Source organism: Ixodes scapularis, unplaced genomic scaffold (genome assembly GCF_016920785.2).
Source record: "Ixodes scapularis isolate PalLabHiFi unplaced genomic scaffold, ASM1692078v2 PGA_scaffold5__190_contigs__length_132052651, whole genome shotgun sequence".
Lineage (NCBI taxonomy): Eukaryota > Metazoa > Arthropoda > Arachnida > Ixodida > Ixodidae > Ixodes > Ixodes scapularis.
In genome coordinates, this window is record NW_024609880.1 from 118,147,547 (window position 1) to 118,291,725 (window position 144,179).

Below are 144,179 nucleotides of genomic sequence, written 5' to 3' on the forward strand. Positions count from 1 at the left end.
AATCAATCAACTGCTGGATAGCCGTAATTTCCTAACACAGTTTCAACATGGCTTTTGCAAATGCTTATCAACTACGACCCAACTCGTTACTATTATCCATAAGTTTGCGCAAATCCTCGATAGGGGAAGTCAAATTGATGTGCTCTTTTTGGGCTTCAGCAAAGCTTTCGATAAGGTGCCTCATGAAGAATTGCTTTTTAAACTTAAACAACTTGGTCTTCCACATGGTTTTGTTAACTGGATTGCTGCATACTTGTCCCATCGCACACAGTTTGTTTCCGTCGGAAGCTGTCTCTCTCCAGTTCTGCCTGTAACGTCAGGGGTCACCCAAGGGAGCCTTTTTGGTTCTCTTTTTTTCTTGCAGGTGTACATAAACGATATTGCGTCAATGATTGACACATCTGTTCATATACGTCTTTTTGCCGACGATTGCATTATTTTCAAAGAAATAAAGTCGAGCTCGGATCAGTTGCTTATAGACCATAGTTTGCAGTCCGTTCTATCATGGTAATACCTAGAAAATGAAGCTTAATTCTGCTAAATCAACACTTTTACGTATCACCAAAATTAAAAAGCAACCCTTCAAATTCATTTATAAGATCGCGGATACCCCGGTTACTGTGGAGCGCAGGAATGTAAATATCTTGGTTTAAACATATCTGACACACTTTCCTGGTCTCCTCACATAAACCATATTTGTGCCTCGGCATCCAGGAAGTTGGGCTTCATTAGAAGAAAGCTGATAGACGCCCCGACTCAGGCTAAGGTACATGCTTCCTATTCATTAGTAAGATCCAAGTTGGAGCATGCAAATGTCGTTTCGGATTCATTAACTTAGAAAGACATCCGGAAGTTGGAAATGGTGCAACTTCGAGTGGTTCGATTCATTTACGGAAACATAGAAGGCTGGATTCCCCGTCTCAACTCATACAGGCTAACGGAATACACACCCTTCAGACGAGAAGAAAGTTTGCACGATTAAAATTTTTGTTTCATTTTAAACAAGGAAAGACTCGCATAGACCCATTGCAATATATAATTATCCACCCTTAGAGTGAAGATCTACGCGGCACAGACATCAGTTTTCACTAACACTCATTTTTGCGCGTACTAATATGTTTAAGTTTATAGCTTTTTCCCCTGCACTATTAGTGACTGGAACGGCTTGCCTCTCAAACTATTTAATGACAAATTTTTTTGTACAAGGCCTTGAACGTCTTGGTGATTAGCACGTTGCTTTGTATATTGCTGCACGTTCATCCATTTCGCATGACCTTTAAGTCTGTATAAACCTTCATAATACATCTGGATAGATCGTTTTGTATTACAGCATGATTGCACTCCATGCGGCTTGATGGTTGATTTTCTCTCCCCCCCCCCCCCCCCGGCCCCTTTTCTATATATATATATATATATATATATATATATATATATATGTCTGGTTGATTGTTGGAAACCTTTTTAATGCCACGTCATTTGTTGTATGTGCGAATGCATATGTTGTACCCCACTCCTACTTGGGCCTCAGTGGCCTGTAGTATCCTCTAAATAAAAAAAATAAAAAAGCAAGAGAGTGAAAATATCCACATCAAACTACGTATCGAATTGCAAGAAGCAATAGTGTTCAGGCGAGTTAGTTAGGAAATATCGCAACGTCATGGTTCCATTTGTTACAGTTCTTTATATTCGTATATCTTTCAGACACTTCCCAATCCCTTGAAATCCGAGATTCGAATAGGCGATAATTAAAACGCCTATATTCGGTGACAAGTGAAAAGCGAAATAGAAGCCGACTCTGATCTCTCTCCACTTTAGAAAAGCGAACGCTGGAGAGGAAGTAGCCTCATCTCAAGTGTTCGCTCCGCCGATGTGGAAATCAAAGGGAGGAGCTCCCACTTCACTCGTAACCTCTCACCGACTACAAATTTCTACCATATAGTTAAATAAATTTTAGAATAGATATTAAAAGCATTGCCGTTCCTTCTTCCATTTTTTTCAGAAACGTTGTGAGTTCCCGTTGCAGTTCCATTGATGCAAGATGGGACGGCGGAGTTCTTTCGTTCCGACAAAATACACGCATTCCAAGAAGGTTGTTCTTTGAAACGCCGTTTCGTCAGCACTGGTGCAAAACAGAAGGTCTTGTAAGAGAAGACAGAACAAAAACGCATTCTTTTTTGGAATGAATAAACTCGCATGGAAAGTTTTTAGCGATTCATGCTCAACAAATGTGCAAATCTCATTTAATTCGCCATTTAGTGAAACAGCAATACTTTATTGTGTGCCGCGATTGCATTGAAAGCCAGCCATAACAATGGGCAGACAAAGAAGATGACAGGCACGGAGCAGACGTAGTCGAAGCCTCACGTAGCCGATCAACCCTACCGAACGGCGAACAGATGGATGTTCAGAGCAGCGTCGGTGCGCATGGCAGTCTGAGATTGAGTTATTTTTCAGGCGTCGCTGCTGTGCATAATGTCATGCCGGGCCTTAGGGTATTAAACATCCTTCCAAGCGGGGGCTTCATTGCCTGACAAAATAAAGGAGACACACCTACGTAATCCCCCCCCCCCCCAAAAAAAAAAGGTGGGAGAGCGAGATTTTTGTAATTGCTTCTTTTCACAACAAAAAATAAAAATAACTTTCGATTCTTCCAAAAATTACGTAATCGGTGAAACGATATAAAGTGAAGACGTCTGCCCATATCGCAACTACGTTTAAGAGGTCGCCAACAATGTTAGCCCTGAAACATTTGGTGTTCTGTCTAAGGGTTTTTGCGGTATACGCCGACGTAGAGTTTCAAAGTTGGAAGAAACCACCAGACAACAATCCCGACCTGAACAGGAAAGACCTTGGCGCGATGCAGGATGCGTGGAAGGTAGGATTCATTTTCACCGGGGATATTAATTTTTGTAACGATATTAGCCATCTGCCTTGTCACGAATCGATTGTTGTTTCAGTCGAGATCCTGTTTATATTAGTGAGGAGATGCCAGCCGAATGACCTTGTGAATACATGTTCCCGAATAATGACCCTGCTGAAAACAAAACCCATTGCATAGTAAAAAAATTGCTGTCAATTGCATTAAGCGTTTATATCCGGAAACCGAAAGTTACAATTTGCTTTTAATTTTATTTTTCACTAACGCTTTGCGCTACGTTTGGGCGAAGTCTGAGCCTTCGAAAATGTCTAATGTTTAACCGTGGGAAAAAAATGCACTTTTATTTTGTTGGCATCGGCTTGATATATTGGTTTCCCAGGTGGCACGAATTTCAAAGGATGACACAATAAAATGTGATGCCTATATTCTTAATTAAAGGCGAGCTGAATGAAAAATACTGAATGAAGGTAAAACAACGCTGCCATAGTTGTTACTTAATATCAATATTGTCTCCTCGTTTGCTTCATCGGGCATTTTTGTGTATTAATGTTATTTCTACAAGCACGAATATTGTATTTAAAGCCTTTTTACTATTTTTTACATCGATAATATATTTGTCACCTTTATTCTTCTAGAGAATAACAACGTGTTTTCACTCGTAGACTGCCTGGACGAAAGCGGACTGTGCGTTTTGGCGATGTCTATCCCAATTTATTATGAACGGAAACAAAATTGTGCGGTGGTCTTCTTATGTTTAGCTTAGCTTTGATAGAAATGTCGTCATATTGCGGCTTTTTCAATGCATACCCAGCTATACCAGAGGACAGGATTTAATTTACATAAAAATAATTACCAAAAATATTGCTATTTTCAGACAATCAAGTGTATGACGAACCAGAGCTATTATCTAGTGTATAGTAACGGGTGGGGCACCCAAGAACATTACGAAGATGTGTCATGCCTCCAAGTGCAAACAAGTGACCTCAATTACACATTGAAGAGCGCCCAATACACATCAAAATGGTACAACACAAAATCTAAAACAATGTGAGTATTTTCATTACTTCACAAGGTCTCTGGCATAACGTTTTAATAAAATATCCAACCATTTATTTCTTGGTGTCCATTGAAGCGATTTTAAGCTTTTTAAAGACCGATACGGATCCACGAGCTTTACTGAAGTACAATCGCGTGCTTGAATTACTTTATTGCTTAGCCAATAATTAGGTATATATACTATATTGAAATGTATACTGAGGCTTAAAAATAGGATGCATGCAGAAGTACGGAAAGTCCTCTCATAAGAAAAATAGGGATCAATATTACAGCAGAATAGTTTCGTCGGCTGAGTACCGCATATGCACTTGGGCGCAGCCCATATGGGTCTGCCATTGTGAATATACATGGCGAAAATACAATTCAATAATAATGCATAGGCTGCGAGAACAAGCAAATCTTTATTTTACGTAGACAGATTAAAGAAACATGTAGCAAACATCGCTTATAAAAAAAATGAAAAAAAAAATTGGTCTTTCTCGCAACTACAAACCAGTATGGAAGCTTCGTAAACTGAGCCAACTAAGGCTGACAAGATATGATTTAACAAAAACTGCATCACATGCGATCTTCGGGACATTTTCGTAATCTTACGTGGTCTCTAACGAAGAAATAAGAGAAAATATGCCAGCTGAAGGAATAGTACTTAATATATTCTTAATAAGTTTCTTTCATCGTCGTGTTTTCGATTATTTCCTCTTTAGAGACCATGTAAGGAGATAAAAATGGCCCATGATATCTTCAAGCGTGGCTTTTGAGCCCCGCAAGTGTTGATATTGTGTTTATAAAGCTCCTAAACAAGAAATTATGCATGTATACGTGGCCGGACAAACAGTAAGAGAACCTCTGGAGCAGAGCCCTGTATAGAGATAGTTTGGTCGATGGGAGGCGCTGGAAGAGCTAGGGCGTGCACCATACGCAGATAGAGGGCTTCACATGCTCTCTTGGCCAACCAGAAGCCGAAAAGTATCCCCTAGCGGTGATAGCGAGAAACAGTCTTAATCATAGATATATGTTGGTATTTAGTTCTAATGAGCGCGTAAGTGTGAAGCCTAGTAACCCTTATGCTTGAAAATAGTCTGCACGTGCTGTTTCGATTATGATCTTAGCGAAAGATGTAAGAAACAAATGTGCCGCTCAACTCTGTTTTGCTCAGACAGAGTGTGACCGTTCGGACGGCAGATTCTTGGCCCCCTGCGCTTGGCGTACGAATTATGTCGCACGTTCCACTATAGTTGCACTCTTCACCATGACTTTGGATGACAGGGATTGAAACATCACGTGCACCATATTTTTAGTCACCAAGAGTTACTCCGACGCACTTATTACGTTTGTTTCTCGCGACCACCGCGAGGGTATTATTTCCGGCTTCTGGTTGGCCACAGTCGAATTTGTGAAGACGCCCTGGAGCACGCCCAGCCCAATTTCGGCCATTGGCGCCTCCTCATTTGTGACCTATACTTCCCAACAAATGGCCAAACTCTCTAGATATACGGCTACAGTGTACTAGAATACTTGGGTAGTGTTGGGACCGGAGGGGCTCGCCTGAAGCGCGTGGCATTGATCGCGACAGGTGTCGACACCGGCGCATTATTCAAAAGGTGTGCGCGTGCGCGGCTGCACGCGCGAAAATATGAATCTTTGGTGCCGCTTTGGTGGAGTGCACATATAATTTCTGATACAGCTACGACCTGCCAGCGGTCACACCGCGGCATCAATTACGCTATGGCACGATCGTTAGCAACATGATGCTTCAATGTATTGGACGGTTCAAGCTACATTACCCTTCCTTTACATAAAAACAATAGTGACTTTAAAGAAGCGGATTGCAAGTTGTTTCAGCGTAGAAAATTATCTGCGACTTTCGGTTTGTCGGATGGTAAGCAATTTAAATGAAATGCCCATTTCCTTGGTCGTAAAGGCCGAACATTAAATATTTGAAAGGGATATCTAAAACTCGGAAGCAGTTTTTTTTTCTATCTTATTTTATAATGGAACGAAACGGCACATACGAAAGTCCAACATTGTTTTAGTATGTTTTTAATATCCCAGGTTAACTTCTCTGTCTTCTTTTCTGCACATCTTCTTTTTCTTGACCTTAATCAGCCGGCTTCACTTGTCAGTCATTCTTGTGTTCATTTATGCGACGAACCACCCAAGCGACGGTCGCAGAGGGGTGAGAATCTTTTATTTCTTCATGGCTGCCAGGACCATCCGAGGACTATCCGACTTTCACTTGTAAGAAATGGCTTATAAGCCGTGACAATTTTTATCACGCGTTTTAGCATTGAACTTAATTCCAAAAACTGAGACAACGCGGGCTGAACAAGTTATGCTTTATAAGGTTCAAAAACAAAATAAAAACAAGCAGCTATTTCACATCATTTTGATCAGAATGCATGAGCACAAGTGAAAGATCAGGCAAGGAAAAAGTTGTAATAGTTTAAAACACGGGATTGAAATAATGGTTACAATGTGCAGCGCATCCAGGGTTACAATATGCAGCGCATTATCCTCTTGAGGGTAAACCATCCGAAACCTATACACGCTCCAATTGAAAACGAGCGTGTTGGTTAATAGATACAAAACTTGAAACTATAAAACAGAGAGGACGAGGACGGGAACAGGACATCTTTGAAAGATGTCCGGTTCCCATCCTCGTCCTCTCTGTTTTATACTTTCAAGTTTTTTATCTACACGCTCATAACAATATATTTAACGGACAGCTGCGTTCTGACAACCAGGTAAGTCTCGCCTGAGCTGGGTATTCGAAGAGAAAGACCCACGGTTCCACAGGTGGCGTATCTGGTTCACGCAGACATACAGGGTGTTTTTGTTTTATTCTTTACAGAACTTTACATATTTTACAAATGAATGCCGTCTTTCGTTATATCTGTAGGGCTCGGTGGACAATAAATGGGTGAATAACCGTTGCAGTGTTTAATAATTAACCAAAATCTGTTAGTTAACTTGTTTATTCACGGCCATGGTGCAATTGCAGTTTTAAAAGGAGTTATTATTAAAGGCAAACACAATTTCGACAATTCGCGACAAGGCAACGAGGTTCGCGAAATTTATCGTAAAAGTTTGCCTTTCTTTGCTTGATTCAGAAACCGCGTTATGAAAATAATACCTAGAATAGTGACTTAGTCGTCTTGATGTGTGGCGCCGGCGAGTCCACCGAAGACACACTGTCGAGTTAGTGATGAGGGGACAGAAACAACTGTGTCATTCTTCTACGCATCAATATCAGCACAACCTCATTCGCGCTTTCAGCGCGCAGTTTTTTTTAATTAAGTCAAGAAAGGCAAACTTTTAGCGATGAATATCTCGTGACAGAACGAGCGGGTTGGCAGAGATAATTAAGCTTCAGGAAGAAAACGAGAAGGGACGGACAAACACAACGAAAACGAGCGCCTTGTTGCTTTCGCTCAAAGCTCGTTGTTTGTACGCGAACTTTCTATATTGGGTTGGCCTTTAATAATGGCTCCCTTCAAATCTGCAATTCCGTTGCAGATTTGTACTCTGTTGCAATCTGCAACAGAGTACATGGCCCATTAAACCGCTCATTACCCTTTGCCTACCGCAAAAAAAAAAAAAGATTTGAAAATACTGATTTTTTTTTAGTTTGTTTTATGTGCCCTGTACTCTGTTTCACCTTGTGTTGAACCGCAGGAAACGCTACAAGCGCGAGCTCTTTGCTCTAGGGCACATCTCGGCGGCACAAGCTCCCGTGCACCAAGGGTAGCTGCCAACGCTATGAGCTCGCGCTTCTAGCCTTCGCTGCGGTACAACATAAGGTGAAACGGACTGCATAAAATCGTGGTACCGGCACGTGCACCGCTCAAAGTGAAAAAAGAAAAAAAGGCGGGCTGCGCGATTTCTTCCGGATAACTCGACTACAGCGCCGCCACGAACTGTCAATAAGCGCCCTCACGAGCTCCCGTTGCCGAGCCGCTCCGGTCCCAACACTACCCAAGTATTCTAGTACACTGTAATACGGCTCTGCCCCTGGAGCACCAGAAGCGCGTGCCACATGCCAGACATTTTCGTACCGCATTCCACGCGGCACCATGTGCTTCCAGAACACCTCTGTTTTTCTGCAATTCCGTTCGGTGCGCTCATAAGACAAATAGAAACGCCAGAAATCAAGGCGGTGTGGTGCAGTGGTTAGCATACCTGACCGGTAAGGATGCGAGTACGTGATCGAATCACGGCGCCGTTAGGGAATTTGTCTTTTGGCGGCTACGTAACAATTATGTCATTCGATCAGTACGGTTCATTTTATCTACATATTTCGACGTATGATCTTGGTATGTTCTTCAATAACATAATACGCATACGACACTGGTCTCTTTATTATAACACCGCAGCAGATATGTATCTGGATTGGGTATCGGCGTATACATTCTCAGAAAGAAAGTATATTCTTACACCTCCTGTCCCTTCTACGACACCCCAAAACTTCAGCTCTTCGTGCAGCGCGCTGACGTCGAACAAACGGGCTCAATTTTAACGAGGTGCTTAAAAACGGTGAGATACACCTCAGCAAAAAAGCTAAAGTACATATCAAAGACTACAGAAAAAAAGAACACTGAGGTTTTCTAGTAATGCCAAGAAAACCCAGTTTACTTTTTAGTAGTCAATATTACGCACATTAGCTATTTTAATAAGTTGTACCACTTGGCTATCAATCTGCCTGTGAAAGTTGCGAACGTCGATTCGACATCAGAGCGCTGTACTCAAACTAGAGTTTTGGGGTGTCGTATATGAGACCAGGGGTGTAACAATATACCTTTTTTTCTAACACTGTATGACGTGGAAGTTCGTCTGTTTCTTGCATACTTAGTACGTTTGTTTACTCCCGAAACGCGCACAAGTGCTTTTGTCTCTCGCCGATCTCAGGCAATGTTGCCCTTTGACTGGCATGCTCCTCCATTGTTCTGATGTGCCAGCAACGGATATTGAAACACAATTGCTCGCCATATTACGTCGCTATGCCTGACTTGGCACGAACGAAAAAAAAAAAAACGCGTCCCCTTCCCCTGAAATATTGCGATTCCGCTGTGTAAACGCAAAAATAAAAACAACGCATTATTTGTCGATATGTAGCCGGGTGTAGCAGTTATAAGAGTGACGGTGTGTCGTCATTGGGAGCACACCAGCAAAACCATTCCTTCTCCGCTGCTAAAATCGGCGTCAGCACCTTGGTGAACAGTCTCTTGTGTCCACCGTACGCCGCAAACTTTGGCGACGCTGTTCGTTAAAAATTTTGGAATCGCAGAGGGTGCGCTAGGTTCCCAACCCGACGGGAGACAAGGTAGAAGTACAAGTGACGTCACTCAAAAGACGGGGTGAGAGTTGAGGGGTACGGTGACCTTCGATTTCTTTTTTTTTTTATTAAATCAAGACAACGCGCGCAAGATAAATTGGTTTCGTGTTCTTCGTTCTATAGGAGACACGGACTAATCATTGCAGTTAACTGGAAAAAGCCCCAAAATCGTTGCACCCCCTCTTTAAGGTGTATAATCTGCACTTACTGAAACCATGAATGTGTCCATAATGATCAGGCCGCGAAACTAAAAGCAAAATTAGTAGCATTAAAGTAATATAAACATACGGGAAAACGATACCCACCATTCAGTGTAAGCAAATCAAAAAGGCCGTTTACTGAAAACGTACATAAGTTGCCGGCCCCCCCCTGGGCGCTGGCTCGAAATAAAAAAAAAAAAAAGGTTTCACAGAATAATAATCCAAAAGTGAACATTCTTATTTATACTTTCTCAAATATAGCGTTTTCGCATACTTGTCACATTCATAGTGTCAAGCATGTGCAAAGTTTTTAGGGCTAAGAATATTGTGTCTAACTAAGTTCAGAAAAATAGTTTAGTTTATTTTTAATAGTATTGTTTCGTTAAAAGACAGTGTTATTTTCTTTTTTACTAATAACGATTTTTTTAGCTCAAGTTTAACTTCATTGCCCTAAGGAAAAATTAAAAAAAAAATAAAGTTTTTGAATAATTTTATTACCTTGGCGGGATTTGACCCACAGAAGGATAGAAGTTTAAGTCTTTTGGTAGGAATTCATATAATTTTAAAACGCGCAATCTTCCAATTTTTTTTTAAATTTCATGTTAGTTGTTTTGTAGCGAGAACGAGTGAAGTCTATCGGATATTGCTGAAATAATTGTAGCTAATCTGAAGGTACGCCAAACTGCTAAATGGTAACTTGACGTTTACTTTTGGTTACTCTTTACATTTCTGATTTATGAATTTGAGATAGACTAAGTACGCAATGGCTAAAACTTATAATACTAAGGCTTAAAAAAAAAAACATCAAAGATATTGCATAGTCAATATTTAACAAACCTTATTTTTTTCCCGTAAATTTGTACCGAGCGTCTTCACCTAAACAAGATTTCTACAAATTGGTGTTTTTCATCTGTTGTACGACAGGGTATCAAGCACACAATATGTTCAAGCTGTAAAACAAAAAGATTATAGTATTGAAAATATTATGTATCTGGGTACGTATCTAATTTTTGCTAGTAATAATTAACGCTAACACCATCACCGCACGATTTTTGGCTAGCGTTGTGCGCGGACCAGTTGTCGCATAGGTGGGCACCATAAGTGCAGCAGCTATTTATGAATTTATCGATCACAGTTTTATTGCAAGATTGCCAACAGTCCCTCCACCGACTAACAATGCCAGTCATGCCTTTTTACGGGCTTTCCGCCGACATAGTTAAGTACTCACATAAGTTTGATGCTGCAGCAGCGTGGAAATATTAATTTTTTTAATATTTGCGCACCAAGTGCTACTATGGTTTTGGTGTGGTTTACTACAGTGTCATGTTTGTTTGCATAACTTATGCGGATGCAGAGGGGTCAATATTAGTCTAGATAGACGCCACTGAGCTGTTTTGTATCTAACTCTTGGCAGCAAACTTAAACCGGTATGACTTTTCCAGGAACTCGAGGTCGCTAAAAATATGCCGGTCCCTCACGCAACTAAAATGTTGCCATTCAAACTTTCATTCAAGTTTGACGTGTAACATTTTGTTCCTCGTGTGTTTGAATAAATTGAAACAATTCAACACGTTTTTACTGTCTTTTTTATGTAGGCATTATCAGTTATAAACAACACTTGAAATAGTTCCGATTGGGTTCTTTTCATGAAATCGTGGTTCCATATGATATAACATTACCAATCTCGGTTCATTTCTGCATAATGCATACAAAGGCAGTGTCTAATGCACCTTTGACACGTTTCTCACATTAACTCGATGCCACTGAATGTTCTCAGATTACCTAAACCTACTAGCTTGTTTTTATGATAACATCGCAGCGCCGAAATTTAGAGTAATAAAATGGTAGCCGTCTGCTATGGAAGCAATCCGTGTTACCGTCCAACATTTTTTGTTTGCGCGCGCTTGATGTGCGCACTGCGGGGCCGGTCTTTTTTTTTAGTTACAGCTTCTTCCAATCTTTCCGAGCTTGAGCAGGACTTGCGTTTTGTCCTCAGTCTCTACCTTCTGCTTTAAGACTCCCCTAATTCAAAGTCAAGGCCTGGCGCATGAGGAGTAGGTTTTGAAAAGCGAGGGCAAGCTGGCGCTCCTGCCTTTGACACGTACCGTTTTTTTTCTCGTGTTTTTTTGCGGCAGCGTTTGCTCTGCGAGAGCGTGTTTAAAAATCGCAATCTCGTGTTACCCTGTAAGTTTAATTCTAAGAAGAATATAGATTACCGTTTACTTCTTAAATAATTGTTGCATTTACTTCATTTCTTATGTAGTTCGTGTATTCGCCTCGAGTTCCGATCGGCGCGGCTTATATGGTGAAAAGGCAGAACTACGCTTTGTTTTACACTTGAGCAAAAGGAATGCGACACACGTGGGGCCGAAGCTATGGGAAGCGCTAATGCAGCGCTCGCGCACAGGAATCAAGTGCTAAGAGCTCGTGCTTTGTACCCTTGCACGTGATCTGTGCCGTTAGTGCGGATGCTTTGTCTACACCCGCATTGTGGGCAGATGGCATCATCGCATGCCTCATACAGAACCACGGATAAAGAAGAGCACGCTTCCCTAATTCCAGTTTAGGTCTAAAGGTCAATGGGGTATGGGGTACAAAAAAAGTATAAAATATTATAAGCAGGAGTTAACTATAAGAAATATGGGGAGGCAGAATAAATCGAGTTAGAGTTGCCTACAATGCTAGCAACTCGTGATGCCGCGGTGTGAGCAAAACGCCCATAAAAGAAGTTACGCCAGTCAAGACGATAACAGGCTGACAGCTACGTAGAAGTGGTGTATGGAAGACCTTTTTCTTTAGTTATTATTTAAGGAGTGAATATGGAAGACTTCCGCCACCGACATCCACAAACCAGAAAGCTCAATGGCGTCTTAACCTCTGGTTGAGCAGACGCTATGAGAGGCAGTACTCTGTGGGAATTAGACGGCCTTAGTCGAAATCATGAGTTCCATAGACCCTCCTCAAAAGTTTATCGAGCAACATTGGCCGTCGCCATTTATTGGGCACGAAGCGTGTGATTTAATCCGAGTCTTTGCCAAACGCTGCCGCGGCACTCGTGTCCATTACTTGCTCAGAATACGTGCTCAAACAACGGCGCATTCGGATCATTGACCCTGCAGACACTAGGTGTGCTCATTTAAGAAAAAATGTACCTTTAGCTATTGCCACATACCCATGTTCTGTCTTCTTTACTTGTTTTGTCTAGTTGCTGACGCCGTTTATGGTTGACTGCAATTGCAACTGTTTGTGACATTTTTTCTTTATTTTGCTCTGTCACCTTGGGCATTGATGCCGCACGCCAAGTCTTGCCTCAAACCCGATTCGTGTTTATGGTGTTGTGTTCACAATGTACCACTTGATCCAACAAAAGAGTAACTTTTCTTCAATTTTTTCCTCCCAAGGGCAACCTCAGCGTAAAGCCACATCACCAAATGGAACCTGCTACAATCTCGATTTCAACTTCCTCTGTGAAGCAAACGGCTGTATCATATATCATCAGGAATGTTGGCGAAGACCCTTCATTAGATATTCAGAAAAATACGTTATATTTAGCAATTCTTTTTGTCACATACTGAGAGCACTGCAAAATGAAGAGGACTATGAATGTGGGTATTATGAATTGATTTTACCTACTGCGGTAACTTATAAATAACATTTTCTATGCGTAAACATAAAGGGATTGAATCTAAGTATATGCAAGATATTCGACATCTTGGTTTAAAGCAGTGCAACCAAAAACAAGCACGAAATCTGGACGAGACAGACAACAGTTTTGTCGTCTGTCTTGTCTTCATTTTGTTGTTGTTTTGTCGCGCTGTTTTAAATCGGGATGCTCGTCAATCGAGCAGTCCAAACAAAAAAATGTAGCAAGATATTCAATGTCGTTTCGCCCTTAATACCAACTCAAACATTTTTCGAGTCACCTGGAGTCCGGGAACCGACAACTATGCGTTCAATAATTGTACAAATGTCGCAAAGGCCGGGAGAATTCATCCAAGCAAAGGGCGATAAGTGTAAAAAGTACTTCGAGTTCAAGCAACAGAGCTATAACAAAGAGATAGATGTTTTGCTACCTATGCAAGTGGCATCTTCAGAATGAACTGATACAAATGAAGCAAGACCCCTCTTCCATACAAACTAAAAGCAATGGACCTTTCCATCGCTGTCACCCAGACTAAAATTCCGAATCGCTGGGATGTTGACTCATGCGCGTCGCCTGATATTCCACGGAAGAAAGCAACTGTACATGCTCAGAACGCAGTTGACAACCCAGTTGACAAGTATGGCAGCGCGCAGAGGGTGACTATTGAGATGATCTATAGTCGCTTGCAAGTACGGCCTCTGAGCGCCGCCATCTTGCTGCATGTGTGGGGATATCCTATGATAGTTAAGCATTGCTGAGGCGTGCCCACGAATTCCAGAGTGGCTCCAAAACAAAGCGTTTTCTATCCACGTTGTTCTGGCAAACTCCTAAAGCGCGGCTCCCTGCTGACATCTATAGGATCCGTCGTTGTCGGCGTGGCAGGCAGGATTCCACATGACCGTGATGCTGAAAGTTATGACTTTTTGTCATAACTTTCTCTTTCTGTCATAACGCTCTTCCTCTCTTCTCTGGTGGTCATCGGAGCGCTCTTTGAATGACGTCACGAGCAGCCCATGTATACAGAATCTTCAGAATAAACAGACGCGAATCAGGCGAGAACCTACTTCCATACAAGCTCAAGGCAATAATCCTTTCCAGCACTTATCACCCAGATTAAAAAGGCCGAGTCAGTGGGATATGGACGCGTGCGCACAGCCTGAAGTTCCGCATGAGAAAGCAACTGCGCAGGCTCAGAACGTGCTCCCCAGAGCAGAAGCCAAGAATGGCAGCGCGCAGACGGTGACTGTTTGAAGGATCTATAGACGTTTGCAAGCACGGTCTCTGAGCGCCGCCATCTTGCTGCATGTGTGGGTATACTCTATGAGAGTCAAGCGTTTCTGAGGCGTACGCACGGATTCCAGACTGGCGCGAAAAACAAAGTGTGTTTCATCCATGGTGGCCAGACCAGCCCTTGAAGCGCGGCTCCTTACAAAGGTCTATAGGATGCGTCGTTGTCGGCGTAGCAGGCAGAATTGCACACTACCGTGGTGCTGACCCCATGCGGAAACTTATATGACTAATTCTATACTCATGCCAAAGTCTGGAACGTTCCTTTTGAGATCGACGGTTGATGAATATACTCAAGCATTCCACCAGGTCAGGTGAAGCGTAAAGAAGTGTTGGGAGCTAAAATTAAATAGATCCAAAGACACTGCCCACGCAGCCACGAACCTGGCAAATAATTGCAGTCCCAACGCTTGTGTAGCAACACGGTTCGTCCGATGCTAATATTAAAAGATACTCCTCTTATTGTTTGCTTTTTCCGCTCAAGTAGAAAAAGGAAAGACATAAATGAAGCACGCAGTTTAGGTAGCAATAGGCCGGAGGACAATATAGTTTATTATATCTGCACAAACATCTCCTCTTCCAAATTTCATGCGTCATAAGGCTTGGAGACCTGAGTTTTGTGCCGCCCCGATTGCAGCTAATATTCGAAGCGTCAGTGAAAATACAGGATATAAAAAAAACAGCCGATTAAAATGTAGTGAAACGCCCCTAATACAAGGGTAGAAACAGTTTCACTAGCGGAGACCATCGGTCGAGTCGCGTGTGCTATCGTTTATTCTGATTTTCGTATTTTATTTCTACCTAGACAAAAGGCTACGGATGAAAAATTAGGCTGGTTTTCCTTACATTATATTTGACTCACTATCTTGACTCTACTTGTAGAAAACCTATTTAAGTGACGAGGATAAAGCTCCTTATTGCATGTTGATTGGGAAAAAGACGTTAGCCACCTTGCTCAATCTTTGTCTTAATTTTCATAGACATGTTAATATTGAAAGTGCTCCTTCATTAACTCGTTCGGATTCTAAAAATCAGGACACTGGTGATGTAGTGCAGCATTACAGATCGCAAAAGCTCGCAGCGATAGCTACACTGGTGAGCATAGCGTTTAAAATCTCAGAAAAGTCAATTGAAGTGCTCGGTGCCACACCTTTGAAAGCACATTTAAACGATTAAACTCTGTAAAACTTGATTGGCATTTTTCTGTGCACAATTAAATAAGAGTCTCTTCGTATTCTTCTTTATTGAACTTTTTCAAGTAAGTCAAACTTATGCTTATATTTTCGCCGTTAAACCGCTTGTTTTTTGTTTTTTTGTTGTTTTACCCTAGGCGAACTGTTATATACTAAAATGCGCGTCTTACCCATTGTCTCAAAGTATCGCTCTTTTCTTGTCCTTTCTTTGCAGCTTGTGAATTCTGGTTGAGGGAAGATTGGTTAAAGAACGTGACCATTCCCCAAGTCGTTACAAGAGCAGGAAGCGAAGAAAATGAGAAAGAGAAGAAGGAGCTTGGCAGTTCGAGTAAAACTACGTATTTGTATGATTCCTTATTTAAGGAACTTCCGTCCAGCTGTCGATACGCATTTCTTCTCAACTGTGGATATCCGACATACCGGATTTATGACAGGGAAGATTGCGACAACGTAAATAAAAGAGAAAATGGCGCATCAGATGACGCAAACAAATGTAGATAACACAACTATTTCGCAAATACGCCTCCCGTCTCTGGGTCACGCATCTCGCTCCAACCATCAACAGCGTGTTCTTCGAAATTTTCTTTGGTTGCTCTGTGAATGTGAACGAGTACAGTATCTAATGCAGCCATCTGCGGAACCACACTGCGGGTGATTTTGGACAAGTGTAGAAAGAAGCTGGACTTTGTGCTGTGTGATAGCTCGAGAAGAAATCTTGCACACTGCAGTGCGGAAAATTAAAAATACTAGTGATGAAAAAGCAAACTATAGCGAGGAGTACCTAAGATAGACTTGGTGTCTGCTTTATACAATAAAAATAGCAATACAATCAGTATGTTTTTGTTTCAATTACTATAGGTGACTGAAAAAATTGTTGCTGTGAATAAAACAAAGGGTCTGCGTTGCTGCGGTGCTCGGCGACAGACTAAGTAAAATCAAATCAAATCAAAAGCTTTATTTTCCAGAAACACTGGAAGGAGTCCCAGACAAAAAGCTGTTGAGACAGCTTGACTGGGTCTGGGACCCTTATTACATGGCAGCAGCTTGGTAGTGCACAACACTCTCCTAGCGTAACATTTAAAAAAAAAAAAAAAGATTGGAACTTTGTAAACATTATAACACTAAATTAGGGAACAACGAAGATATAAGAGCGCAAGTCTCGTTTGCTAATCGTGTATATGTTTATGTTGTTTGTGAGGCATTTATTTAAAACAAGTGGTAGGTTGTAATGTAAAGTTTGAAAGTTGTAGTTCGTGCGGGAACAAGGGAGGACCCATGCTTCTCTGCGGCGTATGTTGACATCACTGCTATGCCTTACAAGCTCAGAAATAGTGAATAAGAAATCGATGAAGTGTGTGGAGGAGAAACGAATGGAACAGAGCAAACGATACTCATACATGCGTTCAACCGGAATTATTTGATATTTTAAAAATAAAGGTTCTGTGTGGTCTGTGTAGGAAACATCAGCAATATATCGTATTATTTTCTTTTGCAGTAATAGTATGTTTTAAAGGTTTGTTTTTGTTGTAGTAGCCCATACAAGGTGACAATAACTCAAGTGGGATTGAAATAATGCATAATAAATTTTAAGTTTAATGTTGAGTGGTAAAACGTTGCGACAACGAGAAACAATACCAACGATCCGAGAAAGTTTAGCTGTTAAATAATTTACATGACAATCCCACGTCATATTCTCTGAAAAAAATACACCTAAAGTTTTATGCTGGCTGACTATTTCGATTGACGACGTACCTAGTGAGGGAGTGGAATTTATTGAAATGGGCTTATTTTTTTATCTGAATAAGATTGCTTTAGATTTCATTGTATTTACCTTAAGGCCGTTAGTATCAGACCACAATGCAAATTTGGTAAGAGTAGAATTGGCTTGGCATAACAGTGTATCAGCATCAGCCGCAGAGAAAAACATACTCGTATCGTCCGCATATATAACAAACTGAACTTTGTTATCGATGTTTACTAGGTCATTGATGTAGACGATAAATAGAAAAGGTCCAAGTATACTTCCCTGCGGTACACCACAAAGAACACTTTGGAAAGAAGAGAAAAAACCGTTAATAGCTACACACTGTTTCCTATTTGTTAGATACGAGTGAAGCAAGGCAAGTGGTACACCGCGGACGCCATATCGACTAAGTTTCATAAGTAGCACTGTATGATTTAGGACATCAAACGCTTTACTAAAATCAATGAACACACCTAAAGTAATCAGCCTTTTTTCTATATTTCGTAATATAATTTCTTTTTGATATAACAAGGCGGCTTCCGTAGATTTGCCTTTGCGAAAGCCGAATTGATAGTCTGTTAATATAGAATGTTTACAAAAAAAGTGATCGAGGCGCGTAAGAATAATCTTTTCGAGTACCTTAGAGAAGACAGGTAACACAGATATTGGCCTATAGTTATTCATTACATGCCTCCTTTATGCACAACAGTGACTTTAGCCAACTTCATTTTTGCGGGAAGCTGACCAGATGATAATGATAAGTTGTATATGTATGCTAAGTGTGGGGCAATTATATTCATTACAAATTTAACTGGCTTTATTTGTAATTTATCAATGTCAATACTTTTGCTGTTTTTTAGTCCTAGAAAGATGTTATAGACCTCTACTTCGTCAGTTGGATTGAGAAAAAACGTATCATCAGTATGTTTCACAGAAGAAAGGACATTTTCATTATTTCCGTTTGCCTGTGCGGTAGGTAGTGCATTTGAATAGTTAGCATTAAACTGTTCCGCCAAACGTGCACCTGACATGTTATGACCGTCTATAGTTAATTCGCCAATAGAGTGGGAAACCTTTCTACGATTTAAAACTTCATTAATAATTTTCCACACTACGTCAGGTCGTTGTTTAGTAGCCTCATGAAACTTTTGCTTGTAATATGATGATTTTGCTTTCCTAAGCTCAGATGTCAATTCGTTCCTAAGTTTTTAAAACATGACAGTTTATTTTGATCCCTCGTCTTTAAAAACGCTTCATATAAGCGAGTTTTCTTCCTCATCATTTTTATGTGGGCTGGGGTTACCCAAGGTTTTCTTATTTTTTTGCTCGTGGTTACAGTTTTAAACGGAAAATGTAGGGCATAAAGTGATTTAAAAATATTTAAGAATTCATTATATGCATCATTCACATCTAGTTTAGAGAAAACCGATGTCCAATCACTGTTGAATACTGCATTCCTAAATGCAAGTAGGCAATCACTAGTCATTTCTTGGTAGGTTACAGAAGATTTAGCAGCACCTTTGTATGGGTCATGATTATGTAAAGTCAAAAAGATTGGAATATGATCGCTTATGTCGCAGCTTATGGTTCCGGTTACTTTGATGTTGGTTGTAATATTGGTAATAAAAAGGTCAATTACACGTGATGTGGATGTAGTGATTCTAGTGGGAGACGTGATAACATTACGAAACCCGTTAGAATACAACGTATTATTGAGTGCCTTAGTTTGGAAAGAGTCCTCTAGTAAATTAACGTTGAGGTCACCCCCTAGGACGAAGGAGTAGTTATTAGCCGATACGTAGTCTAGAAAGCGCTCAAGAAAAGAAATAAACATTTCAAAATCCGCCGAAGGTGGGCGGTACATGACAGCTCTTATATTAGCCCCATATTTTAAGCTTAGGATCTCATAAGCACTTGTAATTTCAGTAAAAATATCTAACAGCTCACATTTAATTGAAGATTTCACTTGAATTGAGACACCACCGCCACGTTTATGCTGACGGTTTAAAAAGAAATGTGTGTAATCCGGCAGAACGAGCATATCAGCATCCTGCTGATACCAGGTTTCCGTGAACATTATCATATCGAATGATACACGGCACTGATCCAGAAATGATATAATAGAGTCATGTTTATATGTTGCAGAACGCATGTTCAAGTGAAAGATATGGGTAGAATTTTGGGAGGATAAGAACTGACCCAGTTCTTCCGGCAACACAAGTTCGATGTAGGCCATAAAAAAAAAAGGAACAAATGGAAGAGACTGTACAAGACAGCGTAGCTAAACTAACAGATTTTCCCTACGTCAGCCTCATTGCTAATCTGAACAAGTGGGGTCCTCTCTGCTTGACGAGCAAAAATCTTGCCATTTCGAACCCAGACATACTTCCAAGTACATTGATGCTTTCTGGCAATCGCTTTTCCGAGAACCCGCTTCAGAGATGGGCATAGGTGTTCGTTGACGAAGACAGGGGCATCCGTGTCAAGGCCAAGATCCGAGTTCTTAATGCGCTTCTTTTTTGCCTTATCGAGGACGGCATCACGTTTGCTGCGGCTTACAAATTGGAGAGTAATGTTAGATTTGGTGGCGTCCTGGGTGGCACGCGATGACAGATCGCAATGTCACTTCTAGCGATTGACTCGCCGATTGATTCCCCTAGCCTATTGATCAGGTCGGGAAGTACTTCGTGATCGTGCTTTACAACGCCCTTGATTGCTAGGTTGGAGTTTCTTGAATATTGCTCAGCTTCTGTGAGCCGATCCTGGTAGTCGATTAGACGCTTTTCCATTTGGCTGATTTTTTCTGAAAGGTTTCCATTTTCTTTCTTAAGCTCGGCATTTTCCTTTAAAACTGTGCCAAACTTGGCCTTAACGTCTTCGAACTCGAGGTTCATGAAGTTCACACTGTCTTTAAAGCTATTTATGACAGCCTTCATTTCACGGATGTCACTTCGAATGTCTCGCTCTAGTGATACTTTGAAAGACTTCCACTCTTGTCGGAATTCTTCTTTAAAGTCACTAAATAATTTGGCAATGTCCTTCGCCATGGAATGTCACTTGATAACAACAAAACAAAACGAAAGCGCGAAAGTGAACAAGCAATATAGTTGCAGGTCAACTGATAGCAGCTGTGGCAGCAGCGACGGTTATCGTTACCTAAAATTGATTCGAGAAAGGAAAATGCCAGCAAACCTGTAACGATGATGAGTCGTGAGCGTGGCTGCTCAGTACCGTCGCTGCTGCCAAGTGTCAGGAGGAGCAGACGCGTCGCTCTTTTGTAGCGCAGGGGCGCTGGAGTCCCGTAGTTCCGACGAATGGCAGGACGGCAGGAAGAAGAGCACAGTCACGATGATAGTGACGACGACGACGGGCTTGATGTCCAACGGAGATCGATGCAGCACCACGTTGAAGTTTCCGTCGGCCAGCAACGCAACGGGCAATCTGTAACGATGATGAGTCGTGAGCGTGGCTGCTCAGTACCGTCGCTGCTGCCAAGTGTCAGGAGGAGCAGACGCGTCGCTCTTTTGTAGCGCAGGGGCGCTGGAGTCCCGTAGTTCCGACAAATGGCAGGACGGCAGGAAGAAGAGCACAGTCACGATGATAGTGACGACGACGACGGGCTTGATGTGCAACGGAGATCGATGCAGCACCACGATGAAGTTTCCGTCGGCCAGCAACGCAACGGGCAATCTGTAACGATGATGAGTCGTGAGCGTGGCTGCTCAGTACCGTCGCTGCTGCCAAGTGTCAGGAGGAGCAGACGCGTCGCTCTTTTGTAGCGCAGGGGCGCTGGAGTCCCGTAGTTCCGACGAATGGCAGGACGGCAGGAAGAAGAGCACAGTCACGATGATAGTGACGACGACGACGGGCTTGATGTGCAACGGAGATCGATGCAGCACCACGTTGAAGTTTCCGTCGGCCAGCAATGCAACGGGCAATCTGTAACGATGATGAGTCGTGAGCGTGGCTGCTCAGTACCGTCGCTGCTGCCAAGTGTCAGGAGGAGCAGACGCGTCGCTCTTTTGTAGCGCAGGGGCGCTGGAGTCCCGTAGTTCCGACAAATGGCAGGACGGCAGGAAGAAGAGCACAGTCACGATGATAGTGACGACGACGACGGGCTTGATGTGCAACGGAGATCGATGCAGCACCACGTTGACGTTTCCGTCGGCCAGCAACGCAACGGGCAATCTGTAACGATGATGAGTCGTGAGCGTGGCTGCTCAGTACCGTCGCTGCTGCCAAGTGTCAGGAGGAGCAGACGCGTCGCTCTTTTGTAGCGCAGGGGCGCTGGAGTCCCGTAGTTCCGACGAGTGGCAGGACGGCAGGAAGAAGAGCACAGTCACGATGATAGTGACGACGACGACGGGCTTGATGTGCAACGGAGATCGATGCAGCACCACGTTGAAGTTTCCGTCGGCCAGCAACGCAACGGGCAATCTGTAACGATGATGAGTCGTGAGCGTGGCTGCTCAGTACCGTCGCTGCTGCCAAGTGTCAGGAGGAGCAGACGCGTCGCTCTTTTGTAGCGCAGGGGCGCTGGAGTCCCGTAGTTCCGACGAGTGGCAGGACGGCAGGAAGAAGAGCACAGTCACGATGATAGTGACGACGACGACGGGCTTGATGTGCAACGGAGATTGATGCAGCACCACGTTGAAGTTTCCGTCGGCCAGCAACGCAACGGGCAATCTGTAACGATGATGAGTCGTGAGCGTGGCTGCTCAGTACCGTCGCTGCTGCCAAGTGTCAGGAGGAGCAGACGCGTCGCTCTTTTGTAGCGCAGGGGCGCTGGAGTCCCGTAGTTCCGACGAATGGCAGGACGGCAGGAAGAAGAGCACAGTCACGATGATAGTGACGACGACGACGGGCTTGATGTGCAACGGAGATCGATGCAGCACCACGTTGAAGTTTCCGTCGGCCAGCAACGCAACGGGCAATCTGTAACGATGATGAGTCGTGAGCGTGGCTGCTCAGTACCGTCGCTGCTGCCAAGTGTCAGGAGGAGCAGACGCGTCGCTCTTTTGTAGCGCCGGGGCGCTGGAGTCCCGTAGTTCCGACGAATGGCAGGACGGCAGGAAGAAGGGCACAGTCACGATGATAGTGACGACGACGACGGGCTTGATGTGCAACGGAGATTGATGCAGCACCACGTTGAAGTTTCCGTCGGCCAGCAACGCAACGGGCAATCTGTAACGATGATGAGTCGTGAGCGTGGCTGCTCAGTACCGTCGCTGCTGCCAAGTGTCAGGAGGAGCAGACGCGTCGCTCTTTTGTAGCGCAGGGGCGCTGGAGTCCCGTAGTTCCGACGAATGGCAGGACGGCAGGAAGAAGAGCACAGTCACGATGATAGTGACGACGACGACGGGCTTGATGTGCAACGGAGATTGATGCAGCACCACGTTGAAGTTTCCGTCGGCCAGCAACGCAACGGGCAATCTGTAACGATGATGAGTCGTGAGCGTGGCTGCTCAGTACCGTCGCTGCTGCCAAGTGTCAGGAGGAGCAGACGCGTCGCTCTTTTGTAGCGCAGGGGCGCTGGAGTCCCGTAGTTCCGACGAGTGGCAGGACGGCAGGAAGAAGAGCACAGTCACGATGATAGTGACGACGACGACGGGCTTGATGTGCAACGGAGATCGATGCAGCACCACGTTGAAGTTTCCGTCGGCCAGCAACGCAACGGGCAATCTGTAACGATGATGAGTCGTGAGCGTGGCTGCTCAGTACCGTCGCTGCTGCCAAGTGTCAGGAGGAGCAGACGCGTCGCTCTTTTGTAGCGCAGGGGCGCTGGAGTCCCGTAGTTCCGACGAATGGCAGGACGGCAGGAAGAAGAGCACAGTCACGATGATAGTGACGACGACGACGGGCTTGATGTGCAACGGAGATTGATGCAGCACCACGTTGAAGTTTCCGTCGGCCAGCAACGCAACGGGCAATCTGTAACGATGATGAGTCGTGAGCGTGGCTGCTCAGTACCGTCGCTGCTGCCAAGTGTCAGGAGGAGCAGACGCGTCGCTCTTTTGTAGCGCAGGGGCGCTGGAGTCCCGTAGTTCCGACGAATGGCAGGACGGCAGGAAGAAGAGCACAGTCACGATGATAGTGACGACGACGACGGGCTTGATGTGCAACGGAGATCGATGCAGCACCACGTTGAAGTTTCCGTCGGCCAGCAACGCAACGGGCAATCTGTAACGATGATGAGTCGTGAGCGTGGCTGCTCAGTACCGTCGCTGCTGCCAAGTGTCAGGAGGAGCAGACGCGTCGCTCTTTTGTAGCGCAGGGGCGCCGGAGTCCCGTAGTTCCGACGAATGGCAGGACGGCAGGAAGAAGAGCACAGTCACGATGATAGTGACGACGACGACGGGCTTGATGTGCAACGGAGATTGATGCAGCACCACGTTGAAGTTTCCGTCGGCCAGCAACGCAACGGGCAATCTGTAACGATGATGAGTCGTGAGCGTGGCTGCTCAGTACCGTCGCTGCTGCCAAGTGTCAGGAGGAGCAGACGCGTCGCTCTTTTGTAGCGCAGGGGCGCTGGAGTCCCGTAGTTCCGACGAATGGCAGGACGGCAGGAAGAAGAGCACAGTCACGATGATAGTGACGACGACGACGGGCTTGATGTGCAACGGAGATCGATGCAGCACCACGTTGAAGTTTCCGTCGGCCAGCAACGCAACGGGCAATCTGTAACGATGATGAGTCGTGAGCGTGGCTGCTCAGTACCGTCGCTGCTGCCAAGTGTCAGGAGGAGCAGACGCGTCGCTCTTTTGTAGCGCAGGGGCGCTGGAGTCCCGTAGTTCCGACGAATGGCAGGACGGCAGGAAGAAGAGCACAGTCACGATGATAGTGACGACGACGACGGGCTTGATGTGCAACGGAGATTGATGCAGCACCACGTTGAAGTTTCCGTCGGCCAGCAACGCAACGGGCAATCCGTAACGATGATGAGTCGTGAGCGTGGCTGCTCAGTACCGTCGCTGCTGCCAAGTGTCAGGAGGAGCAGACGCGTCGCTCTTTTGTAGCGCAGGGGCGCTGGAGTCCCGTAGTTCCGACGAATGGCAGGACGGCAGGAAGAAGAGCACAGTCACGATGATAGTGACGACGACGACGGGCTTGATGTGCAACGGAGATCGATGCAGCACCACGTTGAAGTTTCCGTCGGCCAGCAACGCAACGGGCAATCTGTAACGATGATGAGTCGTGAGCGTGGCTGCTCAGTACCGTCGCTGCTGCCAAGTGTCAGGAGGAGCAGACGCGTCGCTCTTTTGTAGCGCAGGGGCGCTGGAGTCCCGTAGTTCCGACGAATGGCAGGACGGCAGGAAGAAGAGCACAGTCACGATGATAGTGACGACGACGACGGGCTTGATGTGCAACGGAGATCGATGCAGCACCACGTTGAAGTTTCCGTCGGCCAGCAACGCAACGGGCAATCTGTAACGATGATGAGTCGTGAGCGTGGCTGCTCAGTACCGTCGCTGCTGCCAAGTCGAATTTCGATAGCATTGCGTGTCTTCTATGAAGGCAGCATGCAGCTGGTTAAGTTGAGACTAAACCTATAGAAGCAACCGAGCATGAAATGGTCGGCCATTTTCATTCAACATAAATGGTCATCCTCAGCAGATTGACACTTCTTTTTAGCTACATCCTTCTCAGACCACTTGTTCCTCTTGCATTGCGCTGTGAAGACTGCGGTACATCCCAGGACCTGTCCATGCACGCGATAGGGAGATAAAAGGGAACTTAATAAATATCGCTTTAAAAGTTTGTCCGTTGGCTCGTGCATTTAATAAAAAAATGTCTTCCTCGTGGCCCGGTGTTTGAACGTAGAGCTAACGATTCATGGTGTCCTGGGTTTGATTCCACTTGAAAGGCATAGATATTTTTTTTTTTAATTTATTTTCTAATTTTTTCCGCGTGGATTTGCGTTTCGTGTTGCATATCAAAGTGCTTACGATGAAGCAACCCTAAAGTGGCTATCGCATTAACAACTAAGAAGACCAGCACCTTTTCATAAAAGCAAAAAAAAACAACTTGTCTTTATATTTTCAACTAACCCCAGGCAGGACAAAACTGAGTGAGTGCTTTTCTGTCTGCAACAAACACTAGTGCTTAGCTGCTATCTGGGTAGTCGTAAAATTTCGATCGTACTTGTTTTGACGCCCGTTTTATTTTTTTTTAATGATTACTGACCATCACGCCCTTTCAGGGTTTCCTTTTTGAAGGAACCTCCGGCTTGTTTTAGAAGTAAGCCATTAAAATGTAAGAGTGTGATTTCAACACAACCTGTAATTGTGTGAGGCTCCCTCAAGACGTCGACTGCCTGCTTTGCCGCACCATGAGCCCAGGGCCACTTAACACCATGAATGTTGTAGCTGTGCATCATTCTGACAACTACGTGAATAATTCTGGCGAGAGTTTTCTTTTTCCTATTGTTTTTCTTTGTGAATACGCCGTTCCCAAAAGATTTACATTTTTAAGCCGACCCTGGGTATCATTTGCATTCGTTTGCGAGAATTAAACATATCGAGGCTCGTGCTGTCAATAAATAGAAGAACTGAAATACTTCAGGAGTAGCCAACAGTCTCATATGTCTGGGAAATATCCGATGAGCTTCGGGGTGGAGTAGCTAAATCATAGGAACAATCCTCATAAAGCACAGCAGAATGAACATAATGCGTTTTGCTGCAGCAGCTGCAGCAAAAACAAAATTGAGAAAACTTCTACATTGTAAAAGTGAATGTATTGCTCGCATCAATCAACGCCGTACCAAGGAGCCAATCCTGAAGAATATTATAGTACAAACTCGTCGTGCAATTCAACGATGATTTATTTTTATTGTTAAATGGCAGACGAGAGTCTTATGTATCGTGGAGCAATGCTCTCGCTTGCTGAGTTATTCTTATATGGCTTTCCGCATGAAAAAAGAGCTGAATATTAAAAAAAAAACAGGTGGTGCAACGATTTTGTACTTTCAGCAAATATCACTTGATACAATCGCTTAAGTTCTTAACCCATGCATCGCGCTTTAGTTGAGACTTAGTTACCGAGGGTCACAGGTACCAAGTCTCAGAGTTTTCGATTTTATAGCGTTTTTTTTTCCGGAAGTTGCTATAGGACCCGAAACTTCGAGACATGAGTACTGGAAGTTACAAGTGCTGTCAGACGACCAGATACCCCTAATGCAATATATAACTATTTGCGAAACGTGTTGATAACTTCGGCATGGTATGGCAACACACCTGGTATCAACAGTAACAGATTACACGGAAGTGTATTACATACACCAAATTGTGATTAAATCTTTCTGTGATAATAAGATATAGTCTAACCAAAAGAGAGTTTGTGTGCTAGTGAGCTGGCGATAGTTATTCATTTTGTGGAACAGCCAACACATCTGGTGACCAATAAAGACTTTCAAATTGAAGAAAACGACACAGATAACATCTCCCCCGAGGAAAAAGAAACAGGAGGGTTATTGGTGACAGTGGCATTCAAACGCGTCGCTGTGATCGGCATTTGCGATTGGGCAAACATTCACTATGGTATTTTATTAACTTTGACGATAATGACTTAAAGGTGCTATGCAACAATTTTTGTGCTTTGCGCAAATACCGCTTAAAACGGATCCCTAACGTTACTGACCTATGAAACATGCGTTCGTTTTTCACCCCACGCAATAGAAGTCCCAGAAAAAAATTTAAGAAAAACGAGCAGCGTTCACCCCCTCAACTCGCAGCCAGTACAAGCGGCCACGTGATCTGGAGCCGATTATATGCCGCCAGTGTTGATCATAGCCACGCGCTGGGGTTGGCAAAGCGCAGGACACGCGCTGAGTTCCAGACATTGTTATGGCTCGGCTGTTGTCGTCGTTGCAGCGATTGGACACGGGTCACAACCCGAATGCTTCTCGAGCTAGCAATTGTCACGAGCCCAAGTCGAGTGCCCACGCAATGCTCGGGTCCAATCTATGAACCGCATTCAAATATCGTCACTTGGGTGTACTGCGATCCCCGAGTTACGTCATCAAATTTTGCAAAGGAGAGATTGAATGAAAATGATCGCTTTTGTCCTTGAATTTACACCGCAACAAAGGAGTTTCTTGGCCAATGGCGTTGCGTGTGAGTATCCTTGAGTCCCAGGTGTGCCAGTAAGCTCGTGTAGAGGGAAAAACATTCCAATTGAATATCGTTGCACCCCTCCTTTAAGAACGCGATGATTCCAAGCTTGTATCGTACTTTTTACACAGACGATCGAGCTCAGTTTGCAACTGATAATAAGTAAGCAAGAACGAGAGTCGTGACCTCCCGACGAGGAAAATTCTGCTCGTCACGTCACGAGCGGAAACCATTAGAGGGCGCCACCGAAACATCTTGGCACTCTGATTTTATCGAAGAAAAAAAAAAGAGCTTTCGTTTGAGTGTGGTTTTATTAATTTATAGAGTTTATGAAGTAATAAAATCAATTAATTGCATTATGTTGTCATTCGTGCCTCCTCTAAATTTGTTTGTCCGTGTTTTCTCGTTTTCTTTCTCAAGTTTAATTAAATTTAGCGGTTCTTTTATTTTAACTTGGCGAAACTGACAATAAAAATCTGTTTTGATTGTGAAACCAAAACTTGGCTGTGAAGTTTGCGTGTGAAATAGTACAGTGTGTTGGCTGAATACAAGTCCCTCCTTTCGCACACCTTTTTTATGCAGTGCAACATATGCACTAGAAAATATTTACTTAATCGAGTAACCTCGGGTTCTGCACAAAAATCTGGGCACCCTTGACCAGAAGTATTGCTGACAAACATTCACCCTTACAAAACTTCTTTTTTTTTTCAAGGTAAATTGATAAAGGGCCGCTTAAACCTATTTGCGACTCCAGCGACCTATAGGAGGCGCCACCACCATACAAACATGGCGGCTGGGAACAGGTCGCGCCGGCTCGGCCGGGCCGCCTGAACGGGTGGCACATTCAATTTAACAGATTTTCTCTTGTTTAATACCCTATTTTATATGTATTTCAAATGCGATGGTTAAGTGTAGCCTGTGCACATAAACTTGCAGAGCATAATTTTGTTTTCCCCGTGCTTTTTTTTTTTTTTTTTTTTTCATGTCAAACTTTTGTTTCGGAGATTTCGTTAAAATTCGGAACTATGGGCTCCGGAGAAATGGTACTAGACTCTAATCAGTTTTGATCAGCTAAGGAAAGCGGCGATGACTACAGAGTTGCGCCACCGAGAGTAATTTTCAGCATATCGCATGCCTCGATCATGCGACTTATCTGTCCGCAAAATCGAGCTTTTGTTCGTATCCGCGTTTAAAGGAGCTGTGCAACAATTGACCTTTCCGTAAATAATTTGGAAGTTGGCTCCTCGACCTAATGAAGTAAAGAACAAAAATCCGCTTTTGCCTGCATGTCCTAGCTTTTATTTTAAAAATTGACAAAGATTGACGTTATCGGCACCTCTCAACTCCTTCACCATCTTTCGAGTCACGTGCGCTGTGACGTCAACGGGGGACGCGCGGGGTTCCCGTGGAGCTCTCTCTCTAGAGCCATCAGTGAGCAGCGAGGGCTCACCCGCTCGCGACCACGTGACCACGTGCTTGCGCTGCGGGATCAACATGGTGAAAAGTGTCCGAGTCCGGCCATCCCCGTCCGGCTCTGCCCCTTTACCCTCTGGCTTCTGGCGACTGTTCGCGGTAGCAGATAGAACTGACGGTTTTGTTGACCTCGAATAGATTGTGCCACAAAAACTCCGTACAATAAAAGTTTTGTTGATGATACCAGGTTTTTAACGCATTTATATTTATGTTGGAACAACAAGATTTAGAGAAAAATTACCATTTATCGAGCAGGAGATTTGCACAACTTCCTATATTTTTACAAGTCCCCCATTTACGTCATGCCGCGTGGTTCGCATGGCCGCCGCTCGCCGCTGAAGGTCGGGAAATATTGTATTTTTTGCCTCGCGATCACGTGTCCTGTGCCTTGCCAACCCCAGCGCACGGCTATGATCAACATTGGCGTCATATAATCGGCTCCAGATCACGTGGCCGCTTCTTCTGGCTGCGAATGGAGGGAATGAACTCTGCTCGCTTTCTTTTTTTTTTTTTTTGCAACTTCGATTTTGTGTGGTAAAAAAAGAACGTGTATTTCACAGGTCATTAACGTCATGGATCCGCTCTAAGCGGTATTTGCGCAAAATACAAAAACGTTGCATTGCCCCTTTATATCTGAAACTTTGAAACGGTCGGCAAGCCTCGGTATCAGAATGCGGCGCGTTAACGTAACCGACTTAGGTAGATGAACAGCACAACGCGCCGGCGCTTGTGGCTTCTACGAAATACCGCTCAGCCCATCGAACGTGGGCGTGCATGGGATCGGCGGACGTTACGTCACAGTCAGTGTTACTGTCTTTGCTTTCCTCATTGAGGGGCTCCAATTGGTACGTAGGGCATAGTTTCACGCTCAATTACCCGAGGGAGCGGTCTAGGCTCGGTTTGTTTTTCACTTATCTTCGAAGACGAGTTTGTCTGAGAACACTTAAGGGGTCATAGATCTCGACTGCCGACTTGTCGGTGAAAGTAAAACGGTGCTCTCTGCCGTAGGCTTCGAGACCTCTATTCCTGCTGGGCTTGAAGCGAAGCTCACCGACGGTTTTGTTGGGCCGGAACAAAATTCCGAATACCGGATTTTCGGTACTGCGTTGTTAAATATGATGCACCGGTTGACCTAAGTGTTTCCGAAAAGGCAACTAAAAAAATTACCGCATCTCCTCGTGGTGAATGATGTTGATTGGGGCAAAGCTCTGGTGGTGCTGATGATATTGATTTTATCGTTCATAGGTAGTGCTGATGGTGCTGATTTTTTTTTTTTATTGCTCATAGGTAGTGCTGTGTTCCGGGTTGCGTTTCGACTTCATTATTACTGCTTCATGGTCGGTGAAATGCAGAGCCAGTGGTTGTTCTCGCGGACTCATCTATTTGACCGCAGAGCCCTCTCGTCTATAAACGTTGAGCCAATGCATGCACAGTTTGACGCGATTATATACGCATTTGACCTCAGCGCCCTCTCCTGTATAGGCGTTGAGCGGCTACATGCAACGTTTCATCCATGACATCCCCAGCTCTGGAGTTGCTACCAGATCTCAGAGAACTCTACTCGTCCCGCAGTCGTGGCCGAGTGGCAAAGGCCATGGACTAGAAATTTATTGGGGTCTCCCTGCCCAGGTTCGAATCCTGTCGACTGCGGAAAAATTTTGTCTTTCTTTAAGACGACAGATGAAACGGACGGACGGACGGACGGACAGACGGACACTAAGGAACTTCGCCCCTAAAATTTGTTCAAGACAAATGACTATTTAATGCAACTTATTACTAGGATAATAAATGGTGATACTACCAATCGAAAGCTTTCTTGTTTTTCAATCTTTTTTTTTTACATTATTATGTAGCTGCGGTAACTGAGAAGCTTACAGTTTATCGTCAACTGGAAGTCTTGTTTGTTGGGAAGAGCGCAAAAGAGATGTAGGACGAGGTCGAAGAAAGACAGACACGGCGCTGACTTATAACTGAAAGTTTAATGCTCTCCAAAAAGAGAAATAAACACAGAAAAGAAGAAAGGGGAGAGAGCAAACAAATCAAACCAATAACAGTATGTACCACATACTAGCCCAACTACATGCCTTGCTGGAAGTCTTGGTTGGCTACGCTCTCTAACTCTAAAGGATGCGAGAAAGTTTCTGCACCATAAATAATACAACACGCATGAGCACAAACTATAGCCACGCGCGTCTGCCAGCAAGCGCGCCCGTGGCCGAGAGGTTGTTGTCCATGGTTCTTTCGCAAAGGGCTCGAGGCTCGACGCCCGGGAGCGGACGCGCCTGTAAATGTCGCGTTCTGGTGAATTTGAGAACATTGTTATTTCTTTTGGGTCTGAATGTTCCACGCGTCGAACCTTCTACGACGATTATTCCAGAAGCCCACGCGTGTACATAGGGGACTTCGGCTGGCGAGCCAAAGTCAGTCTCGCCCCAATGTTCGATCCTGCTGTTTCGCCGCCGTCGACGCCTGCGACGCTAGCCTTTTTCTATTTTGTTTTTCCCACAAGTCCGCCCCATTAAACGTTTAGTTTGCTTCAGTTTTCACCGCTTCATCAATTGTCATTCGTGACATTTTGGTGGAGCTGCGGGGTTGACCGTTACATGCTAGTGAAACGTAGCCCTCAGACGACTGACGCCTCGTTGGCGTTTACGAACGAGGCATCAGTGGTCTGAGACGCCGACGCAAGGCCTTAACGCTCTCCTAAAAACATGTCTTATTCAATTGAAGTGGACGTTATCCTCACTTCCATGCACCCTCTTTCCGTTACATAATCATACTGGCGCTTTAATCTGAAGGGCCGTTCACACAGTTGCAACCGAATAGGACCGGGTGAGACAATACCAGATTTTAAGCCTCTTGCGACGGCGTAGGACCGGATGTGCTGCTGAAGAGCGGGTCCTAAGCCGTCGCAAGAAGCTTAAGAACCGATCTTGTTTCATCCTACCTACTCGGACGCAAGTGTGTGAAAGGTACATTACGCTACTTCTACGCAGGTAATTGCCGACGAACGTAAGCCTGCATCGTATGCTACCCGAGTATGGAAATGCACACAGCGCATCGGCCTTGTCTGTCGTATGTCCAAATAGAAAAGCTATTCAGACTGGATAGCTATTGACCGATGCAAAACGATAACAGCGACCGGCAGCATAAAGGCCTGTTCACACATACAACGGAGCGCTAAGTTAGCACTACGTGAGCACTCCAAGGAGCACTCATGTGGCGATTCCTAGCGTGCGACTCAGTTCTAACATAGCGCGCGATTAGCGCTTCTGTAGCGCCTTGCTAGCGCTTCAGTAGCACGTGTTAGCGCTTCAGTAGCGCTTCTTGTACCGAGGTGCTGCGGATTAGCCCGTGCACTGCGGTACCGGTTCCTGTGGTTGGGTGTGCATCAGCAGCACCATGGCGGACATGTGGGATGCTGAAATAGAAATGCTACAAATGCTCTTAGATACGCGATTAGTGCACATGTGTGTGGTCGGCTTAACGCCCAGAATTAAGAGCCTTCTGGGTGCGCGAAATCTTTCGCCACCGAAATACCGACGGGTACACGGCGAACCTTGTTTCCAGGCTGACGGACCGAGGCACAGAGCTCTTTCGAAGGCGATTATTTTTAACTGCGTGTCTTTGAAACCAGGGTCACGCATATCGAATAGAAAGCGATGAGATCGTACCCAATCAATTAGTCGCTCAGAGTCCATGACTCCGGATCGCCTGCCCCAACCCTTTGCTTGAAGAGCGGCTGTTTTATTTCCTATCCTTTCAATGCCAAAGTAAAAACAACAACAAAGGAATCGCCGTGCACGCGCGGTACCGCAGCAGCAAGCACGGCACAAGGAGCGTGAGAGTGCTAACAAAGCGCTTCTGTAGCGCTAAAAGAGCACTTCTGTAGCGCTAACAAAGCACTTCTGAAGCGCTAACAGAGCGCTTCTTAAACCCTAACAGAGCGCTACCTCACGCGCTAGGAAGCGCCACATGAGCGCTAACTTAGCGCTTCGCTGTATGTGTGAACCGGCCTTTAGACAGTTGCCGTCGCGTTCGTTTAAGTTTATAGGCACATACTCAGTCCCCTTTAAACTTTAAGTTCTCTCAGTTATTTATCGTCTGCCATTTTTCATCCATGACAATATACATTCGGTGCTGTCTACTGCGTTAGAACTTAAACTGTAAAATTACACCTAATCATATTTTCATGCGTATGAAAATAGTGGTGTAAAATATGTATTTTCGATAGGTGAATATGCCAGTTCTAAGCTAAATAAAAATTCATTTCCATTCAAAATAAAAATACATAAAGGTGACAATGCGTAATTATTGTTCGAATAAAAATAAAATAAACATCATTTGCTTCACCTGAACATACACAACCACATGAAAGTAAAAAAGTAAATGGTGCATTATTCTATCCGATTATAAGATTGTTTCAAACCTCAGGATTGCTTTAAAATTGACAGGAAATATGGCCGCCTACCCGCAGCAATCTTAAAATCTCATCAAAGCTGTATAGTCGTGCCACGTGACCTTGTGAAATTTTAAGGCATAGCTAGCTCCCTTTGCGCAAGAGAATTGATAGCGATATTTATCTTCAAAGTCCTATAATGCATGGAAGGCGGTATTCGAGAAGAGATCGTTTAAATTTCTTTAGAACATATTAAACACTCATTTCTGGGAATGAAGAAGAATGGTATATTTCTGAGAATGAAGAAGGACGGTATACGGTATATAATGTGTGAAAGGTGCATTACGCTACTTCTACGCAGGTAATTGCCGACGAACGTAAGCCTGCATCGTCTGCTTCCCAAGTATGGAAATGCACACAGCGCATCGGCCTTGTCTGTCGTATGTCCAAATAGAAAAGCTATTGAGACTGGATAGCTATTGACCGATGAAAAACGATAACAGTGACTGGCAGAATAAAGGCCTGTTCACACATACAGTGGAGCGCTAAGTTAGCGCTACGCGAGCACTCCAAGGAGCACTCATGTGGCGATTCCTAGCGTTTTTTTAATTTTTCTTCGTCTCAGGGTTATTATGGATACGGTATATTTTTATCAATTTCCCCGCCAAATTTGGCCAGTCAGCTAAATTGGTGTACAGGTGACGTAACGTCAATTTTCCCGTTAAATTTAGCGGGTAAACCGAATTGGACCGTAGGTCTCCTGATGTCAGGTCACGTGCCATCAAATGTCACGCTAAATTTAGCGGGGAAACTGAATTAGTGTTTAGGTCAGGTCACTGAAATTTCCCCGCTAAATTGAGCGCAAAATTCTGGGACGAACGGACGGACGGCCAAACATTTTGGGAATGGGGGTTTCCGTTAGAAACCATTTCGTGCTATAAAATGATACCGCCATCCCTTTAATGTTTAAAGGCGGACGACGACTCAAGCGATCGAGGGGGTGGGAGTTGTGCCTATCACAATATTCCTCTACGGACGCGTCAATCAGTCGACGCCATTGTCAGCATTGCGCTGCTGCACCCAAGTGACGTCAATTCCTACAATGTTGGAATACCTCAGGAGTTCAGTTCCTTGGGGGATCCGTTGACGTGTGTTTTTATCCACGGAAGCTTGTAGGGAGCAGTGCGTTAGCCTGTGCCAGCCGCCGTGCCTTCAATCTCTTGCTGCCATGCGCAAGCGAAGATTGAGCACGGCTGTGCTGGGTTCAATCCCCACACGTGCCGGCCTGTCGGCGTACCGTCCTGTACCTCTACTGCGCGATGTACGGTAATAAACTCTTTTAGCGGGGGTACCGCACTGACTAGGTTTTTCATCTGCAACAGAGACACCTGGTGGACCGTTTTGCTATTCGCGTCTCCAGCTCGTTGCTCGCCCTCCAGCGGCAGAAAGGGGAAGGGCTCTAGTGAGGGTCCCCCGGTTCTCCTGCTCAGCCGGCACGGTGGAACTGCTCGCGATCATGGCCCTCGAAATGTAATTTTTGAACGCAAACAACTCTATTCACGGTCCCAATGAAGTGCTGCAGCCGGTATTCGATAGACCCTTTCCGAAATTCAGTCCGGTCACTTTGATCACCATCATCATCGGAAAAATGGCATATGTGCCACACTAATGGAGCCTTCTGTTTACTGATGAACGAAGAAGTTGAAGATGCTCCTTAGCAGATAATTCGAGGCTATACATTCGTGACGTTAGCACGATGCGAAGCAGGAATTGACAGCAAGATTTGCGTACGCGTTCATTTCTAGCTCGGGCCCAGCCAATCTGTTGGTAGCATCAAGGTGCTCCGAAGCCCCTTGATTTGTAGAACTTTATAAAGCCGTGTACGTGGGTTGACGCTTCGTTCTGACTGGTTGCATATTTGTTTCTGTTGTCACTGAAAGAGATTGAGAAGAAAATGTACTGTGAAGAGTACACTGTCGCTTGCCGTTGACTTGCCAAAGTGGCGGTGCCCGATAAAATACGGCAGACTCCATTTTCACTGCCGTCATTAGTACGGCAAAAGTTAGACTGCCATTATAACCACGAGATGTCACTGAATTTCAGGAAGGGTCTATTGTACCTTATTAGAGAGTTTTAGTATTGCGTATAGAAGCAAGCGCAAGCACTGTGTGTTTGCGTTAGAGTTGCGTGCTCCGCAGTGTGCATCTGCGTCGTCGCCATGCTCCAATCCAAGACCGGAATTTCGGGCTCCGCAAAAGCGCAGTGTGGAACACGCAACGCGAACGCAAACACACACTGCTTGCGTTCGCTCGCATACGCAATACTAAAGCTCACTACCGTTTCACCGGTTTGCAGCGCCAACGAAATGTGTTGCAGTAAGCAGACGTGCAAGCGGGCAGGCGTCCTTCGAACTGGAAAGCCATGAGATTGGCAAGACGACGGCGCGTAAGAATGAAACTAAATGCTCTGAAAAGATTATTTTTTCCGAAGTGAGAAAGGGGGTGCGGGCATTTGGTTCCAAAAGATTGGCGGCGACTTTGGAAGTTTTCCCGATAGTCAAAAGTAGCTTTGACAGCACCATATGCTTTGCCCACGAATAATGTAGTTTCACGTGGATTTCTCAGATTACCTAGAATGTTTTATTTTATTGTAGGCTACTGTAAAACCCTTTATTTCCGCGGCCCCTATATTTCGAGACTCGTTCACAGAGGATATAATCCCCTCCACTAAATGTCGCGAATTCCAGACGCCTGCATTCAAACTCTAAAAACCAAAATTTTTGCGTGCCCCTAAGTTTTGCGAATTTATTTGCGAAATTTGCGAAAATTAAGGGATCTCGAACATTGAGGGTTTTAGAGTATTTATATCTTATAAATCGTTAATTAAAATTTCAAGACCAGTGATGATAATTCGCACACTTTTAATTGCCATACTTGTTCGCGCGTTTGAAATAATATTATACGAAAAAAATTATATGAATTAAAGCTTGAAAAAATACGTATTCAAATATCTTCATTGTATTGTAGTTATTAATACAAACTGCGGCAATGTGAGCCCTAAATAAATGCCACGATCACAAAAATACGCCATTTAACCATTAAAGACTGAGAAAGGTCTCATTTTGTTTTGTTTTAAGCATATAAAAAATTCTGACGTTGTTATCAAGATATATATAGACAAACAGCCAACAGCCAAACAGTGGATGCAATATAAAGTCATATGCGTCACGCGTTACTTAAAAAAAAAAAAGAAATCACACACAGTTTTGCTGTTTGACTCGGATTTCGCCTTAGGTGTTCTGTAGTGAGAACAGGTTTTTCTCATTTATACGTTTTGTGAGTATATTCTAATCTTGTCACCCGTGTCGATATTTCGTAATATCTGGATTGATTTTGTTATTCTCGTGCTGTGAATTAAATCAAGTAATCATCTGAACACCCTAAACCTGCTGGGGAGAGGGGGGGGGGGGGTTACTTCCAAGTTCCAAGCCCCTCCGTCTCATTGGTCATGCCGCAGACTCAAAACACAGGTTTAAAATATTTCCTTCGGCAGGCCAGGTGCAAAGGAAATATTTAGCTAATTGGCTTTCGAAGCGAAATGACGGGAATGTATCTGGAGAAACTTGATGCGTGCACGAATTGAAATCTGCACAATAATTTATTTTTGATCAATAAAAAGGACACCAGCTGTCTGGGCTCGATAATTAAGTCACGAATGTCACGTCTTACGTTCAAAATATCAACGTAAAGCCGGGGCCACACTGTTTATGCATCATACAAAAGAAAGTCTGCACAGATTCGAACGCGAATCACCGCGAGATCCGTGCTTTGAATGCCAAATGGCAATGAGTTTTAAAGAGGAAACTCGGGCACGCGGCATTCAGACCCCGGATATTGCGGTGATTCGTGTTTGCCGACTGTCTATTGCATGGTGTATGAGCAGTGTGACCCCGACTTTGCGGATTTCCTTGTAGCCTCGTCTAAACTCCGGCGTCTAGCCAGTGCGGTACCCCCGCGCTGGCTAGACGCCGGTGCGGGGGTACCGCACTGGCTGGCGTACCCCCGCACTGACCGGGGTACTGCACTCGCGTCTAGCCAGTGCGGTACCCCCGCTAGACGAGTTTATTAACATGCGTCGCGCATTAGAGGTACACGACGGCACGACGGCAGGCCATCACGTGTGGGGAATGAACCCAAGACAGCCGTGCTCAATCTTCACTTGCGCACGGCAGTAGGGTTTGACTTTCTAGTGTTCCAAATTACGTTTTATTATTCTAGCGTTGACCAAACAATTGCTTTATCAAACGGGTAACGAGGCACGGGCCAGGGAGACGCTACTCTCCCCATGGGAGTTCGCGCGCTCGACAGGAGCGCACCGCCTAATGTAAACGTTTTCCTACCTATGTTCCCCTTCCCCCAATGAGGCCATGGCGCCACCCTGTTAAAAATAAAGTTAATCATCACCACAAGCTACGTATAGCCACTGGCGTCTTAAGAAACACCGGCCGTAACTCATTACATTCACTCTTCTCGCTCCGTGATGCATTCTTGGGCGTTGTTATAAAAAAAAAATGCCGAAATCTAATTGGTTTTGGAGCGATAAAAAGACTGTAGGGTCCTGCCACGTCTCGCGTTGCCGTTGCTTAGGACGTCAGTGTCCATAGTTGGCCACGTCGTACCTCGTTTCCTTGTTTCTGACAATAATCGCCCCACGCCAGTGCAAGCCGGAGTGCGATAAAAAGTAGGTGATGGTCTTGATCTGGAATATGCCCATACGCGGCATAGTTAGTGTTTTTTTGTGCTAATCTCGTCTGGTTATGAGTTTATTCTCCCAGCGTGTACGACGAAGTGTGACTTTGTCGTTTCTGTCGCTTCAAGGCTGTTTCAGGCGTCTGTGTCAACTGCAACCACAAAAACCATGGGGACGAGGACATGGGCACAACCAAAAGACACAATTGCCTTCCCGAGCTGCTTCTGGCATTTTTTTTTTTTTTTACTTTGTTGTGTATTACGAGCACTCGTCTGACACGTAAACGCAACCTCTCTGAAGAATGCTTTTGCCTCACGAGAGTCTCGTCGCAAACGTCAGCTGTGATCCGGTACAGCTGTATTTTGAAATAACAACAAAGAAATAGAAATTTATTCTATCGCCTAGGCAGTGTTCAGTCGATCTCGAAAGACGAGTGTACGTTGTAATGAGGCTCCAGTACGCATTATTGTTCGCATGCGTCGCCGCGGCTGAAGTCTGGGCGCAGTACGAGGAATGGACGCCGAGCTTTCACTGGACGGAGAAAATGACCATCAAGAACCCGGAAAACAACCCTACCTTCAACGACCCAGAACTTGGGTCTCTGCAAGATGCGTGGCAGGTATGTGATTCAGATAAGAGGGGATGAAGAATTGAATTCAGTGTGTTTCTTTAAGGCTTTACAGATTTGTTTTAAAAATACACGAAAGCTATGCTTATGCGGACTGTGCAGGTGAGTTTCACGGTCAGAGAGAAATGATATAAGTCAAGAATCATCACGATAAATCATTACCTAACTAAACTTTGTGAATTAACTTTATAATGACTGAAGGTAAAGATATGATTCCAATCAGAAACTTGCTGAGTATCATCGAAAACCACTAAATCAGTAAATACCAGAAAGGGTAGGAAGCTCGATAGCGCACCAGAGTTAAACAATCGTTGAGGTGTTCTGCGGGCGACATGAGGCCATAAGAGATGAAGTCGTCGAAGGCGTCCGGTTTAGAAAGTAACGACCCCAAACGATGACCAAAACGAAGAGATCGCTATTGGACGGAAAGGACACCTGATTTGGCGCCAGCAGAGGCTTCGGTGTGGTTTTGGTCACCCTTGGGGGCATTCCACCGACCGCGTCCTCCACTTTCGGCTTCACTTGGGATCTTCTCGCTTGTCTGGCTTGAGTCGCAATGTCGTCTCTTCTTCTTCCTACCTCCATGGTTACACTAGAACTACAGTGTACTGGATAGAATACCGGGTGGTGTTGGGACCGGAGCCGCTCACGTGAGGCGCGTGGTGTAGATCGCGACAAGTGTCGACACCGGTGCATTGGCGGTAAGGTCGACAGGGTGGTGGCTGGGCACTTGCTCCTTGCTCCATGCTCACGCGCGTGCGGGGGCACTTGCTCCATGCTCACGCGCGTGCGGCACGTGCGGCGGCACGTGCGGGCTTCAGCGGCTTTCTGCTTCCCTGTCGACTCCAGCGCCGCAATTGTTGACTACACGCGCAGCCACACAGACTGCCATCGCCTAGCCGCGCCGGCCCAAACACTGCCCCGTATTCTACAGGTTTTCCCGCTCATTTTAATCCAAGCGACGACCAATTTAAGCCCGGGGTCACTCAATTTAATCCAAGCGCCATACAATTTAATCCAAGCGCCACACAATTTAATCCCGGGGTCAGTCAATTTAATCCACAATATATATATGCACTTATTGTGTTCAGTGGTCCTGTTTTGCTTACACATTTGGTAACTTAGAATAATTGATTATACAATTTGAATTTTTGGGGGGCAATTGAGAATTTGATCACTAATGTGATTACTTTGAGTTACTAGTCCCACTATTGACGAGGCTTAATTGATATGTTGGTTACTCTTTTTAGAGCGCAGCTCTTAGGCACCCGTTTCCGGCTTAAGCGGCGTCGGCGTCGCCGACGCCGTCTCCGTAACCACGCGGTGCATGATGGGCAAATTCCCCCGCTACATTTAGCGGAAAATTTTTCCTGCTAAATTTAGCGGGAAATTTTCCTCGCTGTTTAGCGGAAAAATTTCCCCGCTAAAATTTGCGGAAAATTTTCCCCGCTACATCTAGCGGAAAAGTTTCCCCGCTAACTTTAGCAGAAAATGTTCCCCGCTGAATCTAGCGGAAAAATTTTCCCCGCTGAATTAAGCGAAAAATATTCCCCGCTAAATCTAGTGGGGACATTTTCCTCTAGATTTAGCGGAGAAATCTTTACGCTAGATTTAGCGGGAAAAAATTTTCCGCCAAATTTAGTGGGAAAAATTTTACACTAGATTTAGCGGGAAAACGTTTACACTAGATTTAGCGGGGAAAATTTTCCGCTAAATCTAGCTGGTAAATTGCTCCGCTAGATTTAGCGGGGAAAAATTTCCGCTAGATTTAGCGGGAAAACTTTTCCACTAGATTAAGCGGGGAGACTTTTCCGCTAGACTTGGCGGGGCAAATTTTCCGCTAAATGTTGCTGGGAAATTTTTCCGCTAGATTTAGGGGGAAAAGTTTCCGCCAGATTTAGCGGGAAAAATTTTCCATTAGATTTAGCGGGGAGGCTTTTCCGCTGGACTTTGAAGCGGCAAATTTTTCGCTAAATCTAGCTGGGAAAATTTCCTCCTAGATTTAGCGGGGAAAACTTTCCGCTAGATTTAGCGGGAAAATTTTCCCGCTAATTGTAGTGGAAACATTTTACACTAGATTTAGCGGGGCAAATTTTCAGCTAGGCTTAGCGGGGAAAATTGTCCGCTAAATCTAGCTGGAAAATTGTTCCGCTAGATTTAGCGGGGAAAATTTTCCGCTAGGTTTAGCGGGAAAATGTTTCTACTAGATTTAGCGAGAAAACTTTTCCGCTAGACTTTGCTGGGCAAATTTTTTGCTAAATCTAGCTGGGAAAATTTTTTGCTAGATTTAGCGGGAAAAAATTTTCCGCTAGATTTAGCGGGAAAAAATTTTCCGCTAAATTTAGTGGGAAAAGTTTTACACTAGATTTAGCTGGGAAAATTTTCCGCAAGACTTAGCGAAGAAACTTTTCCGCTAAATCTAGCTGGTAAATTGTTCCACTAGATGTAGCGGGGAAAATTTTCCGCTAGATTTAGCGGGAAAAATTTTCCACTAGATTCAGCGGGGAAACTTTTCCGCTAGCCTTTGCGGGGCAAGTTTTTCGCTACATCTAGCTGGGAAAATTTTCCGCTAGATTTAGCGGGGAAAACATTCCGCTAGGTTTAGCGGGAAAAAAGTTACCGCTAAATTTGGCGGGAAAAAGTTTACACTAGATTTAGCGGGGAAACGTTTCTGCTAGACTTAGCGGGGAAAATATTCCACTAGAATCTGCGGGGCAAATTTTTCGTTAAATCTAGCTGGGAAAATTTTTCGATAGATTTAGCAGGAAAAGTTTTCCGGTAGATTTAGCGGGGAAATTTTTCCGCTAAATTTAGCGGGGGAATTTACCCATCATTCACCGCGTGGTTACGCCGACGGCGGCGGCGACGCCGACGCCGCTTAAGCCGGAAACGGGTGCCTAAGAGCTGCGCCCTAAAAAGAGTAACGAACATATCAGTTAAGCCTCGTCAATAGTGGGACTAGTAACTCAAAGTAATCACATTAGTGATCAAATTCTCAATTGCACCCCAAAAATTCTAATTGTATAAACAATTGTTGTAAGTTACCAAATGTGTAAGCGAAACACGACCACTGAACACCCCCAATGAGTGCATATATATACGAGGGGGGACCCAAAAGAAACCGAACTAAATTTTTTGCACTTATTTATTCCCATTTCAAGTACAAACGTTCAATCTCATGCAAAGTACTGTCCACTTGCACTAATACACTTGTCTAATCTTTTAATCCATGTGTCGAAACATTGTTTAAATTCATCTTTTGTGATGCTTGACAGCGCCTCCGTCGTTTTTTTCTTCACCTCAGCAACGTCAGCAAAACGCTTTCCTTTCATTTCTCTTTTCATTCTAGGAAACAAAAAAGAGTCGCACGGGGCAAGGTCGGGTGAGTATGGGGGGTGAGGAACAGGGGTCATACCATTTTTGGTCAAGAATTGTCGTACAGTCAAGGCAGTGTGAGCCGGGGCATTGTCATGATGGAAAAACCAGTCACCCGACTTCCACAAATCGGGCCGCTTCCGCCGCACACTGTTGCGCAATCTTTTCAAAACCTCCAAGTAGAAAGCCTGGTTAACTGTCTGACCCTGCGGAACAAACTCTGAATGGACGACTCCTTTCACATTGAAAAAAACTAATCAGCATTGTTTTGATGTTTGATTTCACCTGACGAGCTCTCTCGGGGCGAGGCGAACCTGAAGTCTTCCACTGGCTTGATTGTTGCTTTGATTCAGTATCGTAACCACAGCACCAAGTTTCGTCACCTGTAATAACTTTTAAAAAAACGTTTGGGTCACTTCGGGACTCTTCTTTCAAAGCACAGCATGCTTCTACGAGACCTTGCTTTTGTTCAGCAGTCAGCAGTCGTGGCACGAATTTGGCAGCCACCCTTTTCATTCCCAAATCTTCTGTCAGAATTCGCTGCAATGAACTCCAACTCACTCCCGACAGCTCCATAATTTCGTCAATGGTCCGTCGTCGATCTTCGTTGATGATTGCACGAATTTTTCCAACGTTTTCATGTGTTCGTGCCGTGGAAGGGCGACCGGAACGAGGTTTGTCATCAATTGACATGTCACCATTCTTGAAACGGGAAAACCACTCAAACACTTGAGTTCTCCCCATGGAATCGTCCTTGTACGCCGTTTATAACAGTTCAATAGTTTCTGTTCCACTTTTTCCGAGCAAAAAACAGAATTTAACCGCCGCACGCTGTTCACAGAAATCAGACATTGCAAAAACGACGCCCGCACGAAACACTTGTCACTATAAACCCAGCCGCAACTAGTCCTCACCTTCTTCGAGGACGGAATTAGGCCTAATGACTAAGCATCGTTCGCTTTATCAACTCCTAGCGGCAAAACGCGGTACTGCAAAAGCTCTGCTTAAAAAAGAATTAGTTCGGTTTCTTTTGGGTCCCCCTCGTACATATATATATATATTGTGGATTAAATTGACTGACCCCGGGATTAAATTGTGTGGCGCTTGGATTAAATTGTATGGCGCTTGGATTAAATTGAGTGACCCCGGGATTAAATTGGTCGTCGCTTGGATTAAAATTAGCGGGAAAACCTGTAGTACACTGTAATAGGAAGTATTCACTGGCGGCCATAGTTGTGTGCGCGACTGCTGAGCGCGTGCTGATGGCGGGCTTCCACGGTTCTTTAGCGACGTGCATTCCACACTATCAGGATTGCCGGTCTTAGCAGCCTATTAATATGGGCTCGTTCTGAGCTTGCTCTCTAGACAGCACCCGCAAATATGGCGCCCAGTGAAGACTCCTTACAGAACGATTTCACTAAGCGTTCCACGCATGCGTGACGCCTCCATACTTGTAGTTCATAGGAGGCAGGCGCCACTTCACAAGAAAGCTCGTGCCGCCTCGTGCTCTGCTCGCGCAGACCCCCCGCGTGGTTGTCGCGCGTGCAGAGAAACACTAGGTGCGTTCGATTTACCTTCACCTCTCGCACCGGTGAAGAGAAATGTAAGGCAGTGTACGACATGAAGCACACCGCCCTACACTTTTCTGCACAAGTGCTGGAGGCAGAGTGTCGAACCGGAACCGAATCAAACCGAAAACCGGAACCAAACCGTTATTTTTAGCCGAACCCAAAGTTACTGAAACACTTAGTTGGGAAACTCACCCTTGAAACCTGGACCGCTGGCGTCCACCGAGACCTAGCTGAATACGATAACAGCGCCGCCTTTGAGAAACAAGTTGAAACATGAAAGCGTCTTTATATCGCTACGGCGAGAGCCACTGAATGTTCCCAGGGTACCAAACTCCCGGGCTCAAGATGCGAAAATACCGGCTGTATTAATTTTTTTATTTTTCTGTGGTCACCATGACCTTTTAGAAAACATGTTTTTGTGTAAAAACGAATGAGAAGTGCTCTTTGTTTATGAACTTTTATTGGAGATTAGTACAGAATGAGAGGCACGTGATGTTTTCTAAATTATCTAGTTTACAAGGCTTTGTGACATAATATTGTTTTTATACGACTATATCTCACCGGTTATTTTAGGTAGCGCGACCCAGCTTCGGTAGTACTCGCGGCGCGTCCGCTTCGGAGACAGGGCTGGCATCCCTGAAACCCTTTCCACGGTCCACCGTATATGTCTCGAGGCCAAAATGCCCGATTAAAGCCAAAATAGAAGAGGAACAGTGGATGCTATCGAATTAGATACTCCTAAACCAATAAAAGCAGCCGTGCAGTTCCCAGAGTGGCCGCTGCCGGAGAAATAGCGGCGTTGCGGTCGCTATTAGCACGGTTCTTGGGTACGGACCGGTGCCACTTTTTCATAGCAGGCTCCATGGTAGTTTCTCAGTTGAGTTGTTCTAGTAACGTTGGCCGAACCGGAACTTAACCGAACAGAAATTTTCACCGCCATCTTGGAACTGAACCGGAAAGATACACCGGTAGCCGGTTCGAAACGGTTCCCGTTTTTCTTCTTTTTTTGTATTACAGAATGAATGTCTGAGAAAAAAAGAATGGCAGCTAGTGTTTTTATGCAGTGCTCAAATTGTCTTATACCAAATCGCAATATATGAGAAATTATGGGTTTTCGTGGCGCTTTTGTATTGTCACTGTGATTAATCATATGTCACGTGGTCACGTGACGTCATGGTTTTAAGACATGCTGTGAAGTAATGTCACGTCACGTGACTTCGTGACGTAGTCACGAGACTAACTACGTCAATTAGGCTTAAATTGAGAATGTCCTTAGATAATGTGCGTTGTCGACACTCTGACGTCACATGGCAACACGAGTTTTCACCGCGAGTCACGTAACACCTTGACGCATTCGATTTTCATGAGCCCGAGTCGGGTGCTGGGGTTCATGACAATGAGCATCGCCAAACATACGGGTAACGGTTCGTGTTCAATCAGATGTGAGGATAGCCGAACTCTGACAACGTGTTCAGCTCAACCCATGCTTGATTCTTTGTGAATGCCAGCGCATGTCTTTAATGAACACGCGTTCGCTTGTTCTAAACTCAGCGCATGTCTATAATGTTCACGTGTCCGCTTGTTCTAATAGCGAGTTGAGGAGGGGAAAGCTGTTTCTGTTCTTTATTTTTTCTGCGTCTGCCATTGAGCGGAGACGAGAACTAAGGGGTGTTTCTGCAAGTTATGAACGTCAGGGATTACCTCTTACTGGTAATTACTGAAAGTACAAAAATCGTTGCAGTACCCATTTCACATGTACACACCTTTGAGGCACCCAAACATGTTTTCGCTGTTGCTGAACTGTTTCAGAAAGTTGTCCCCGAGAATAGAAGCATTGAAAGGACTAAATTTAACCTTTTAATCCGACGATAAATAGAACTAAAAGTGTGGACGGTAGGGTTACCTGAACAGAAAGATCCCAGTGGCTTCAGAGGGACAGCCGAACTTGGCAGCCGCTCAAAGTCTCACAGGAGTGTCGTTCTCAAGTTCTTCCCGAAGCATTGACCAACCGTCTTGGAGAGTGAAATAAAAGAAATGTAGGATCACTGTTAACAAATGACACGACTATAACTGTCGAAATAACACCCCAAGCAGAAGGAGTTCCTCAGGAGTAAAAAGTATTCTCAGGAGGACCATCGATAAAAGAAGAAAAAGTTAAACCTGTTTACAAATCTCTTTGATGTGAAATTAGAACGCAGCTCTCCAGGAGGAGGAGAGGAGGGTACGGAGGGGAGAGAACGCCCCTCCTCTTCCTGCATACCCTCTTTTCCTCCCCTCCTCCTTTCATCCTCCTCCTCATCCATCCCCTCCTCTCCTCCTCCAATTCAGTTTTTCCCACTAAATTTAGAGCGACAAATGACATCACATGACCTGGTGTCACATCACCTATGAACAAATCCAAGTTTCTCCGCTAGATTTAGCGGGAAAATCTACGTCGCGTGACCTGAAAAATTCAATTCTCCGCTAACTCTAGCGGGGAATTGAATTGGTGTTGAGGTCTTGTGACGTCAATTTTTTTGCTATAACTAGTAGAGAATGAATTTCTCCGGTAAATTTAGCGGGGAATTGAATTGGTGCTTCGGATAACAAGTCTGGGGATAAAAACCACCTGGGAAATCATAGACCTGTTTCCGCGCTCCCAGTGTTTTCAAAGGGGCTAGAGAAAAAAATACATGCCAGATTATACACCTTCTGCGAAAAACACTCTATCCTAACATCTTACCAGTTTGGTTTTAGGAGGGGGCATTCGATGGAACTCGCGCTATTAAAACAGAAGGAACTAATTTTAAACACCATCGAAAGAAAATTGACTACCTTGCGGGTCTTCATTGATTTTTCAAAGGCTTTCGAGCGTCTAGATAATAAAACTCTGCTTCAAAAATTAAACGCATACGGTGTGCGAGGAGTAGCCTCAACGATGATGGAGAGTTTTTTTTTTTTTTTTAAATATCGGCATCAGTGTGTCGTGATTAATAGTCAGTGCTCTAACTTAAAGAAACTGACCTCAGGGGTGTCACAGAAAAGCATCCTTGGTCCCTTTCTGTTTAACTTATACATCAATGATATAGTAAATGTGGGCGACTGCGCAGATTTTATAATTTACGTAGACGATACCAGTTTATTCTTTTAAACTTGTCCACCAGGTTTTATGTGCGGCAAATAGCGTTTTGCGGAAGATAAGTGACGGGACAATCTCAAAATCTTTAGTCATTAATACAAATAAGACGAAAGCAATACTTTTTTGATCCAAAACTACAGTGTTTTTGTCTACTCAAGGGCTCTCTCTCTATGGACGAAGTATTGACTTTGTACAAAGTGTGAAGGTTCTTGGTGCGATATTTAATGAGTACATGAGCTGGGACGCCGAAGCACGATGAGCTGGGAGACTTTCAAAAGTTGTGGGCATTACTTATAAATCCCGTCATATATTACCCCTTTCGGTCTAAATTCTTGTTTATAACTCCCTCTTTTACCCTTGCTGTAATTACTGCTTCCTTGTTTGGGGTAGCACAACGGCTACAAATATGCATCACTTGCATGTTCTCCAGAAGAGAATAATTCGAATTGTGTGCAATGCGGAGTTCAACCCGCACACATTACCACTTTTCAAAAACCTTAATATAGTTCAAGTTACAGAGCATTATAATTACAAACTTTTTCTAACATATCAAGCGTCTGTAAGGTAAAATCAACTTGTTTTTCTATCAATCGCCAATATGAAGCGAAGAGTGCCTGCATATGCAGGCCGTTGAGTTGACGCATGGTCAACGCCTCGCTCGAGAACAGGCTACGCCCTCCAGATGTTGCAGTACTCGTTGCCTAATGTTATAAACAAAACACATAGATTGGGCACGGACTTGATGAGTTTGAGCAGAAAGGATATTCGTTCATTGTTTCTCTAGTGTTATTTGTGCCTATTATTGATGGGACCTCCGAGCTGCAAAAAAATGTTCGTAATGCACGTCAGATTTTTGTTTTATTTTGTTCAATGTTGTGTTTTGATCCTAAGCAAACCTTGTTCTAGGGGTCACTAGTATGTAAAATAGTTTCTTTCGTTGCTGGTGGGGTGGAGAAACTGCGTCAAGCGACAAAAGTCTGCTTTTTTTCTTTTTCCTCCCCCTGGATAGAAATAACAAAGTTGAAGTTTAAGTTTAAGAAGGTAAAGTGACCTCAAGTTTCCCGCTAAATATAGCGTGCTTACACCGACGCTGCTCAACCCGAAAACAAGCGCCTAAGAGCTGCGCTCTTATAAAAAAAAGGGGGGGGGGGAGAGAAAGAGAGTTTTAAAAACATACCGTGTTCTAAAGTTTTCTCTGCTTTGCATCTTCGGCACAGAGCAGCCAGTGTGATCCCGGAAACTATTTTGCTTGCGAAAACACCCCTCAAGAGATGCCAGAAAGCGCGTTTTCGTGTTGCCAGACGCTCTCGCCGATCCTCATGACGCAGCACCAAGCAAGAACTAATTGTGTGTCTCGAATGCATGATCTTTCACTGAGCGCGAACCTTCTGCAGCGTGCATTTTGCACCACCATATTTTATTGTCTCAGCGAGAGGAAATCGCAATGACAAGCAGTATATAGCGCTATGACGTCATTAAAATTAAAATTAACTGGTGGGTAGTATGTTATTCATTACAAATTTATAGCGCAAAAGACTAGGATGGGACTACCCTGTCCCCCTGTGCCGTCCTCTCGTAGTTTTTTGCGCTATAATTTTATGGCGATGACGTCACATCACATGTTAAACAGTTCTGTTTTTTGCTGAAATGCAATGTTCTCAACAACAGCAAAAGTGAATTTCCAAATTTTAAAGTTGTACAGTATATATAGCGGTCTCGCAATGATATGCGGCGTCGGCAGCCTAATAAAAAGTCAGAACGCGCCTGACTGATAAAATACAATGTTGTTAAGTGAGGGCCCAGAGCAAGTGCACGTAAGACCGAATAAAACATTAGCCTCCCGAGACAGTATTTTGCGAAGTTACGAGCTCGTGCGAACCGATGTCCAATTATCATTTATATTACATATATATATTGTGTGTCTTTCGCGCTATTTATGTCTAATTAGGAATATTATTGTATGCATCTCTACGCATTTCTTTTTGCAATAAGGCGTTGTGTATAAAATGTTTTAGAATACCATTTATTATGCCTTTCTTTCTACAGATTTAGCCTATTCGCCTTCAGATCTATCATGTGAGCACATAGTCCTTTTTGGCACACCCAGTGAACCGGTGTTTCTCTCTGCCAAACAGCGAACAAAAAAAGCCCGTTTCCGCAGACTCAACACATGGCGTATTTTTGACTATCGTCCTCCAATGTCGGTCTCAAGTGGTTATGTGAACTTCATGCAGTCAAAGTTATTGATCATACTACAAATATATTTACTGACTGAAAATTTGCCAACATAAGTAAATGACAACCGTCTTCAAGATATACATGACAAGCAAACGCACCACCAAATTGTCTTAAGTACGCCCTGCTAGTATTTTCTGGTGTTTTTATCCTCGCTAGAAGTGATTTGGGAGAGCTTTAAACAAATTTCTGAGTTTGAAGATGATTTAAATAACCGCGTGTCCTTGGCACATAAATGTGTTCCTGACACAAACTCTGATGATTGCGCACACAGACCATCAGAAATGAGTAAGTAAGTAGTTGCAATGTCGAGTAGAGTATGAAGTACTACTTTGTTCTTCAGAAAGAAATCTCGAAATAGCAAAAGTGATGTTTATTTGCAAATTGCATTGACCGGCATCTTGTCAAAAACAAACCTCAAACGCCAAGATATGCCGAGAGGGTTCACTTGGGTAGGCACTATTTTAGGACAGATTGAACAGAGTACGAAGGTACGTATAGATTAGAGTGTATATATTTTTAACTACCCTTTTCTGCATGATTATTCACCTACATCACGGTGCTGGGCGTAAACAATGTTGGTCAGGAAAACAAAAGTTGTGATGGCCGCTCAGTTTCTCTATCAACGGTAGAATGAAAGGGCTTGTCCTAAAACTTTCGTGGCATTTTGAAGATAGTGATGCTTTTAGCTCAGTTGCGCCGTTATCGTATAAATTGTGAAACATGTTTCGTAAACTAGATTTCACGATATATGAGCCGAGGTGCTGCCAATTTCATGATTTTATGCATTGCAATTAATTCCTAAGCTCGAGAGAACAACTACATTCAACTTTTATTACTGCGACGGAACTTTGTACTAATCACAGGGATTTTAGGCGACCTACAAGACTGATGACCTTTCAATTCAGGTAAAATATATGCGACTGAGGTGAACTAATACACGTAGTGTCATAAAAACATGACGTTTTTTAATGTTAATTTAGCTTTTATTTTACTGTTTCGTCAAAATTAAATATCGCATTTTCTTATTTTTGATATTTGAAAATAAAAGTGGATAGTACGAATAATGATAATAATAAAACTATACAGTTACTCGTTTTTTTTGGAAAATATATTCTCAATTTAGCGGTTGAAACCAGTTCGAACCGTTATTTATGCTCCTCGAAACTGAACCGGAATTGAACCGAAAGGAATATGCACTAAGTGCGGACTATGGACTGAAAAGTGCAGTACATTGCTGCCCGATCATTCTTAGAAACCCAACTACTTTATTACAAAAACTAAGAAAGCAGAAATAACTAAACTTTGACCAAACATAATCCAAGGAGCGCTCTGAACTCATTAAATATTGTTTCCTAAAAGTATGAAATGACCCTACGCAAATTAATTTTTTCAGTATACATTTTAGTATTAAAGAACTATCATACCTACACATGCGCGCGCTAGATATGATTGAAATTTGCTGTGCCGTTTGCAGGTGTTCTCTGTAATCATATACTTGTGCTATACGGTTACACAAATACGCGCTTGCAAGTAATATAGTGGCACCTGCATATTTATTTTGTATTCGTGTTGAAACCAATGTTAGTGATACAGGCGTTCGATTTGTTCTTTGTGTAAGAGCGTTCATTGAAGGGTATGCATTATAGACGAACACAATTACTTTTCTGTGATTTAAAATGAGGCAACGCCTGATTTTTGCTGTCGACCGAATACGGATGCTTAAATTTGAGTAAGTACCTTATTTAGTTGGCCCTGCCATGCGTCTTCTCGTAATATTAAGGAAATAAATAAAAAATGTGTTGTTTTCATGATTGCAGGTCCTAGAAGAAACGTCAAACAATACGTATTTTCTGTTGTTTCGCACCCACGCTCCCGTTTATAAGATATGTATCTCCGCAACAGCAAAAATCACAGACAAAACGAACAAAACTGCCAACTACACCGTAATGATTTACGATTCGGAAAAAAAGAAATAGTAAGTACTTCACTCACCAGCTAAATAATAATAATAATAATATTAATAATAATTATAGTAATAATACGATTTTATTTGTGAAGGATCAGCATATTCAAGGCCGAGTGCAGGTTTGCATAATAATAATAATCATAATAATAATAATAAGCTATTCACAAATGGCGCTCTCTCCAAGTGTGTTATCGGGTCTGATCAAAGTCGGCAGGGGCTTGTAGGACAACACCCGCATTAAAAATAAAACAAGTCGAATCGCGCACAGTCTCTCGCGCACAAAAAACAAACAAAAAACCTTTACGTAAATCAAAATTTGCACACAAAAAATTAACAAAAAAAAAATCGATAAGGCCAGGCTTTGCGGCCAAGTAAACGAAAAAAAAAAAAAGACAGCAGAAAACAAATGAAAAATGCCTTAAATATCTTAATTTAATCTACGAAGTTCGCTTTTTATTTTCAAAACTATCAAGGCATCTGGTATCAATGGCATCAGCGCGGATGATCTGCGCCGAAATTATGAGTCCATAAAACTTGTGCTCCTTCACATGTTCAATGGTTTTATCTGCTCCGGGATGATCGCGGTTGATTTGAAGAGTGCGCTAGTGAAGCCCCTACTTAAGGGAAGAGCATACGAAACTTGACAATTATCGACAAAATTCCATTTTGCCTTGTATTGACCAAATCTTAGGAAAACATAGTTTCCAAACTATGACAGCCTTTCTTTCTTGATCGCTTTAGCATTGTGTCGCCCAATTAATATGGATTTATCAACGGGCGTGGAACCCAGCCACGTCTGGAAGATTTTGCAGAGGAATTGCATGTTGCCTTCGAGAGGCATCAGGCTGCTTGCGCGCTTTGTGTTCATGTGGCAGAGGCATTCTATACATTGAGTCAAAGGATTTTACTGACAAAATTGCAAAAATTGGATCCCGCGGCCCATTCCTTTCTCTTCTCCGAAACTTTTAACTGGGACGACACAACTAGTTTCAATAGCTCATAGTCGAGGCTCCTGAGTTACCTTAAAAGCTGGGGTTCTCTCATGTCCTTTTTAAAACGGAGCTGTTAAGGGCTAGTTTCCCCAGGATCGTGTCCCCCGCCAAGAAATGTCGACACAAAACTCTGGACAACTACCACCATCTATGAACGACGCCGTCAACGAAGCAACAGGTTTACCTGCCTCGCTCATAGATGGCGGCAACCTTTTTAGCCTTTCCGCTCTGGTTTTTACCAGAGTGAAAAGACTGAGTCTCTCTAGGCGTCGCCCTAGATGTCGTCCTAGAAGTCGTCCTTGAGGTAGTCCTTGAGGTCCCCCTTGATGTTGTCCGAGAGGTTATCCGAGAGGTCGTCCTAAAAGTCATCCTTGAGGTTGTCCTAGAGGTCGTCCAAGAAGTCGTCCTTGAGGTAGTCCCACCATAGTACAGCTTCGCTGGTCTTCCTTCTGCACCAGAGTGGAAAGGCTGAAAGCTTCTTATCACATCTTATTTTTAACATTTTTGTTAACGATTGTCATACTCAGTTTCAGCATGTAAATTGTTCCAGTACGCGGATGACATATTGTTACTTTCGAAACATCTTTAATGTTTTGTAGCAATCGCTCTTACTCCAAAAGGTCACTTGCCAACTTCATGACTGATTAAGACAAATCGTCTTGCGTTAAATACGTCTAAAGCTCAGCTTGCCTGTTTTCGTAATCCTCTTAAAATGTTAACGTCCGATTATTCCCTCTATTTGTATACCTCTCTTTGTATATCTTGTAACTGTTGTCCTATTTCTTATGTGAATCATGTGAAATAATTAGGAATTCAATTTGACAATGGTTTGTCGTAGAATTCCCATTTGTCAAAACTTCGTAAACGACTGAGAAACATATCTTGTTTACTGCACAATTCCAGGTCTCTAACTCCTGCTTCAACGAAAAAGAAAATAGCTCACGCTTTAGTATCCAGAGTTTTGCGTTACGGAATAACCATTTTGAGGCACAGCCCCGTAAGATGGGGTAAAAAAAGACAAAATTTTGAAAGGAATATTTAGAAGCATTGTCAACGGCTCAATGTCGCAAACCGAAGAGATTATAACAGCCTTGGGTTTGCCATTGTTCAGCTCTTTATTGGTTCAGACCATTGTACTGGAACACTTCTAGCGTCATAATTTCAAAGTACCCCCCATGTCGTGTCTAGATCGCATTGGTACACCGAGTGCTATGAAATGCCTCTTGTTATGACGAAGTACTGAAAAGGTATTCGAAATTTTTATGCACCCTCTATATTTAATAGCTCACCGGACGATGTTTACACCGTGGACTCGCTAAAAAGACTTAAGCAAGTACTCCAATGTATTAGTGCAACTTTGTGACTGTGCTGTATATGTGCATGTTTTTGTGACCATCATCGTTTGTATCACAGTGTATGTGATGAACGTTTGAGCTTGAGCCTTTACGCATGTGGGGACGCTTTTTGATCACGAACTGCAGGGTGCTGTCCAACAAGACTTTTGCCTGGCTCTATCAAGTCTGATTCGGAAACATAATCAACATCAATAAAAACACTGAATTAAAGGCTGGTTAAAAAACGAAAATCGAACGAAAACAATACGATATTATGTCCGACACAGATGAGCAGAGGAATTTTCTTTCTTGTACTGGAAGCCAAAAGGAAGGAAGACTGACTCTGTGAGCTAATTGAACATATCAGAAACAAAGTGCGCTGTGCCTTCGCCTTGAAAGAGTCGTGGACTTGACGAATTGTTGAGTAAACATCGCAGTAACGATACCATTGGAGAAAAGAGCTCCAATCGTATGACAAAGCCAATCTGTCCAAAATCTTTCGAAGGATTTGTTGATCCCTTTTCACAGCCGCTGACGGGGTAGACTGCCATACTATTTGACACGAAAACAAAAAAAACGGTGAGCCTTTTTTTTTGCGAAATTACTGCCGATTTCAATGTTGCTTCTAACGTCCTGACACAAATATGGTCAATACACGAAGACACCAATCTACCGCCAACCACCTCTTCTATGGTTAATGCACTGATAACACTTTCAACATAAACATGAGCAAGTACTAAAGTAGTCGCGAATCTCGGACTTATAATCTTTCAGAAAATCTTAGTTCAAATCTTCTACGATGAAAAATAATTCCTGACTGCAACTCGCGCAAACGCTCGCGGTGAGCTCATGAAGACATTGCCTGTATCTTTTAGAAGGAGGTCTATAGCGAACTAATAGACTGAAAGAGTGGGAAGATTCTCAATTTCTAGAAAAATACATTCTGCGTAATAAACATTTACGTCCTGACTTGAGACACAGTTATTCACTTTTCGCTTGTACTACGATCCCCCTTCCGACTGAATACTCACGAGAAAACCAAAAGAAATTGTAGCCCAATAACTGGTAAAGATCCCACAAACCTTCGGGTTCGTTAGATTCCGTTAAAACAAGAGCGTTAATGCGAGGCCAAACTTCAATCAGTACTTTCTCGAACTTCGAATGTTAACGTGCAGAACAGCAATTGGGTGGTAGGCTGTAACGAACAACCGCTTCAACTCATCGAAGTCCTTACACTTATTGAAAGTCACTGCCGTTCTCCAACACATTGTTTTTCTTCAAGATCCTGGACATTGTTGATACGAACGATGTCCACATTTTCGGATTTCTGCGTGCAAATTCCTCCCGACTTTACCTAAACAAACTTCTTCCGCATTCTCTTCCCCTTTACTCTAGCAATCCAGAAAAGTTCCCTGCATGAAAGATGCAGGTGTTCTTTAAAAAATACTGAAGAAAGAGCGCCCGAAGAAGGCAGCTTACGCAGTCTACGTTAGGCGAAGTCAGCTTGCTTTAGGTCTACCCACTACTCCTTCCAATCAGAGCTCGACATTTTGACGTCCCCGCACGCTCTCGTCTCCTTCTCTCACTTAGTTTCTCCGCGCATATGTTTTAAAATTAATTTGCTCGTAAATTATTTTAATTTCAGCAAGAATACCACAATACAAGTGAGAGCTTTGAATCAAACTGACTACCCGGTTGAAAACGTCATAAGGGCAAACCTCAAAGGTATGTATACGTATGCAAATTTCAAATGATTGCATGTATTCACTTCAACCATGCTTTAAGGGGGGTATAGTCTGAGAGGGTAAATTTTTTATCCCTTCATTCAAATTTATTTATATTTTCAGGACAAATTAAGCTCTATTGGGAATTTTAAATTCCGAAGTTTCAACCTTATAGGCCAATTATACAACATCCTACTCTTCTCAAGCTCCAGAAAAGAAGTGACTTCATTATGAAATGTTTAAAAAAAATTATATTTAAAATCCGAAAGTAGTGTTTTTTAATGTGAAGTAGAGTGGCTTAGTACATGTTAAGGTACAAATTGCAGAAAAATCAATTCTAGAAGAACAACAAAGCACTATAACACCCAAAAATCAAAAATAAAAATTCACAAAATTTTTATCATGAAGGACCGAGTGTTTTTTGTTTTTTTTTAGACTGAGTTTTATTTATTTTTCTCCTCATGAAATTTTAGTTCAGGACATTTCTGAATTAACTTTTTACGCTATCAGAACGTGAAATTATATGCTTTCCTCGAACAGCGTTTCCAGCTAAAAAGTGAAACTGAGAAAAGTTCAGTGAAGTTTTAACTTCAGGTTTTTCTATTTTCTGAGTCTTAAGCATACAAATTTCACCTGAAGCATAGGTGTCAATTTCCCTTTGAAAATTCATTGTCCCCATAGAGTTACCTACCAGCTTGCGTTGTTTGTGTGCAAGCTATCTTTTGTAGAAGGCATTGTTCGACAGATAAACAGCCGAGAACATTAAGGGAAATAATACTAAAGAGCAGCAAAGTAGCAATCTGGCTTGTATTGGAAGTTATTGTCACAAGGTCACCGCTGAAGATAACACACTATCATGACTGGGCAGGACCAATTGTAAGCCCTGTTACGGGTCTCGACTCTCAACCAGTAAGATTGCTCATATAATATTTTTTTTTTTACATTTTGTCTGTTCGAATTAATGGGGTTGTCCTGGCCATTGATTCTATTAAACTTGGGAAGCTGCGACAGACTAAATTTATAGACAAAGGCGCTTCCAATGGAGGGTTAGATGTTCTGACTATGAAACATGAAAACGACACAGCCATAGTTTAAAAAAAAAGCAAAAATTTCCTTCCTGCTACTTTGGAAGGCTGCCGACATGCCAAAGATATATTTTCTTTAGATAATTCCTCAATCTAAATAAATGAAAGTTTCTGAAACTATTGCTTAGAAGTTTGTAAGCCTAAATATAACATTAAATAACGTTTTCTAAAAAAAAATTTGGGACCATTAATTCGTTTCGGACGATTTGTTTTAATCGGTGGGAGATTTAGTTTATCAACACAGCACGCACAAATATAGAAGGGCTAGATAAAAACGAAGGCCCCATCAAGCTTGTCGTTTTGTTTTGGCACAAAACAATGGGATCCAGAAATCACTCATCTACTCCTTCATTTGTCTTCAAGCATCTAAGCGGTGGTGAAAGCCCTACAGTAAGTCTGCCATTGGAAATTTGTGACATCCATATAAATATATACTTTTAAATTCGTGGCTTGCAAGCCATGAATTTAAAAGTACATATTTATATGGAAAAAGAGTAGACTTTTCCTTGAGAACGGGGGATCTCATGAGATCTCCCGTTCTCAAGGGAAAGTCTACTCTTTTTCCCAATAGATACTATTCTCACACAGAACGACGACACTCATTCATTTGGTGAGGCTATTTGTCTTTTTAAATGTCGCTTTCTAACTCTAAATCTTTGAGTGCCTTACCCCGATGTTCATATATACATATATATATATATATATATATATATATATATGGGTGGTTTCATCTCAAATCGTGCAGGCAAAAAGGGTCGAATTTTTAATTTCGATGAAAAAAATATATGTTAATGCGCCGTTTCTAAAACCGCAGTCGACACAAACCGCAAGTTCGTTGGATTTTTTGTTCTCGACTTATACATTTTTAAAGAGGCCGCGGCGAAAAGCAGTGTTTTTCACACCCGTCGTGGGTCGGATGTTTCGCTTGATCCCCCGCCATGGATTTTCAGTCCACATTATATTATCTTTTTTCAAGCACTCTGTGGACACATTTAAAAGGCTCCAATACCATCAAATAATTTTCGGCCTTTTGCTTTTTTTCTGTAAAAATGTCAAAAACGCCTCCTCGGTCAATTGTTGACGAAATTTGACAATTAATTACTGGCGATCTACTTGGGTTACACCAATATTTTTTATGTCCACGGAGAGCCCAAAACACGCTATTTATATTTATTATAAAATGTCTTAGCTGTATAAAATATCCTTTGCGGTACGTTTACGTTAATATTATGCAAAAACCAAAAAGTACCATTCTTAAAATTGATTTCCTCAAAAAACCCATTTTTTTTATTTTTTTTATTTTTTGTTCAAATGTAGATATGATAGTTGTCTACACGAAAATTAAGCCTAGAAAGTGTATATTTTGTTTGTATGTTCTACATTTAAGCATCAATATCGTACAAAAACGTGTTTTTACGGCTCGAAATGGACTTGCGAATTGCGCGTCTTCACAAGCTTGGACATAGTTTTTTATTTTTTTCAACAATCCCACATAAAAATGAAATACAGTATTTCCACCCTGATATATTTATTGATGATTTAAATTTTATTATAGGCGGCAAGCTACATCGGAGGTGTTCCAAAAAGAGAAAGCAACACTTCTTAACAGACCAGCAGGTGTCGTAAATTTTTAACGTGTAGGAGTCGGCAGACGTCTTATTGATTCGGGGCCCTCATTGGCCTGCATGAACGTCCCGCCCTTTCGGAGCCAGCAGATGACCACGACCTTTCGCGCTCGTTGTGTTAGATGGGATGGCCCGTGACAGTAAAGCGAGCAGCGCACCCTGTGTCACGAGGAGTGAAATGGTACGATTGTGTCGTTGACGGCGAACAGTGACAGCCACCCAGGAGAAGTCTGTCAGAGTATTGCACAAGGGAAAGCAAAGGAATCGTTGCCTGAAAGGATGAGGACACCACGGCCTTACAATGTCGACGGTCAACAACTGTTCTGCCAGCCAAAACAACGCCGCGTGCGCGCTAAAACCGGCGGCGCGGGACAGAAATCCCGCAGACGCACACACGAAGATGGCCGGTTTCGTTAGGGATGTGGGGAAATTTGAAACCAGCCATCCGTGCATGCGTGAAACGATACCGCCTGTTTGCCCTAGCTTCGAGCGCCCTATCCTTACCTTGAAACGGCCGTGCTCTCTCTCTCTCTCCGGGGAGATCCGATAGCACGAAGGGTTATCTATTAAACTTGAGGAAGAAAACGAGAAGGGAGTGTTTAAGTTTAATTATTCCCACCAACCCGCTCGTTGTCTCCTTATAAAGGGTTATCTCTTTTGGAAACAGCAAAGCCCGGAGACTGACATTAAAACGAGCGTGTTGGTAAATATACTTGTGTTTTTATTCTGCCCGGAGACTTGTTGGGTCGAAGTCAGCCTCCTTGTCAACTATAACCGTTTGTGAAGAGTGGGCTTCTCCCGAGATGAAACGTTAGCGCCGGCTGACGTGTCCTTTTAAAAAAGGGAAGGGGAAAGAGAAAGTTTGAGTAACTGCAGAAACTACCTCGAAAGCTCCTCTCCCGATATGAAGCTTGAAGCATAGTCTCGGTTACCTTCTCGCGCATCGCCTGCTCGAATCTATTCTTCACTTTCTTTCGTACAGCCACTGTTCCGCACAGCCGTCGTGGATGTGCGTAATAGAGGGAGGAACAGATTCGAGCATCATCTGGACGCCGTCATCCTGCCAGACTTCAATGTCGTGGGACCGACTCGTGTGTGTTTCTTCGCCCCGCTGAACTTAGTTTCTCGAATGCGGTTTTTTCTGAACGTTTTTTTTTTTTTTCAATGTTTTCTTACTAACTGTTTGTTAGCAGTGTTCAGTTGTTGGGTTTACTTCGTAATGGCGTAGCGGCGTGGCGGTGATGTAGAGAGCGTGTTCGCACGCATTTGGTTGCGTCCCGTTTAGGGAATGCCCGGGGGAGTTGGTTTTTGTTCTTGCCATGTGCGGCTGAGTTTTCCCGTCTTTATTAAATTATTGATTTTTTTGTTTGTTTTACCTTTACTTGCCGTCGACTTCTTTGTCCGACTCTCCACCAGGCGTGGACCAATCGCCTTGCCACCGCTCGCACCTAAATACTTTTTTTTTTACGCAATTTTTGTTAAGATCGGCGTTGGGAAATTTAATTCCTATTTATTTATTTTTATTTCCTACCCCTCTCCATGACACACTCTCTCTGTGTTTCGGACCGTTTCTCTGTCACCACTTTTGTGTATTACGGAAGTGAAAGGGCATTCCCTGGTGACCTGTGCGATGTGCGGTGAACAAGCCCCAGTGTTTGGTTTCGTAAAGAATTGTATATAATATATTGACGATGTGGTGAATTTCTTTGTCTTAGTAATATGACAGCTAATAGCTAGTCGTGCTAGTTTACTTTGAAAGGTTCATAAATCGAAACAATACAACGTCTGTGCCTTTTGATTATTGAAAGTCTACAAGACCTGCTGATTTGGTTAAATATGTATCTCATGGTTCCCGTTCTTATCAAAACATACATAAATATTCAATACCACAAAATCTGCTTATAATTGATTACAAAATGCAGAAGAAAATTCAAGAAAACTTTTTCACAATTCATAGAGACGCATGGGTCGCTATGTCTGACTTAGGTCTTGCAAAACAAAGACGTCTTTTTCCGATATTGAGGCCTAAATATAAAACATGCAAACAAAATATACACTTTCTAGGCTTGCTTCTCGTGTAGACAACTATCATGTCTACATTTGAACAAAAAATGAAAAAAAATAAAAAATGGGTTTTTTGAGAAAATCAATTTCAAAAATGGTACTTTTCGGTGTTTGCATAATATTAACGTAAACGTACCGCAAAGGATATTTTGTACAGCCAAGGCATTTTATAATAAATATAAAGAGCGTGTTTTGGGCTCTCCGTGGACATAAAAAATATCGGTGTAACCCAAGTAGATCGGCAGTAATTAATTGCCAAATTTCGTCAACAATTGACCGAGGAGGCGTTTTTGACATTTTTACAGAAAAAAAGCAAAATGCCTAACATTATTTCATGGTATTAGAGCCTTTTAAATATGTCCACAGAGTGCTTAAAAAATAAAAATATAATGTGGACTGAAAATCCATGGCGGGAGATCAAGCGACACATCCGACCCACGACGGGTGTGAAAAACACTGCTTTTCGCCGCGGCCTCTTTAAAAATGTATAAGTCGAGAACAAAAAATCCAACGAACTTGCGGTTTGTGTCGACTGCGGTTTTAGAAACGGCGCCATAACATATATTGTTTTCATCGAAATTAAAAATTCGACCTTTTTTGCCTGCACGATTTGAGATGAAACCACCCATATATATATATATATATATATATACCTGAAAATAAAATAAAACTCTTGGTAAAAACCGCAACAAGGGACAGTTTATTCTTCGACGTTTCGGCCGGAGTCCGGCCTTCGTCAGGAAGAACTTATACAGATGAACGCGGGAGGTATTTATACAATGATACAATCGAGCCAGAGTCAAAAACGGCGAGATTACGGTTGGAGTTTTCTTAGAAGTGTAGGGAGAGTTAGTGTCCGGATGGGCAGACGTTTATACAATGCTACGGTCCAGTCCGAATTTCAGAATCGACGGCGCGGCAGTTGGAGTTATCTTGAGAGGGAATCGTGGGGGCAGTTCGTATCCGGGTAGGGAAGCTTGATGGCCAGGTACAAGTTTCAAAGACGGTGGGATGACGGTTGTCGTTTCTTGACAAGGGATGCGCAGGGTGAGTTCGTGTCCGGGCGGGAAGGCGCGACCTAGATGATAGCGTACAATACACGAGAGTTGCAGGCGCAAACCATACAGAAGTGCTGTCAAAAAAGGGCCTCATCTAATGTGTACTTACTCGAGTGCACCGTATGCCAAATGCAATCATAGCGCAGACTAAAACGGCATCTCGACTCGCGCTTTATTAATTATAAATCTCACGCCATATCGCTTCCGAAACTGCCTCTATCCAAACATCTCGCTCTCCGAAAACACTCATTTGAAAAATTGTCAGCGACGCTCCTAGAATCTAAGTTTAAATCAAATCGCGAACGGGATCAGCGTGAATCCTATCTTTCTCGGCACCGACACCATCGCGCCCCGTGGAGAAACCGTGCTACCAACATCTGCTGCGCTGTCCTCACGAAACGTAGCAGAGGCGGGTTGCACTATTTCTCCACGGGGCGCGGTGCCGTCGGGGCCGAGAAGCGTTCCGATTGCAAAACGAAACTTAAAAACCCGTTGAAGTTGTGCGGTTTTTCAGAAAATCGTAAAATGCCGCGCGCGCCTTCCATCGTTCTGCAATTGATTGATTTGTGTTTTACGATGATGCTCAGCAATTTTCTAATATATACAATGCCCTTAAACACAATGTTAAGAAAGTTAATTACGCAAAAAATAATTAAGAACTTAATTATCGCCAACTTTGATAATTTCCCTAAATGAGCCCCTGGCCTAGGACCAAAACAGCACAAGCCTTTTTTTTGTTGCGATGCGGAGTTTTTGCACAATCGAATTTGTCCACTTTTCGTGAAACACCCTGTACATATTCCTATATGTTCCCGAGGTGAAACATTGTGTTGAGCAAACATTGTTTTAAAGCAAAAACGTTGGGTTGAATGATGAACCGTATTTCACAAAATTAAGCAGTATGAGTAAATACTAAAACCTGCTTGCTTCGACTGGCCATTAGTACAAATATTGCCCCACCATGGTGCCCACATTTGCTTATTATCAAACTGTGTAGGCTATATTTAACCACGTTAGCTACCTTGTTGCAAATATTCGGGCAATGCATGAGGGCTGTCGTAAGCCTAACCGAGTTATAATTGACTCCCGCGTAAGAGATGATCTACCGAGGTTTTTAGGTCACCTTTAATATACTGAAGCTCCAGCTACCATGAGAGGAATGCTAGGGTTTAGTGTTTAGGGGTTAGTTTCAGTACGTGATCATACGGAAACATATTTTACAAAGTAATAAAAAAAAGAGAAGCTCTCTTCACTAATATAAGCTTGAAAAATTTGGACCTCGATATGGTGGCTCTACGGTCAAACACTGAACCCATTAAGGATTTTTATTAAGAAAGAAGTGCTCGAAATATTAGGTAGGTTGTTGTAGCAAACGCGGGTTAATAAAGGCAATCAATGCGGGTTTGTATTGGGTCCCCACGGGCAGACACGGTTGGGGCTTGGAAGCATACCTCGGGAAACCTCACTCATGAGGGCCCCCACTCACCCCCACTCACCCTCGTCTTCACAAGTGAGGTGAGGGTGAGTGATTTTCTGAACCAGGAAAATTCATGTGTGTGAGGGTGACGGAGGCCGTGAGGGCTGTGAGGGCTGTGAGTGCGTGAAGGGTATGAGTGCGTGAAGGCCTTGAGGGGCGTGAGGGTCATGAGTGCGTGAGGGCGTGAGTGCGTGAGGGCCCTGAGTGCATGAGGGCGGTGAGTGTGTGAGTGGCGTGAGGGACGTGAGGGCCGTGAGGTCCAGTGAGGTTGAGTGAAGGGCTGAAGGTCAGTGTGACTGTGAGGATGAGGGTGAGTGAGTGGGTGAAGGTGAGTGTACTTGTGAGGTTAAAGGTGAGTGACGGGCTTAGGTGAGTGTGGCTGTGAGGGTGAGGGTGAGTGAGGGCGACCTAAAATGCCGACCTCTGCTTGGAAGTGTCCAGATTTGCATCTGGTAGCAATGGCGTAGCCAGAAAGGTTTTTCTGAGGGGTGCTGAGATTGCTCGGGTGTCCATGACTTGGAGGCGGGGGGGGGGGGACCGTCAAGACATATGTATAATATTGGTCGGCTGAACGTTGCGGTGGGGGGAGTCTGAAGCCCCATAAGCCCCTCCCCTGGCAACGCGAATGTCTCGTGGCATCTGCTAATATTAGCCTATATTGGTGACACTATCGACCGACATAGCTTTACTGCAGAGCTGTAAAAGTTATATATGAAAACTAATTAAGTTACAGTTGCAGTTACCTCGCCTGAAATGGAGTTAAGATACGATTACACACTTAAAATTGCAACTCGTTAAAGGTAGCTTAAAAAACATTTAACTAAGTTACATCGAAGGCATTTCGTCCGAAGTGCCCATGGGTTCCAAGCAAGCAGGGGGGTGAAAAAGAGCCTCCGGTAAGCCTCAGCAGAGCAGCAGACTCGCCGTTTCACTGGGTATCCAGTGACACTACGGTGTCTGGAACGCATCTCCGAATGCAGTGCTTACAACGTCCAAAAAAGTTGTCCCTAAATTTCCGCTTGAAGACGTCATACAATTGTCAAGCTGTCGCCAGTCGCGATCCTGGTGGCGTCCCAGCAGCGGTGGGGGTGTGTGGCGGACGCCTGTTCTTCTCCAGGTGGCCCTTCAGTGTACCAGTTAACGAAAGCTTCGGCAGCGAGAAGTTGGGGCGCCGCCACAACAGAGGCACTCGCGTTCAGATGTGCAGCATTTCTACGGTAAACCGCCGCGATCGCGACATATGACAGCAGGACACTCCGGCTTCTGTGACGTCATTTGTTGCGACTTCGGCACCACTTCGCATGTGTGGGCGAACTAGAACGCTAAACACACCAGTCGTCACTCTATTATTTTTAACACATATTGAAGAAGAAGAAGATCCAGGCCTCTATTAAAACGTCGTTGCCACTCTGCTTAAGGCCCGGAGGCTCCTTTTCACGTTGCAGTTCCTTGTAAACTATCCCGTGATGTATGGCCATAAGTGATTTAATTGCCGACGCTCAATTTAGTTTTCAAAAACATATGTGTTGAGAGCTGACATTTTAACAGAAGGTGAAGCCACGGCACTTTAGGTTAAGTTCTGATTCAGTAAAGTGGGGTGTTACCAGGTCTGTGCTAACGAACTCACCAAGTTTCCTTGTTCTAACCGTTTGGGCGCCGGTTTGAAAAATCAGCTTCGTATATTGTTCTTAGCTGACTACAGCAGGGAGTTCGGGTCTTCGGTCATTCTTCGTTTGATGACAAATTCTAACTTAACGAAACACGTACGAGTAGAGAAAAGTAGGGTTCCTTGTTTGTATTAATTTTATGTCTCCCATCACCTTAAGCCGCTAGCAGGAACGTTTGGTGCGACAGCTTTTTTTATGGTAATAAAACCCGTGACTCAGGAACACAGAAGGGGACGAACACACCACAACGTGTTGTGTTGTGTTGTGCTGTCTTGTGTTCGTCCCCTTCTGTGTTCCTGAGTTTCGGGTTTTATTACCATGAATCATCACGAGCTCGCTTGTTTTTTAAGTATTATAGCTGTTTTTAAACCTGATTTTCAGCTCGACCGGCTTACGCCTTTTTTGTGACAGAAGGCAGACTGTAACAAAAATAAAGGACCTTGCAGTCTATGGCATTGTGTGTGTAACGTACAAGATTCCTGTGAGGTGTGCTTCTTGCTATGTGGGTTAGAAGTGTCTTAATCGCAGGTTAATTGAACACCAACGAGCTGTAAAAACAAATCCAGAATTTCAAAATTAGCAAATAACCTCACTTCCTGTAGAAATTGTTTCGTTGTTTGGAAAAATACTGAAGTGTTCCACACACAAAAAAAAGATTGTTACAAACGTTTAGAGAAATAGTCATTGATGATCGATGTGCACGCTAGTTGTTTTAGCGACATGATAGTTTTTCTAGATAATAACATGAAAGCGTTTCTTAATCTAGAACCGTTTTCTTTTTCTCGTATCAGTACTTGGATTACCTCATTTATTTTATCGCTTATTGATCGTTCGGTTGTGCACTTGGACTATGTCCTCAGTTTCTATCCGTAGTACGGTAAAATCTATCGTCTTTTAGTTCCGGAATTTGGCTTGGGGTTTATGTGTACAGAGCGCGACACTGTTTGCGCAAACAAGCGGTCGCCGGTTTTTCCAGTTTTTCTCTTGGAAGCCAAGGGATGTCATCCAAGACATTATTGCAACAGAAGAAGCTCATTCAGTTCTATATTGTAAGCGATAAAATTTCCTGGTCGGTAATACTATTTAGAAGTAAAATGCGAAAATGTGCCGATGTCGTGTTCGCGCTGTGCCGTGATGTGTACCCTCTTTGGGTACGTGTATCCTTGTTAGGTACGTGTGACGTCATCGCTGTCGATGTCTCCTTTTGGTCTGTTCGTTTTTTTTTTCTTCTCTTCGTTGTGAATTTAAGGTTGTGTTTCGTAAAATAAACTTCAGCTGTGCTTGGAGATTCGTGTGTCCTGTCCCTCTGTTTCCCAACTCTCCAGGGCTAATCATGTCAGCTCTTCAGCAGCTCACTGGCACCCTTGCATTAACATTTGTTCAGACTCGTTCTATTTGGATCTAAATACTCTTTGCCATTTTATTTTACTTAGTAAGGTACCTGCAGCGAAGAAGCTTTAGCGGGTTTCGTTCAACATCATGTTACTTGCTCTATTTACCACACTGCGGTTATATGTTAGCCTGTTTCAGACGATCGTCTCACGAGTTATATTTCCTAAAGTGCTAAGTGTTTGCTTTAATTCCAAAAGTGCAGACCACGAACACAATGCTAATTTATGTCATTTGCAATTAAGTCAGGCTCCATATTTATCCCTCACATTTAACAAAATTCAAGGGTCATCGAAGACGAATATAGTAATAAAATTCAAGCACTCTCACCAACAGGTGCTTCTACAGATTCCAAGTGCTCGGCGAGGACGCTGAAAAGTGAAATTTCTTAAAGATACTGTAACTATGCCAAGTTACAAGCTATAACCAAGTTACCGTTATAGTTACGAACATTGTATTTTAACTTATTTAGTTACAAAACATGTTACTAATTACAGTAACTTACATAATTGTATTAGTTATTTTACTGCTTCGCTTCACTCTCAGGTCAGGATTAGCGTGCAGCCTGGAATGATTTCAGCTGCCTAATCGTCTAAACTATTGTGAAAGTGCAATAAGTTGTTTTTGCACCCCAAACCAGGAACACTCCCAAGTGCTACTCCAGTACCCCCAGGAAGCTACACGTACGCTGAGTATGATAACTCTACCTGCTATTCCAGGAGTACCCCCTTCCCTGACAGGGGTGAGTTCAGGTTTCGTGCTCGCCAAACGTGGAGCATTTTCTGTTGGTGGTACCTACAATTTTCACTGCAGAAACAATTTTTCCACGCAGGGGACGCTGCAAAACCTCAGCTGAGTACACTAGACTATAATGATTTAAATGAAGATATTCTAAAAGAGTTGTTCCGCTTCCCGGAAAATCCTCAGTATGTGGACATGTATGTGGTATACAACGAGCCGCAATGTTACGTTCTCAGGAGTCCCGCAGCCTGGGGAGGTAAGGTTATTAAAACTTTATCGACGTAAATGTCACACTTTCTTGTTTTTCACTCATTTAGGTGGTAAAGATAGTAGTACAGTTTGCTTAATAACGGAAGAAGAAATAGCCAAATCAAGCTTGCTTAACAGAGGATTCTAGAATGAAGCGAGCTGCTTATTACCAATGATCTATTTTGCTTTGATTTGATTTAGACTTGTACGTAGACACGTACTATATGTGTAAGGTAAAGGTAGTGACTATTTCGGTGTTCACTTTCAAAATAATTTTCAATCTTTTTATATCCGTGACGCCACCTCCTCAATACTTGAAAGTATTTTCAGAAAACATTTTGGCGTCTCTCGTCAACATATATTTGCCATTATTTTGACATCTCAAACTACTTTGGAGCTTCCGAGTCCGGTCTGGGGAGCGATCGAAAGTGGCGGTCAAAAAATTATCATCTTGCTTGCCGGCAGCGTTGCGGATTGACGCGCATTTTCCGAGAACAAATAACGTGCAGTCGGCTGCAATTTTTATGACCTCAAGGCTTTTGCCTTGAGGACTTTTAGGTTTGTTTTCGTGTATGAAGGAATGTCCCAACAGGACACTTCAAGGACACGTGATGCGGCACTTCTCCGCGTAAGGCCATCCACTTCTGTCCGTTAAAACTTTTCTTCGCTACTGTCCGCTTCTGTGCTTGACGGAGGCATAGTCCATGCTCATCACGTGGGTCCAGACAACCACTCACACGCTCTGTTGGCTGTCAGCCAAATGCTCAAGGCTTCCGCTGTTGTTCAAGTCTATTTCCAAATATGGCAAAGGGGAGGATACGTAGGCGCGGCAGAACAGATGGAGCGTTATGACGTAAGAAAAAAGCAGAAGAGGTAAGGCCGTGGTGAAGACGGACTGCCGGACTTCAACTTTCGCGTCAAATGGCGGACAAGTATCGCTTCACACGTTCCGAAATATCCTGTTCGGACACTTCTTAACCCGTTATTTTGAGAGCTTTCATGTCTCGTCAGGCTTTACACTACTATTTTGCGTTCGTGACTAGAGTTTGATGCTGCAGTTTGGAACTGTATGGGAGTAACCAGCTCTGAGAACCTAGAACGTGTGCAGAGAAAGTTGGCACGCATTGTGTACGACCGTTATTACAACCGCCGGTCCTTTTTTTTAGATAGGAGTTTATGTTACTTGGGCAAAACTTCGAGATTATGCATTTTTGCATAAAACTGTACATAACGGAAACCGTTGCCCTAGACTTGTTTCTCTGCTGTCTCCAGAATACGTTCTACGTGAAAGATATGTTTTCATTGGCCTCATTTTACGAATTCAGAGCAAGTTGAATGCACTGAGTGCAGCGGTTGACATTTTTGGAAGTGAGCAAGAGTTTAAAAGTGTACTAATGATCCAGATTTACTAACATCATGTTCGTTTTTTTTTTGTGTTCTTTTATTTTGTGTTTTTTTTTCCTCGTGAAAATGTATGTGTGCGTATGAATGTGTACCAGTACTAAGGCATCGACTGTTTCTGGACACAAGACAAATAAATATCTGAACAAATATCTTTAAAATAATGTTTTCAAGGAATATAACAGCGATAGTTACGAAACGCTGTGTCAGAATAGGCAGCTGAGCTCTAAATATAAAACAAAATTATTCAATGCCTGTTCCTGCCTTTTTCGTTTAACAAACAAATTATACCATTAAATGAGATATTCATTTTTTTATCGTGTAGTGAAGCGACGAAAATCTGGGGTTTGAAGACAAAAAAAAACAAAAAAACTTTACCAATATAAATTTTGTTTACCATTAGTAAGGGTTAATATTAGAACTTGATTAACAAAACAAAAAGTGAAAAAAGACAGACAGACAGAAAGCAGTAAGTACTTAGAACAAGCGCGGTCTGAAAAATGAAATTTGTATTTTACATTACAGTCATGTCCCGTTAATATGAACCCCGTTAATATAGATATCCCGATATATCGACACCATTTTCTGGAACAACTTTAGAAAATACATGCATTTTTGTCTCGTTATTATGAACAACTCGCATTATGGACGATCTTTTGGGGAGAACGGAGGTGTCCATATTAACAAGACATCAATGTATTAACTTTCACCAACTCCTCGGTGCTGCCACTGATTTTCTTTTTCATTTGGAGTCACCTGCTTCCGCAGGTCTCAGTACTTCCCCATTCGCCCAAAACTGTCTGTGCAATCTTTTCTCAATTAATTGGTATCTCCTCGCTTTTATAGGATGCGACTTGTGGCTGAGAAAAACCGAGTTGAAAAGCATAGTGGAGGACCTGAAAGACGAGACTATAAGAAAAGAAGAGGAACTGATTGAGGAGTATAAGAAAAAACTTGGAATTTTTGAAAACTGTACTGCGCAACATTATCAAATAGAAGAACTAACAGATTACGTACAAGATGACATTGAAAGATGGTTTCAAGATGTTGTATGGAAACGAATTTCCCTCGACTGCATTCTCGCCTTTATGATAACCTGCGGGGCCCCCGTGTTTAGAGTTTACAATCCGGTAACCTGCAATGCCTCACTAACGGGGCAATACGTGTGAAGTTTCTACAATTATCACTCGTGATCCTCAATTGCACTTCGGGGGGTGAGGAAACAGCCGCATATATGCACACTTGACATTCAAAAAATCTGCCAACGTGTCGGGGCCTGCATCTCTAGAAATAAAATGAATTGGGGAAACCACCGATTTCATTTGGTTCTGATAGCAAAGAACACAAAAATATATACGGGGTGTTTCAGCTGAATTGCGCCGAGTCTTTAAAAAAGCACTATGCGCGCTACGCGTTTCAAACAAACCCGGAATTGTTCAATTGAGTAAGTCAAGTTATTTTTATGCAACTCTACACCTGCCGGCAATATGAAGGTGGACACCTTACCTGGTTTCTTGCCTCTTTTACGGCTCCCTAAAGCTATATCAACTCTGAACGTCTCAAATGGTACGTGGCTTGGGGGTCTAAACTTTGCGTTCCAGCCCTCTTCTGGAATATAGCTTGTTCCAAAACTTGGAGGAGCGTCAAAAACAAGAAGGGGGCTGCTCACCTTCATATCGCTCACGGGTGTACAAGCAACCGTACAGACAGCAGGTATGTTTCTTGTACGTTTTTTAATAGGGTAGTGAGCGTTGAGAACCATCCGATAGTGTCGTTTTTTACTAAGGTAGCCCTTTCGTGTCTAATGTTTTAAAGCAATAAAGCTACATCCGGTTTTTTTTTTTTTTACGTAGTTAATGGCAAATGCATTGCAGATCACCAGTTGGTAATTACGTCTAATGCTATTAATATCGCTCAAGATCTTCGAGCAGTTGTTGAAAGATAAAAAAAATTCGGCACACAATTTCTACATTTATGTAAATGACAGGATAGGATATTGCTCAACTCACTCTAACACTTGTGTATAGGGGGATTTGTGCGCAAATTAAGAGTTTGACAGTTATCTGATATTAATCAGCGATCTTAGCATATCACAAGAAATATCTGGAGTTGCACGAGAGGACTATGAACACTACTGTATTGGTTCATCAAGCGTAGCGTGCACCAGCTTTTTTCCAAAGTCATGGCACAAGCTAAGTGAAACATCCTGTATACCGTGTTGCGCATCCATCCATTCCGAACCGCACGCCTTCCTCCCGCAGCGTGTACAGGAAGCATCAAGTTGCTTGTGTTGCCGAGGGCTACAACCCTAAATCGGTTTGAGAACCGGGCTTTACTCTAGCTGCTTTTCTCATCGGCCTCCGCTACTGCAGTTGAAAGTTTTCTTTTGTTTAGTTTTTTTTTTTTTTTTCTTAAAACGATTAAGAAAACGTGCCAATATTTTGTTTCATCTTCTATTGGACCCTTTATCTTGAAACTATAAGGTGCTCAGTCACGGCATAGCATGTTAATGCGGGGTGAGGTGGCATCGTCCATTTCTTTTGGGCTGAAACGCTATCTTTTTATCTAACTCCTTGCATCCCTTACGATGGTGCATATTCACTTGCGTCAAATTCACCGAAGGAAATTCGACAGAGCGGTAAATTAACCAGGTGTTTTTGCACTTGTAGCGCCACCGGCGGCAATCCTCTAAATTGCTTTCAGAGTGTCGCGTCTGCAGCGAGGAGGCGCGAGATTTGTTTCTATGATGTCGGCTTACCTTACACTCTTAGAAAAAAGGGTCAGTATAGTCCTCCCTAAAGGGAGGAACGCTCTTGACACATATGTTCCTTCAGAAAGGGAGAAACTTTCGTCCCTTAAGCAGGGGAGGAAAAGTTCCTCCGTCGACTGCATCTCATTATGGCGGCCACGAATCTAGCAAATCGAGCTCGGTAAGGCTTAACGGGAACACTAAGTCTATTGCACGAAGCGAGAGGAGCAGGAAATAAAAACGTAACACGAGCTTTCCGCGAACTGTATTTATTTCCGAAGTTTCTTTACCCCTGCAGGTAAAGAAACTTGCGTTTCGAAAGCATGCAGTCACTCAGTCTTCTCATCGTCAGCACTGCGATGTTCAACGGAGACAACCGGCACTCAGTTCGCGGACTTTATGTCCTACCTTTGCTATTCCTCGAGCCACAATTCCTTCGTCAACCGTTGTGTCAACCGCACATCACGGAGGAGTGAAAATCATTCGCCCGCAAAACCAAAAGCCGCTCTCAAAAAAAAAAAAAAAAAGCAAATCCGAAGCAACCTCTTGGCTTATCTCAGCACGGTAACACGAAATTATGGCGTAGCCGCGTACCGTAAAGGATGTTAAATCGCTTGCCACCAGATGGCAGGGTCAAGCAGAGTAATCGCACGTAGCTAGGCTAGGTGGCCCTAGGTACCGCCCAATTCATGTTTTGCAAAAAATATTTTTTTCCTTACGCCACAATTGCGTTTCCTTTTTTTCGGAATCTCTAGCACATGTAGACACGTTGCGCACACTACATACATCAGGTCAACATATATTGAACGCATACACAGGCATCGCACATACAAACATCAATACAACAGCACACTACCCCGATCACTACTACCCTGCCCTGCGTTTCCGTCTTTTATAGTGGTCGTTTTGAACGTACGGAATTTTTCGGTGACTCCCTAAGCAAAAAAAAAAAAATATTCCGAACATGTTCATTTTTTTCCAGCAATGTCATACATCTGAGGCTATTTTTAATGGCTCAGGGGATGAATCTCTTATTAAAAAGAAGACGCTCGATCATGCCATAATTATTTGAAAGCCAATAAATCGAGCCGCTCCAATGTGGTTCCAAGCCATGAGTTTGTTTTCCCGCATGGTCCTTCGTAGCCAGTATTTATATTGTAGTGTTCGTTTTTCTATTTGTGCTGTTCGCGCAAAGCTGCAATTGCCGTCTTGAATTAATCTCTGTAGAGCGGATACCCACTCAGCTGGAAGTGATGCTTCACGGGCACAGAAATCGCTTTTCGATCAACTTGAATGCAGTCAAAGCCGCGACTTGCGACAACTGTTAAGTGTACGGAGCTGCGCCGTTGCGAGCTCGAAAACGTCTAGCGCTCATCCCAGCGCGCCACTTAGAGGGCAGTTTCTAGAGGAACCGTAATATATATAAACAGTAAAATAAAGGATAGCGTTTTTTGTTATTTTTTTTTCGATTTTGCCTGTCTTTTTTTTTTATGCTAAACTTCCATTATAAATATACGTACTTTCCGTCATACTTTCGTAGTGTTGTCTTTTCCCCAGAGCGCAATCGCTCTCGGGGACCGACAGTCACATTGGCCACTGTACGATAGGAGCTTACCGTTCAGACCAGCGTTCCAACATGACTATCCACACGTCGATCGACTGCACCTAATCCCTCAAGTGGTTTTAAACTCTTTAATGTAAAGCGGGATGTCATCCTGCGATACCCCGGCCCCTCCGATAACGGCCCGACCAGCGGCATCAATGCCCGACAGTTTACGTCATCTCATCTTGTTGTTACACCACTGATACGCGAACGCACGGTCACATCGGCGATAATTCCAGCCTTCTGTTCACAACCCACAACACTGCCATCACGATGTCGCTGACACGAAGAAATACAGAATCACGTTGACGATGTTGCTGACACGCAGAAGAATCACGTTGAACGCCGGTTGGCACTCGGCACGGGACAACGGAACCGAACTCAGCACGGAAGGCACCCAGGCAGCCGGCAGGAAAACCTGCCTTCCTTGGACGCAGTTCCCGCGATTTCCATAACGTCGAAAACGTCGAAACAGTTCCTCGTAGTTTCGCTGCTGTAGTTCCGCATGTGTCCCGCAAATTGGAGACGGCCGTCTTACCCAGTGTATGTAGCGCTGCTGGCACTGCTCCAGAACTTCGCTGTTTCTAGCGGCTTCGTTAGCTCGTTTGATAAAATTAGTGGTAAAAACGTCAATGCAACCGAAATGTTCTGCACGTTTGGACTAGAAGACGGAATTACAGGCGGCCTTCGCTGCCGCTGTAGCTCAATCAACTCAACATTAATTTATTAAACAACGTGCGCGATGTGCTCGAAAAACGAAACCGAAAGAAGATGGGTCGGAAGGGCGAAAGCTTTCTCCGGTCTGCCTGGAGGAGGAAAACGTCTCGGAGAATAATAAGGACTTCAATTTTCCTTTCATCGGTCTGGGTTTGTTTATGTGTGTTTTGGTAAACAAAAATAATTAAAAAAAAAACTTTACAAAAAAAAAAATAACTTTTTTGGGGATTGAACCGTTGACCACCTAGTCAGTAGCGCGATGTTCTACCCCTGCGCCAACTGAACAAGGAGGAACTCGCCCTCCTCCTTTCATCTGAACTGCCGTTCCTCCCTTCTCTGGGCAACTTGTCCGCAACAAGGAGGAACAGTCGCTTTTGCTACCTTTCTCCTCCCTTTTTTCTTAGAGTGTAGGCTTAGAGCGGGGGTTAGGGAGCACCTCGTAGACTATACTCCGCGACAACTTTTCTTGGCAATGCAGCGGAAGGTACAGGCACGCGTTCCCTCTTTCATTTTGAGCGCTTAATAAAGCTGTGTGCGGGCTCTCTTCCTCCCTCCGGAAATGGCCGAAAGAGAACGTCATCGTTGCCGCTCTAAAGCGGGGAAGAGAAGGTAAAACGCGCGGGTTTACCTTCCTAGCAACAAGGTTTTATCGATGCAATCTTGTTCATTTCTTTATATTCCAACTGTTAAAAAATTTGGGTTAGGAAGCTAATTTTCTTAAACTGCCAAGGTATTCTTTCATAAGATCATTGATGTAAAATTCAAGAACAGAGTAGGTGTATAATTCTCGAGATAGGTAGGGCTTACTTTTAAGCACGAAATTGTGCATGATGTAATTATTCCTGCAAAATGGATTATTTCTAAGCAATATTTGCCAAGAATTACAAGATGAAGAACGATTGAAAAAGGCATTGTACATCACAGCATCAACAAGGTTGACTTAATAAACAAATGTAATAACTGCATTCTCGCCTGAAACTAAGCGGTTCAGAAAGCTTCTTCTCAAGAGCTACTTGCATCTACACCACATGTCAAGCTGAAATTATGACAGTGCGCTATGGCGTACGCGGGGAGGCTTCAATGGAACGATGACCTGTGACCCTGTAGCATCATCCGCGTGTGACCTCTCTCGAAGGATATCATTCTCCGTGAAGTGAAGCTCGCGCACTGGAAAAACAAATGTCCCTTTCCATTTCATTTCATTTCATTTTATTTTATTACCTTAAAGACCCCCTTTTAGGGGGTGTTACATAAGGGGTGGGGTTACAAAAATAATCAAACATAGGTGCTAGTCTTCAGGATGAGAGATGATTGGTAACATTTTCGAAGAAGATTGATGGGCAGGTGATGGCAGCAATGAGGTGGGGAAGGCCGTTCCAGTCTGCAGCTGCTCGGGGGAAGAATGACGCGGAAAAAGTGACAGTGCGAGCGCGTGGGCGAGCAACCTGGAGAGGATGACTGGTGCGGTGAGATATGCGTGTGGGAGGTACTATGTAAGGTGAGATATAAAGGGGGGAATTAAATAACTTGTGAAACAAACAGAGGGTGGCGATGCGGCGACGACAAGCGAGACTAAGTAAACCTGATTCAGCTTTCAGGGGTGATATGCTGGTATGGTACGAGTATGAAGAATGAATGAATCTAGTTGCGCGATTTTGGACTGCTTCGAGTGCGTTGATGAGGTATACTTGGTGAGGGTCCCAGACGGCGGATGCATATTCAAGCTTTGATCTTATTAGTGATTTGTAGGCTAGTAGTCTTACTTCCTGAGGGGCGCGGCGTAGTTGACGTTTAAGGAATCCCAGGGTTTTGTTAGCAGATGAGGTAATGTTAGTAATATGCGTACGCCAAGATAAATCGCTGCAAAGGGTGACACCAAGGTATTTATATGATTCGGTTAATTCTACGGGGGTGGTAGTGGTGGTATAGGGAAAGAAAAGGGGATTGCGGCGGCGGTGAAAGGACATAACTTTACATTTAGTAGAGTTAAGTGACATTAACCAACGGTCGCACCATTGCAGCACGTGGTTAAGGTCGTTTTGGAGGGCAGATTGGTCCGATACGGTAGTGACGGAATGGTAGATTACGCAGTCATCTGCAAACATGCGAATATTGCAGGATAAATGTTGCGGTAAATCATTAATATATATTAAAAATAAAAGCGGACCAAGAACAGACCGTTGGGGGACGCCCGATGTGACTGGGATGAGATTAGAAGACTGGTTGTTAACTAGGACAGATTGGGAGCGGTTGTTAAGAAATTCTTTGATCCATCGTAAGATATTATGGTCTAAGTTCAACTGAGCAAGTTTTAGTAGCAAGCGCTGATGAGGTACTTTGTCAAATGCTTTTGAAAAATCTAAAAATATGGCGTCAGTTTGTACGTTACAGTCGAGGTTAATGTGCAGATCATGAAGAAAGAGGGCTAACTGAGTTTCGCAGGAGAATCCTTTACGAAAGCCGTGCTGCGAAGAATGGAAGAAGTCGATCGAGTCCAGAAAATGCATGACTTGAGAAAAAATGACGTGTTCCATGATTTTACAAGGCACGCTCGTTAGAGAGATAGGGCAGTAGTTTAATGGAGATTCTTTATTACCTGATTTGTAGACGGGAACGACCTTTCCCACCTTCCAGTCTTCCGGAATGTTACCTGTAGAAAGTGACTGAGAAAATAACAAGGACAAACATGCTGCAGAGATGTGTTTAGTATTTTTTTTAAATTTGGAATTAATTTCGTCTACGCCGGCTGATGATGACAGTTTAATGTTATCGATTACTGACGCAATACCATCAGCAACAAAAGTGACGGGAGACACTGGATACTCGGTGTTTGCAGGGAGCATTGTAAATGACACATCAGATTCTGCAGTAAAAACCGATGAAAACGCGGTGTTGAAAATGTTCGCACATTCAGCATCATTCACAGGTTCGCCCAATTCCTTGATAATGGCAACAGTATGCTTTTGCTGAGGGTTTATCACTTGCCAGAATTTTCGGGCGTTTTAATCAACATATTTGGTAGGTCCACGTGGAAAAAAGTGTACTTGGCGTTTCGGATTGCGGTTAAATAGGCATCCTCAGCCGTGTAGTATTTTTCCCATGCACAAGGGCCAGCCGACAGCTTGGCTGAGCGGAAAAGACGTTTTTTCCTGTTTTTTTAATTTTTTGAGGCTTTTAGTGAACCACGGTTTATGTTGATCTGCGTGGAAACTGAACAAGGGGATGAAATTATTTGCTAGTTCGTTTAACTTATTTTTAAAAATCAACCAATTTTCATGAATTGACTGGTTGTGAAATGTTGCTTCAAAAACTGGAAAAAAGGTGTTCAGCTCGTTATTTATAGTTTCATAACTTCCTTTACAGTACAGGCGTATTGTTTTCTTTTCGGTATGACGTTTTGGAGGAGTAAGCTCAAAGACAGCATGAATAACTTAGTGGTCACTAATCTCTCGAAGGTAGTTTATGGATGATAGACTGTCAGGTTGATTGGTTAATATGAGATCTAAAATATTTGCAGATTCGCGAGCGACGCGCGTCGGTTCTGTTACCAGCTGGGTGAGATTAAAATTGAGACAAACCTCAATGAATTCTTTTTCTTCTGAGTTGCTTACAGTTAAGGGTGATGGGTCAATCCAATTAATATTTGGGAAATTAAAGTCACCAAAAAGAAGAATTTGTGCATTAGGGTACTCTGCAGAAAGTTGACATAGTAGGTCGTTTAGTTTACGGGAAAATTCGGTACTATAATTTCGTGGTCTGTAGCAGATGCCCAGTACAACTGTTTGCGGAGAAGCCCGACAGATGAGCCACAATGCTTCAATAGCAGAGGGAATGGTAATGAGAGAACAGGACAACTGTTGGCTAACGGCGATGAGTACACCTCCACCTCGTGCGCCTTTCCGATCATTTCGAAAGATTTGAAAATTCGGCAAGTCAGCAAGGACTTCTGCGTCAGTGACGTCGGCAGTTAACCATGTTTCAGTTAGTAGTAATATATTGCTGCTGGATGACGACATGAGATTAGATACAAGATCCCGCTTTGAAAGGAAGCTCCGTATGTTGGTAAAGATAACAGATAAGGAAGTATTTCCACGAGGGGTGGATTGAGGGCGGTTTATTGGTCGTTGATAGATTGGTGATTGCTATGCAATTTCTTTTACAGTTTGTGACAACTCGTCAAACATATAATGTTGTTTGCCAATGAATAAAGTATAAATGAGAACAATTTATCAGCACTTTGTATTTGGTTCCCGCGTCACACGATGCACAAATGATCCCGATAATTATATTCGTGCAGGAACACGCGAGTCAGCATATTTTCACGTGCACGTCTTTTTACACGAATAGATGTGACCTTTTACACGCGTCTTATCTTTTTTTAATGATTTACAGCATAAATAAACTGAGGAAGCTTTGCGGTTGCCCAGTCGTAGTAATAGAAAAAATTGTTCAATGAATGAGCCGTTAACCTGGCCACCTGGCACCGCGCTCAAAGTCATATCCGTTTGCAGAAGGAATTTCACTGGTTCTGTATAAACAGGCTGTTAAAGTATAAGTAGCATCGCAAGTCCTTGACGTAAGCTGTCGAACTTAAACGGATGCCGAAGTACTTTGATCACATTGAGCCTATTTCTGTAATGACCCCCGACATGATGGTAATCGACGTAAGTCATTCGATGGAAGCTCAGAAAAATTAGAAAGCGCCTGAAACTGTGCAAGATAACCGGCAAATCACAACAAGGAGTTTTTATCCTGGTTTTTTGAGACTCAAGATTCTCCCTTGGGGTGGCTCTTGCCCTCACTTGCCGGTCACCGTGTTGAGAGAACTTAAACACATTCACTTTTTTGTTGTTTTTGAAGTGGATGTAGTGCAATATTTGTTCGGCATGCCCATTCGCCGGACAAACAAGCGCGCGCGTGCGTTATAAACGAGGCAGAGCAAACGACGCGTAGAGAAAAACAAAGAAACAGTGCGAATAGCTCCGACGGCTACTCCCGATTTGAACTGTAGAAGCGTAGAAATATGGGCGAGTTGGTGATGGATCGGAACGAGAATACAGCGCAAACAAACAACGGACCAGTAGAAGAGTATACCCAAAGGCAAGGCGCTGACTTGCAACAAAAATTTAATAGAAAAAAAAAAACACATAAAGGCCGCGAAAAAACCCGAACAATACACCACACCCACGTTCCCATGGGCCGAGATATTCTATCTCTTTTTGATAGAGGGCTACAGAGGGGGCAGGGCGCTGGCCCTACATCGTGATCTATAAAATTCCCCCGTTATCTCCTTCGTCCCCTTGCAGTGTTGTACACGTGCCTCAAAAAAAGGAACGCAAGCTCGTTCCTCGTTCCTTCTGATTTTTAAAGCGCGTTCCCGTTACAAGTTCCATCTACGAGAAAGGAACTCGTTCCCGTTACAATTTAAAAAAATGAAACATTTCATTACATATACGTTACATCTGCCTTTTGTTAATTACCATATTTTAATTCTTTCACAAGATGTTTTTATTTTTATTTATCCCATCAAATGGGAATATACGAATTTGAATGCCGTGATGCAAGGACACCGGAGAAGAAAACAAGCGGAAACAAGGTTTCATTTGTTGATACATTTATTTTAAAAATTTCAGCGTGTTGTCATATTTATGTTTATGGTGGTGGGCGATGCAGGCGAGCTAAGTGTACCGTTGCCCCACAATGTACGAGCGTCTTACAACAACCTCATATGTTTTAATTCACACAGTCCCTTGTTCGAACTTAACAACAGTTGATTCTCGATATCGTTGTGCGCGAGACGAGCAAGTTGAAATGGGGTAGGACTTTTGAATTTTGAAGGTCGGTCTTGAAAACCACCAGTTTTTCGTGAAGGTTGGATTCGTTGTTCAGTTTGAAGGTGGGAAAAAAGAAAAGTAAATAAGGTTAATTTTTTTTTTTGCATCTGGTTAATGTTCTGGATATAAGGGTACGTTCGATGTCTGGTAACCTGCTCTCTTTGTGTAACTGTAGGTCTCTTTGTAGTTCAGTGATAGCCATAGTCGGCCTTAGTTTTCTGAGTGCATGAGGATTCGTGGAAGCAAAGAAAGTGGTTAAGTTTGACACGTCCTTTTTTCTGTCTTTTCCTTTAACTAAATGTTTTCACTTCTCTACCGCTATTTTCGGCACTGAAAAGAGAGTTAATGCCAACAACTTCTCCTGAAGTCGACTGTAACCAAGAGAGGACTTCACAAAATAAACCCTAAGTAATAAAAAACGTTAGATGTCCTGCTTATTGTAAATATATTGTTTCTTTTAAACTCTTTTTAGAATTTACCTCTTAGAAATAAAACAAAAATTTCCCCACCGGAAGAAGGAAAGGGAACGCCGTTTCTTCTTCCGTTCCCGTAAAAATGTAACGAGTTCCCGTTCCAGTTCCATGGATGCAAAATGGAACGGCGGCGTTCCTTCGTTTCTCCTAAAAGGAACGCGTCCCAGGAACGCCGTTCCTTGGAACGCCGTTCCGTACAACACTGTCCCCTTGTTGTGTCGCATCATTATTGTTGTCCCTTCAACATTAGGGGCGCACCCACACCTGTCACACTGAATCGCCAAATGCGGCGGCAGATAATGCATGCTCCCTCAGTCTAAAGTTGGCGCATCTACCAAACTGTCCAATATATACTGCTAACCACATGATAGTGGTACTCTATACAGAGTTTTTATTTTGCACGGTGCAATCTGTTTTTTTTATGCTTATTTTCGCATCGCGCTGCGTTGCTGCTCTCCTACCAATTCTACCATACAACTTCTCCAGCTTCTCGGGAGCGGAGAAAAGAACCGGGACCTTGTGTCTCTCCGCCACCTTAATCCTGTGGCTGACCTTGTGTACGTGGCACCACTGCCGGGTCACTCTGAGCTTACACTTCTCTGGGGCCACAGCAGTCCCCCGATGCCTTTGCAGCAGTGATTTACCCACTCCTGTAAGGAGTGGCGATAGAAAACCCCCGTTCTTCAGCCTGTTCACCTGGGATGCAAAACCCTCCACCATCCTGTGGGACAAGACTTCGCCCAGGATGCGCGGAGACAGGTAAAAACTATAGCTCTTTTAACCACCTTAGAATGGTTTTAACTGTGCGGGAGCAGACACTTCTTTGATTTGGTAGCATAACACCAGCATACATGTGATTGCTGAAGCGACAATGTAAGGTCCAGAAATTGCAAGTTACCATTTTCATGATCCTCCTTTGTAAAGTCTAACCCCCGGGGAGCATTGACTAAAAACTCCCAATATATTTTAGACAAAATGATCGTTTTGGGACGCTTCTTGTGGGTGTAACAGCAGCAAATAACTATCCACATATCTGTAAATGCGGATATCATCGGCTTCCAACATTTGTTCAATCCCTCTGCCACACTTTTACAGATCGATATCACTTAAGACTGGTGCCACGCTTGAGCTAATGGAGATACCTTCTTTCTGCAAATGATTCGCGCCATCAAAAACAACATACGTGGAGCCGAGACAGAAACGCAGCAACTCTAAAAATCTTTCCTCATCAATTCCGCAATCATTCTGAAAGGTGTTAGAATGATTTTTTTAGAACTTCGTTAGAATTATTTTGCATTCTTACGTGTATCGGGCTTAATGTCCTCTTTTGCATATTGCGATTATCAGATTTTCCATTTTCTTAGCCTTTTGCTCTGTGAAAATATGCAAAAGTTTATATGCGTTTTGATTCATGCCTGGTGAATGTCTGGTTTACCATTACTTTGATATGTCATTATTACAAACATATCGAATTTAAAAACAGTGTATGTATATGTACTCGGCGTTTCCTTTCTTTTCTAGCTTATATTTTTGTATTTCAGTTGTTATTTAGATTTTTTTATTCATTATTTGTCTTTTATTAACTTATTTGTGTCCCCCCCCCCCCCCCTGCTTCCCCCGAAGTTGCAACATATTCCAAATCTGGCCCTTAAAGGAGCCCTGCAATCATATTTACGCGTCTACCTGTTTTGCGGTTTCCACATCTCTTGGGGTTCGGACAAGCCAGCGGGCACGGAGAGAGTAACTAAATATCAGTGCGTCATGTTTTAACCGGACGATACGGAAACCTCCTCCACCTGCGGGGGCGACCCACGGTGCCGAAAGCGCGCGAAATGTGAGGTCTTTGGTCCTGGGTTTACTACTGGTGAGAGCCGCTAAAAGCTTTTTTTTAGTGGAAATACAAAATATAAGTGACGCGAACCGTTTCAATTATTTATGAAAGTAGTTTTTGTTCGGTATTTTTGATCAGAAAAGAAACAAATGCAGTTCATAAAGTCCGGAAAATAGAAATGACTCGTCGACATACCCGCCACCAAACGGTAAAAAAGGCGGTGGGATCAGGCACCATCAGGCACCTAGGAGCGGCGAGCGTAGAAAGGTCCTGGATGTACGCGGCGGCGCTGCGGTCGTTTAGGGATTCGAGGATCCGACCGATTCCGGGCGTTCCGAAAACCTTCGGCGCAGGTTTGGCTTGCTGTTGGCGGTTTGGAGGTATGGCAGCGCGAGGTGGCTTCCGTTCTGTACTGATCATTACCCTGTGTTTGCTGTCGTTTCTGGCCAATGAAGTGTCATGCTGAATTAGTGTTTAATCGCGGAGCAAATGCAATGCCAGCCGCCTTGGCTGCCCACTTCATACAGCCTATCTAAAACATGCCTTAGTGGCGTCCTCTCGAGCCGTCGACACTGAGTGCGGCAGCCGTGAGCGCTCGCTGAGCTCACTATACCCTTCCTCTAGTTCATATAGAAGATAGTTTTATTTTGAAGAAAATACATTTTCTAAAGTACAATAGCGAGCCGGTGAAAGCCTCAAGGGCTTGTGGACCTGGCTTGGCAGGTGCGATACAAAAGAAACACATGCACATTGTAATAATCACGAAATGAAACCCTTACGCCGGAACGCGTGGCCGTTGATACAGGCTGCTCCACCCGGAGGGCCCCTGAGAACTAAGGAAAATGCGCCGGGGTGTGAGGGTGCGGGTCCTACTAAAATGAGCTCGACCCTCGCTTGGCGCGTCTGGGAGTTCCGGGTTTCGCCGGTGGTGCGCTGTAAGCGCCGTCACATCCGATACAAAAAGCACTGTTACTCGCTTTGTGTATCGGATTCCCAGCGATATCTCTTCAGCGCTGTGATTCATTATCGCCTTGAGTATGGAAAGGGCGAAATGAAAGTTGAAACATTTCGTGCACAGAAGACCCGTAGTGCTTGATGACGTGTCACCGGAACCACGCTGGGGCTCCGGTGTACAACGTGCCACGCACGGTAAATAGTGAAACGTCATAAACGCGAAATAAAATTTCTTTAGTCGCGCGACCATACTCTTTATGAAAAAAAAAAATGCTGCAACAGACCGACATGGATGCCTCGGCTTTTTATGAAAAATGCCCATGTTTTTGTGCGAGGTTATCAGTCGAATGTTAAAATGCGAGAAATTGCTTGCTGACGCTCTCTTTGGTAACCACCGATATGCCGGGCGTATCGATTCCGTAGCGGCTTAAGTTCATCACCCTGTCTGAGCAGTGCCTATCGTAAAGAGCTATAGCTAGGTTAAGCGGCCGCCCGGTGTCGACCGGGCGACAGTGCGGCGACAGAAAAGCACCCCGAGTGACGTAAGGCCCATGTATACTGAAAGGTAGCGCAAACCATCGTCTGAAATGGGTAAGAGAAGTTTCTTTTCGCCGATGCCCTCTCCCTCTCAAAAGTTCTCTTTCCCCTCGCTTCAATTGGATCTGGCGCGACACGTGACCGTTGTCTTCCCATGATCCCGCGCGATTCGGTCGTCTGCTCGAAACCAGCGCCATCACTGGGCTAGGCGTAGCGGCCGCTCTGTTGTTCGCGGCCCGGCCATAGGTTTTTTTTTATATTTTACCACAACCTCAGCGGCAACGCGATGCCATCATGCTGCGCTGTAAATTGCACAAACAGCATTGCGAAAAGAAAGAAGCTTTTTTTACCGTCCCGAGGGAAAAGGAGAATCTTCAACGGCGGAGACAATCGCTCCACCGGATCGGTCGGAAAGGTTTCGGCTGCCTCCGAGGGAGACTTTGCGGTAAATCATTGTCAAACTCTGAATCGTATTACCTGTCTCTTTCGGTCTCGCCGATGAAGATCGCGTAGTACATTCATGAGACGAGACAAACACGGAACTATATTACCGGCACGAAGGACTTATACACGTCTTTTCCCGCGTATTTGAGCATAGAAACTGATTCGCTCACTCTTAGCTCGCTTGCATTGAGTCGGCCGAGTTTAGAACGATGCGCGAGAGACTAGGGTGCCACTAAAATAAAAAAAAAAGGGTTGTAGTGTTACCGCGTGCATCTTGCGTCACTGCAAGGAGAGTCACCAACGATTGAGCGCCTCGCGATTTTGTTTGTGCAACATATTTCCGCGATCGGTGCCTCACAAATGGCAACTAAAAATATGCGATGCTGCATTTGTTTTTCAGGATCACTTCACGAACGATCAGTTTGTGCCGGTGATCTTGGCAAAGACTGGCATCAAGAAACTCAAGCCATATGCAGATCCTTCCATTTTTTCACACCGACCTCTTCCGAATGTGCAGCATTTTGCCTTGTAGCAATAAATATTTTCTGGTCTTCATCTTTGTATGTGATTTGTCTTTTGTGATCAACAAAACATCAATTATTGACAATAAAAAAATTTCTCTTGTATATAGAAGGCTTTGCTGAAGGATCTCTGTCTTCGTTTTGTAACTCACTCAGTAAGGTACGCCCGCGGGTGTGCGGCAAAGCTTATGCGCTTTGAGAGTGAACTCAAGCGTGAGAACGTCAAAACACTAATATATGTGACAAATGAGAAACGTGTTGGCAAGGCAACCGAGCACACGCAATTTTTCATTTTAACGGAGGGGATAAAAGGGAGTGTTTTTGATTATTTGACGGGTAGTTTTATGCACGAGGCGCGTAAACAGCAGACGTCGCATATTCCGTAGTTGCAGGTAGTATTCGACGCTTATAAAATGTGTATGAAGTAAACCAAGCGGCTGGATTGACAATACGATCGGTGATGCTAAAAATTACCGAAAAGTCCTGCTTTACACGCATAGTGGTGTCATTTATTTGCCTCACTCCAGCGATGCCGATTCTCCAAATGCACTTCGTTCAAGATACTAAAACGTTTTAGTAAAGCGTACGCTAAAGATTGCGAGCCTTGCGGGGGCGTGCCCAATAGACCAATCTCACCAAGCGTTCCACGCATGCGTGACGCCGCCATGACTGTGGTTCGTAGGAGGCAGACGCCAGTTCACGAGACAGCTCATGCCACCTCGTGCTCTGCTCGCGCAGACCTCCAGCAGGGTTATCGCGCGTGCAGAAGGACTACAGCTCCAACGATGCATGTCGGCAGCGATGGTGTACTCAAACTAGCTGGTGAGATCGGTGTGATGCTCAAAGCGACGGCACGAGCTCCCGCTAGCAACGCAGTCCTTGCCTACGAAACTCTATTTAGACATAAGGAGAGGTGCATTCTATCGTGTGCCGGCTCTCGGCTTTTGCTGCAATAAACGGGTAAACGAAATAAATTTTCGCAGTGCATGCCGATGTCCCAAAAAACTCAACTGCTTTTTTTTTTTTTTCATCGTTTGCGTTTAGCGGAATAGGAGAAAGCTTGTTTTCACGCCCGAGGGATTCCAACTCTGCTCGTGCTATTATAATTGCCGATAGAGACGTCTTCCCGTACCTTATAAATAAAGGTGAACAAACGCTAGTTTCCTCATGTTAGAAAACAAAACTCTCTTGATATTTAAAGAACAAAAAAAATAGTCCGCCGTATTTAATAACATGAACGGCCCGGCACCGGGTTGTGCTCGGCACACAGGCGTGCGCAGTCGCGCGCCTTGCGGGCCCCGCTCAGACATGGCGGCGGGGGGCGCGAGGCGGACAGATGGCGAGGAGGATTGCCATCGATGAAAAGGAGGAAAACGAGGGGAGGGGAATTACAGCGCGCCACCGGCGAAACGCGGAAGTCCCAGACGCACCGCGCGAGGGTTGAGGGCATCTTAGTAGGACCTGCACCGTCGAACCCAGCTGCATTTTTATTAGCTCTCAGGGGCACTCCAGGTGGAGCTGCCTGCATCAATGTCCACCCCTTCCGGCGTTCGGGTTTCATTCCGTGGTGACTGTACGTTCTAAAAAAGTGTAAATAGTTATTTGACACGTTCTCGGGATCACAAGGTCAATTTGTAGAGCTAGAAAAAAAATTACCGCATCTCCACGTGGTGAATGATGTTGATTGGGGCGAAGCTGTGGTGGTGCTGATGATACTGATTTTATTGTTCATATGTATTGCTGATTTTTTTTATTCCTCATCGGCAGTGCTGAGTTCCGGGTGCGTTTCGACTTCATTATTACCGCTTTATGGTCGGTGAAATGCAGAGCCAGTGGTTATTCTAGCGGATCAGCTTGGGTCCGCTAGAAGCCGTGGGAACGCATCTCCACCGCTTAAGTCAACGGATCATGTCAGAAAGAGAATGTGTGGTATGGATCGTGGTTATATATGCAGTTGAGCATTTGACCGCAGCGCCTTCTCGTCTATAAACGTTGAGCCAATGCACGCAAAGTTTAACGCGATTATATGCGCATTTGACCGCAGCGCCCTCTCCTGCATAGACGTTGAGCGGCTGCATACAACGTTGGAGTGTAGCCTAGGGGTTAAGACGTCTTCCCCATGCGGGCGTACGTTTTCTTTTTGTGACATGACAAGCATGTCAAAAAAAAAAAAATCTTCCGCGAAAAAAAAAAAAATTTTTTTTGCATATTTACGTTACATGACGTAATTTAGTCGGAGTCAGATCCTCTCAAGATTTAAAACTCCCGTTCTTTCGACGCGCGCGGACTGGCTTGAAAACGTCGCTCCGTGACGTATCATACTAACTTTCTGGCGCGCGATTTGAAACGGACGAAATAGCCGCAAACGAAAATCAGTCCCGCGCGATAAATATTGCTTTAAAAAATTTTGTTTTTGTTTGAAAATTTGTTTTGTGACATGCTCGTCCCAATTGGTGTGACAAAATTTGTTTTGTGACATGCTCGTCCCAGGTGACCTACAGATGCAGCAAGTGGTATACATTTTTAATACGGCGGCCACCACGGAGCGCCGTAAACTCTGAGGAGGGTGCGTAAGAAGCGGCCGCACCTTCCCTTGCAGTTGAAGGGTTGAAGCCAAAACGAAACCAACTGCAATATCACGTGTTCAGATCGAGGGCACGCTTTTTATATCCATTTTAACCTTTTAGAACGAGTAATTAGGCCCATAATTCTATTTGTGGTATGTAAGAAACTATTATCAAGACCCTTAAAATCAATACAAATATAGACGACATGAGGGAAGCCGCATTGCCATCGACCAGAATCAGTGGCAGGATGGGCAGCGAGCGTGGTAAGCGCGGGGTTCGCCCCGTCCCGCGACATGGCGTAATTGCTTTTGGTGCATATCTGTCTCCGATACATGTTTCTTTCGGCGGCATTTGTCTCCACGGTCCTTTCTAGGTATTTCCCCAAGCATTCCGGTGCTTCGATAGCCCGCAGTGCTGCGGTCGTCGTCGGGGGTGAAGCGTGTTTTTAGGTCGGCTACACGGATATCCGTGTATGACCGAACCAAAACACGTTTTTTACAACCTCGCATGATGTTTGAACTAATGATCCATTACTCAACGTGTAAATTTATGGTAATTTGTGTAACAAGCGTGTTTTTCACCCCAAATATTCGCTAAATACACAGTATTTGCTAACAGTGTACGAGCTCGGACTCGCAGTTCTCGCCTTGTTTCACGGCGACCATGCCGTATTAATTCGCATGTCCCCGGACTTGTCCGTTGTGACGTCGAAGCCACGTGATACGCATATTTCGCAGGTCTGCGGACATTGTTCTCGGAATTTGGCGGCCATGTGAATGCAGCTTTAAGGTGGCGCCGGAGTTATTTTTTTCAGGTGTACAGCCTGCACTGTGATGATTGTAGATCTGTCCTGCCCGCGGCGTAGATGCAGCTTAAGCGAAAATACCGCACTAGTACAACCGAGCACCTTCCGCCCTCAACGGTGAGTGCGGTGGTGTCTGCAACCCCACGACAATAATTGTTGATTATGAACTTGCGGCCAGCAATCCGTTCGGGAAGGTGTTTCCAAACTGTAAAGTCCGTCGGTGCTTTTTCACGTATCGCAGTGCGTGTACCGTAGGATTCAGTCGGAAGGACTACAGGACTTGTATGCGTTTGATTCCCAGATTAACTTGGAGGCTAGGATGGTCCCAGCTCTATCAATTGTCCACCGGAAAGACGTGGTGGTCGTGTTCGCCGAACTGGCGACAACCATCCGCACGTAGTTGCTCCCGGTACTGGAGTACTTCGAGATGTTTTAATAGGCCGGCCGACAGCTCGAGGAAGGCGAGACACCCAGTTCTCGGTGTAACTATGAAACCACCACGAGACCGCTGTACAGGGCGACCCCAAGACCACGAACTTAGTAAAGGCTTGGCACCAGGGGTTTCATGCCCACCTGCAGTGCCCCCACCTGCCACTATGGAGGTTTCTGGAGGGGCTGCAGAGGGAGGACTGCCTGCAGCTGCACCGGCTTGGGAAACTGGAAATGAGCCGCCGGTTCAAGCTATTCAAAAATATGACAAGGCTGCGGAGCGCTTGCAGACGCTTTAAAGGGACTACGACCGCAAGCAGGACGGGCGATTCCTCTGGGGCGTTGCCCGTAATGTAGCTTTTTAGATATTTTTGACAAGTTTTCGTAAATGGACAAGGTTGTATTATATGTCTGCGAAATGTATGAAATGTGTCAGCGTGGCCCCACTGACAAGCATGTTTTGCTTTGAAGGACAGATTTCTATAACTAGTTCGACGAAATAAAAGCACATGTTGATGTTTAAAACTTATGCTGCATAGAATCAACATATTTCACTAGATATCTTGACGAAAGGTGTAATATCCCTTCTTCTAACTCGGCTGCCGTTGAAACTCATCCTTCTTGCAGTACCTTGATGGACTAAAAGGTTAAAAGGCGCGAGCAAACAGGACGAAAAAAAACACACTTACAACACGGACAGGCGCCAACTTCCAACTGATTTATTGAAACACGAACCATCCTCAAACCCAATCCCAATCACCTAAATACATACAACTAATAAAAATTCTTATCGCTCATTTATCGCTCATCACCTTTTATTCGATATGAACCAACTAACTCCAACCGAAGCTTTATTCGATCCTTGATGGACGAGAGAAAGCCCTAGCAGTCAGTTATGAGATCCGCAACATCTTCTAAATTTGGGCGATGAAAATTCTCCACGTAACCTAGATTGCACATACAGCTCCACATTATATCCTTCATGTTTTACGGCGCAGCGAAGAGTTTGAGTGCTCAAGTTACCGTACTCGTGCACTTCATGGCCAGCAAACAAAATCCAAACTAAATTAGCCCTCACTTCTTTTTTTTTTTAATATTGGCAGATTATCGATTTGGTTACAAATCGTCCAAGGAACCAATAAGCATATAAATAAATCTGAATTTTAAATATTTTGTTTGCAGATTTGTATGCAGTATCGACTCCGTCAAACTCTCCAGACAAGTTGAAAAAAAAAAGAACTTGACGGGAAAATGATAAGCAAGGCCGATAATGAAAGAGCGATTTCATGTCGAACTCTACCCCAAGAGCCCAACAAATTGTCCTGGGGCAAGTGGGCCTTTCCGACGAGTTTCTCGCTCCGCAAATTGTCCAATGACCATATGGCTTATTTAAAAAATTGGCCTTCGAGTATTCTTCGATGGATTGACTTTCGGCGAGTTGACAAGGTCACCCACAAGGACATGCAAAATTAGTTTTATATATGGTTTATGTAGCGACAGTAGTTTGTGTGAGTTTGTCAGGTGTTGCCTTTCAGAGAATTCTAGGGAACCATATTAGCAATATGAACCATCGAGCTACTGGCGCAAAATGTTTGCTGAGCAACTCCGCTTTTTTTATTGTAGAAGCTTGATCATTGCCTTGTTCTCAAGCCAGGCATGGTTTCATGTTTGCACTTTTAATAATAATAAAACAATAAAGGTTTTAGTGCTAATTTGTAGTTCTTAGAGTTCTCTGGCCACAACCGGGAAAAGAAAACAATGAGCCCAGAACGTTGCTTTAGAATTGAGAGTTGTTCTCATTGGAGAGTTTGCAAGCTGTTAAAAAAAAGTAAAATGCAGTTTCAGATATAAAAATTCAATTGTAATCCTAAAGATAAATCGAGGCACATATTTACACCGAATTGTCCATGCACAGAAAAATCCGTGCACGAAATGTCTATACACCGAAGCTCTTACACTGAAAAGGCCGTGCACCGTAAATCCGTCCACCGAAAGGTCCGTGCACCGAAAAGTACGTGCACCCAACAGTTCGTGCACAGAAAAGTCCGTGCACCGAAAAGACCGCACCGAAACGCCCTATTCCGAAACGTCCGACACCGAAATGTCCGGATCCCCTCATGAAGGTCCCGACAAAGGTCACGACCTCCACAATGAAGGTCACGTGAAGGTCACGACCTTCACGAGAGACGTCTCGAGGGTCACTAGGGTCACGAGTGACGTCACAAGGAAGGAGGGAGGGGAGGAAGGGAGGGGAAGGAGGAGAAGGAGGAGGGGGAGGAGGATAAGAGGAAGAAGAGGAAGCACGATAGAGGACGGGAGAGGGAGGATAAGGAGAGGAAATGGTGAAGGAGAGGAGGGGAGGAGGAGAGGGTACGGAGAAGGAGGGGCATACCTTCCTCCCGCTCAAGAGCTGGGTTCTAATTATTTGTTACAGAGAGTTGTAAACGTCTTCTTTTTATCAGAAAAAAGGTTTTGTGCCAGTAGGGGAGGTCGGTGAGCAAAGGAGCAAGAGTCAAGCCCGGTTCTCAAACCGATTTAGGGTTGTAGTCCGGGACACCACAAGGTTCTTTGGCTTCCTCTACCCGTCGCGGGAGGAAGGCGTCCGGCGGTATGGACGGATAAGCAACCCTGTATAGGGGGTGTTTTACTTGGGCCGAGAATTAAAAAAAAGCTGGTGCGCGCTTGTTGAACCAATGCAGTATCGTTCATAGTCCTGTTGTTTGTCTAATTTTTTTAGCCTTAAAAAAGCTTAAAGATCTCGAACGAAATTTAAAATGTCGTACTTAACTAGTGACTGGCGAACTGCAGTGTGAACGCCCTTAGTTGCCTAGAATAATAGTTTTAAAAAAATCCCATGCATCCTTTAACGCTTGAAAACATTAGGCACGAATGGAATGAAAACAAAACGATCGGATGGTTTTCCACACGCCCTACAACCATTTCGTTGAAAGGATGCGCAGAAAATATTTAAAAACTCGGCTACTTCATTTACATTCATTAGCGAGCTTGGCCCATTAAAAAAAGTGACCTGACTTGCTCAATTGAACAATCCTGCCTTCGCTTAAAACGCGTCGCGCGCACCACATTTTTTTTAAAGGGTCCATGAAGGCAGTTTCGAAGTTTTATTCGACGATTGAAATGGATGTCGGGCAGGTCTCAGATACTGTTGACCAAGTTCTAGCCCGAACAAAAGTTTTGGGGCCGCACCAATCGAGCAAACAGGCGCGGTAATAATAGCGCCGGAACGATGCCTGAGACCCCACCGAGGCGGAGGCAGAAAGGTGAACTAAAGTGCGCCGTCGAAGCGTCACGACAGCGGGCTCCTCGTCTGGCGATTGGTTCAAACGATAGACGCGGTCTTGGTTTCGATTTCGGTGTGTGAGATGTGATGAAAAAAGTTTATTTGAACGTTGGATAATGTTTTGAAGTCGTAGTTGGGAATTAATAGGTTTCATACCGTGTATAAAAGCATAATATGAAGCGATCCCTCCGTTTGTCACTGGTTGAAATCATCCCGCACTGCTACCTCGGGCGCGTAACAAGCATCGAGCAACAATGGACAAAAAAAAGAAAAAGAGGTACGAGCGCCGGGGCAGCGGACTTTTGGTTTTGGTTTCGTGCGTCGTCTCGTGTTCGCTTTGCGAACTGGTGTCTCACCAATCATGTCGCTTTTATGGGCAGTAGTAGGTTGCGCGAATGGTCGGCTAAAGACGTGCGGTCGATCGGCAACGTTAGTTTGCAGAAACTGCCGACCGATGCAGCAATGCGCAGCATTGCTGCATCGGTCGCCAATCCAGAGTTCTGCGTCCTTAGCAGCATCTCCTGTTCAGTCGGCGTGAAGTCGCTGAACGGGAGCTCAAACTCGTTTGCGAGCGCGGGGTTGTCGTCCATTTATTCCAGGTTTTCTTTACAGAGCGCCGTGCACTAGAGCGAACCACGGGAACCACACTGAGTGTGCGCTAAATCCTACCGATGCCGACAGTGCTCCCTGACGTCACTTCTCTTTCCAGAGGCGAAAAAAGGGAAGAAATCTGAATGGTTGTTTCGGTTTCCCAAATTTATTTGCAGGTACGAAAATAAGAATCACAACGTTCTTGAAAAAATTGTGTGGCATGCCAGGACCCCAATGCTTCCGAAAACACATTCTTAAAAAAAAAAAAAAAATGCCTTCATGGTCTTTTTAAGTCTTGGCGCAAGTTAGCTGGAAGGCCCTGTACGTTTTTGTTTTGTTTGCACTGAGAACGAAATGAAATCATTGGTTTCCCCAATTCACTTTATTTCCAAGGATGCAAGACACTACACAGTGACAGATTTTTTTTTTTTAAATGTCAAGTCTGCGTACACACGGCTTTTCCTCACCATCCGACATGCAATTGAGAATCACTCGTGTGAATTCTAATGAATTGACACGTTTTGCCCTGTTAGTGTGGTATTACAGGTTATCGGATCGGAAACTCTATATAATGGCGTTCCACAGTTTATCATGAAGGCGAGAACGCAGTCGAGGGAAATCCGTTCCCATACGACATCGTGCAACAAGGTTTCAAAGTCATCTTCTACGTAACGTTCTAGGTCTTCTTTTTGATCATCTGTCGCAGTGCAGTTTTCGTCGATTCCCAATTCTTCCTTATTCTTCTTATAGATTTCCTCTTTTTTTGTTATAAGTTCATCTTCCAGGTCATCCACTATTTTTTTCAACTCGGTCTTTCTCAGCCACAAGTCGCATCCTATAAAATCGACAAAATACCAATCAATTGCGAACATGGTACGGACAGTTTTGGGAGACTGTGGAGGCACTCAAACGTGCAAAAGCAAGGGACTCTCTGCATGTATGTTTTTGTTTCTATTTTTTGCGTGTTCTTTTTTGCTTTCGTTAATCATGTCGTTACTAAAGTAAACAAAATTAAGGTAAGCATAGTGTTTTTTTGTTACGTCTTTTAGCCCCAGACTCGAGCCATTTCACCACACGCCAAAAAAATTAAATAAGATACGAATATCTCATTGAATGGGTATCAATTTTTCTTGAAAGAGAGAGGCAAGATTAGACATTGAATAATTTTGTTTTATAGTTAGAGCTAATCACGGAAGAGCCATATAGTGAAAGCAAAGAAAATAAGCCAAGGCAATGTATTCTGTTATGTGCAGTTTAGACAAAAATGCATACTCTCGAAAATTCCGGCGCCAGTATTGGCCAGTTCAACCGAAGTAACATTGACGCGTAGCTACTGAAGAACCGGGTGCAGTAATAAGAATCGTACTCTATTTGTGCCAACTTTCTGTGCACACGTTCTGGGCTAGCAGGGCTCGTTGATCCTAGACAGTTCCAAAGTACAGAACAAAACTCTAGTATGGAATGAACAATATATATATAAAGCCTGACGTGGCATGAAATCTCTTTAAAATAACAGGTTTACGCGAACACAAACCTAAAAGCCACAATCAAGAACTAACCGAATTCGACAGATGATAGAACTGAGGGATGGATCAATATAAACTCCTAAGTCATGTATGAAATATTCACGTCGCTATGGTTGATTGTCTTGTTTATAGAAATAAATTAAGAGCATATTTCTTCCGTGACAAAAACAAAACGTGTCTTTTAATGTTTCGACGTAATTTTTTGTTGCTCATCACGATGAGATAGCAGATTTGTCTTGCAGCAGCTCACAATCAACCTGTGACTTGGTCCGTCTAACATCTTAATATAATCAACGAATCGAAGGAAATACTAAAGGGGACATTACAGGAAAAATGTTAAACGGCAAGGGTCCTAGAATACAACCCTGAGGAACGCAAGATGATATCTATGATCTACATAACACACCGTTAACATGAGCGTTGTTGATGCGCCAGGAAAGTTATGATAAAACCACGAGCACACCGGTAACCACACCTCATATTCCGATAGCTCGGGCACACATTGATCATGATGCACAAGGCTAAACGCTTTGGTTAAGTGAAAATAAATGGCGTCGACCTGCCCATAGTAGGCAACCAATGGAGCCAACGTCACTCAAATAGTCTGCTAAGTTAATTTCAACACTTTTGGACTTAACAAAACCTTGTTGCGATTAATTCAATATTTATTTGAAGTAACTAGAAAGCTGAACTTCTACCACGCTCTCAGACCGTTTTGAAAATGTGGTATATACTAGGGATGGGAGAATATTCGGTTATTACGAATAGCCAATTGAATTCTGTTCTATTTGGCATTCGCTTCGAATCGAATTTAAGTATTCGACAATATCGAATTATTCGACTCTATAGAATTATTCGACCTTACTAAATACAGTCAAACCCGAAGATATCGAACCCGTTTACATCGAATTATTCCTTACATGGAACAATTTTAGTGCACATTAATGTTACAGTGATAACATATAGTAAAAACTATGGTTACATCGAACAAAATAAGCAGCCGCTACCGATATATCGAACTGCCAAGAGCGCCGTTTTGCTTTGCAAGCTGGCTTTCCCCCAACGCAAGCGGGCGCATTGGGGAAAAGCCAGCTTGCAGAGCACACTGGCTTCCTTTTTTTTTTTTTTTTTTTTCCCGGCGGCCGCGTTGATTGTTTGGAAGGAAAGAAAAAAAAACATCTTTTGCAGAGGGAGCGGGGAGAGGGCGCTCCGTGCTCCCTCTTCCTCGAGTTCCTGTATATGCTACCTACGGTAGAAGAGTTGCGCATTCAGCCTCGGCGCGTGGCCGTAGCGCCGGCTTTCCCCCACGAGATGGATGCTTTGCTCCTCACGTGACTAAATTTGGCGAATAGCGGCGCCGCGCGCGCCGCCGCGCATGGAAAACAGGAGAGGAGGAGAAGGAGGCGGAAAGCAGGGAAACATACGCCGGGGCAAGAGAAACGTCGGCGGAGCGACCGTAAAGGTGGCTTTCTTGCACGCAAACGGATGCTTTGCTCCTCACGTGATGGATCTCGGCGAATAGCGGCGTGGCGGCGCGGGGAAAACAAATGCGCAACTCTGGCTCCCGTAGGGAGCCTATACAGGAACTCTACCTCTTCCCGCTCCGTCCGCTAAAGGGAATATTATTTTTTCTTCCGAGTGGTTACGCAACCGCCAACGAAAAAAAAAAAAAAGTTTGCTTTGTTAGGGTGCTTCCCCCAGCGCGGCAACCTGTCTTAGGGGAAAGCCAACTTGCAGAGGAAAACGGCGCAATGCAACAGCAGGTGCTCCTGCTCGGACGTACTCCGTGCTCTCGGCATAGTTCGGCGCTAATGCGCGAATATAGAAGGCAGCGGCCTCAGCATTTTGGAGTCCGTCGATACCGTAGAAAAATATCGTTATCGCGGATGCAATGAAGAAAAAACAGCAGTGGATGCAAGACTACTCCACTGTGTAATATTTCAGCAGAAAGTGGATTTTTGAGAGTCAAATTCATTAAAACTTTTATATCGAATTACCCGTTATAAGACCCATTTTGCGAGTTTGAAATAAATGGGTTTGACTTACTCTGGCTTGGATTTCCAGCCAGGTGGCGCAAGCTTCCGACCATTTCGTGCTCCCGAACTCAATACACTTCAAATTAACAATTACAGTACTTCTAATACCAAATAAGGACAAATATAAAACTATAGTTTAAAAACATCTTGTGGTATTTGTTGCTTGTACTATTCGAACTATTCGATTCGAAATTATTCGGCCAAAATCACTATTCGCTTCGAATTCGATTCGGATCCAAAGTTCTCCATTCGCCAATGCCTAATAAATACACATAGTGTTTCATTTTAATTTGAAGTGATACCAAAAGACGTGAAAATTACACAACTGCTGTGTGTGCACATGAGGAGTAAAATCAGGGGGTCATATTATTGTGGGATAGCTGTCACAATAAGTCGGACAATTGACTAAAACTTGTTAGGTAACTTTTAGTTAGTGAAAGAGACGTATGTTTCCTATTAGAAACTTGCTGTAGGTCATTAAAGACCACTAAATTGTATAATCTTTGGGACTTAATGAACATGCAAAGTGCGGAGGTACGCTAAAGGTACAACTGCAAAACAGGCTGGCGGTGCGAAACGTGGATGACTATCGTCCGCTAAGCCCAGGAACAAACTTTAGTATGTATCGTTTCACGTTGGCTTGGCAAAGAGCGAAAACTACGGCACCTTCGAGCCAATCAGAGTGACGGTGGTAAAACACCTGACAGTCCTTAACAAGGACACAAGGGAGAGAGCGTAACTCGAGAAGTCGGAGAGGAGAGGAAGAAGGAACTTCCCTTTTAACCCCAACCCTACTTTTGTGTGTCCCAGACGTCGCTGTTTTCCCCCTCGGGGATTCGCCCGTCGCTCAAAATGTTTCCAAAAGGGGATTTCTCTTCTACACCGCTCATGGCTTTGACAGCACTACGTACAGCACCACTATCAATTCGGCCGATAGTTCCGGTACGGCTGAGCGTGCATTAAGGCCTAGAGGGCCGGAAGGGCCGGGAGTGGCTTTGAGGCCGAATAGGGCATAACTGCCGACAACTGCATTAAGGTCGATAGTCTTTGAATGTGCTGGTGTGGCCGCCTCCTCGGGGGTTGCGTTGTGGTTGACGACCGTAGTGGCCACCATATTGCAAAGATGGCGCCAGATGTTTATTTTATTTTTCAGTGCACATCGTATACCTCTCTGCAACGGCAAATAGAGCGTTTTTTTTATTTTATTGCTTCATTCTTTACGGAGACGTGTTTGGCATGTCTCCGCAACGGAGAAGTGCCTTACACGAGCAGGCCAAGGTATGCGGCAATCGACGCCATCTGCACCCAAAAGACGAACCTGGCGCGAGAGTGGAGCTGCATCAGCGCCGCAGCAGGAATGGGAGTGACAGACATGTGAAACCTACAGCACCAGTTCGCAGACAACATGAACGCCTTCCTTGATGAAGTGTCCTGGCTGCTGGTCAAAAAAAAAAAAAAAAACTTGGCGGCCAGGTTTTTTTTTCTTAACATGGCTTATGTGTCTGTAATATTTTACAGCTTGCATGCATGTGTTCCCTTCAGTGTTTCGAGGTAAAAAGATTGAAAATGAAATTCCTAAATTCAAACCTCACTCATCTTTTTCGCAGCCGCCCGGTAGAACAATGACATTTTATTAATTTAGTTGAAGTGCTAAATATTGAAAAGACGCAATAACGTTTTTACTGAGCTCCTATCAATTATAGTATTATAAATAGTTTTGTTTATTATTTTATAATTTATAATTATAATTATGTCTATAATATTATATTATTATAGCTAATAAAGTCGATTATTAGAATATGGGAATGTTATACCAGAAAGGCGCCCTAATTAATAGCATTCATTTGAAAATACGTGTGCGCGTGCGTGCATGCGTGCGTGCATGCGTGTGTGTGTGTGTGTGCATGTAATAATCAAAATATGAAGATGAAGCAACTACTGATCAAACAAATACGAAATGATAATGAGCAGAAAAGCAAATAAATAAATAAACAAATTCGGCTAGGCAAGGTCGGCGTACCGACTGGTGCCGGCCGTGAAACAAACCCAAAACCGCAGTATTTGCAGTGACTGACAGATACACCCTTAAAAATACCCATACGTCTAGTTTCCCGCATCCTGCTCGGAGCAATATAGAATGACGAGATTGAAAATATATTAAGCCTAAAAATGAAGTCTGAGTTGTGACACTGAGAATGGCGTTTCATCCGCCTTGCTCAGTGTGGCGCCATCTATCTCATTTTCTGGAAACTAAAGTTGTCAACCACAACGCGACAGAAAAGAAAAGAATAACCATTTTTACCGATTCACCAGAGGTTATTAGAGTATGTAAGGTACACCTCGCGGTAAGCACGACAATACGAAAAGTCCTAAAGGCGGCAATAACAACATTGAAGAGGAAGAATGCAACGATACTCCTGCGTTGGATCCCGGGACATACGGGGATTAAGGGAAATCGGATTGCCAACAAAGTCGCGAAAGAGTATAGTCGTTCCCTCTTTTCCGACAGACCAGGCCAATCTCAACGAGATCACCCGTACTCTACTGTATTAAAATGTTTGAGTAAAAAATACGATCCTATAGCTACCATAAACAAGGCAAAGAAACAGCTACAGCAACAACTACAAAACAGGCATCCTGAAGAACAGGACCCTATCCCTTCTGGTCTCAAAAGATACCAAACAAATCTCTTGAGAAGGGTAAGGACGGGAAGTGCTATAACCCCGCACCTCCTCAAGAAATGGGAAACACAAGCAAAGTTGAGACAGGACCCGAAATTCATACCCAAGCCACCAGAGTGTAACTTTTGTAAAGAAAAGATCCAACCAAATATCGATCATCTCCTGTGGGACTGCAAACACTTCAGAAGAGAAAGTTAGGATACACATGCAACAATAGATCCCGAAGATAAGCCCAAAAACCTTAGTGAATGGATAAAACCAGCAGGAAATTCCGGAAGAAGACTTCAACTGCTCAGATCCGTCATTTCCTACCTGGAGAAAACGGGCCTAAGTAAAACTTTTTGAATTTTTTCTTAGGCCATGCCGTAGAGAAATTGCCTGAGCTTTAATGATGAAAGAAAATAAACGTATTTTATCATCATCAACGCGACCCCCGGTAAGGCTGTCGCACCAGTCCATTCAAAGACTATCGGCCTTAATGCAGTTCTCGGCCCTTACGCCCTACTGCTTCAGAGCCACTCCCGGCCTTTCCGCCCCTTTCGGCCCTAGTGAACTCTTGGCCGTAATGCGACAATTCACCTTAGCGGGATGCTCCCACCACGTATAACTAGTGAAATAGAGTATTGTCACGTGTCTTGTTCTGACGCTTTTAATTGGTTCACTCGGGCAGTAAGTAGCCTTCGCCGTTAGCCAAGCTATGGTGATACAAGAATAGACGCAGATTTTTTGATCGCCGGGGGGCTGAGAATGCCCCCAAGGTGTTCTCTTCATAAATTAAATCTTCATATTATCGCTGACGTGGGCTATTCACTTTTAGGTATTTGTTGCACAAGCGATGCATAAAACATCTATTGTGTCGTTGTTGTTTTGTACTAGGGCCCACCTCTCATTCTCAATTATCTTGCAAGTTTCCCACTTAGCACGAACTTACACTGAAATTAAGTTGCACTAACATTCTGAATGTATTTGAAATCCCACACGACACCTGCATTGCAAGACATTTCAGTACAGTCCTGCGAGGTCACCTTCTGCAATCGTTATTGCGCGATACTGGGCAATGTTGGGAGCACTCGTTTTTAGTTGAAACAAAACTTTAGTACCAATAGTATCCCTGTTTCGGTTAACCTATACCCATGGATCAGAGCCTGCGAGGCATCGAAAATGACCAACGGCTTTAGACACGACCTCTGTGCAATGAACATACCGCGGAAAGTAGGGTTTATCTTACACATGTGGGACGCGTCTAAGCGCGAATCCTAATAAAAGCATCGCAAAGTAAATCCTTCGTAACACGCCTCATGGACAGCTGGTTTAATTCAAGGTTCCTGTTTTAAGTAACCTTAATTTGGCTGTTTCTTCTTCTGCTATAAAGCAAACCGTAGCTGCTATATTCATCATTTAAATTAGCGAAAAACGAGACAATGTGTTAAAAGTTTTAATGCACGTACCTCCTTCGGCTGCGGAACTCCTAAGGATATAACATTGCGGCTCGTTGTATACGACATACATGTCAGCATAGTCACCACTTTCCGGAGAGGGGAACAAATCATTTAGAACATTCTTCGCAGATTCACCATGGTGTCGTGCACCCTGCCAAGAACTCACAGCATTTCCTAAGTGAAAAAATCATATTCGCAATTCAAATTGAATATAGCGCCAACAGAAACAAGCTCCAAGCTTGTCGAGAATTAAACCTGAACTTACCCTTATTAGGAAAGGGAGTACTTCTGGAATAGCAGGTGGAGTTATCATACTCAGCGTACGTGTAGCTTCCTGGGGGAACTGGAGTAGCGTTTGGGAGCTTTCCTGATTTGGGGGTACAAAAGCAATTTAACGCACTTTTGATATAGTTTAGGCGATTAGGCACCTGAAATCCTCCCGGGCTGCGCGGTAATCCTGACCTGACAGTGAACCGAAGCAGTGAAGAAACTAATTACAACTATTTGAGTTTCTGTAGTTGGTTAAATTTTTTCTAACTAAATACTTTTTCAAGTTACAATAAAATGTCTGTAACAACATCATGTAAACTAAGGCTTTTAATTAAATATAGACCGCCTGCAAAATCGGTTTCTCAACGTATCGCGCTGCGACTTTCTAAAGAGGTGCAAGCGGGTGGTGGAATTTTACAGCGAAAAAAAATCAATAAATGATGTTACGTCGTTTAAAAGGAAAAGAAATAGCCGAAATCATCAGGCTTACTCCGCTCCTTTGGGTTAGGGGAACCTAGGTACCGTTTCGGGGGGGGGGGGGGGGGGAATGGGGGGGGGGGGGCGGGGGGGGGGGCTAGGCGTTTGGCCAGCGAGCCTACGTCCTCGGCTTCTAAGCCGAAGACGTAGGCTCGCTCCAAGGGAGAGTTAATGCTTTCGCATTAAGCGCAGCTCTTTGGCGCCTGTTTCCCCGTATAGGACGTCGCCGTCGGTGTAACCACCCCGCTAAATTTAGCGAAAAATTGGATTCGTGTTCAGGTCACGTGACGTCAGTTTACCCGATAAATCTGGCGGAGAAACTGAATTTGTTTATGGGTGATGTGACACGAAGTAATGTGGGGTCATTTTCCCCGCTAAATTTAGAGTGGGAAATAAACTGGTGTTGAAGTAGTGTGGCGTCAATTTTTCAGCTAAATTTAGCGGGAAAACTGTGGGAAGAGGAGGATGGGAGGGTACATAGGTGGAGGAGGGGAGTGAGGGAGGAGAAAAGGAGGAGGAGAGGTGGAGGAGAGGGGGAGGGGAGGGTACGGGGGGCATACACTCCGCTCCGTACCCTCTCCTGCTCCCCTACAAGAGCCGCGCCCTAAGTTCAATATAGAGATTTGTAAACGTCTTTCATTTTTTTTTTGTATTGAACAAGGTAAGTTTGTTCCTTGATTTTTTCATTGTAGCCGTCCACTACATGCTTGCACCTTTGGAGTGAATCGCAGTGTGATACATTGAGAAACCGATTTTTCGGGGACGTCTAATGTGCCTTAAAAGCGTTAGCTTACATGCGGTATAAATGGAGCTTAGTAATTTCTGTGTGACTTGTAACTTGGCTTGGTTACAATTACTTTCCGAATTTTCCCTTTTGAGCATCATCGTCGAGCACTTTAAATCTGCGGAAGCCCCTGTCGTTGAGATTATTTGAATCATTACAGGGTTGATTTTTCATCACACTACAATTTGTTATTTTTGAGTAATACATATGGTGAGCAGCACTTTTGGAACTGAAGCAGACGGTTAACACTATCGGTAATTAAATTCATGAGACGATTGTCTGAAACAGGCTAACATATAACCGCACTGTAGTAAATGCAACGAGTAAGATGATCGTGAATGTAACCTGCTAAAGCTTTTTTGGTGCATCTGTTCTCCAGCGCATGACAAAATGACAGGGTATCTCGATCCAGATGGAACGGGTCTGAACAAATTTTAAATTCAAGGGTGCAGGCGAGCTGGTTAAGAACTGACGCCTTTAACCCTGCAGAGCGGGTAAACGGAGGGACAGGACAACACGATTCTCCACACACAGCTGAGGTTTATATGACGAAACACAGCCTTAAATAAAAACCAAAACCAAGACGAAAAAAACAAAACAAAAACGAACAAATCAAAAGAAGACACGGATGACAGCAATGATGTCACGCGTACCCAAGCAGGATACTCGTATCCAGAGTACATATCAACGTCCAAGCGAGATCCGGCAAAATAGAAATGATAGATTACATCCTCATACCAACACAAACAACTGAGGACGAAGTAAAAGTTAAACACCGAACGATCACTCAACAACAAAAAATAATGAGGTCAACCAACTTCTAACAGAGCCACAAGAAAGAAAAGGTCTTAGATTACGAAACGCTTTCATGCGAATGTCTAGAGAAACAAACATGTTGGTAAAACAAATAGCATGCCTGTCCATCATATCAATGACTCTTTCACTAAACATTTGTAACAATCCCTTTCCCAGTAGGGCACTTCACTATTTTCTCCAAACAACGACACAATTGCTACATGAAGAGAGATGATTCGCTAATTCTGAACGTGCGGATTCGTCTTTGTGCGCTCGTTTGTGTTCAGTTAACCTGTCATTAAGACATCTAGCCGTCTGACTCACATAGCAAGAACCGAACTTCACAGAAAGTTTCCCAACTACACCCAGATTGCAATTCAGAAGAGGGTCTTTGATTCTTGTTACAACCAGCCTTCTGTGACGAAACAGGTGTAAGCCGGTCGAGCCGCACAGCTGTCGCACCAAACGTCTTCACTAGCACTTTGAGGTTATTGGAAGCACTGTGAAAATGAGGCAAACAAAAAAAAAAAAACCTACCATAACATCCCCAGAGTTAGCCCACCTAAAGTCAAAAGCAAATAGGGTGAAATAAGAGGTGGGCTAACTGTTTGGGTGTGCGATCAATAAAAAATTGAAGAAAAAATAGTTATTTTTAGATTTTTGGATTTACGAAACCTGTAATGCAATAGAGGGGCGAGGAACAAAAGACAACTCTCCCTCCCAGTCGGCGACGTTCGCTTATCTCTCGCCGTGTCTAGGTAACACAATTTCGGCCGAGGTCATGATAGGCCAAGACCCTGCAATTACTAAGTGGGCTATTTCTCGGCGATTTATAAAAATAGCAAATCGTCCAAAAATAAGCGTGCATTATTTTTCAAAAGTGGGGCATCTCTGGGAGCTTACGGCACTTTTCCCTACTCCGACACCTTTCGGTAAGTTCGAACTTTTTTAGCAAATGATGGATGACCGTAAACACGAACGCCCTGCTGTAGTTCGCGAAGAACAATCTACGAAGCTGCTTTACCAAACCGGTGCCCAAACGGTGAGCACTAGAAAACTTTGTTGAGTTCATTAGCACAAACTTAACAACTCCCCGCCCTACAATTTTAGAAGAAAAACTTAGCTCAGAGTGCAAGCAATGGCTTCCCCACTTTGTTTCCCCACTCTCCAGGGTTCAAAATGTCAGTTCAAGGCAGATAGTTTTTCTTTGAACTAAAAGTATAGAGTAGAGTGAAGTAACTGCGATGTACAACTTAGTTAAATTTTTTTAAACAAACTTTAACGAGTTACAATTGTAAGTGTGTAACTGTAACTTGAATCCATTTAAACTAGGGTAACTGAAACTGTAATCTAATTAGCTGTCATAAGTAACTTTTACAGCTCTGTAGTAAAGCTAGTTCCGACGATAGTGGCACCAATATGGGCTGATATTAGCAGGTGCCACCTAGCTGTGACGTTGCCAGGGTTAAGAACTTACGGAGCTTAAGCCTCCCCTGCCCCCACCTCAAAATTCAGCCGACCTATAATATACACAGATATATTTGCACCCCCTCCGCCTCGCCTTGCCCTCACACCCCAAGTCATGGACATCCGAGCCATCACCCCACAGATAAACCTTTCTGGCTAGGCCACTGCAACCAGACACATGTCTGGCCGCTTCAAAGCCACAACCATGCCTGCCCGTGGGGACCCAATACACACCCGCATTGATTGTCTTTATATAATCCACCTTTACTACAACAACCTACCTAATGTTCGGAGCACTCTTACTCTGAGTAGAAATCCTCAATCGATTAAGTTTTCGACTCTACTGCCACCAATGTTGAGGTGAAAGTTTTCCAAGCTTGTATTAGTAAAGAGAGTTTTCTTTCTTTTTTTAAATTCATTACTTCGTAAAATTTATTTCCGTATGACCCACACTGAGCGTATCCCCTAAAAACCAAATTCTAGCTTTCTTCTCGTGGTAGCGGGAGCTTCAGTATCTTAGAGTTGACCTGAAAACCTCGGTAGATCATCTCTTACGCGGGAGTTAATCAGGGCTCGGTTTGGTTCACGACAGCCTTTAAACATCGGCCGAACGTTGCAACAATGAACCTAACATGGTTAAATGTAGCCTACACAAACCGATAATGAGCAAACATGAGCACGATGGTTTGGCAATATTTGTAATATTGGCCAGTCAAAGCAAGCGAGTTTGAATATTTACTCATACTGGTTAATTTTGTGTAGTCCGGTATGTCATCCAACCCAACCTTTTAGATTTAAACCAATATTTACTCAACACCGTGTTTCACCTATTTAAGTTAGAAGAATCTGCCTCTCTCTCTTTATATATATATATATATAAAGAATCGGGCTAAGGTGCACGAATTTTCATAGTTAAAAAGTGACATTGAAACGATAGATAGCCTCACCATATGAATGTAGGTCCTCGTTCTATGTTTTTTTCAAGTGTGCATTGAAAATATTCTTTATTAAGAAAAGGATTAGACAGAAAAGTAGCACAAGTTCAAAGGTCACCAAATTAAAAAAAAAGCAGAACTGTTTTTTAGAAGATCTCCTACTTTTCTTTGATTCTCTCTCACTCTCTCTCTCTCTATATATATATACATATATATATATACTTTTTTTTCGGCATGTCGGCAGCCCTTCAAAGCATCAGGGAAGAAATTCGCACTTTCTAAATTAGGCTATTTTGTTCTCGTGTAACATAGCCCGAACATCTAACCCTCCTTGGAAGCGCCTATTTATCTAGATTTAGCCTGTCGCACCTTCCCACGTTTTTGAGACCCGAAACAGGGCTTACAATTGGTCCTGCCCGGTGACGTGATAAAGTGTTAATTATCTTTAAAACTGACCTGTTGACATCTTAAAATTCCAATCAGATTGCTACTTTGCGGCTCTTTGGTATCATTTGCCTCTTTGTTCTCGGCAGTTTATCTGTAGACGAATGCCTGCTACCAAAGATAGCTTGCTTATAAACAAAGCAAGCTGTCAGCTTGCTTCGTTTATGAGGACAAGGACGTTTCAAAAAGGAAGGTCCCCCTATGCTTCAGGTGAATTTCGTAAGCCTCACACTAAAAAAAACTAGAGAAACCTGAAGTGGAAACTTCAAATGCATTTTTCTCAGTTTCACTTTTTAGCTGGAAATGTCATCATTTGAGGTTCTCATAGCGTAAAACCTTAATTTAGGGGTATCCTGAACTAATATTTTCTAAAGAACAAATTAAAGTACTCACTGGCGAAAATAATCCCTGGGGAAGAGGAAAAAGAGGGACAAAGGACAAACACAAATCTCCGAACACAGCTGGTGCGCGACCGAAAAATTCCGCCTAATCCGGGTACCGCTTGCACCGTTGCATTTAATTGCATTATCATCATAAAGTACTCAATCTAAGAGAAAAAGCTCTTTCACAATAAACATTTTGTGAATTTTATTTTTTATTTTAGGGTGTTATTTTTTTTCTAAAATTACCGTTTTTTGTACAATTTGTAGTTACCTTAACTAGTACTATTTGCACTTTGCTTCAGATTAAATATAATTCTTTGGATTGAAATTACAATTTTTCTTTAACACATTTCCTAATGAAGTCACTTCTTTTCTGGAGCTTGAGAAGCATAAGATGCTGTATAATTGGTGTAAGAGGCTGAAACTATGGAATTTATAATTCCTAATAGGACTTAATTCGTCCTGAAAATTTGAATAAATTTGAATGAAGGGTCGAAGGTTTATGCTACCAGGCAATAATCCCCACCGCCCCCCTCCCCTTTAAAGCGTGGTTAAAGTTTATACATACCATTGAAGTTGGCCCTTATAACGTTTTCAAGCGGGTAGTCAGCTTGATTCAGAGCTCTCACTTGTATTGTGGTATTCTCGCTGTAAATATTATAATTTACGACCAAATTAATTTTAAAACATATCCGCCGAGAAACTGAGAAAGAGAAGGAGACGAAAGTGTGCGGGGACTTCAGAACGCTGAGTTCTGATTGGGAGGATTAGTGGGTAGATCTAAAGCTGCCTTTGTCTGACGTAGTTGACTGCGGAAGTTGCCTTCTCCGAACGCTCTTTCGATTGAGTCAACTTGTTTTTGCCCATCGTCCGGTCCTGTGCCTAAAAATAGTTATTCCGTAGCCCAAAACACTGTTCGCTAAAGCGTGAGCTATTGTCTTTTTCGTTGAATTAGGTATTAGAGAGCTGGTATTGTACAGTAAACAATGTGCGTTTCTTAGTCGATTACAAAGTTTTGACAGATTGGAATTCCACGACAAATCACGTTGTCGAATTGATTTTCTCAGTATTTAACATGAACCCCATAAGACATAGGACAACAATTACACGATATACAAATCGAAGCATGCAAATAGAGAGGTTGATCGGACGTTAAATTTTTAAGGAAATTACGAAAAAAGACAAGCTGAGTTTAAGATGTATTTATCCTAAGACATTTTATCTTAACCAGTCATGAAGTTTGCAAGTGTCCTCTTAGATTAAAGTGATTTCTACGGAAAAATTAAGATGTTTCGAAAGTAACACTGTGTCATCCGGGTATGGGAACAATTTGCGTGTTAAAACTGAGTTGAACATATCGTTTACAAAAATGTTAAATAGAAGACGTGATAAAAAAGCAGAACACCAGCTTTTAAGGTAACTCGGGAGCTTCGACTATTACTTATAGAAACTTGTTGTTTCCTCCCAGTTAAAAAGTACCGGAGGAGAAAAAGGAAAGGGCCCGGGAATCCAACGATTTGCAATTTTGTCAGTAAAATCTTGTGACTCACTCTATCAAATGCCTTTGCCACATCAATAAAAAGCGCGCGAGCAACCTGATGCCCCTCGAAGGCTGGATGCAATTCGTCTGCAAAATCTTCCAGAAGTGGCTGGCTCCCACACTCATTGACAAATCCATATTGATTGGGCGACATAATGCTAAAGCGATCAAGAAAGGCTGTCATAGTTTGGAAAATGTGTTTTTCTAAGATTTGTTCAATGCAAGGCAAAATGGAAATCGGTCGATAATTGTCAAGTTTTTTATGCTCTCTCCTTTGAAATAGTGGCTTCACTAGTGCGCCCTTCAAAGCATCCGCGATCATCCCGGAGGGAATGAAAGCATTTAACATGAGAAGGATCACAAGTTTCAAAGAATCATACTTTAGGCGCAGATCATTGTCAGTGACGCCACCGATAAAAGACGCCTTGTTCGTTTTGAAACTAAAAAGCGAACTTCGTAGATCGATTTCCGACGTTTGGGGTCTTTCTTTGCGGGGTCTTCTTTTGTGCACGAGAGACTGTGCGAGTTTCGACTTGTTTTATATTTAATGCGGGGTCCGGTCCCACAAGCCCCTGCTGGTTTTGATCGGCCCCAGTAACACACTTGGAGAGAGCGGCATTTATGAATAAATGATTAATAATAATAATAATATTATTATTATTAATATTATTAAAGCACCTGCAATAAATATATTATTATAATAATAATAATTATTATTATTATAATTATTATTAAGCTGAGTAGTAATGTACTTACTATTTCTTTTTTTGCGTATCGTAAATCATTATTATGTGAGTGGCGGTTTTGTTGGTTTTGTCAGTAATCTTTACTGTTGCGGAGATACATTTCTTTTTAACGGGAACAGCGGCGCGAAACAACAGAAAATACGTATCAGTTGACGTTTCTTCTAGGACCTGCAATCATCAAAAGAAAAACATCTCTTATTTATTTCCTCAATACTTGGAGAAGACGCAAGGCAGGGCAACTAAATAGGGCACTTAAACCCGTGCCACACGGGAACTCGACTGCCATTTCCAACGAATGACATTCGTGTGATCGACGAATGAGCTCGCGATCTGCCGCGCGTGGAACGCACCACGCTCAGGGCGTCGCGCGCTCATTGGCCGATCGTTCAAATGTCATTCGTTCTAAATGGGATTCGAGTTGTCCGTGTGGCACGGGTATTACTGGTCCTGTTGACAGTAAAATTCAGGCATTGCCCCACTTTAAATCACAGCAAAGTAATGGTGTTCATCTATAATGCATAGCCTCAATCAACACTCATACAAAAAGAACAAATCGAACGCCTGTATCACTAAGACTGGTTTCAACACGACCACAACATGAATGTGCACGTGCCAATATATTACTGGCAAGCGCGTATTTGTGTAACCGTTCAGCATAAGTATATGTTTACATAGAAGTAACACGTGCAAACGACGCAGCGGATTTTAAACACCTCTAGCACGCCGCATGTGTAGGTTTGATAATTCTTTAGTACTAAAATGTACACTCAAAAAAATTATTTTGCGTACGGTCATCCCATGCTTTTAGGAAACGATATTTAATGATCCTCTAGCACTCCCGAGATTATGTTTAATTATAGTTTAGGTATTTCTGTTTTTTTTTTTTCGTTTTGCGTAATAAAGTAGTATGGTTTCTAAAAGATTGGGTGATAATGTACCGTACCTTTAGGTGTATATCCCACAACGGTCACTTTGGGGTCAAAATTAGGCATCTCGCTTAGATATTCCGCAACCCATTTATAGTGCACACTTAGTACATAGTCCTTTCATTTTGAATTCCTCTCAGTTCAGGGGAGCAAAAATTGTGAATATATTTTCTGCGTTGTTTTGGCAATGGGCATTATTTTAACCGTGAAACGAGTAACTATACATTTTTTTTATTATTCATACAATCCACCTTAATTATCAGGCATTAAAAATAAGACAATAAGTTATTTAATTTCGACGAAACAGTTTTAGAAAAGATAAATTAACATTAAAAAACAGCGTGTTTGTATGACTCAACACCTTGTTGTTTACCTCAGTCGCATGTATTTTACATGAATCGAAAGGTCATCAGTCTGGTAGGTCGCCTAAAATCCCCGTGATTGATACGACTTTGCGTCGCAGTATTAAAAGGTGAATATTAGTTGTTTTCTTGAACTCAGGAATTAATTACAGTGCATAAAATCATAGAATCGGCACCTCCTCGCCATACATATCGTGAAATCTAGTTTAGGAAATACGTTTCACAATATATATTACAACGGCGCGACTGAGCTAAAAGCAACACTATTTTCAAAATGCCACGAAAGTTTTAGGACAATCCATTTCATTCTAAGTTTTTAAAGATATTCAGTGGGAATAACAACGTTTGTTTTTCTAACCAGCATTGTTTGCTCAGAAACTTTGATCACCCAAAAAAGGGTGGTCCAACGTTGTTCACTCTAATCTATACGCAACTTCGTATACTCAGATCCAATCTGTCCTAAAATAGCGCCTACACGAGTGAATATTTCCGCCATATCCTGATGTTTGACGTTTGTTCTTGACAAGATGCCTATCAATGCAATTTGCAAATAACCATCACCTTTGGAAATTCCTGATTTCTTGTTAAATAAAACAAAAGCAGTATTCCATACTCTACTCGACATTGCACTACTTAATTACTCACTTTCTGACTGTCTGCGTCCGCAATCATCATAGTTTGTGTCAGGGACACATATGTCAGCAACACATTTATGTTTCAGGAACACATTTATGAGTTGGGAGCACGTGAGTATTTATATCATCTTCAAACTCAGAAATTTTTTTAGGGCTCTTTCAAATGACTTATATATGTGCTTATCGAGGATAAAAACACCGGAAAATACTTGAAGGGCATATTTCAGACAATTTGTGGGTGCGTTTACTTGTCAAGCATATCTTGAAGATGATCGGCATTTATTCATGTTGTCAAATATTCAGTCACTAAATATATTTGTATAATCATCAATAAATTTGACTGCATGAAGTTCACATAATCACTTGAGACCGACATGAGAGGACTACACTCGAAAATACGCCATATGTTGAGTCTGCGGAAACGGGCTTTTTTTGTTCGCTGTTTGGCAGTGAGAAACACCGTGCCTTGACACCATGCCGTCACGTGACCACCTGGCACATGATTAATCATGGTAACGATACAAAAGCGCCAAAAAACCCCACATTTTCTCATGCATTGCGATTCGGTATATGGCAATTTGATCACCACGTATAGACCGACACGCTGTTTATAAACAAACCCGTGTTTTCCCACATGGGCACTGCGCTTGCGCAGAAACCAAATTCGCGTGAAGCGAAGTGTCTGCGCATGCGCAGTGCCGTCGACAGCGCCACCGCAGCTGCGTGACGTCAGGGCCGCGTGTTGGTCTATAGGGTAATTCAAGGAGACGCCAGGCTCTTTAAATCGACCGCAAAATTCGGTTTCTTAAAGGGGCACTCAAGTGCTTTTTGGAGAAGCTTGTTTTTGGAAGCATATAGTTTGTTGGGCTTCAGTCAATAAAAATGACCAGTTCTAAATGGCAAGGCGCCCTAGTAAACTCACAGCAATAGAAATACACAGGCACTATATCCTCTTGCGGGGTCCATCCCGTGTCTCCACCACCTCCATAGAATTCGACCAATAGAAATAGCGAACTGCGAAAAGGTTGCTAAAGTTATTATTATTGCTCTTTTTAGGCACATGCACATTATATTTTGACAACAACGTCAAATCTTTGGCTGTAGGTGACGTAATACAGCTATTATTGTTTGAAAAAGAGCGAACTACGTTTTCTCCTCGCCTTGTTACGCGGGAGTGATGTGCCCACGCACATCACTCCCGGGTGTGCTACAGGCCAGCTGTAGCACACCCGGATCGAGGCACAGCCCCTCGAAATCCGGGTGGCTTGTCACGCCGCTCTGCCGGCCCTGCTGCTTGCGAACGGCGGCCGGGTAGTCACGGCAGCAGACACACTCTGCGACGGTTTCCATCGGCACGCAGCAACTGCATTGGCACCTTAAAACAGAAGACCAGCATCAGCTATACATATGAGAGGTATAATAAACAGCTCATCACCTACTAGTTGGTGTTCCCAAGCCGCTGGGTTGCGTCGTCGGTTTCGTCGTCTTCCTCCGGTGTCGACATTGAGCATCGCGAACTGTCGTCCGAGTCCGTCGCGTTCGGGGCATCGGCGTCGCGCGTAGGAGTGGCGTCGTAGGAGATTGAGCTGATATCTGCCGTCCGCCGAAGAATTTCCACCTCCAACGGTGTTAGATTTGGCAGGTCCATCTCCGCACGACTCAACACCCGAAGTAAACAAAATGAGTCCCAACGAGAATCCATCAAATACGCGCGCATTCAGAAGATCACTCCGCCGGTTCGAAGGATCAATCCGCCGGGAAGCCGTCACTCGTGATTGGATGGCGCACGCCCTTCCCTGCTGCCTTCCCGTCCGACAGCGCCCCTGACGGCGTGCGCCTAGGCGCAGAACAGCGATCTTTGATTGGATTTTTAATAGGGAAATCGGCCGCCCTTGAATGTAATTTTGGGATTTCTAGGATGCTTAGAGCCCGCAGATTGAGTTATGACAATAAATAGACGATCTCAGAATCCACTTGAGTGCCCCTTTAACCTATCCGGCTACGACTTTGTGCAGCGTTGCCCACAGATGGTGCATTTTTTTGTGCAATTTTTAAGAGCTAACTTACCTGAGGAAAAATCAAAGAAAGATAAAGGCTTAGCTCCTATGGAAACCCAGCGACGCCATCGGTCTTCAAACAACACGGCACCGTTTCGCACGGGAGACAAGAGATGGCGCAAGCGGTCGCGACGCCAACTGCCGCCAACGAACGAGCATACGACGCCGAGAGCCGGAGTATTTAGCAGACAAGGAACTGCAGTTCCTTGTTGTTACCGCGCCTTTTTTTGTTTCTGCGACTGTCGCCGCCTGCGGAACGCGCGCAGCTTTTGAGTCAGAAAGTTCGTCTGCTAAAGACGCCGGCTCTCAGCGGCGAATGCTTGTTCGTTGGCGGCGTTCGTTGCGCCATTTCTTGTCTCCCGTGCAAAACGGCGCCGTGTTGTTTGAAGACCGGTTGCGTCGCTGCGTTTTCATAGGAGCTAAGCCTTTTTCTTTCTTTACTTTTTCCTCAGGTAAGTTCGTTGTTTGCAAACTTAACAAAAAAAAGATGCACCATCTGTGGGCAACGCTGCACAAAGTCGTAGCGCGATAGGTTAAGAAACCGAATTTTGCGGTCGATTTAAAGAGTCTGGCGTCTCCTTGAATCATACTGTAGAAATACAGCTGCCAATTTCGATTAAAAAAAAAAAAAAACATTCATTTTGTAATACAAAAAAAAAATTACAGTGAACCGTTTTGTATTGGTTACTATCATAATTTTTCGGTTCAATACCGGTTTGGTTACGGTTCAGTTCCAAGATGGCGGCGGAAATTTCGGTTCGGTTCAGTTCCGGTTCGGCTAAAAGTAACGGTTCGGTTCGGTTCCCGTTTTCGGTTCGGTTCGCTTCCGGGTCGACACTTTGCCTCCTGCACTGGTGCAGAAAAGTGTAGGGCGGTGTGCTTCCGGTCGTATCGCAATATTCATACCGGAAGTACACCGCGCTATACTTTTCTGCACAGGTGCGAAAGGTTCAAGTAAATCGAATGCGCCTAGTGTCTTTCTGCACGCGCAACAACCGCGCCTAGGGTCTGCGCGAGCAGAGCACGAGGCGGCACGAGCTGTCTCGTCAACTGGCGCTTGCCTCCTGTGAACTACAGTTATGGCGACGTCACGCACGCGGGGAACGCTTAATGAGGTCGTTTTACTACAGTGTACTAGAATGCGGGGTAGTGTTTGGACCGGCGCGGCTAGGCAGTGGCAGCTCGTGAGGCTGCGCGTATAGACAACAATCACGACGCTGGAGTCGAGAGCAGAAAGTCGCTGAAGCCCGCACATGCCGCCGCACGTGCGCGCGAGCATGTAGCGTAGCCTCCCCTATTGGCGACGTGACCGATCGAAAGCGTCGCAGTGGTCGGCCTTCCACGATTGGCCGAATGCTGTCTTCAACGTCAGCAAAGGATTTCTCGTCGACAGAAATAAGAGTAATGTAAGTACTTCGATTTTGACGGTATTGTTAGTGTTCGTTTAAAAGCGTATTGGTTTCTAGCTTCCACCATCCTAAATACAAGCACCATCAAACTTCTGGTTCAGAAAGTAATGACGTCACGAGAGGTAACCAGGGAGGGCGCCACCCAAGCATCTCGCCGGTAATACTCACAAAGCCTGGCGGTTCGAGGACAAAGTCATGGAGTGCCCTTCGCCGATTTGGAGCGGGGGATCTCGTAGCATAGAGCATCGAAGAGCCGTTTCTCGGGGAACCCGAATGTCAGCGCACAGCTTTTGTAGCGGGGAGGACCCGAAACACTCTTTTTTTCACTCGGGAGAAGTGTGTTTGGGCTTCTCGCGGCAGCGGGGAGCAAGTCACGTGGCTCTCCTCTCATCTGTTGTCTGCCGCTCTACCTTTTCCATTTCGGCGGCAGCTTATCGTGGCCATCTGCCAGGCTTTGTCAGTATAAAAGAGGCTATCGAGGAGCAAGTGCCCAACCACCACCCCGTTGAGCTCACTACCAATGCACCGGTGTCGACACCTGTCACGATCTACACCACGCGCCTCACACGAGCGTCTCCGGTCCCAACACTACCCAGTCTTCAATAAAACACTGCATTTCTATCGAAAACATGGAGGTAGGAAGAAGAAGAGGCAACACAGGGACACAAGCTAGCCAAATGAGAAAAGCCGGTGTGAAGCCGGAAGTGGAGGACGTGGTCGGTGGAACGCCCCTAAGGGTGACCAAAACCGCACCGAAGCCGCTGCTGACACCGAATCAGGTGTGCGTTTCGTCTAATAGCGTCTTTTGGTTTTGGTCATCGTTGGAGGCGTGTCTCTCTATACCTGAAGTCTCCCCCGGCTTCACCTCTTATGGCGTATGTCACCTGGAGAAAAGCTGCAGATGATATAATTGTAACTTTAGCGCGATATCGAGCTTCATACACGCTCCACGCGTATTTACTGATTCAGAAGTTTTCAATGACACTCAGCTAATTTCTGACTGGACTCATATCTTTACCTTTAATCATTAAAAAGTTCATTAACACATTTGAGCTAATTAACTCATTGGTCTTGATGTTTATTTATTCATAAAATGTCTCTCTGACCGTGTAGCTCACCTGCACAGTCCGGATAAGTATAGCTTTCGTGTATTTTTAAACCAAATCTCGTAAAGCCTCAAAAACACACTGAATTTCATTCTCCATCCCCTATTATCTTAATCACATACCTTCCATGCATCTTGCAGAGACCCAAGCTCTGGGTAGTTGAAGGTAGGGTTGTTTTCCGGGTTTTTCATTGTCATTTTCTCCTCCCAGTGAAAGCTCGGCGTCCATTCCTTGTACAGTGCCCAGACCTCAGCCGTGGCGAGACATGCGAACAACAATGCGTTCTGGAGCCCCATTACAACGTATTCTATCAGCATTCACTCCTCTTCTGAGACTGACTGAGCACTGCGTATGTGATAAAATAGGTTTCTATTTTTTTTGTTATTTTACAATACAGCTGTACCGGATCATAGCTGACGTTTTTGACAAGATTCTCATAAGGGAAAAAAAAGCATTGTTCACAGAGGCTGCGGTTACATGGGAGACAAGTGTTCGTAATTCGCAACGGAGCAAAAATTCCAGAGGAGCTTCGGAAAGCAATGCTTGTTTCGATGCCCTAGTCACTTTGGTTTTTGTGGTTGCACCTGGCACAAACGCTTGAAACAGCCTTGAGGTAACAGAAACGAAAAAGTTCCACTTTGCCGTACACCGTCGTTCGAATAAACTCAACATTAACCCGAGAATATTAAGAAAGAAAAACAGTTAACTATGCCGTAGACGTACTCCAGATCAAGCCAATCGTCTACTTTTTATCACTTTCTAGCTTGCACTGCCGTGGGGTGATTATTATCAGAAACAAGGAAAGGAGATATAACGTGGTTAACTATGGACACTGACGTCCTAAATAAGACAGCGCGTGGCAGGACCCAATAGTTTTATTATTGCTCCGAAACCAATTAGATCTCGGCATTTGCTGAAAACAGAGGCCAAGAATGCATCACGAAGCGAGAAGAGTGAATGTTATCAGTGACGCCCGGTGTTTCTTAAACCGTCAGGGACTATATGTAGGGTGTCCCAAGTCACCAGGCTCAGTTTAAAACGGACCGTAAAAATCGACGCCTGCACACAGTAATCTAAAGTTTATTTTACAGGTGGATTTTTTTCTTGTAAAACTGAAAAGCCAAGAAACTTGCCAAAGCCAACGGCGGGCGGCGACGCAGACGACCACATTGTGTTCCGGGGCGTGTTTGGCGTTCGTATTGATAGATGGCCCTGCCTCCATATTGTCACGGGTGGTGACTAATAATCAAGAAATAAACAGGAATAAATAAACGTTTAATGTGGCGAACTTGTGCCAAAAATAAAAGGGTACAAAAGAAAGATAACAACAGAGCGTCGCGGGCGTCGAAGGCGGCGAAGCAGCACGATCAAACGCTGAGGCGAGACTGACTCGACAAGGTCGCGGGCGGCCTCTTATCTAGAGTACGTCGCTATCTCGAAGATTCGGCGAAAGCGGCTCGAGCTTCGCGTGATCGGGGCGAGAATGAACACGCAGTTTCTAGAAAACAAAAGCAGAAGATACATGGATATAAATAATAGAAGTTACGTGCGTGCGCTACATGAATAAACGGGAACTTTCTGGAGGTCCGAGACCGAGCGTTGCTTTCTCAGCCCTGCGCGCGGCATTACTCCCCCCTTTAAAAGTGCATCGCCCCGATGCAGTGTAAAACAAAACAAAATAAAAAAGAACGATAAACTCAAGAGTCTTTTGGAGCATGCACATAAGGTCAACAGTCCTATCGAGCGTAGTACGGCTTCAGGCGCACGACGTGGACGACCTCAGGTCGTGGTGGGCGGCGTGACGATGTTCGTGTTCCGTCGGGCATCACCTCGTAGTTCAGCTCGCCGAGGCGACGAAGTACCTTGTATGGTCCAAAGTACCGTTTCAGCAGTTTCTCACTGAGGCCGCGGTGACGGATGGGCGTCCAAACCCACACCCTGTCTCCGGGCTGGAAGTGAACGTCCCTGCGACGAAGGTTGTAGCGGCCCGCGTCGGCGCGTTGCTGGTCTTGAATCCTGAGTCGGGCGAGCTGGCGGACTTCTTCGGCCCGTTGAGCAACCACCTGGGCGTCGTCGCTCTCACTGTCAGCTGGCTCATGGGGCAGCATCGCGTCCAGCATGGTCGTTACTTTGCGCCCATGCACCAGTTGAAAGGGTGTCACTCCGGTGGTCTCTTGTACGGCCGTGTTGTAGGCAAATGTGACGTACGGCAACACCTCGTCCCATGTCTTGTGCTCCACGTCGACGTACATGGAGATCATGTCGGCGATGGTTTTGTTGAGTCTCTCCGTCAGCCCTTTGGTCTGCGGGTGGTACGCCGTGGTGCGACGATGGCTGGTGTGGCTGAGACGAAGGACTTCTTGCGTCAGCTGGGCCATGAATGATGATGCACGGTCTGAGATCAGGACTTCGGGAGCGCCGTGCCGGAGGACAATGGACTCGATGAAAAACTTGGCGACTTCAACAGCCGTTCCTGATGGAAGGGCTTTTGTCTCGGCGTACCGCGTGAGATAATCGGTTGCGACGATTATCCATCGGTTTCCTTGCGTCGACGGTGGGAAAGGTCCGAGTAAATCCATACCGATTTGCTGGAATGGGGCAGATGGCGGCGCAATAGGCTGAAGAAGTCCTGCCGGTCTCGTCGGTGGCTTCTTCCTTCGTTGACACTCGTGGCAAGATCGGGTGTAGTGGTGTACTGTCTTCGCAAGCTTGGGCCAGTAGTACTTTTCGCGTATCCTCGCAAGAGTCCTGCTGTAACCAAGGTGTCCCGCCGTCGGGTCATCGTGGCAGGCTTGAAAAATTTCTTCTCGAAGACTGGAAGGGATTACCAACAGCCACGCCGTGTTGCTGTCGCTGAAGTTCTCCTTGTACAGTACGCCTTGTCGGATGGAGAAGGTTGGCAGTGTTCGAACAAAACCGCGGGGAACGGCGCTTCCTTGCCCCTCTAGGTGTTCGATGAGTGCTCGCAGCTCAGGGTCGTCTCGTTGGAGTGCTGCCATGTCGCTTACATCCAGAGCGCCGAGGAAACACTCATCGTCGTCCTCTTTGGTGCAGGCAGGACCGGCCTCGACTGGGGCCCTTGACAGGCAGTCGGCGTCATTGTGCTTCCGGCCGGACTTGTACACCACAGCCATGTCGAACTCCTGCAGTCGTAGGCTCCACCGAGCGAGGCGTCCGGAGGGGTCCTTCAGATTCGCCAGCCAGCAGAGCGAGTGGTGGTCTGTGACTGCGCGAAAAGAACTCCCATACAAATATGGGCGAAACTTTGTTATTGCCCATACGACAGCGAGGCACTCCTTTTCGGTCGTTGAATAGTTCCTCTCCGCTTTAGACAGCGTCCGACTTGCGTATGCGATAACTCGCTCGACTCCGTCCTGCACTTGGACTAGTACCGCACCCAGTCCGGTGTTACTGGCGTCGGTGTGGATCTCGGTTTCAGCAAACTGGTCGAAATGGCCGAGAATCGGGGGCGTCTGGAGTCTTCGTTTGAGCTCGTCGAATGACCTCTGGTGTTCTTCTGTCCACTCGAACTTTACGGCGTCCTTCGTGAGGTGTGTCAGCGGTGCGGATAGCTTGGCGAAGTCTCGAACAAAGCGCCTGTAGTAGGCACAGAGTCCGAGAAATCTTCTCACGGCCTTCTTGTCAGACGGCGGCGTAAATGCAGCTACGGCGCGGGTCTTCTCGGGGTCAGGTAGAACACCCTTGTTGTTCACGACGTGGCCAAGGAACTTTAGTTCCCCATAGGCGAACCGACACTTTGTTGGCTTGAGTGACAGGCCGGCGGTTTTGATGGCTTGAAGCACGGCTCGAAGTCGTCTGAGGTGTTCGTCGAAATCTCGTGAGAATACCACGACATCGTCCAGGTAGACAAGGCAGCTCTGCCATTTCAGACCTGCCAGCACGGTGTCCATGACGCGCTGGAAGGTGGCTGGTGCTGTACAAAGTCCGAACGGCATCACTTTGAATTCGTATAGTCCGTCGGGAGTGACGAAGGCAGTTTTCTCCCGGTCACGTTCGTCGACTTCAATCTGCCAATAACCACTCTTCAGGTCCATCGACGAAAAATATCGGGAGTGGCGCAGTCGGTCTAACGTATCATCGATGCGGGGGAGCGGATAGACGTCCTTCTTTGTCACGGCGTTCAGTCGACGATAGTCCACGCAGAACCGCAGGGTTCCGTCCTTCTTCTTTACAAGGACGACTGGGGACGCCCATGGGCTCCTTGAGGGTTGAATGATGTCGTCGTCGAGCATCTCCTGGACTTGATCTTGAATCACTTTCCTTTCCTTTAAGGAGACCCGATACGGCGACTGGTGGACAGGAAGTGCGTCGTCGTCGGTAACAATGCGATGTTTCGCCATTGGTGTTTGGCGAATCTTTGATGTCGTGGCAAAACAGTCACTGTATTCGGCAAGGAGATCAATCAGTTGCCGGCGCTTCGTAGCTGGGAGCTCGGGGTCAATGTCGAGCGGCGGCGGCGTCGTGCTTTTCTGCTGTGGCGACGAGGTTTCCTCGGAGATTGCGGTGACCACCGCTGGCGCTTGAAGCTCCTCGACGTGGCCCACGGTGGTACCCTTCGTTAGGTGCTGCGGCTCCTCTCGAAAGTTCGTCACAAGAACAGTTGTACGTCTTTCTTGGAGATCCGTTACGCCTCTTGCGACGCCAATTCCTTTTTCGAGGAGCAGTTGGACGCTGCCTTCCAGAAGAGCTTCGCCGTGCATGGCGACGTCGGCCATAACGGTGACGAAAACACTCGACCGCGGCGGTAGGTTCACATGGTCGGCGATAACTCGGATCGCGGTTGATGTTGTGTTGGTCTCCACCGGCGGTAAAACAGGTTTCCGCAGCGTCAACTGGTTTGCCCCGAGGTCGATGACGGCGCCATACTCGCAGAGAAAGTCCATTCCGAGGATAACGTCCCTCGAACAGTCTTGCAGAACGACGAACTTCACAGGGCACGTTTCACCGTGGATCTCGACGCGAGCAGTGCATCTCCCGACTGCCGTGATGAGATGTCCTCCGGCGGTTCGTATTTGGGGTCCATCCCACGGCGTCATGACTTTTCGCAGGCGGCGAGAGAGCCTCCCACTCAAGACTGAGTAGTCTGCTCCGGTGTCCACGAGTGCCGATGCATCGAGGCCGTCGATCATAACGTTCAGGTTGTTGGACACCGATGCAGGAGCGTCGTTGTGATGCGTGGCGTCGGGATTGTGGGAGCGCTCCGTCGTTCTTGGAGGCTCTTTACGTCGGTCGTCTTCGGCAACTATACCTTCAGGGGTTGCCGCGCCTAGTTTCCCCGGCGAGGAGTGAGGGGCGACAGGCTTTCACGTCGGGGTCGGTGCATCGGCGAAGCTGGACGTCGCGGCGATGGCGACCGGAACTCTCGGCGGGACGCAGGCTCGGGGGACTGGGGTCGTCGCAGGTACTCGCCGATCTCCCGAGGGCGTTCACCATACCGGGGGCGCGGGTCGCTTGGGTGGAATCCGCGCAGCCCGAGTCGACGGTATGGGCATCGGCGGTAGGTGTGGTCTGCCTCCCCGCAGTGGAAGCACAGAGGGCGTCGGTCGGGCGTTCGCCACACATCGGTCTTCCGGGGTGCACGGGGCTCCTGGCTGGCGTACTGGGGCTGGTCGTCGTGGCGTCGGTCGTGCTGCGGCGCAGGAGACTGGCGTCGGGGCGGCGCGACATAGGCGCGAGGAGGAGGCGGTGGCCGTCGGGCCACTGCGGCGTAAGTTAGCGCGGGTTCTTCGGAGACTGCTGCGCTGATGGGAGCCTCTGGTTGAATGGCTCTCTGCACCTCTTCCCGCTCGACCTCAGCGATGGAGAGCGAAGCTGGTCGGTCCGCGGCGGGTAGTAGCTTTCGCAGCTCCTCCCGGACGACGTCGCGAATGATCTCGCGAATGCTTGGGATGCTGGACCCAAGGTCGCAAGCGGACGGCGGAACCGCGCTGACGCCGGGTAGCCTCTGGTAGTGGCTGGCTCGGGCTTGCAGGGCACGCTCGATGTTCGTTGCCTCGGCGACAAAGTCTTCGACAGTTGTCGGAGGGCTGCGGACACGGCCACCAAAGATGTTTTCTCTCACGCCCCGCATGAGGATTCGTAGCTTCTTCTCCTCTGTAGCCCGAGGGTCGGCGCGGGCGCTCAGGCGCAGGACGTCCTCTACAAAGCCGGTGACACTCTCGTTGGGGCCCTGGGTTCTGGTTCGCAGTAGGTCCTCGGCTCTCTCTCGGCGGTGGTGGTTGATGAAGGTAGCCTTGAGATCGTTCTTGAAAATGTCCCACGACGTCAGGGAGGACTCATGATTCTCGTACCAGTGCTTGGCAGTCCCCTCAAGCGAAAAATAGACATTGTGTAGGCGCTGCTCGTCCGTCCAGCAATTGTGGCGGGCAACGCGTTCATACTGGTCAATCCAGTCTTCGGCGTCTTCGTACTGCTCGCCGTGGAATGGAGCCGGTGTCCGAGGAGCGACGGGTAGGTAAACGACGGCAGGAGCGGCGGGGGTCTGCGACTGGTTGGCCATCGTCGGCTGCCTGGTCCTGGGTGGTAAAGGTCCGTATTCCGGGTGTAGCCCTTGGGTTCGGCGACTTGATCGAGTCTCGATCTGGTCTTCGTTGGGTCCTCGGGAGCTTGGGTTCGGACTTGCAGTGCGGGAACTTGGGGGGCTGCGCTGCACGAACATGCGGTACCCCGCACCTCCACCAAAATGTCACGGGTGGTGACTAATAATCAAGAAATAAACAGGAATAAATAAACGTTTAATGTGGCGAACGTGTGCCAAAAATAAAAGGGTACAAAAGAAAGATAACAACAGAGCGTCGCGGGCGTCGAAGGCGGCGAAGCAGCACGATCAAACGCTGAGGCGAGACTGACTCGACAAGGTCGCGGGCGGCCTCTTATCTAGAGTACGTCGCTATCTCGAAGATTCGGCGAAAGCGGCTCGAGCGTCGCGTGATCGGGGCGAGAATGAACACGCACTTTCTAGAAAACAAAAGCAGAAGATACATGGATATAAATAATAGAAGTTACGTGCGTGCGCTACATGAATAAACGGGAACTTTCTGGAGGTCCGAGACCGAGCGTTGCTTTCTCAGCCCTGCGCGCGGCAATATCAAGGCAGTTGAGACCAGAATCGAGACTGCTCGCGACAACCATGGTTTATTAAAATGAACATAATCTTTCTGTAAGGCACCTTCAATTGAAAAATACACGCGAACAGTAAAAGCAAAACATAGCAAAAAAAAAAAGAAACGCTTGCATGGCGACGGCTCTTTTGCTGCCAACGGATTTCTTCTGCGTGCGGTCTGCTAATATAAACCTTTCGAAAGAAATGTGTGAGGGCGCGTTCCCTGCTGTGTTCGAGTGTTATGCACGCACAACTGTGCGACACGCAGCAAGTGCACGAAAAGGCACGCGCCGTCTTATGCTCTGCTTGCGCAGAGCTCCAGCAAGGTTGTCGACGTGCAGAAAGACAAAAGTTCCCTCGACGGATTGCGGCAGCGGCGGCGTGACTAATCTGGCTGGTGAGATCGGTCTATTCGCGAGCGAGCGCTGGCTGGACTGTGGTTAACCACTTGTGGAATGTGATTTTTGTAAACCGTGGAAACTAGCCGAGACCCTTTCTAAAAAGGGCTCCTGACCGTTTTCATTTTCAGTATTCTCGAGTTATCGAATATCACGAGCCCAAATCGAGTGCCCACGCATTGCCCGGGTCCAATCTATGAGCTGCATTCAAGTAATGTCAATGTGTGGTACTGCGACCGCCCAGGTAAGTCATCAATTTTTGGGAAGGAGATATTGAATGAGACCGCCCGCTTTTGTACTTGAAATTACACCACAACAAAGGAGCTTCTCGCCCAGTGGCCTTGCGTGCGAGTATCGTTGTCTCCCACTAATGCCATATAGCTCGTGTAAAGTGAAAAACATTCCAATCGAATATCGCTGCACCGCCCCTTTAAGCAGAAGCGAAGTAAAGCAAAATGGGATTTTCAAACTGTACAGTTGTGCAGTATATATAGCAGTCTCGCCATGATATGCGGCAGCCCAATAAATTGTTAGAGCACGCATGACTGATAAAGCACAGAGTTGTAAATTGAGGTCCCAGAATAAGCGCACGTAAAATTGAATATAACTTTAGCCACCCGACGCAGTATCTTCCGAAGATTCTAGCTCGTGCAAGCCGATGTCCTAATGTAATAAAAATTAGAAATACATTGTCTCTCCTTCGCGCTATTTATGTCTAATTAGGAACATCAATGCACGCAACTCTATTAGAGAAATACGGACCATAACCAACCATGTCCTAAAGTGTTAGGAACCCGACGTTTCAAAAACGATTTTTTTTTCTTCATCATGGTCAACTATTTGCACGTAAAGAGCAGCAGCTTCTTTTCCATCTACGCTGTGTCGTTTTCTTCACTCACTTTCTCTTCTTCAAGTGCCCTACTCCGTTGACATACGCCGGTGGTTAAGTGCCTGTCGACTTATTTAGCTGGACCTATTAAAATGAGCTGTAAGCAGGTATGGAGTGCGGGCGAGCTAGTAATGAATCGACATCTTGTAGACCCTGAAAGGGGGGGGGGGAGGGGGGGGGGAGGGGGGGAGGGGGGGAGGGGGGGGCTCCTAAATGTTTAGGACATGGTTGGTGAAGGTTTTGGTGCTCGAATTTTTGACCCAACCAGACGGAGTTCCGTCAAACGTGTTTACGTTTAGAACATGCATCTCAATATATTTTTTTTTGCAGTAAGGCTTCGTGTATCGGATTATTTAGAGGAATACCATTTATTATCTCTCGTCCAGCACATGGTTTATAACATGAGCACACAGTCCTTTCTGGCATATACTAGCGACCCGGTGTTTCACACTGTTAAACAGCGAAAAGAAAAAAAAAATCTTTTCCGCAGACGCAACAGATGGCGTATTTTCGATTATCGTCCTCCCGTGTCGGTCTCAATTATCGACACGGGAAGACAGTAAGCGACACGGGAGGATCTGAAGTTCGTACAGTCAAATTTATTAATGTCAAGAAAAAAATATTTTATTACTGCCTGAAGAATTGACAACTTAAATAAAGGACCGATCACACTAAAGATATAGATCGTAAGTAAATGCAACCCCAAATTATCCGAAATATGCTCTGAAAATCTTTACCGACGTTTTTATCCTCGATAGGCACGTCTATAAGTGATCTGGGAGTTCCTGACGCATATTCAACTTCCCAAATATAAAGAAGTATGTTGCCTCTTTTATGTGATGGAAAAAAAAAACTTTTAGTGTCTGTGGGCTGGACGAAAACAAAGTACACAGCGGCGCGTGGCAAAAATACGGCGATTGCGGACGTAGGCCGTCAGAGAGTAACCAGTTAAGTAGCTGCAATGTCAAGCATTGCTCGATTTAACAAAAAAAAAAACAAGGGTGATGCTTATTTACAAATTGAACTGACCGGCATCTTGTCCAGAAAACACCTCAAACGCCAAGCTATGTCGAAAATGTTCATCTCGATACGCGCCATTTTAGGTCAGATCCGATCTGAGTACGAAGGTCACTCTTTTCTGCAGAAGTATTCGCCTGCATCACGGTGCTGAGTGCAAACAATATTGGCCAGGAAAGCAAGCGTTGTTATTGCCGCTCAGTGTTTCTGTAGAAGGTACACTGAAAGGGTTTGTTCTAAAGCTTTCCTAACACTTCGAAAATATTATTGCTTCTAGCTCAGTCGCGTCGTCATCATATATATTGTAAAACGTATTTTGTAAACTAGATTTCACAGTATATGTGGCGAGGACGTGTTCATTTCACGACTTTATGAACTGTAATTAATTGCTAAGTTCAAGAGCACAACAGGATTCTACTTTTAATAGTGCGACGTAAACTTGTAATAATCATGAGTATTTTAGGCGACCTATTAAACAGATAATTTTTCGGATCAGGTAAAATATTTACGACTACGGTAAAACAAAACAAAGATGTTGAGTCATATACGGTGACCTAGCTTTTATTTTACAGTTTCATCGAAATTAAATAAAGCGATTTGTTTTTGGTCCTTGAAATTAAAAGTAGATTCTACGAACGATGAAAAGCAATATAGTTACAGTTTCACTTTAGAAATCGTGCCTATTGCCAAAAGAACGCAGAAAATATATTCTAAATTTAGCGATTCGAACTGGTACGAACCAGTTCAGACCGGTTCGAACCTCATTTTCGCTGCCCGGAACTTAACCGGAACTGAACCGAAAGCCATGAACCCCTAACCGATTGCGAACCGATAAAAATATCGGTTCGAGACTCTGTCCAATAGTAGTGGGCGGGGCCACTGATCTGTGCGCACGTGTCGTGTCCTGCCCCCCACCGAAATATCGTCTAACAACGTAAATATTGCAGGGTTTCTTCTTTTTTTTGTGTGAAAAAAAAAAAAAAAAACGAAAATATGTATAAGTGTTTTATCTTTGCGCTCTAAAGAAAAATCTTCTTTTTCTTCATTCATTTCAAAGTCTCTTAAAGTGTAAGCGCAACGGATGCTACAAGAGCGAGCTACGGGCTCTCAGAGTCTCTGCCAAGCACTCGCGCTCGTGCAGTGCAAGCGCTGCTCAGGACCACATGCTCGCCTTTGTCTCATCGGCGGCGTCTGGCTTTAAGCAGAAACGCAGTATCGCAAGCCGGCCCCGCAGGTGTCCCCGCTGTAGATGAAAATCTACCCAGTGCGGTACCCGTGCTATACTCCGCAGCAAAGGCTAGAAGCGCGAGCTCATCGGTGCACCGTAAGGTGAAATAGAGTGTAGACGTGTTTTTAAGATGCGTCACGTTGTAGTGGTACGCGACGGCACGCCGATACGCCGGCACGTGCGGGTATTGAACCCAGGACACCCGTGTCCATTATTCACTTTCGCACGGCAGCTGGAGATCGAAGGCACGGCGCCTGGTACATGCTAACGCTTCTGCTGTTTACGAGTGCCGTGCCTAAACACACACGTCAACTGATTCTCCGGGGATCAAAATTCCTGAGGTTTTTTTTTAGCATTGTTGGGTTTGACGTGATTTAGGTGCAGCAGTGGAATGCGGAAAATGGCGTCCCACTCACTCGATTGTTTGAGTCGTCGCCCAACGTTGGAGATTAAAGAGATTGGAGTATCATTTGATAGCACGAAATAGTTTTTAACTAAATCGCCAATTTCTCAAATTTTCTGACTGTCCGTCCGTTCGGGTGGGCATTTCCCGCTAAATTTAGCGGGGAAACTTCAGTAACGTGGCCTAAACACTAATTCAGTTTCCCCGCTAAATGTAGCGGGAAATGCGATCTCATGTGACCTGACGTTACGAGACCTACAGATAAATTAATTTTCCCCACTGAATTTAGCGGGAAAATTGACGTTACGTCACCTGTACACCAATTCATTTGACCCGCTAAATTTGGCGGGTCAAAATAACCCGCCGAAATGACTGTTTAATGTGTTCTACAAAATTCAAAAGATTGCTTTTCGAACGCCGCATTTCAGTCATTAAAGAATTTTGAAGACAAAAGTCACTGTCAAATATCTTGCACAAAGGAATCTATGCCTTAAACTTTCACAAGGGCCCGTGTCACGACCTTACACCTTCGATTAGATTTTAAGATCGCTGCGGGTAAGCGGCGATATTTCCTGTCGATTCAAAGCAATCCTGAAGATTGAAAGAAACTCATAATTAGATTAAAGAATCCAATATCTTTCTTCTTTACTCTCATGTGGTTGTGCATGTTCAAGCGAATCAAATAATGGTGTTTCCTTGTTTACACACCCTAATTACGCAGTGTCATCTTTTTGTATATTCATTTTAAATAAAATGATTTTTATTTAGCTTAGATTTGGCATATTCGCTTATACAAAATCCAGATTTTACACCTCCGTTGTCATATTCGTGAAAATATGATTTCGTGTAATTTTACAGTTCAAGTTCTAACGCAGTACAGAACAGCGAATTCATATTGTCACGGATGAAAAATGGCTGACGATAAACAACTCAGAAAACTTAAAGTTTAAAGGGGGGCAAATTGGCGCCTATAAACTTAAACGAACCCGATGGCAGCTGTCTTATGTTGCCAGTCACTGTTATCGTTTTCCACCGGTAAATACCTATTCAGTCTTAATAGTTTTTTTTATCTCGACATACGACAGAGAAGGCCGACGCGCTGTATTCGTTTTCAGACTCGGGAAGCAGACAATGCAGGCCTGCGTTCGTCGACAGTTGTCTGGGCAGAAGTAGAGTGATGACCCGTTGACAGAGTTGCGGCGGAATAGGACCGGATGAAACAAGACCAGTTTTTAAGCCTCGTGCGATAGCGTAGGACCCTTTCCATAGCAGAACATCCGGTCCTACGCCGTCGCAATTTCAGTATCTATAATAATTGGCGCACGATCATTCGAGGAGCCAGCAGCCGCAGTTGTGCGCGAGCACACGCAACAAAATTGACATCATAGCTCCCCATTCACGCTTAAGATGACACTGAAGTTTGTGGGCTCCAGGGAAAATGAGAATGATGAGAAGCTTTTCATCTCCACAGTAGGGCCTGGTGTAAAAAGTAATCGATCAATTGGTCTAACGAGCACGTAGCTTTCACTTGTGGAGATTAAAAGCCGGTTCCTATTCTCCTTCGGCCAGGAGCCCATACATTTCACTGTCGTCTTCAGCGCGAATGGGCGACTATGACGTCATTTTCGTCGCTTGTGCTCGCGCACACCGGCGGCTTCGACTCTTGGAAAGAACGTGCGCTACTTATTATGGACACTAAATTGTTTGGTTTAGTGTCCCTTTAAAATAAAAACGCCAGTATCACTACCTAACGTAAATAGAATGCATAGAAGTGAGGATAACGTCCACTTCAACTGAATTGAGCGTTTTTCAGGAGACCGTTGAAGGACCTTGCGGAGGCGCCTCACACCGTTGATGCCTCGTTGACGAACGCCGGCGTGTGTCGCCCACGAGGCGAGCGCCTGGCAGCATCATAAAACTCATCTTTAAAAAAAAGAAAAAAGATATATATATATATATATATATATATATATATATATATATATATATATATATATATATATATATATATATATATATATATATATATATATTAACAACACAAGTTACTTCTCTAATTGTTATATATGTTGAGCATATGAGGTGGATTGAACTTTTGGCTATTTCGAAAGTTGCGGGCACCGCTGCCCACATTGCTTTTTCTGGCTCTTAATAAGGCCGCTTCTGTATAAACTGAAGATATTGTAATTCAAATAAACGCAACAAAAGAAGGCTTTGGAAATTTAACACATGCAATTTAATTATCACTTATATGAGAACAAAGGACACAAGTGCTGTGGCTGAAACCGGAGCTTGAAGATTAATAAAAAATAAGTAATACCGTAATGTCCCGTGTGTTTGGAGCTCCTATTTGGACTTAAATTGGCCCCCTTTAATGTTTGTATCTTAGTGTAATATAGGGAATATTATTAAGTAAACACCAACCTAAAGTTGTGTACTAAGCGATCGTTCTTTCAAATATTTTTATACCTTCCTGAGTTTTTTTTTTTTTCAAATTCCGAAAAATTACAAAATATCAACAAATATACAATTAATTTTACGATAAGGAAAGAGGGACATTTAAGACAAACAGACAAGGCAGGGCTTTCGACTTTCAACAAAACCTTTACTGGCTCGACTTCGCCTCCTGAAGCTCGAGGGCGGGCGTCGGGGAGGTAGAGAGGGAGGATGGTGGGTGAGAGAAGCGTAAGCCTTGTGGCCCTGGCTGCAGCTAAGCGTGCACGGTGGAGAGGAGGGGGGGGGGGATTGTCTGCTGTGTGTCAATCGACACGTCGCTGTTACACGCAGCCACGAGTGCCGACGTTCCCCTCTTGGGGAAGGAAGGGAGGAGGGGAGAAAGGCGCCGAGAAAAGGAGGAGATGTGCCGGCGATGCCCTCTTGGGGAAGGGAGGGGAGAGGGGGGAAATAGGCGCGGAGAATAGGAGGAGAAGAAGATACAAGACTTTAGACTTTTTATGTCTTTCGAGGAACGTTCTCGCAACGCAGGAAGCGAATCTCTCGATCGGAAAGAGAAAGAGATGGGCTGGACAGGTTTGAGACTGAAGATTTGATATGTAGAGACTCAAGGATTTCCCTGCCGAATCTAAATTTGTGCCCTCCAAAAATGTTGGCTGTCGAGGACTCGGAGTTGCAGGAGGGGCAGTTTTTGGCGTGAGCCACGACTGGATGGAAGGAGCCCGGAGAGGGTGACGAGATCTCCTTGGCGTGCTCCCGGAGACGGTCATTCACGCAGCGCCTCGTCTGACCGATGTACTCAGCTCCGCACACAAGAGGAATACTATACACCTTCTCCCTTGTGCAGGATCGAAAGCACTGCGCGTGTTTTTTTGTTTTTGTTTTTTTTGTTGTTATTTCTGTGGATGTGGGGGGGGGGGGGGGGGGATTTTGGCCTTGTGACTTGCTTGCACATGCGTCCCAATTTAAATTTGCATGTGAAAAGAACTCTGGTGCCGAATCGATGTGCAAGCGCGCAGAGTTGGTGTGCCGTGTTGTGGGAGTAAGAGATGCAAGCAGGGCGTCCAGACCGGGTCCTGGAGGGGGCCTCCTTTGGGTGGCTCCTAGACTGCAGGATGAGTTTCTTGCTGATGTTATCTAAGAGGTCAACCGGCAGCCCGCCCTCCGGTGCCTGGTGGCCTGCAGCGACAGGCTCCCTCTGATCTTTTGATCGTAAGACTTTTTGCAAGAGGAGGAAAGGAGAGACTGAATAATTCCGGACTTAACGGTTTTTGAATGATGGCTAGAGAAGTTGAGGACAGGTTTCTGGGAGCGCTGTTGAAAAGACCAGCATAGACCGTGAGACAAATAGGTCAGTAAAAGATCAAGGAATTGAAGGCCCTCCTGAGTAGGGTCTTCCCTTTTGAAGGTGAGGCCACTGGCGTTAGTTTTGAATGCCTGAAGGATGGAAACATCTGAGTTTCAGATAGTATAAAGAACGCGATAGTCGTCAACGTACCGGAAGATCTTACATTCATTACCCGAGCGAGCAAGATGCTCCTTCACCGCGCGATCCACAAAAAAGAGATAAATCTCGATGAGGATCTGCGCGAAGCAGGAACAAAAAGTTAAATTTTATTATTTTAGTTCAGTCAAATGCCATATTGCATAGAAGGTGTGAGAGAAGTTTCATTGCTTTATTAGCACTAGCTATATTCTAAATGTTCCTTAAATAAGGTAAGAAAACTATTAATTTCATATTTTTATAAGTTAAAGATGCCTCACTACTTTTACATAATTTTTTGCTTGGTATGACTAGAAGCACAACATAATATGCCTGGAAAGTTTGAACCATTTTTACACCGGAGAAGTTGAGATAATGTCAGAACATCTTGAAGTCATATGTCGGGGTGCCATTCGCCCTTAATAATATGACGAGAGGACGTGCCTTATGGTAGGAAGTTTTATCTCGTCTTAGAGCCCAGTTCTTAGGGGCCCGTTTCCGGCTTGAGCGGCGTCGCCGTCGGCGTAACCAGAAGGTTACGTGAACCCCCAAGGTCACGTGAACCCCCGATGTTACGTGAGCCACCTAAGTCACCTGACCCCCAGTCCACGTGACCTCCGAGGTCACGTGACCCCTTCCCCCGAGGTCACGTGAACCCCTAAATTCCGTGACCCCCCAGGTCGCGTGACCCAACCAGGTCGCGTGACCCCCCATGTCGCGTGACCCTTTAGGTCACGTGACCCCCCAGATTCACGCGCCCCCTCACCCAAAGGTCACGTGACCCCCCCCCCCCCCCTCGGAGGATATTGAAGAATGAGGGGAGGAGGAGGAGAAAGAGAGGGAGGAGGAGCCTACCCTCTTCTCAATACCCTTCCCTCCTCCTCCCCCTCATGGCCTTATGGTAACTGTATTAATGAACAAGTCTGGAAGTTTCATCTCGTTTTTCTTGTAATTTCGTTTACGCAGCTAATGCCTGGTCGGGCGCAGTTCCTTTACGCGCGCTTATATTTGTGCCGGTACCAGCGGGCCGGCTCTACGCGGCCCGCGGGCAGTGTTTCATTGGGAGTACTGCAGCCAGCTACGCGCCAGTCGAAAGACGTCCGCGGGCCGGATTTGGCCCGTGGGTTGGGGTTTGAGTATACAGTTTATGATCGTACATGCTGTATTGTTTATGGTGCAGAAACTTTCGCGCAACCGTTAGAGTTAGAGAACGTGCGCAACCAAAACTTCTAGTTGATGAAACAAATGCAAGTTTCGCAATAACTGCGGTAAAATAGTTTTATAAAAAAAATATGAACGGAAATTTTTTTGAAATGGTAGAGTCGCCATTTCTTATCACGGTCATTGTTTTCCATTAAACAGTCATTCGCCTCGTTAAAATCTTTATTGTTCCCTTTTTCCAAACATGGCGCACCAAATTTGACTATGCAGGACTGAACGTTCGGGATTTGAAATTTTGTCTCGGCCACACGACACCCGGTCGGTGATCTTCGATTCAAGCCAAGAAAATAGACTTCTCGTAGCCTAATACCTACGGCAGCGAGCAGCCTTCCAGATTCACCGATAAGTTGACTGTTGAGGTCTGTAACCCCTTCAGTGTTCTCGCCTCGACAAAATCGCGTTCGAAGATTAGTGAAAAACAAGCTGCACCTACACCCTTCACTCGGGTAAATGAACGTGAAACAATGCCCACGTTCAATTGAACCCCTTAACTGAGGAAAGCAAAGGCAACGGCACTGACTGTGACTTGACGCCCGGGGATCTCACGGACGCCCACGTTGGATGGGCTGGGCGGTATTTCGTAGAAGCCACAAGCGCCGGAGCATTGTGCCGTTCATCTTACCTGACTCAGCTACGTTAACGCGCCGCGCTTTGATACTGAGGCTTGCCGGCCGTTTCAAAATTTCAGATGTAACGCGCTAAGACATTCACCGCCCCATAAATGGCCGAGTGGGAAATCATCTCGCTGACAGAACTACCGAATTAGAATTGAACCTCCCGCGAACATCGTCCCGACTAACGTTTGGGTCCCGTCACTTGTCGCTGAGTTTTTCGAATTATAGGGGAAATAAATACTTCAACTGCAACCATGAAATTTCAGAATTTGAGGCTCATGAAGACGTAGCAGATAATTATACTCTGAGTATTATATACGGCATTGACGAAGAAAAATATCTCTGAGCCCTTTATAATTAACTTAGGGTGCTGCAAGCATCGCATAGTGAGTGCTGTACTTCTCGGTGTAGAAAGACGGAAGGCTGCTGAAAACTTTGAAGGCCAAGGTAACTCTAGATTTTAGCCAAAATATGCCTGCATGATAAGAGAGGGCGTCTATAAAGTTGCATATTTCAAATTCACTTATTTTCCCAAGGTTTTTCTTTAATGATTTTATTCAATTCCCTGATCATTACAAAATAAGAAAATGCGGAGGATGGGGTTGCAGCGCCTGTTCGGACTGTTTTTGTTTAATAGGGCGAATCGGGTATTGGCTTGCGCTGCCCGTTATGACTCGGGCAACTGTTACTCAGTAAAGAGATCATTTACGCCACACCCACCTGCTTCGTTGCATGCCACTGTGCCTCCCACATCGGACATTTTCCCTAACTTGAAAACGTTTGGACGATTCTTCTGACAATTGCCTCACTTCTCCGGATGCATTTGAATTCCGTGACAATTCCAGGCTTTACACGCTGGTGGACATCCTGTCGCCAGAACTTGCGGCCTGTGGCACATGTCAGCAGTTGGGCTGGCAACAAGAAACCTCTCCGAATAAGATGTCACGACGACCCGATGACTGAGTGCTCTCAACGCCTGTTGTAGTCAACATCTTCGGACCGGCGCGAGATGCCCCCAAAAAGGCTCAACCTTCCATCACAAGGCTAGGTCCTGGACGGACCGGTCCTAGTCTTGACTTCAGTGGCTCTTCAAAAATAAATTGACGATTTATTCATTTTTTTGTGTCTGCTGTGATAACTTACTTTAGCGGCACTGTCAAAGCTCCGAGTTCACACACCACCCAGCGGTAAAACTCCAAGAAATGAAAAAAATAAAAAAGGGAGGCAAGCATGTAACGGCACCTGGATAATGGGGTTCCCGCTCATGGCAGTAATCCGGCTGCGAGGCGGCACGACCTGACTGCGTCATGGGCAAAAACTAACACTCTTCGCACAGACAGCTTCGAACTTCGCCAACGCCTCCACGACCTCGATTCAGGGCGACAGCTGACGCCTGCAGCTGCATAACCTTCATGCGATCCTTTGAACATGACGCTCCGCTCTAAGGGGGGGCAGATGATGAAATCTCTGGTGACTCTTCAATGGAACTTCCCCGAGTTTCCCTGCACTATAAACTTCAAAGCAATTAGATAGGTTTATCCGTTCTTTGATCAGTTTCCCTTGAAAAAAACTAAACAGTTTTGTCAAGGCGCATCTTTGTCAGACATACTTATGTCAAGGGTGCCCAGATCCTGTGCGAAACCCGGGTTTATTCTACTCGGTAAATATTTTCTAGCACATATGTAGCACTGCACAAAAGAGGTGTGCGAGAGGAGGGACTCGTATTCAACCAACAAACTGTAATATATCGCACACAAACATGACAGGCAAGCTTTCGCTTCCAAATAAAAACACATTTTTATTCTCAAGTTTACCAAGTTACCAACCAAAACTGCTCACCATAGAAGAGGCACGAATTTCAATGTAATGCAATCAATTGATTTTATTAGTCCATAAACAATATAAATGAATAAAACCCCACTCAAACGATAGCTTTCTTTTTCCTTCGACAGACACTTAGCCCAAGGATGTATTGGTGGCGGCCTCTAATGATTTTCGTTCGTAAAGTGAGGAACAGATTTTGTTTATCGCGATGTCGAGAGTGGTATTCATGGCTACTTATTATCGGTTGGAATCTAAGCTCGATGGTGTGTGTGAACATCACGATAGAAGCTTGGAATCATCTTGTTCTTAAAACAACACCGTTAAAGTTACTAAAGACATCATAGTGAGCGTTTCCCCAATCACGAATGCCGATCACAGAGACGCTTTTTGGTTGCCAATGTAACCAATAACCCCTCCTGTTTCTTTTTCCTCGACTGAGAAGTTCCCTTTGAGCCATTTTCTTTGTTTACAAAGCTTTCTTTTCTTACTTCATTCTTGACTGTTACAGAAAATGATTAACTAACGCCAGTTAACCTGCTTGCAGGTTGACTCTCTATTCGTTAGACTATATCTATTCACAGAAATATGCCCCCTTTTTAATCACGACTTGGTGTGTGCAATTCACTTCGGAGTTATCTGTTACTGCTGACTCAAGGTGTGCGGCCATACCATGCCGACGTTATCTGCATGTTTCGCACGTAGTTGTGTTTTGAAGTACCGCTATCTGGTCGTCTGACAGCACTTGCAACTTCCAGTGCTCATGTCTCGAAGTTGAGGGTGCAACATGAAATTAATAAAAAAAAAATCTGAGACTCGGTGCCTGTGGCTTTCAATAACTAAGTCTTAACTAACGCGTAATGCGTGGGTTAAAAGCGTAAACATTTGTATCTAAGCGGTATGTGCTGAAAGTACAAAAATCGTTGCGCCACCATGTTTTATATATTCAATTCTTTTTTTCTGCGGAAAGAAATTTAACGATTATTCAGCAAGCAAGTGCATTGCTCCAGGATTTAGGCGGCGCTCGGCTATAATTTAACAATTACAATACATCCTCATGCATGTGCACGACGTCTTTGAACTATATTGTTGCTTAGGCTTGCTTCCTTGGTGGGCATTGAATGACGTGAGCAATACATTCACCTTGTGCAATGTGGAAATTTTGACACTTTGTTTTTTGCTGCAGCTGCTGCAGCAAAACGCATTATGTTCATTCTGCTGTGCTTGATCAGGATTGTTCATTTTCGTTAGCTACTCCACCCTGAAGTTGTTCAGATATTTACCAAATATTTCTCTCGAGCTAGCAACTATTCAGAGGCAGTGTGAGGACAATGAAAATAGGCTTAAGAGACCAAATTTGTCGTTTCTTTTGGGTGCTCAGATAATTCAACCGAGACTTGAGGTCAATCCAAAGTGAAAGCGGATTAGTTTTGCAAGCAGAAATTAGGTATTCAGATCGACACGTCAAATCTTGAACGATCGCATCGCCTAGGAAGATATCAGCCATAGAAAAACCGGCCTATTATTGTCGAGTTTGCCAGATCCAACGACGAAAAAAGCATTTTGGCTGCCTGATTTAAGCTAAAATATACCCCTTTTTCTGTACGAGAGGATTTTTCACAGTTTGTGCGACTTGTCCGTAGCAACCTTTTCGAGTACGGGAAAAGTCTGAATGTACCATTTAAAGTTCGTTTTGATCAGCTACCTATTAATAGCAAACGTTTTTTTCTTTCGCCCGGAGTCCCAGTGTGTTGTTGAACAAATATAACCAAGGGCATGTCCGTATGATTCCCAGGGGCCCTCTTAAAAATGTGAATCTTGGGAACGGCATATTGGAGAAAAAAAATATTTGAAACTCTCGCCCGAGTCAATCAGGTAGCTGTCAAAATATTGCACAGCAGAAACATCCATGGTATTAACTGGCCATGGGTTCATGGTGCGGCAGGCCAGGCTGTCGACGTCTTGAGGGAGCTTCACACAATCACAGGTTATGCTAAAATCACATTCTTGCATTTTAAGGACTTACCTCTAACCTCTAAAACAAAGAGCAGATTCTTTCAAACACAAAAACCAGCAAAAGCTGACTTAAGCGTGGTGAATCAGTGATCACAAAAAAAAAGAAAGAAAAATGGACGTCAAAACAAGTACGGTTGAACTTTTGCAACGGTCCAGACAGCAGGTACACACTCGCGATTGTTGCGCGTAGAAGAATATTCACTCAGGTTTTTACGGCCTGTAGCTAGTAGAAAATATAAAGAAAAGTTTGGCGCAAATAATCCCTGGTGAAGGGGAACACGAGGGACAAAGGACAAACTAAAATCTCAAAACACAGGTAGGCGGCTGGTGCGCGACCGAAAAAATCCCCCTGGTCCTGGTATTGAACCCGGGACCTCTCCATTTTCAGTGGAGCGCTCTACCAACTGAGCTAACAAGGGGCTAGACGTCAGTAGAGCAAACGGGTTTTATCAGCTGCCACCAGTGTAACACCAAAACGGGCGAAGCTTGCGTTTTAAAGTTATGATTAGATGCGATGCAAGCGAGTTGGACAAAAATGACGAAAATAATCTTTGGAGAAGGGTGATAAGAGGGACAAAAGACAAACACAAATCTCCAAACACAGGTAGGCGGCTGGTGCGCGACCGAAAAAATCCCCCTGGTCCTGGTATTGAACCCGGAACCTCTCCATTTTCAGTGGAGCGCTCCACCAACTGAGCTAACAAGGGGCTAGACGTCAGTAGAGCAAACGGGTTTTATCAGCTGCCAGCAGTCTAACACCAAAACGGGCGAAGCTTGCGTTTTAAAGTTATGATTAGATGCGATGCAAGCGAGTTGGACAAAAATGACGAAAATAATCTTTGGAGAAGGGTGATAAGAGGGACAAAAGACAAACACAAATCTCCGAACACAGGTAGGTGGCTAGTGCGCAACCGAAAAAATCCCCCTGGTCCTGGTATTGAACCCGGAACCTCTCCATTTTCAGTGGAGCGCTCCACCAACTGAGCTAACAAGGGGCTAGACGTCAGTAGAGCAAACGGGTTTTATCAGCTGCCACCAGTGTAACACCAAAATGGGCGAAGCTTGCGTTTTAAAGTTATGATTAGATGCGATGCAAGCGAGTTGGACAAAAATGACGAAAATAATCTTTGGAGAAGGGTGATAAGAGGGACAAAAGACAAACACAAATCTCCGAACACAGGTAGGTGGCTAGTGCGCAACCGAAAAAATCCCCCTGGTCCTGGTATTGAACCCGGAACCTCTCCATTTTCAGTGGAGCGCTCCACCAAGTGAGCTAACAAGGGGCTAGACGTCAGTAGAGCAAACGGGTTTTATCAGCTGCCAGCAGTCTAACACCAAAACAGGCGAAGCTTGCGTTTTAAAGTTATGATTAGATGCGACGCAAGCGAGTTGGACAAAAATGACGAAAATAATCTTTGGAGAAGGGTGATAAGAGGGACAAAAGACAAACACAAATCTCCAAACATAGGTACGTGGCTGGTGCGCGATCGAAAAAATCCGCCTGGTCCTGGTATTGAACCCGGGACCTCTCCATTTTCAGTGGAGCGCTCCACCAACTGAGCTAACAAGGGGCTAGACGTCAGTAGAGAAAACGGGTTTTATCAGCTGCCAGCAGTCTAACACCAAAACAGGCGAAGCTTGCGTTTTAAAGTTATGATTAGATGCGACGCAAGCGAGTTGGACAAAAATGACGAAAATTATCTCTGGAGAAGGGTGATAAGAGGGACAAAAGACAAACACAAATCTCCGAACACAGGTAGGTGGCTAGTGCGCAACCGAAAAAATCCCCCTGGTCCTGGTATTGAACCCGGGACCTCTCCATTTTCAGTGGAGCGCTCCACCAACTGAGCTAACAAGGGGCTAGACGTCAGTAGAGCAAACGGGTTTTATCAGCTGCCACCAGTGTAACACCAAAACGGGCGAAGCTTGCGTTTTAAAGTTATGATTAGATACGACGCAAGCGAGTTGGACAAAAATGACGAAAATAATCTCTGGAAAAGGGGGATAGAGGGACAAAAGACAAACACAAATCTCCGAACACAGGTAGGTGGCTAGTGCGCAACCGAAAAAATCCGCGTTGTCCGGGTATTGAATTCGGGACCTCTCCATTTTCAGTGGAGCGCTCCACCAACTGAGCTAACAAGGGGTAGACGTCAGTAGAGCAAACGGGTTTTATCAGCTGCCACCAGTGTAACACCAAAACGGGCGAAGCTTGCGTTTTAAAGTTATGATTAGATACGACGCAAGCGAGTTGGACAAAAATGACGAAAATAATCTCTGGAAAAGGGGGATAGAGGGACAAAAGACAAACACAAATCTCCGAACACAGGTAGGTGGCTAGTGCGCAACCGAAAAAATCCCCCTGGTCCTGGTATTGAACCCGGGACCTCTCCATTTTCAGTGGAGCGCTCCACCAACTGAGCTAACAAGGGGCTAGACGTCAGTAGAGCAAACGGGTTTTATCAGCTGCCACCAGTGTAACACCAAAACGGGCGAAGCTTGCGTTTTAAAGTTATGATTAGATACGACGCAAGCGAGTTGGACAAAAATGACGAAAATAATCTCTGGAAAAGGGGGATAGAGGGACAAAAGACAAACACAAATCTCCGAACACAGGTAGGTGGCTAGTGCGCAACCGAAAAAATCCCCCTGGTCCTGGTATTGAACCCGGGACCTCTCCATTTTCAGTGGAGCGCTCCACCAACTGAGCTAACAAGGGGCTAGACGTCAGTAGAGAAAACGGGTTTTATCAGCTGCCACCAGTGTAACACCAAAACGGGCGAAGCTTGCGTTTTAAAGTTATGATTAGATGCGACGCAAGCGAGTTGGACAAAAATGACGAAAATAATCTTTGGAGAAGGGTGATAAGAGGGACAAAAGACAAACACAAATCTCCAAACACAGGTAGGCGGCTGGTGCGCGACCGAAAAAATCCCCCTGGTCCTGGTATTGAACCCGGAACCTCTCCATTTTCAGTGGAGCGCTCCACATACTGAGCTAACAAGGGGCTAGACGTCAGTAGAGCAAACGGGTTTTATCAGCTGCCAGCAGTCTAACACCAAAACAGGCGAAGCTTGCGTTTTAAAGTTATGATTAGATGCGACGCAAGCGAGTTGGACAAAAATGACGAAAATAATCTTTGGAGAAGGGTGATAAGAGGGAGAAAAGACAAACACAAATCTCCGAACACAGGTAGGTGGCTAGTGCGCAACCGAAAAAATCCCCCTGGTCCTGGTATTGAACCCGGGACCTCTCCATTCTCAGTGGAGCGCTCCACATACTGAGCTAACAAGGGGTTACACGTCAGTAGAGCAAACGGGTTTTATCAGCTGCCACAAGTCTAACACCAAAACGGGCGAAGCTTGCGTTTTAAAGTTATGATTAGATGCGATGCAAGCGAGTTGGACAAAAATGACGAAAATAATCTTTGGAGAAGGGTGATAAGAGGGACAAACGACAAACACAAATCTCCAAACACAGGTAGGCGGCTGGTGCGCGACCGAAAAAATCCCCCTGGTCCTGGTATTGAACCCGGAACCTCTCCATTTTCAGTGGAGCGCTCCATCAACTAAGCTAACAAGGGTTTAGACGTCAGTAGAGAAAACGGGTTTTATCAGCTGCCAGCAGTCTAACACCGAAACGGGCGAAGCTTGCGTTTTAAAGTTATGATTAGATGCGACGCAAGCGAGTTGGACAAAAATGACGAAAATTATCTCTGGAGAAGGGTGATAAGAGGGACAAAAGACAAACACAAATCTCCAAACATAGGTATGTGGCTGGTGCGCGATCGAAAAAATCCGCCTGGTCCTGGTATTGAACCCGGAACATCTCCATTTTCAGTGGAGCGCTCCACCAACTGAGCTAACAAGGGGCTAGACGTCAGTAGAGCAAACAGGTTTTATCGGCTGCCACCAGTGTAACACCAAAACGGGCGAAGCTTGCGTTTTAAAGTTATGATTATATACGACGCAAGCGAGTTGGACAAAAATGACGAAAATTATCTCTGGAGAAGGGTGATAAGAGGGACAAAAGACAAACACAAATCTCCAAACATAGGTATGTGGCTGGTGCGCGATCGAAAAAATCCGCCTGGTCCTGGTATTGAACCCGGGACCTCTCCATTTTCAGTGGAGCGCTCCACCAACTGAGCTAACAAGGGGCTAGACGTCAGTAGAGCAAACGGGTTTCATCAGCTGCCACCAGGCTAACACCAAAACGGGCGAAGCTTGCGTTTTAAAGTTATGATTAGATAGGACGCAAGCGAGTTGGACAAAAATGACGAAAATAATCTCTGGAAAAGGGGGATAGAGGGACAAAAGACAAACACAAATCTCCGAACACAGGTAGGTGGCTAGTGCGCAACCGAAAAAATCCGCGTTGTCCGGGTATTGAATTCGGGACCTCTCCATTTTCAGTGGAGCGCTCCACCAACTGAGCTAACAAGGTATTAGACGTCAGTAGAGCAAACGGGTTTTATCAGCTGCCACCAGTCTGACACCCAAAACCGGCGAAGCTTGCGTTTTAAAGTTATGATTAGATGCGATGCAAGCGAGTTGGACAAAAGATGACGAAAATAATCTCTGGAGAAGGGGAATAAGAGGGACAAAGGACAAACACAAATCTCCAAACACTGGCAGGTGGCTGGTGCGCGACCGAAAAAATCCGCCAGGTCTGGGTATTGAACTCGGGACCTATCCATTTTCAGTGGAGCGCTCCACCAACTGAGCTAACAAGGTATTAGACGTCAGTAGAGCAAACGGGTTTTATCAGCCGCCACCAGTATGACTCCAAAACCGGCAAAGCTTGCGTTTTAAAGTTATGATTAGATGCGATGCAAGCGAGTTGGACAAAAATGACGAAAATAATCTTTGGAGAAGGGTGATAAGAGGGACAAAAGACAAACACAAATCTCCGAACACAGGTAGGTGGCTAGTGCGCAACCGAAAAAATCCCCCTGGTCCTGGTATTGAACCCGGAACCTCTCCATTTTCAGTGGAGCGCTCCACCAACTGAGCTAACAAGGGGCTAGACGTCAGTAGAGCAAACGGGTTTTATCAGCTGCCACCAGTGTAACACCAAAATGGGCGAAGCTTGCGTTTTAAAGTTATGATTAGATGCGATGCAAGCGAGTTGGACAAAAATGACGAAAATAATCTTTGGAGAAGGGTGATAAGAGGGACAAAAGACAAACACAAATCTCCGAACACAGGTAGGTGGCTAGTGCGCAACCGAAAAAATCCCCCTGGTCCTGGTATTGAACCCGGAACCTCTCCATTTTCAGTGGAGCGCTCCACCAAGTGAGCTAACAAGGGGCTAGACGTCAGTAGAGCAAACGGGTTTTATCAGCTGCCAGCAGTCTAGCACCAAAACAGGCGAAGCTTGCGTTTTAAAGTTATGATTAGATGCGACGCAAGCGAGTTGGACAAAAATGACGAAAATAATCTTTGGAGAAGGGTGATAAGAGGGACAAAAGACAAACACAAATCTCCAAACACAGGTAGGCGGCTGGTGCGCGACCGAAAAAATCCCCCTGGTCCTGGTATTGAACCCGGGACCTCTCCATTTTCAGTGGAGCGCTCCACCAACTGAGCTAACAAGGGGCTAGACGTCAGTAGAGCAAACGGGTTTTATCAGCTGCCACCAGTGTAACACCAAAATGGGCGAAGCTTGCGTTTTAAAGTTATGATTAGATGCGATGCAAGCGAGTTGGACAAAAATGACGAAAATAATCTTTGGAGAAGGGTGATAAGAGGGACAAAAGACAAACACAAATCTCCGAACACAGGTAGGTGGCTAGTGCGCAACCGAAAAAATCCCCCTGGTCCTGGTATTGAACCCGGAACCTCTCCATTTTCAGTGGAGCGCTCCACCAACTGAGCTAACAAGGGGCTAGACGTCAGTAGAGCAAACGGGTTTTATCAGCTGCCAGCAGTCTAACACCAAAACAGGCGAAGCTTGCGTTTTAAAGTGATGATTAGATGCGACGCAAGCGAGTTGGACAAAAATGACGAAAATAATCTTTGGAGAAGGGTGATAAGAGGGACAAAAGACAAACACAAATCTCCAAACATAGGTACGTGGCTGGTGCGCGATCGAAAAAATCCGCCTGGTCCTGGTATTGAACCAGGGACCTCTCCATTTTCAGTGGAGCGCTCCACCAACTGAGCTAACAAGGGGCTAGACGTCAGTAGAGAAAACGGGTTTTATCAGCTGCCAGCAGTCTAACACCAAAACAGGCGAAGCTTGCGTTTTAAAGTTATGATTAGATGCGACGCAAGCGAGTTGGACAAAAATGACGAAAATTATCTCTGGAGAAGGGTGATAAGAGGGACAAAAGACAAACACAAATCTCCGAACACAGGTAGGTGGCTAGTGCGCAACCGAAAAAATCCCCCTGGTCCTGGTATTGAACCCGGAACCTCTCCATTTTCAGTGGAGCGCTCCACCAACTGAGCTAACAAGGGGCTAGACGTCAGTAGAGCAAACGGGTTTTATCAGCTGCCAGCAGTCTAACACCAAAACAGGCGAAGCTTGCGTTTTAAAGTTATGATTAGATGCGACGCAAGCGAGTTGGACAAAAATGACGAAAATAATCTTTGGAGAAGGGTGATAAGAGGGACAAAAGACAAACACAAATCTCCAAACATAGGTACGTGGCTGGTGCGCGATCGAAAAAATCCGCCTGGTCCTGGTATTGAACCAGGGACCTCTCCATTTTCAGTGGAGCGCTCCACCAACTGAGCTAACAAGGGGCTAGACGTCAGTAGAGAAAACGGGTTTTATCAGCTGCCAGCAGTCTAACACCAAAACAGGCGAAGCTTGCGTTTTAAAGTTATGATTAGATGCGACGCAAGCGAGTTGGACAAAAATGACGAAAATTATCTCTGGAGAAGGGTGATAAGAGGGACAAAAGACAAACACAAATCTCCGAACACAGGTAGGTGGCTAGTGCGCAACCGAAAAAATCCCCCTGGTCCTGGTATTGAACCCGGGACCTCTCCATTTTCAGTGGAGCGCTCCACCAACTGAGCTAACAAGGGGCTAGACGTCAGTAGAGCAAACGGGTTTTATCAGCTGCCACCAGTGTAACACCAAAACGGGCGAAGCTTGCGTTTTAAAGTTATGATTAGATACGACGCAAGCGAGTTGGACAAAAATGACGAAAATAATCTCTGGAAAAGGGGGATAGAGGGACAAAAGACAAACACAAATCTCCGAACACAGGTAGGTGGCTAGTGCGCAACCGAAAAAATCCGCGTTGTCCGGGTATTGAATTCGGGACCTCTCCATTTTCAGTGGAGCGCTCCATCAACTGAGCTAACAAGGGGTAGACGTCAGTAGAGCAAACGGGTTTTATCAGCTGCCACCAGTGTAACACCAAAACGGGCGAAGCTTGCGTTTTAAAGTTATGATTAGATACGACGCAAGCGAGTTGGACAAAAATGACGAAAATAATCTCTGGAAAAGGGGGATAGAGGGACAAAAGACAAACACAAATCTCCGAACACAGGTAGGTGGCTAGTGCGCAACCGAAAAAATCCGCGTTGTCCGGGTATTGAATTCGGGACCTCTCCATTTTCAGTGGAGCGCTCCACCAACTGAGCTAACAAGGTATTAGACGTCAGTAGAGCAAACGGGTTTTATCAGCTGCCACCAGTCTGACACCCAAAACCGGCGAAGCTTGCGTTTTAAAGTTATGATTAGATGCGATGCAAGCGAGTTGGACAAAAGATGACGAAAATAATCTCTGGAGAAGGGGAATAAGAGGGACAAAGGACAAACACAAATCTCCAAACACTGGTAGGTGGCTGGTGCGCGACCGAAAAAATCCGCCAGGTCTGGGTATTGAACTCGGGACCTATCCATTTTCAGTGGAGCGCTCCACCAACTGGGCTAACAAGGTATTAGACGTCAGTAGAGCAAACGGGTTTTATCAGCCGCCACCAGTATGACTCCAAAACCGGCAAAGCTTGCGTTTTAAAGTTATGATTAGATGTGCAAGCGAGTTGGACAAAAATGACGAAAATAATCTCTGGAGAAGGGGAATAAGAGGGACAAGGGACAAACACAAATCTCCGAACACAGGTAGGTGGCTGATGAGCGATCGAAAAATTCGCCTGGTCCAGGTATTGAATTCGGGACGTCTCCATTTTCAGTGGAGCGCTCCACCAACTGAGCTAACAAGGGGTTAGACGCCAGTAGAGCAAACGGGTTTTATCAGCTGCCCCCAGTGTAACACCAAAACGGGCGAAGCTTGCGTTTTAAAGTTATGATTAGATGCGATGCAAGCGAGTTGGATAAAAATGACGAAAATAATCTCTGGAAAAGGGGGATAGAGGGACAAAAGACAAACACAAATCTCCGAACACAGCTAGGTGGCTGGTGCGCGACCGAAAAAATCCCCCTGGTCCTGGTATTGAACCCGGAACCTCTCCATTTTCAGTGGAGCGCTCCACCAACTGAGCTAACAAGGGTTTAGACGTCAGTAGAGAAAACGGGTTTTATCAGCTGCCAGCAGTCTAACACCAAAACGGGCGAAGCTTGCGTTTTAAAGTTATGATTTGATGCGATGCAAGCGAGTTGGACGAAAGATGACGAAAATAATCTCTGGAAAAGGGGGATAGAGGGACAAAAGACAAACACAAATCTCCGAACACAGGTAGGTGGCTGGTGCGCGACCGAAAAAATCCCCCTGGTCCTGGTATTGAACCCGGAACCTCTCCATTTTCAGTGGAGCGCTCCACCAACTGAGCTAACAAGGGTTTAGACGTCAGTAGAGAAAACGGGTTTTATCAGCTGCCAGCAGTCTAACACCAAAACGGGCGAAGCTTGCGTTTTAAAGTTATGATTAGATGCGACGCAAGCGAGTTGGACAAAAATGACGAAAATAATCTCTGGAGAAGGGTGATAAGAGGGACAAAAGACAAACACAAATCTCCAAACATAGGTATGTGGCTGGTGCGCGATCGAAAAAATCCGCCTGGTCCTGGTATTGAACCCGGGACCTCTCCATTTTCAGTGGAGCGCTCCACCAACTGAGCTAACAAGGGGCTAGACGTCAGTAGAGCAAACGGGTTTTATCAGCTGCCACCAGTGTAACACCAAAACGGGCGAAGCTTGCGTTTTAAAGTTATGATTAGATGCGATGCAAGCGAGTTGGACGAAAGATGACGAAAATAATCTCTGGAAAAGGGGGATAGAGGGACAAAAGACAAACACAAATCTCCGAACACAGGTAGGTGGCTGGTGCGCGACCGAAAAAATCCCCCTGGTCCTGGTATTGAACCCGGAACCTCTCCATTTTCAGTGGAGCGCTCCACCAACTGAGCTAACAAGGGTTTAGACGTCAGTAGAGAAAACGGGTTTTATCAGCTGCCAGCAGTCTAACACCAAAACGGGCGAAGCTCGCGTTTTAAAGTTATGATTAGATGCGACGCAAGCGAGTTGGACAAAAATGACGAAAATTATCTCTGGAGAAGGGTGATAAGAGGGACAAAAGACAAACACAAATCTCCAAACATAGGTATGTGGCTGGTGCGCGATCGAAAAAATCCGCCTGGTCCTGGTATTGAACCCGGGACCTCTCCATTTTCAGTGGAGCGCTCCACCAACTGAGCTAACAAGGGGCTAGACGTCAGTAGAGCAAACAGGTTTTATCAGCTGCCACCAGTGTAACACCAAAACGGGCGAAGCTTGCGTTTTAAAGTTATGATTAGATACGACGCAAGCGAGTTGGACAAAAATGACGAAAATAATCTCTGGAAAAGGGGGATAGAGGGACAAAAGACAAACACAAATCTCCGAACACAGGTAGGTGGCTAGTGCGCAACCGAAAAAATCCGCGTTGTCCGGGTATTGAACCCGGAACCTCTCCATTTTCAGTGGAGCGCTCCACCAACTGAGCTAACAAGGGTTTAGACGTCAGTAGAGAAAACGGGTTTTATCAGCTGCCAGCAGTCTAACACCAAAACGGGCGAAGCTCGCGTTTTAAAGTTATGATTAGATGCGACGCAAGCGAGTTGGACAAAAATGACGAAAATTATCTCTGGAGAAGGGTGATAAGAGGGACAAAAGACAAACACAAATCTCCAAACATAGGTATGTGGCTGGTGCGCGATCGAAAAAATCCCCCTGGTCCTGGTATTGAACCCGGAACCTCTCCATTTTCAGTGGAGCGCTCCACCAACTGAGCTAACAAGGGTTTAGACGTCAGTAGAGAAAACGGGTTTTATCAGCTGCCAGCAGTCTAACACCAAAACGGGCGAAGCTTGCGTTTTAAAGTTATGATTAGATGCGACGCAAGCGAGTTGGACAAAAATGACGAAAATAATCTCTGGAGAAGGATGATAAGAGGGACAAAAGACAAACACAAA

General features: G+C 44.6%; 3 protein-coding genes and 1 non-coding gene across 4 annotated transcripts; 2 read left to right on the forward strand and 2 right to left on the reverse strand.

Moving 5' to 3' along the window:
• Nucleotides 1–2,731: 2,731 nt before the first annotated feature.
• On the forward strand, nucleotides 2,732–16,090 carry LOC8044085. Its single transcript, XM_040214787.2, has 5 exons — nucleotides 2,732–2,875; nucleotides 3,753–3,925; nucleotides 10,391–10,461; nucleotides 12,868–13,071; nucleotides 15,804–16,090. The coding sequence occupies exons 1-5, from the start codon at nucleotides 2,732–2,734 to the stop codon at nucleotides 16,088–16,090; spliced, it is 879 nt and encodes a 292-aa protein (XP_040070721.1).
• Nucleotides 16,091–38,487: 22,397 nt separating this feature from the next.
• LOC8044087 lies at nucleotides 38,488–68,964 on the forward strand. The gene is made up of 6 exons (XM_002416577.5): nucleotides 38,488–38,682; nucleotides 50,811–50,968; nucleotides 54,931–55,010; nucleotides 66,015–66,116; nucleotides 66,207–66,371; nucleotides 68,612–68,964. The coding sequence occupies exons 1-6, from the start codon at nucleotides 38,509–38,511 to the stop codon at nucleotides 68,932–68,934; spliced, it is 1,002 nt and encodes a 333-aa protein (XP_002416622.3). The 5' UTR covers nucleotides 38,488–38,508; the 3' UTR covers nucleotides 68,935–68,964.
• A 22,672-nt stretch (nucleotides 68,965–91,636) lies between these two features.
• LOC121838047 lies at nucleotides 91,637–113,456 on the reverse strand (the record flags this gene model as incomplete). The annotated part of the gene is made up of 6 exons (XM_042294035.1): nucleotides 113,262–113,456; nucleotides 106,655–106,812; nucleotides 104,927–105,006; nucleotides 99,069–99,170; nucleotides 98,813–98,977; nucleotides 91,637–91,956 (listed from the first exon to the last, which is right to left on the reverse strand). Coding segments are annotated over exons 1-6 (1,020 nt in total), but the record flags the coding sequence as incomplete, so codon positions are not given.
• Nucleotides 113,457–134,151: 20,695 nt separating this feature from the next.
• Trnaf-gaa lies at nucleotides 134,152–134,225 on the reverse strand. The gene has a single exon. It is a non-coding gene; the product is annotated as a tRNA-Phe (tRNA).
• Nucleotides 134,226–144,179: the final 9,954 nt, after the last annotated feature.

Bases quoted from the DNA above. Each gene is read 5' to 3' on its own strand.
- LOC8044085 (XM_040214787.2), top strand. From the start codon at position 2,732: ATGTTAGCCCTGAAACATTTGGTGTTCTGTCTAAGGGTTTTTGCGGTA. The intron at 10,462-12,867 runs GTACGTATCTAA...TTTCCTCCCAAG, and splicing joins TGAAAATATTATGTATCTGG to GGCAACCTCAGCGTAAAGCC. The intron at 13,072-15,803 runs GTGGGTATTATG...CTTTCTTTGCAG, and splicing joins AAATGAAGAGGACTATGAAT to CTTGTGAATTCTGGTTGAGG.
- LOC8044087 (XM_002416577.5), top strand. From the start codon at position 38,509: ATGAGGCTCCAGTACGCATTATTGTTCGCATGCGTCGCCGCGGCTGAA. The intron at 55,011-66,014 runs GTATGTATACGT...ACCCCAAACCAG, and splicing joins CATAAGGGCAAACCTCAAAG to GAACACTCCCAAGTGCTACT. The intron at 66,117-66,206 runs GTGAGTTCAGGT...TTTTCCACGCAG, and splicing joins TACCCCCTTCCCTGACAGGG to GGGACGCTGCAAAACCTCAG.